This window comes from Rhinolophus hipposideros, assembly GCF_964194185.1.
Source record: "Rhinolophus hipposideros genome assembly, chromosome: 6".
NCBI lineage: Eukaryota > Metazoa > Chordata > Mammalia > Chiroptera > Rhinolophidae > Rhinolophus > Rhinolophus hipposideros.
Window position 1 is genome coordinate 59,317,452 of NC_138052.1, and position 144,179 is coordinate 59,461,630.

Consider the following 144,179-nt stretch of genomic DNA (forward strand, 5'->3'; position numbering starts at 1 on the left):
TAATTCCTAGTCTAATCCTCTTTCTACTGAAGCATGCTGTCTATCTCCCATTATAACATGCTCTCTATATCAGCAATATCATTCACATTATGTTGCTGTTCAACATGTTGTTTGATTATTTTTCAATTTTCAATTACTACTTAATAAATTCAAATTATTGCTTGATACTTTGATAGTAAATGAAATAAACATGTACAACTCTTGTTAAATTTCTCACTTTATTAAAATACTATAATAATAGCTTCAAAATATTTTAAGTAACATAGGCATATGATAATTTTTCCTGTGACAATATTGCTATTATTTAACCCTGTTGTTGTTGTTGTTGTTGTTTTGGTTTTATTTTATTTTTTCGTTTCTTAAAAAACTGGATATGCTGTACTCTTAATCCTTTTAAGGAATATTAATTACATTTTAAAAAGTCTCTTCCATTCTTTACATTACCGTTTTGTTATGTAATCGGTTGATTCAGTTTTTTATCCTGATCTTTTTCTTTCTGCTGCTGGCTTTCTTCAAATATCTGTTAATCCTTGAGTAATATTTCATAAGTGAAGGATTACGTTGATTTATACTGGTATTGGCATTTTATTATTTTGCATTGGTAGAAGGTTGCAAAGAACTTAGTTTTCTTTGCATTTTGTAAGGAATAAATCTAAGCTCTGAAAAAATGGGCAGCTTCTCAGTAGAGGCAGCCTTCCATCTATGGTATACTATTAGGGGCTGCTTAAGATCCTCCAACTTACTATATGAATAAAAATGCTACTTTGGGGTTGGCATACTTAATATTTATTTCAAACCTGAGTGGCACTGATTTCCTTTTTCTTTTTCCTTTGTCTAATTTGGGGATTGAATATTGTCTTAACCTTTGTCTGCTCTCCAATTCCTGCTCTTGTTCCCTTCTGTGGAATGGTTATATAGAAAGTATTTCTTGGGTTTAGCTAAGGGCAATTACTACAGTCAGTTGCTCCTTGTAGACAGAATGTATACATTTTCAAAGATAGCTCTTCAATTCATTCCATGATTTCTTCTCCAACAGTCCATCAGCGCATTCAGATTCTCAATTGCATTTTCTATACAAAATTAGTTACACATTCTTCTCCTCAGATATCTCAGTCAATAATCTGCTTTCTCTCTTCTCAGAAATTTGTCAGTGTTTCTCTTCTGTTGATGGCATGGTCTTTTTCTGTTTTTTTTTTTGTTTTGTTTTGTTTTGTTTTTTGATATGGATATAAATCCATAGCTTTTGTTATTACTATTTTGTATATATTAACTCTCACCTTAATTAGATTTTATGAAGGAGAAAGGGTAAATTGTGTGCTCTGCATTCTTGAATTAGATACTCATTTGCTTTTGCCTTTATTACTTATTGTTTGTTTTGATTAAATATTTTTAGAAGTTCAAATAAATTTGTATCTATCTTTTTTTAAGTTTCTGTCTGCAATTTTTATTAGGATGATTTTCTAATAATACACCATACTTTCTTCTCAATTTTAATTATTTCAAAATTTTATCATTTTTCTTTCTATATGATGATGAGAATCATAATGGACAAAAAAATAAACAATAATTAGGGGCATCAACATATGATTTATCTAGCTCCACCTGGAGGAAAAATTAGCATGAAATTGTAGGGGGTATTGTGCAATAAACTAAGGATAGGACCAAGATGATGTCCATTTGGGTTTTAGGTAAATAACAATAAAGAGAATGCAATTCAAGTGTTTAGAAGATCGAAAACCTATAGTCCTCCCAAGTGACATGAATTATAATCAGTGTATATAAATTAAATAGTAAGACATCTGTATGTTTACATTCTCTATCTTGGCATTGCTTACTGGAAGGACATTTTAGAGCTAGGAAATGATGGCTCCCATTCCCTGACTCTGCATGTGATCTGGCTTGGGTTATTGCCATCTTGCCAATGTATCTGATCTTCCTGTCCCTAGCTGTTGCCACAATAGACCAAATATATCCAAAGGAAGAGTCACTATACTGACCATACAAGATTTTTGCCTCTGATTCTGGAATTTTAGATTGCTAAAGTCTCTGTGGAAAGATAATGAATATGTTCCATTTAATACATTTGTGCCAGGACTTTTTCTTTGTCCACTTTTATGACATATTTTTAATTTCTCCTTTTCATAAGTCTTTTTTAAAACATAAATGTTTAGTCTAATTTGTTTTATGTGTGACACATTAAAACCCGCATATTATAAGTCATATTTTTAAATTAAGACTATATTTCAGAGCAGTTCAATGTTCACAGCAAAATTGAGGGGAAGGTACAGAAGCTTTCCATATGCCTCCTGTTCCCACACATAGTTATTTTTTTTAACTCGTCTAAGAATCTTTGTCTCCCCCTCCCACTCTCACAATACTACATCTCCATATAAAAGACCTCTTCTCAGTTACATATATAATAAGTAGTATACTCAGACTTACTTCTGATAGCTTGCTTCATTCTTTCTGTTTTTAGGTTCTTTTTTGTTTTTTGTTTTTTTGTTTTTATGTTTTCATTTTTGCAAAATGCAGATTGCCTTTAAAATTCATAAAATATAAAAAAAACCCTTTTCTATTAAAATCTAATCTAATATTGAATAATATTATTACTTGATAATAAATTCTGCTGATCAGCTGTATCAAACATCAAACAAAATCTATTAGCCAATAATCTCCAATTGGGGTATGATTATGTACCTTAGAAAGTTCAATGAATAACAGTAAAATACTTTAGTTTATTTTATACATTTTCTTTATCAAAATAACAGTTTATTTTGCTTGCCACTTATAATCAATAATTACATAGACATTTAGATCTTCATTTTCTCTTTAAATGTTTTCAAAGTACATCATCATTCATATGTTCTTTCACTTTCCCTTCCCTCATCTACTCCTAACATATACATACTTTGTCCAAAGTGCTCTTCCTTCTCTGTTACCTTTTATAATCCTACCTAATAATCAGTTGTGAAGACAGAAATATAGAAATTATTCTTGACTCCTTCCTTTTTCTAACTCTCAACAATTAATTAATCAATGGGACCTCTGTATCATTCCAATCCATCCACTTTCCTCCTTGTGTTTACGTTTATACCTCCATTTTTTCTTATTGAGCTTCTCAAAGTTTTCTTATATTGTTCCTTCTTAAATAATTTCAAATACTGCAGCAATAGACATTTATTTTTCTTTCTGGATTATTTTAACCCATAATTAAAATATGCTAACCATAAAGAAAAATACTTTCCTAAGTATATAGACATACAGACCTAATCAATAAAGTGGGTTCATCATGTTGTTTATATGGATTTTGTTTATGGATTTGATGGATTTTATTATATGTCCTTTTTACTCCTACACAATCGTAACTTTTAAATACGAGTATATTTATGCTAGTAACTGTTTTTATTAAAACAGTTATAAAGGTGAGGTATCTTGTGCAATAGAATCAAGTATTAATACATGATAAATGTGGTCATGTATGCATTTACTGAACATTTTCAAGACAGTAAAGTGGAATTAAGTTCATTCTTTAAAAATTTGTGAATATTTTTAATATGCCCTAATAAACAGAAACTGTCATTAAAACTGATATTTCAGAATGAGTTCCATGGTAATATTACAGTCAGGGATAATTTAAATATAAAGAAAAATATGACGCATTTTCTAGAGAACTATGCATGATAACCTTGCTCACAACGTATAACAAAATAGCATTCCAGGAGCTAAACTATCCAGAAGAATGATAAAATGGGAGGTGAGAATAAAATCAAGATTAGTAATTTTGCTTATTTCTCTATATTTAAGAGATTATGCTTGTAACTTTTTTATGATCTGTTGTTATCAGTATATAATTCTTAATTATTTAAATTTGCAGGAATAAAAAATGATCCAATATAACACACTTCCTATTTAATGATGAGTTCTATTAATTGCCAATTATTTCTTCCTATAACCTGTGAAATTGTAATATTAGATATTAACATTGCTATTATAATTTTAACAGTATTTGTACATTCTAGCAAGAATATTCATTTTATAATATTTTAACAAACTGAACTTGAAAATCTATTTTGAAGATGTTACTATAAGGTTAGGATCCATGTAGAATAAGCGCATTTTTAGTTTTTGAATGCTATTTAGTTCTGTAAATTCAATGATCTTTCTTCCAAGTAATTTTACCCAGTGATATAGATAAATTTAAGAACTTAACTTATTAATAAAATAAAATAAGCAAGAGTCAGCTTTTCTCCCATGGCGATTAATATTAAGTGAATCTGTATAAGAAATCTACCACAATAAATTGTTCAACTGCAATAAAAATTTACTCAGAATGGAGTACTATAGAGAAGGAAATTACAAAGAAAGTGAATTCCAGAAGTCAACTGTTTTTGACAAAGAAACAAGCAATTTCACTAAGACAGGATAGTTTTTTCAACAAATGAAGCTGGAGCACTTGGACATCCATATTAACAAAAAAAAATACACAGAAAAGTAAAAAATTAAAAAGCATCTACATATAGACCTTACACCTTTTATAAAATTATCTCAAAATGGATTGCAGACATAAATGTAAAATACAAAGCTATAAAGCTCCTAGGAGATAACATAGCTGAAAATTCGGCTTGCTGACGACTTCTTACGTACAACACCAAGCATTATCCATGAAAGCAAAAAATTAATGAGTTGTAATTTAATAAAATTAAACATCTTCACTGCAAAAGACATTGCTAAGAAAATGAAAAGACAAGCCACAGATTGGGAGAAAATATTTGCAAAACATATATCTGATATAGAACTGATATCAAATATATGCGAATAACTCACTAACATACTAAATATACACATACAAAAATGCCCACCTCAACAATAAGAAAACAAAACACCTCAATTGAAAATGGTCAAAAGATCTGAACAGAAACCTCACCTAAAAGATATGGATGGTAAATAAGCATACGACTAGATATTCAACAACATTATATCATTAGGGAATGGCAAATTAAAACAACAATAAAACAGCACTATGTACATATTAGAGTGGCTAAAATCCAAAACACTGACAACATCAAATCTTGGTGAAGATGTAGAGCAGCAGGAACTTTAATTCACTGCTGTTGGAAAGGCAAAATTGTACAGCCACTTTGGAAGACAAAGTACAGTTTCTTACAAAACCAAAAATACTCTTAATCATAGGATCCAGCAATTGTGTTGCTTGGTATTTACTTGAGCCAAATAAACTGAAAATTTATGTCCTCACAAAAGCCTGTACACAAACACTTATAGCAGCTTTAGTCATGATTGCCCTAACTTGGAAGTAACCAAGATGAATTTCAGTAGATGAATGGATAACCAAACTGTAGTATATTCAGAAAATGGAATATTATTCAGCATAAAAAGAAATGAGCTAACAAGTCATGAAAAGGCATGGAGGGATCTTAAATGCATATCGCTAAGGGAAGCAAGCCAATGTGAAAAGGCTACATGTTTCCAACTATGTGACATGCTGAAAAAGGCAAAATATTCAGTAAAAAATATCCATTGTTGCAGAGGTTTAGGCGGGAGAGAGAGTGAAGAGGAGAAACAGGTGGATCATAGGGAATTTTGAGGGCATTAAGTCTATTCTGTATGAGATTGTAATGGTGGGTACATATCACTTGTTTATCAATTCTCCTATTGAAATAAGTCATTTCTTTTGAATAAATACCCAAGAGAGGACTGATAGATTAAAAAGTAGTTTATTTTTTTAATTAAAAAAAAAGAAAGCTTACAGAAGGCTTCCCAAAGTTTGTTTTAACATTTTACATTCAACCAACCATATATTGGTTGGTCATTCCAATTAATAACCAGAGAGGCCTAGTTATTTCCCATTCTTGCCAACATTTGAGGTTGATAGTCGTTTTAGTTCTAGACATTCTGGTAGATGTGTAGTACTACCTCATTGTAGTTTTAATTTGCATTTCCTTAATGACTAGTCATGTTGATGTGTGTTGCGTTGAGTCTGCCTTTGGAGTCAGCCAGATATTTTATCAGAATTTATACAAGGAATTTGGAGCTTCTCATCTCTGTATTTTCAGATCTAATATTTCCATTGGATTTTCTTTCATGTTTGTTATTCCTTTGCTGATATTGCTTATATTTTTATTCCTTATGAGCATATTTTCCTTCACTCCAGTGAACATGGTCAAAATAATTGTTTTAAAGTCTTGGTCTGATAATTGTAGCATATGAGTTAATTAGTAATTATCGTTTGTTGATAGTTTTGTTCTTTGATACTAGTTCCAATTTTCCTAACTGTTGAATTATTGGATTTTTTCCTGAGCATTGTGAATAGTATGTTGGATACATTCTAAATTCTGTTACATTGCTCCAAAGAATATTGTTGTTGTTGTTTTTAACTTGTTAGACTTAAATTGCTGACTTTCATGCCTGCATGGAGTGGAAGCTCAAATTTCCATTCAGTTCCTTAATCTTTGGTTGTAAGCTGCTTTCATTTTGACCTTCATATGCCTTGGTCAAGAATCATTCAGTAACCTCGACTGAGTTAATGAAAGAATCGCTAGTTTTCTCTTGGTTTTCTCCTTTCTGGTGACTTTTTCCTCACTTTCTAGCAGTTCTTGTTTGCTGGAGCAGCTTCACTTGGTTTCTCCACCTTGAAAGATTTCACATTTCTATTAGGTTTTGGAACTCAATGCTGCCCCTTTTGCAACAATGGTGAGAATTACTCCATGTTGATTGATTCTCCCATTTTGCCTCCTCACCACAAAAAAAATAAAAAAAAAAAAAAATCACTTACTCTTTTAAAACTACAGAGCCCCAGACAGTGTTTTGTTTTGTTTTCCCCCAAAGTTGTTAATACCTTATTTGCAAGAGGTCCACTGTGTGAGATGCTCATTCTCCATGCCACCATCTCAACTTACAGTTCAATGAAATCATTGTTATGTTTCCTAGTGAAAAGCATTACTCTCTTTGAAATTAAGACCACTAAACTTGCGGAGTCTAAGGTTGCAGAGAAGGGAAGAAACAATTTTGCTGTTTATCACTAGTAAAACAATAAATAGAACTACTATCATTCCCACCCATTGATTACTCAACCAATCAATGTATCCTTGCTATGGGAGAAAGAGCTCCATATATTAGATACTGAGTTAGAACATATACCACATCCTAGAGGACATTTCACCAGTTTGTAAGGTATTGCCCCCTACCTGTCACTGGAACCAAGTCTTTAAAAGGCCATTTCACCATTTTATCAAGACAGCTATGTCAGGACATTGGGACCTGTGAATCCCAAGAGTGTGGGATCATTGACATTCATTATGAAGTGACTTCCTCAATCAGAAACAATGCTGTATAAAATATCATGATGGTGGATAAGGAATTCTGTAAGTCTATGGATGGTAGTTTTGATATAAGCATAGTATGTAGGGAAGGCATATCCATATCCAGGATAAGTGTATATTGTAGTAAGCACAAAGTACTGCTTCTTCCATGAGGAAAATAGTCCAATGTAATTAACCTACTACCACATAGCTGGCTGATAATCCTCAGGAATGGTGTCATAGTAGGGACCCAGTGTAGGTCTCTGCTTCTATCAGGTTGGGCACACAGCCATGGTTATATCTATGTTGGCTTTCCTGAATAAAAGTCATGACACTGAGGCCATGCAAAGCATCTTTCCCTGCTACCGCGGCCAAATTTCACTTCTAATACCAACTGTGGTGGGGATCCCCAAGACCATCCTCAGCTCAATAATTTGCTAGAAAATCACACAAGACTTAAAAGTTTTTACATTCATGGTTATTGCTTATTGAAGCAAAAGAATACAGAATAAAATCAGCAGAGGCTAAAGTATGGATTGAGGTCTAGAGGAAACCAGGCATGCAATTTTTTTGCGTGTGTCCCCTTCCAGTGGAGTCACACAAGGCATAATTAATTCATCCAGCAACAATGTGTAACAACATATGCAAAGTGTTGCCAACCAGGGAAGATAACCTGAGTTTCAGTGCCCAGGGCTTTCTTTTATTGAGGAAAGGGCTTTTCTTTTATTTCTTTTACCTAGCCGTGCAGCACCTGCGTAACTGATCTCAGATACTCAAGCTTTAAATTGCTACAGGAAAAGCTGATATTTCCCATGAATCATATTTTTAGCATAAACTATCTAACCAAACTGGTACAGCATGTCTCAAAGACTCCTGCCTGGAAAAACATTCTTAGGTAAAACCTACCAGGGCTCAGTTTCCAAGAGTAGGCCAAGAGCCAATCTTGAAAACAGTTTTTTCTTGGGAATACACAGGGCTTGTGCAGCCCAGTGATGCTGAGTTAACCCTTTCATGCATAATATATAAATTTTTAAAGTCACTATTGACGATACTATCAAAGACATTCCAAAGTCTAGAAATAATTCTAACAAAATATGTACAAGACTTCTACAAAGAAACTACAAAATATTATCGATTTTATTCATCAATTTCTTTTCCCCTCAGTTTTAACTTATTGGCATATAACATTGTGTAAGTTAAAAGTGCACAATGAGATGATTTGAAATACATATAGTAAGATATTTACCACAATAAGATCAGTTGACATATGCATCACCTCACATAGTAGTTACCATTTTTTGGTGTGTGGTAATAACATTTAAGATATATTCTCTTAGCATCTTTTAAATATATAGTACAGCTTCATTAACTATAGTCACCATACTGTATATTAAATCCTCAGATCTTACTCATCTTAAAACTGAAATTTGTACCCTTTGACCAACATCTCCCCAGTTTCCCCCATCTCTCAGCCCCTGAAAACCATCAATCCACTCTCTGCTCTAATGAGTTCAGCTATATCAGATTCCACATATAAGTGAGATCATACTGTGCTTCATAGACTATGATTCAATAGAAAAGACTAAATGAACAATAAGAAATCAAGCCCAAACTCATGTACACTTTGGTCTGCTTCATTGTAATTTTGTGGCTCAGAGAGAACTGATAGCACTAAGCCCATAGAAATCTTCTATTTATTTTAATAAGGTAAATAAACTGTTATATTAAAAAAAAACACACACAAAACATGTGAAATGCATACTGATGGCAATGTGTGATGCTCAATACTTAACTAAGAAAATGTTTTTAATTTTATGTTTCATAATTTTAAGATCCCCATATTCATACTCAGAGAGATTGTGACTTGGACTCACTTTATGCCTAAGATACAATTCCAGGGGAAACTGTTGGAAAGGAACTACTAACACGGTGTCATATTAAAGTTCTGATCACTTACTGTTTGACTATATTTCATTTTGTTTTAAATACAGACAACACAATTTGTTCTTGTAATAAGACTATGAAATGTTTACATTTTTAAATATGAAGAAAACATTATAACTGTGCTAAATTATCTCTTGTGTACTTGTCACTACCATAAATCTTGGTAAGGATGAATCACTCTTTCTGCCATCTTCTTCCCAGAATGACTCTCGGTTACAATTTGCCAATGAAAGTAATTTGTGTGTGATATGGAAGGCAGAAGTCATTACTTTCACAGATCAGTCAGGGTGCCTTAATCGGAGTGACTCTGCAGATGACTTTACAAGCTAATGCTATCCAACTGTGGCAGATTTTGCAAAACTCTCTATCTCACTCTTCATGTTCCCATCTTTTGGATAAACACATCCCATTATCGGACTTCCCTTTGAACACCAGCTTTTCTTCCTGCTCCAATGCTTTAGGCTGAAGATGTTACTGTTTCACTGATATACCAGTAATCATCACATAAAGATGTATTTACAAGTCTATACCTTTCGTAGCAAAGCAAATGCATTCCCTTACAAAACTAAGCTACGAGACAAAATTATATTTAAAAAAATTGTTTTAATTGAACACTTTTGATAAAATCTGGTGTATCTGAACAATAAAAGCTAATTTAGGCAAATTAAATGTATTATTCTTCTTACTGCTAAACAAGAAAAAAAAAAAATCCCGAAGAAAATAAGCTATTTTCCAACACCCTAAAATCTTCCATTACAAGGATTGTTTTTTCAAGACATAATTGTTTTTACATAATTAAGTACCTACAAAAATAATGATTTCAGTGATTAATAAAGTTACCTCAGGCAGGAAACCATAAATTTCAAATGAAAACAAATTTAAAATGTGTCTTTCCAATATTGAGACCCATCAGAGACTAATAAGATCATATTTAAAATGAAAGACTTATGTAAAGGAGGACATATAAATTATTTAATCTTTAAATGACAAACTTTCTCTGAATTTTCTACTTTTTCTCTGATTTTTTTTTATTTTATTCAAGTAAAACATGTTCTATTTTGTATCTTCAAGATCTCACCTAGAAACAACGGCTCTAATGCTTTTTTCTTTTAATTCAGACAGAACTTTGAAAGATTATTCTCTTTTCAATATGCATTCCCTAGGGCAGAATAAAAATATTAAGAGCACATCCCTGTGAGTCCATAATTTAAAAAAATACTGTTATTATTACTTTTTGTGTAAATGTATCAAAAAAACTTAGAAGCAATATTTATAAGACAGATACCATAAGCTCTTTAAGAATGTTAACCAAGAAAGAATCTTAGTAAACATAGCATAAAATAATTTGACTGTGTAGAACATACATATTATTTATGTTAATAGGTGAAATGGATTAATCTGATAAATTTTTTAAAAGATTTTAAATTGCCTCACAAAACCACATGCAATTTTGTTTTCTGTATGTAGGAGATAAAATCTAACACAAAGATTTTAAAACAAAGAGGTAATGGTATGACAAACATGCAAACTCTAGTACAACAGGAATGAGAATCTGGTATCAGGCAATGTAGAATTCAGACCAAAAAGCCATCAATAAGGGAGAGAATAATTGAGAGATTTTTTTTCTTCTGTAGATTGTCTTCTAAAGACTTTTGACTTCTGACCTTCATTACTTTTGAAACCATACTAAAGATAAAACTTTTCTCAGACTGTTCACTAAATAGGTGGAAAAATTAACCAACCACCCAAACAAACAAACAAATAAAAAAAGCACCATAACTGAATAAGCTGCTTCCTGAAATAACTCTGTGATCCCTGCAATACTAATATAAATGATCAGCTGGCAGAAAACGAGAAGTATGTAGTAATATTTTTAATTGGTGCTTATTCTGAACATTTGTATCAGAATAGTAATAAATAGCAACTACATGAAAAGGTGACAATTATTCCATGTTAACAAGAAACAAATTTATCTTACTTCAATATTAGGAGGAAAAAATTAAAAAAAATACATAACTACAATTAGAGAGACTTTGGTGTTTATTAATTTAATAAACATTTACTCAAACATTAAGTAAATATTTATTAAATTTAAAATTTAAATTAATATTCATTCTTTAAAAAAACTGAAAGAACAACCACATTGTTATGGTGATTCCACTTACTATAACAAAAGTGTTTATTAAAAAATAATCTTAACTCAATGCCAGTTTCAGTCTTATGAGTAGAACAGATCCAAAATTACATGCTCGGACAACATAAAGCACTATATTCCCTTAAGCTCTATGATTTGATGGAAAATTCACAGAAGACTTAAGTTATAACCTTAATTCTTCCACTAGTCTTTTGTGTAATTTTGGAAAGTAATTTTATTTTACTGATTCCTTGTATCCTTATTTATAAAATAAATGATTTCTTTAAAATGAGGTCTAAAAAAATTTTCTGTTCTAAAATTTTGAAGGGTCTTTACTTTTAAGAAACTTTTACTGAAATATAAACACTCATAATCCTTCATCATGTGTCAATGTCAAACTTCCCTTCCTTAAATTTATAATACGCATATTATATACGCAAAATATGTAAATTATACAGCTATAATTTTTAAAATTCGTATCAAGTAATACTATTACTAAATGTAAAATACACTATTTTCTTTCTTTTCTCTTTTGCTTTATCACTAAAAATACTGATTTAGATCCACTGAGTTAATTTCACATGTTACTTTTTCATCCTCCATTTAACAAAATGACTACATCATTATACAGATTGGTAGGCCCTGCACTAGGTTTAATCTGCAGATACTCATAGACTTTATAAGATTCAGTGTATGAAATCTGAACAATCACAATTTAAATATTCTGTTGCAGTCAAAGAAAGTTGCAGCAAAGTGAATACTACAGATTTAATGATATACATATTCAATAAATAAATAGAGAGAAAGATGAATGACAAGCCATAACACACTTTTTTACGATTCCATAGTTCATGTTCTTAACATTGTGTAGGAAAACAATAATTAAAGGTTAAAAACATGAGACACCACGGAAAAGAAGATAGTGTCAATTACAAGGATCACTGCTCACTGATAAATGCTAAAACAAAAAAGAATGAAGACAACCCCAAAGCAAGCACTGACAATGTCCAATTAAGCAGTGACAAAAAAAGAGAAAAGAAAAGATAATTGATTCACTCATTTACTAATGTGGTATTTATTGAATATCTACTATTGAGTCCTTTAAATTTAATAATAATTACTGGGCACTGTTCTAGCTATTGAAGAGTACATTGAACAAGACAGACAAATTCTTCCCTAAAGAATTTTCATTTTATTTTGATGAGACAAACAAGATGAGACTGACAAGTACAACTATACGCAGAGTCCCAACTTGGTTTCAGTTAAAAGTAAGGCTAAACAACCACCAAGATTCAGATATGCAGAATTTCTGCCAAAAAGAAGAGGAAATGTAGGTCAAAAAATTAAAAACTCTACTCTGATTTCAAAACTGATTCATCGGAAGATTCTTCTGGCTGGGTCAGTGTTTCTGCCATCTCCAAGAATACCTGGACCTTATACTTCTGCTCACTTTTAAGGTTTGTTACAGGGAAAGTATACATGACAAGATAAGGAAGGGATAAAGACTCAGGTGGAGTCCAGAGAAATTCATACACAGGCTTCGGTCGGATTCTCTCTACCTGTTATAAGAGAACATACCAAGTGTGCTCTTTGCCTCAGCAGTAAAAATGCAGTAAAATATGTGCAGTGTTTCTGCAAGGTGCCCACTAGAGACTCAGAGCGTTAGTTTAGCTAGGCTTAGTTTTCTAGGACTGCCATAACAAAGTATCACAGACTGGGTGGCTTATACACTGGATATTTATATCCTCATAATTCTGTAGGTCAGAAGTCTGAGATCAAGGTGTTTGCAGGATTGGTTTATTCTGAGGCCTCTCTCCTTGACTTGTAGATGGCCTTCTCCCCGTGTCTTCACATGATCTTTTCTTTGTGCCTTTCTGTGTTCTAACCTCCCCATAAGGATACCAGTCATATTTGATTAGGGTTCACCCTAATTACCTCATTTAACTTCAGTACCTCTTTAAGGACACTCTTTCCAAATATGGTCACATTCTGAGGTACTGTGAGCTAGGATTTCAATTCATGAATTTTAGGTAGACCTAATTCAGCCCAGATAGAAAGCATGTGTTCAGCATAAACCACATTGTTTTTACAGTCTAGGTACAGTGAATCAGGATTATCCATTTGTAAGTGGTTTAACTGCCCAATTTCTAGATGCCAGCCCAGAAATAATCTTGTAAGCAGGCTTTTCTGAACTATAGACTCACTCTACTATCTTAACTCTTTGTATACAGGTAGGTTGACAAGTTCAAGATTATTGTTAATTTGTGATATAGGTATTTCAGGCCAAATTTATACGATGCATGACACTTAAGTTCACGAACTCATCCTAGAAAAAAGGCTACACTCCTCATTGCTGAATATCACTATGGTCACCTTCGAAGTATTCCCCTTGGGAAGCTGTGCACAGATACCAGCGCCTCGTCCACCCTTCAAAACCATTTTGGAACGCTTTCTGGAATGGCCATCAGAGTTGTTGTTGTATTACCCTTAATGTCCTGTATGTCATCAAAATGTCTTCCTTTAAATATTTCCTTTATCTTTGGGTAAAGAAAGAAATCATTGGGGTCCAGATCAGGTAAGCGGGGAGGGAGCTTCCAATACACTTATTTGTTTACTGGCCCAAAACTCCTTCATAGACAATGTCATGTGAGCTGGTGCATTGTCGTGAATTGTTGGCAAAAAGTTCAGGTCATCTAACTTTTTCGTGCAGCCTTTTCAGCACTGCCAAATAGCAAACTTGGTTTGTCCAGTTGGTATAAATCAATGAATAATCCCTCTAATATCAAAAAAAGCTTAGCAACCTCATTACAACAAGTTCACGAACTCAATTGTCCGACCTCATATATTATTGTGTGTTAGCTACATTCTAAATAAAAATTTACAAAAAGAAAAACAAAGCATGGTCTAACCAGGCAGAGGATGAAAAGAACATCTGCATATAGTGGTGCAGCAATCTCTACCATTTCAGCCATCCCAGCTTAGGGCCCAGACATGTGAATAAAGCCATCCTAGATAATGCAGCCCAAAGCCCAAAGAAATTCCCGCTAACCCAGAGAGTTGTGAGAAATAGTAATTTTTAAAGCCATTAAATTGTATGAATAGTTTGTTATGAAGCAAATACCAATAAATACAGTCTCTGAAAAGACCCCAAACTTCATAAAACTTCAAACATCTATTCTTCTAACATCTCCAAGAATGCAACAAATCCTTCTTTATATCACAGATTGCTGCCTCTCTATTCTGGCTTCCCAACTGCTTTCCTATTTGATGTGGGTTTTTCAGGGAATTCAGTTACTTTTCTGGCTTAATGGTTCCCTCCACACTCCAAGCTTGTCAGCTATCCTTGTCAGCTTCACAACAGCAAGCATTTCCTCATACTCTGTTGTTTTTAAAGTAGGTGAGATGAGGAAGAACCCAAAGTTATGACAATGTTGCCTCAAATGTCTCTCAAATCCATTTTGTCCCCTTCATTCCAATTGCTTTTGACTCATTAGTTCGGTATGTGATTGTTTCTTGCCTATATGACTAAATATCATGAAATCTCCCAGGCTTCCAGTCTCTCTCCTACAAGTCCACTCTCCATATGGTCACCAGAGTAATCTTTTAAAATTGAAACCTTTCAGTGGGTTCTCACTCAGGTCTGTATAGCTATGGACAACAAAAATATACTTAGGGCTTACTAAATGCTTGTTAGGTACTATTGCTAACTGTTGTGCATATAACATTGAATGGGGAAAACCTGCTCTCAAAGAGTTCCCATTCTATTACAGGGAAACTGACAGGTAAAGAGATATAGTGTTCTATATCTGAAAAGTGTTCTATAAAAGGAAGCACAGAGGAAGAGAACTGGCAAAGCTTAGAATGTCAGAAAGCCTTTCTAGAGGTAACAATACTAAGCAGTCCTAAAGGCTGATTGAAATTAGCCATGCAATGATGTGCAAAGGCCTGCCCAAGCAGAAGGAATAAAACAGCAAAGACACAGAGACTCGAATCAGCTTAGTGTACAGAACCAACTGCAAACATTTCTGCATCGTTCCAGGTTCAATTTTGAGAGGTGGTATAGGGAAGTTGTGTCTTTGAAAGGGAAAAAATGGTTGTGATTAGTAGTATGATATCCCCTAAAGGTGTCTACATCATAATTTCCAAGACCTGTGAATGCTATGTTTCATAGCTACAAGGAATTAAGATTGCTGATGGAATTAAGGTTGTTAATAAATTAACCTTGTAAATGAAGCAATTATCCTGCGTCATCTAGATGGGCCCAGTGTAATCAAAATATTTTTAATTATAGAAGAGGGAGGCAGAGGTATGAGCTAGAGAGAGATTTAAAGATGCTGCACATTGGATTTGTAGTGGGAGCAAAGGGAAGCTTCTAGAAGAGAGAAAGAGCAAGGACATAGATTGTGTCCTACAGCCTCCAGAAAAATGCAGCCTTGCCCATGATTTCAGCACATGAGATTCATTTCAGACTGCTGACGTCAATTATTATACGTGTTTGTGTTGTTTTAAACTATTAAGATTATGGTAAATTTTTACAGCAGCGATAAGAAACTAATAGAGGGAGCAGGCACAGAGACTGTTTCATGCTTTGTGCTTAGTCTTCTTGGGGGCACTTAAGGGTTTAAGACAGGGTAGAGAAATGACATCAGACATCAATTTGATAGAAGATGGATTGTTGGTATAAATGGTGGCAGGGAGATGCTATAAGACCATGGCAATCACCCAGACCAAAAAAAAAAAAAAAAAAAAGTGATTTACCTGGGTGAGTACTGTAGAGATAGATAAAAGAAGACCAATTAATTACAGTGAAAAAAATCAGTAGGACCAAGGGATCAAATGAATGTGTGGAATAAGTGGAAAGGGAAGTGTCTAGGAGCATTTCTCAGCTTCTGGCATGGGTAGATACTGGTATTGTCATTGAGATGAGAAATGCAGAAAGAAGAACAGGGCTTTTGTTTTGTCCTGTTTTGATGAAGGGGGCGGGTTGAAATTTGAGTATGCTGGATTTGAGATGATTGTGAGACATCCATGTGGGGAGCTGGTATCCCAAGTTAGTTTTCAAATTTAGGAGTCCTAAGCATAGGAGTAACATCAAAACAAATAGAGTAGATGAAAAAGTGGAGTATATTGATCAAGAAACTGCCTGTGGGGATATTGTTTTATAGTGATTATCATTCTTTTCTAATCTTCGGGGGAAAAAGGGTAATTATTGACAAGGCTGTTATAAAGATGTGGTATCTATTAGGTTGGTGCAAAAATAATTGTGGTTTTTGCATTTATTTTTAACCTTTTAAACTGCAATTACTTTTGCACTAACCTAATAGTACAGTATCTGGAATTAGTCAATTCTCAATAATTGGTAGGAATTGCTATAAAAGGGCCAAGAAATAACAGAGAACAACAGTTGTTCAAGGAACCTAGGAGGCTAACTACAAATTCCTGAAATCAGGTACAGTCTCTGCCCTTAACTACTCACAGTCTACTTTGCTCCTTGAAGAAAGGGGTCATATTTTATTCATTGCTGAATGCTCAGTGCCCAACCCAATCACTGGCCCCAAAGTGTCAGGCACTTTATAAATTTTAGCTGGATAGTTGAGATGGGGAGAAAGGGATATAGAGAAAGCAAGGGAGGCAGAGAGGAGAGAGTGGTAGAGAAAGAAGCGAGCTAGAAAGAAAAGAGGAAGACTATAGGGAGGAGAACCTGTGGAAGGCAATGAACCCCTAAAAAAGCCAATGTATGTTATGTAGGATCTGGAGAGGGAAGAGGTTGTGGGGACCTGGGACAGGTTGTGGTCATAGTGTCTATGAGGGGGACATGTAGAAAGCCAGGCCCCTGGTCCTAGAAAGGACCACACAGTCATTCCTGGATTCTTTTTTTTTTTTTTTTTTCAGAACCACATCTCCCTGGAGGCCACTTGAAATTAGCCAGCTATGTGCCAGCAAAGTTTCATACTCTGTGATTTTGGTTTGGTCTGGCTGAGGGGTGCTGGTATCTTAGAGAAATTCTATTCCGACTGTGGGCCGCTCAGACTGATTTCCCCAACTCTGGGCGCTCAAGCCTCCATCACTAGGGGGCAACCCTCTGAGGGTTCAGCCTTTCTGGGGGCCTCAGGTTCGGGCCTGGAACGCTGTGAGAATGGAGCGTAGAGCGCGCGCGGGGTACTGGTCATTCCTGGTCCAGTCAGGACCGAGGGACTGCGACAGGGAAGAGGTGTGAGGGAAGGAGGGAGGGGGGGCAGCAGGGAGGCACAGGGGCCCCGGCCAACTATGGAACCATACCTCAGCGCCTGCTCTAAGGCTCATAGCGTCGCTGCCACCAAGACAGCCACCAGCAGCCTGGAAGCGGACAGCCAGAAATACAGAGATGTGAGTGGCATGAGGTCTGGTGTCGTTGTCCTCCACCGGGCCAACAGCCGGGTGGGGCGGGGCAGGGAGAGCCACTGAGGAGACCCGCACTGGGTAACTGTCTGCTTCTGGCGCCCTCGTGTGTCGCCGCAGTTGGCACTAACCACAACTGGCTGGTGACTTGGGAACAGGTCTTGGGGGCTGTCTGGCAGGGCGGGACCCTACACTGACTGCATGGCCGTTTGCATCCTTTGGTTAAAGTAGGAGTAGATGGGCCTAAACTAAATGAGTAATGCCTGAAAGGAAAGATACAACTCACCAATTGTTATCTGACAGGGGGCTCACAAAACCCACATTCCTGGGGTCGGAGCGTCTCAACTACTGGATCTGCCTATTGGGGTCAAGCTGCCTATGATCCCAGGAAGCAATACTTTATACTATACTACGAAGTTAAGTGAAAAGGTAAAGCAGTTTTTTGTGTTAACATTGGTTGTCTTCGCCCTTTTCTACTTGCTGTGAAAGTCAGGCACTGCGTTATACAAAGTCCACTAAGGGAATTTACATTAATATTCACAGGAAAAAAATAATCAAACCTACATTTAAACTAAAGTATTGTTTAGGATGAATACCAAAACAACTTCATATAGTATGGTTTGGACGGAATGAGGGTCTAGAAAGTTTAGATTCTTAGTTCTGTCTTAATTTGTAATTGATGGAAGCATATTAACTTTTCCTTTATAATAACACTGAATATCTACCTACTTATTGAGATTTTATTTATTTAGAAATGTTTGTTTAAAAGGTGGAAGGCCATTGGTGCTGGCTGGCATTTAATTAGATGTTACAATTTTAACCAGTAATAACTTGGACAAAACTCTCATTACAGAACACTTCTCTATGATTTTGTTTTGAGCCAAACTCTATCTCACACATAAAAGTGAGAAAAAAGTAGAGTTGAAATGAGTTAACATGTTTAGTACTGTAACCTCAATTTAATGGAAGAAGTCTCTGCCCCCCTGAAGAGACTCTAGGATTTGCCCCAACCTTTCTACCCAGTCTTTTGTCCAACCCAGAAACTCAGCTGAAGTCTTTTATATGTGCTCACACATACCATGTTAATGCTTCTGTGCCTTTGTTCACCTTGCCTCCCAAACTTGGCATACCCTCTCATATTCTCCTCAACCTAGGAATTTCAGCCATCTTTCACAATTTTTTTTCTGAACTATCATAGCCCCCAATTAGCTTATATTTCTTAAGAATTTTCATTGCTCTTGGTTTTTATAATTTTACTCACCACCTAATTCTATAATTACAGTTTTATACCTTCAATCATACTGGGTTGTAATTGTATTTCCCTCGAACCCTTATATGTTTTCAGTCCTCAATGCTACCCCTACCCTTGAATCGCCCCTGTCCTTGACTTAGTAACTAACACTGAAAGAGGTTCATTACATTCTTGTTGAGTGGTTACTTTGATTATTATTGCAAAAAGTTCTACAAGGAAGAATTCTAAGTGACCCCCTTACCTTTCTATTGTCTATGACATCATTAGAAATGCATAGGGCCCCTTGGTATTTGACACTTGCCTAGTAAACATGATTGCTTAAAGTAAGTTTTGTTTCTGGAAATATTTACTTTTAAAAACAAATATGTTCTACTAGAATAGAGGAAGCTAACCTCACACAATTTAACTGAGTCACACTCACACAAACTAGTTTACCTAAAGCATGTTTGAAAGCTGTTATCTCCTCTTTTGTGTGGAAACTTAGCCCTGTCTTTCTTTTCTCTGCTCCCTCAAATGTATTGTTTGCTGTATCATCATTTTCTGTTGAACATTAATTCAGTTGTCAACTACTTTTTAAAAAGATGTTCTCTCTATCTTTATCACATTAATTCCCTCAAAACTGTCTTCATTTAATCATAATTAGGTACCAGACTATTTCTTTGAAGACTGAATTTGTAAGACCTGTCTTTTTTTTTCAGTACAAGCTCTTCAATGAAGTAATGCTTTATATGTACATTTTTACTTTTTGTTTTGTTTTATTCTTTTTTAAAAAGGGAAACCACTTATTTTAATTGACAACAGAAGGGTTACCCTGGCTCCAATGAATGGATTTGTTTAAAAGGTGTTCTTTGTTTATAGGTCAGTAGCCCAGGTTTGATCTTGAGAGACATCTCACCACAGATAAAAGTCAGTATCTAAAAGAGGTTGACAACTAGATGGCAACAGCTGAAAGAAACAATCAGTCGAATCTTTGACTCATGATTGTTGGCTGTTTCTCTCACAGGAAAGATATGAGTTTCATATCTGTCTCACTGAATTCAAGACATTGCCCTGTAGAATTCCTTTCTTTGTCTTTTCAGTGAAGCATTGGTAATTAAAGAATTGCATTTTATGATTTAGACCCCTTGGAAAGGATGAAATAAAGTCTGGTATTAAGCAAGAGAACAGAAACTTATCAAGGAAGCTTTAAATGGAAAAGGAAAGCTAACATCCTATCAAGTTCCATCAATCTGCCCCCTTTCCCACATAAGAAGGATCCTCCCACCTACCTTGAGGGAGTTTGTTTTAGAATCCCACCCAGCCAAACTCCTTAGAAATTAACTGAGTTGGATACTGCCAGACAGCACAACATGGAGGTCACAAACTAGTACCTGCAGACAGGTCAGGATTGTGGGGTCTTATAAATTGAACAGGATGCCTGCAAACAGGGCAAGTGCTCTCAGGTTTTCCACATCTCTCACACATTTCAATTGCTTTTCACTTGAGCCAGTTCCTGCTTTGACATTACTTTAAACTAAAACTTCTGTTGTTCTGGCAGGAAAAATAAATAAATAAAAACAAAAAGAAAGAATGTAAAGACATTCTTCTACACCTACTTCTATCCTTCACTTCTTCCCTTTCAGAGGTTCTTCCATAATGCATTAACACCATCAGCTATTGAAAAATGGACCAAGAACTCACACCAAAACAAACAAACAAAACCCTCCCTTTGTTAATGTTTTAATTTATAAATGAGATTAAATAACTGAGCTGTCTCCTCTAAAGTAACAGACATAGAAACATGACTATCAGCTGATATTTTCCTTCTTTTATATGTTAATGGCTACTGTGTAGGGTTGTATTTGGTCTTTACACATATGGAGAAATCTCAGTTCCCATCAATATCCTTTATAACTACTTATTCAATATATTGAACTTTATAATATAGATCTTGAATTTTTTCCTGAGTGTAGCACTCAAATATTGTTGGGTTTCTTGCATTAGATAAGACCTCAAGATACAAACTCTTTAATCTATCTTTAATATCTGAGTTTTACTTTACTATATTTTGATAAAGTTATTTCCATGAATCTTGGTGAAAGATTTTCTATTTTTCTTCATTTACAGATATTGAAATATAATAGTCACAATTAATAGTATACCTTTACCTTTTGAATATGATTCCTTGACCACGAAGGAGGAAGGAAAGAAATGGAGAATCTTAATATTAGATTTATACATTAAAACAAATTTTATCCTATGCTCTTTCTTTTACTTTCTTTCTTTCTTCTCTGGCTCAGAGCCAGGAAATGATGGAGATCAGAGGAGAAATTAATTGAATGAGGGTGGGTTTTTAAGAGTCATTCAGGTCAGTGGAGTAAAAAAAAATGTAGGAATTAGTGTTTCTTAATGCAAAATTTACTGTTGCTGGTTTTTTCCCACTTCAGATTACTCTAGCATATTTTATTTTTAGTGAACATTCTAGTCATTTCAACAGGTTGATACTTAAAAGTGAAATTAGTTAATTTTACATTTGTCATATTTTTAAATCTGTGTTTGCAGCTTTTTCGACCTTCTTATAATTTTAACCTGACTGATCCTTATTGCCGACTTATGGAAAACCAATATAAAAGTCTCCATGATCCACATTTAAGAGAATACTATAAGCACAAAGATATCCTGAGGAGATTGAAGAAAGGTGGCTACATCACCAGCAATAATAAAGTAGGTCGGAGATTACTTCTTTTTAATCATTGAAGACCTCCAAGACTTGACATAAGCTTGTTTCTATACCTCACTGTGATGGGTGTCGGGGGAGGGGGTGATTGAAGTTAAGCTTTAACTTGGTCATGAGAAATACTTAATGGGAAATTCCATAAATTACTTAATATTTCGGTCAATAGAAATTGGACAATGGTTTCTAAAGGATACTACTTCCTCCACCATTTTTCTTTGTAATAACAAAAGATGATTACTAAATAACTTGAGGATATAAAGGTAATTTCCCAACTGCCCTATTTCATAGTCCTATTTCTATGTCTCTAATGGCACTATATGCTTTTCAAGGATTGTGTCTTATACATTTTTAAAAACTTGAGACAAAATAGGAACCTAGCAAAATCAACCTGATAGAATCCTGATAGAACATAAGAATAATTTGTATTGAACATTATTATACATTGGTATTTTATATTAAACTACAGCTGTGTATACTAAATTCCTATCATGGCATAAGTCATAATAATAAAGTAATGAGATTTGGATAGAAATTCCCTGTTGTTTAACAATTGTAGAGATACAAAATAGATAGCAATTTATTATTCTTGAAAACAAAATACTATCAAATTGTATATTATTATTTTTTTCTGAAAGTAATTGCTATGATTTTTAAATATTTATATTTATATATACTTTTGCTGTTGTTTTGTTTTATAGATTGTAGGTAACTTGTGGGGATTGAATAAGTACAGACAATATCTTACCAGTTAAAATTAGACTTTGAAAGAAACTATATAAAAGAACAAGTAAATTAAATACTCAAATTTGATTTCTTACATAGAGTTTAGAAGAAAGGTTTATTTGTATGCAAAGTATTTTCTTATAATCTTTTTACCTTTAATTTTGACAAACTAAATATTTTTTTTTCCAAAGGAAAATTTAGAGCAGGAACAAATATTTTGAGGTTGCTATATTGGGTCAAGTAAGAGAAAGGGACTAGGTCATCCATTAATGTGCCAATGGGAGCTGGCATAATTTAGTAATTAAATTGCTACTCCAATGTGTCCCTTCTATCTGAATTGGCGCCAATTGGATGTATCTATTGTGTCAGTAAGATTCTTAAGCTGGAACCCAAAACAGTTTGAGGTTTGGTAAGGAGAGGAACAGTATGAATAGTTATAATGTCTCACAGGTGACTCAGTGAACACGTACACTATGTGTTTGTACCCACGTACATGCAGCTATTTTCATCTATACAATGACATTCTAATGATGAAGTGGAATTATTGGGTGTAGAGTGAGTGGGTATAAATAGTGACTTCCTTTTAATTTTTGACTCTGTGTGTGTGTGTGTGTGTGTGTGTGTGTGTGTGTGTGGAATTGAGGTATTAGGGTCAAGAGAGTTGAATTAAAATAAAAAAGGTGTGTGTATGTGTACTTTTACAAATTTATATTCTAAGCTGAGACAGTTGTATAGAAATGAGAATGACTTCCCTATACCTTTAAGTGTTCTATAGCTTCCCCCCATTTCCTCTTCAGGCCTAGAGTTTCTCCTCCCTTTCTTCCATATTTTCATTTATTTTTTTCAGAATGGGTAGAAATGCATGATGAATAAGTTATCTTTTATTTTCAGAAAGAGAAATCTTTACTTTGGTTCAGTTGTCCATGTCTGCAATGGATTCAAAATAGATTGGAATGCAGTTAAGCAGAATTAGCTATTTACAAAGTCTAGGAATTTTGCTAAACACTAAATATAAAAAGGAATATAAAAGGACAGTTTTATTTCTGATAAATGTAAATAACATTGTATATGAATATATAAATTCATGCACATGTCTGTGTGTATATCATACATATATATGCATATATATGATACACTCTTATTTTTAAAATAGAAAATGCTTGCAAAACAAGTACATAAACTACAAGAAGACAGTCAAATACCTGGACATTCTGATGTCACACAGTTCCAAAACTGGTTATTACAGGAGGACACCCAATCTGTTAAGGACCAGGAACGATTAATACGGCACAGGTAAGATCGAAGTTAATGCATATTTTATGTATATATTGTGGACTCAAATAAGTTGGGAAAATACTAGAAAGAATTGAAGTTAAGCTTTTTTAAAAAGTACTAGACACTCCCTAAATCCACTATTGCCCTCAGTATGGAAAAAAAGGGAGACTAAGAGGCACAGGAATAGGAAACTTTAGTGCCAAGGCTATGAAGAACAATTTCTACCAGAGAAGACACGGTTTCTGGAAGTCCAAGGGGTAATTCAAACTGAGGAATGAATCAGATCCAAATCCTTCCTATAGTTGCAGATGGAGGGAAGTTATCTTTTAGCACATGCCTCTAGCAATAGCTTTTTATGATTCATCTTTAAGGGCTGACAGCATTAAGTTTGAGAAAGTTAGTGCAAAGTCAAAAATGGAGGTTTAATATAACTATATAAGGCTGATAGAAATGTGCATGGTCCCTAAAAAGAAAATGTGTAAACTATTCATGTATGACCTACTCATGTTCAATCTTTACCATTCTGTGGTCAAGCCCATATCTTAGGAAGTGAATGGATATTATAGTTCTTTTATGTCCTTCTTCATTAAGGTAAGAGGTTGGGCTACATAGCATGACTTTTATATTCCTTGGCTTCATTTTGTGGTAGTTCTATAATGCATATTGACATACCAGAGACCCAGACCATCAATGCAAGATTTGTTCAAGACTTTGTAAAATACATGGTACACAGTATACATCTTTTTCTTAGGAAATTCAAATCTGTTTTTTATTCTAGATTTGAAATAACTGTTTCAGTTGTTTCAGACTTCTCTGCAAACTCATATTCTTAAACCTACTGTTATGAATATTTACTATGCAAAATGTTTTTTATGACTTTGCTCCACATTTTACCATTGTTTTGGCCATAAGAACAGACACTTATATGGTAGAGAGAGCTGTATAACAACTAAAATATGGTGAGAGCTAGCTTACAGGTCCATGAACAGAGCTGACAGAAAATTATAAAATTCCTATAATTCAAGAAATAAAAAGCAAGCAAGGAAGTGGTTTGGGCATATCAAAGCAGTTGATGACATTTTAAGGGAGAAAACCCAATTCATCTTCTTTGCATTTGTACTTTTAAATAGATATTTGGATATGATAAGTAGGGGATTAGAACAACGTGAGCGCGCAGCCGAGGAGCAGCACCTATTGCGGATGGATAGAGAAGAAAGACGACAGCGGGAAGATACAAGAAGAAAACTTTGTCTTCGTAGAAAAATTGAAGAGGTAAGAGACATCAACCTAAAATATTGAAAGAAAATTTGTGTACAGTTGTTTTATTTGTAAATAATTTCAGCTGTGCATTATACTTCTTGAAGTTATTTCAGGTCTAAATAATTTACCTACATTAATCTTACCTCATGTAAAACAAGGAAGCTGACACCACAAACTAAATACTATATATATGAGTCATAATCATCTCTTAAAGATGATTCTCTTAAAGATGATTGTGAAAGTTATTAGACACTATTTAACTCCCATATAGCCTTCAGTACAGGAAGAGCCTTTTTTTTTTTTTTTAATAAGGAGGGCGCAGCTCATAGTGACCCATTCGGGGATGGAACCGGCAACCTTGGTGTTATCTTTTATCAGCACCACCTCTAAACAACTGAGCTAACCGGCCACCCCAAGGGCCATGTTTTAAAAATTTAGCTTTAGTAAACCTAACCATGCCTGCATTCCTAATCTGAGTACGGAAAGCCCATTCGAAAGCCAATGTATGACTTTCAGTATGCTTGATCTGATTTCCGGTAGGCCCTTAACTTCTAATTTGTTTCCTGATGGTGGACAAAATACAGAGGTTTACTGTAAGCACTGAATACAGTAACATTTTGCTCTGTAGGAATGGAAGACAAAAGAGATGTTACTTCTGACAAAGATTGGAGAAGACGTTAAAAGAGAAGCTAGGATAGAGGAACAACGGCGTAGAAGCAAAGAAGAAAGTGACAGGAAGGTATGTTTAACCTCTAATTTGGGAAAAGCTTTCGCTAGTTTTGATTTTTGAAAGTATACTAACTATATAAGATGACGATGGATCTGTTACCCAAAATGATAATGCTTTATAGAAAACTGAAAGTTATTAAACTTTTTACTATATTTTGACCATATTATATTTTGACTATAATATAAAAAGTACTACCCTACTATTTGATCTAACTACTTTTGACTTTATCTCATACCACAAACTATACTTGTAATTCCTATAGAAAAAAAATGACATAACTGACTTTTCATTAGAATCAAAATTTCTTGGAAAATGTTCTCAATTTTTCCCCACCAGTTAATTTTTTAGAATAACTGCTTTTAATTTTAAATGATATATAATATTTTATGATTTAGAGTCTAATCAGTATAAAGAAGAAATCAGTTTTAATTCCAGCACCATGCTATTAACTTACTGGTGTGCGTACACACACACACACACACACACACACACACACTACATAACAAACATGCACACACATACACTTGCACAAAATTTCTATGAATGTTTATATATTTAAATAAATAAATAAATTTATGTTATTAAAATTCATAGGCTTTTTGTAGATCGCTTTTTCATTTAATAAAATAATACTGACAACTTTCGATGTCAATAAATGTTGGTCTACAATTCTAAATCATCTTAGGTAGTTTATTTTTGACAAACCTAGATGTAAATGTAAGATTTACATAATCTGGTTGTATTTATATATACTGCTATGTAGCAAGTTTTTTAAATTTTGGAAATTGAAATATGCATGGTGTTTTATTCTACTTTTGTTACATGTATCTTTTAGTATTGTCAGGGATTCACTGTTCATACTATATGGCAAGTTCAGCTTATTTTAATTTACTGTAATTATTATTTTCTAACATTCAATTTTTCACCAATTTTTTTCAGTGTGAGTTCCCTCCATTTTGGCTTTTTTTTTTCTTCCAAATATCCCCAAAGTATCTCTGTTTTTGGAGAGCTACAAAATATCCCAGGTTTGCTCTGAACTTTTGCCAGATGCCAATTATTGTTCAATGAATCCTGGCCAATTTTAGTAGCAAGTAGTGTGATGAATTAAATTCTGGGCACTGGGTGTGCCCATTAGACATGATCACAAACTGGAGGCAGGGTGACACTACAGGCTGCTCAAGCCATGTTAATGGCAAAGCTGTTTCAAGTATTGATATTTCCAATGGAGTTATTCTAAATTGTGTTTCTTAAAATCATTTTTTTTAATATGAGAGGCTTTCAATTCATGTGAGTATATTTCTTATTTTTATGCCTCTTTCTTTCAGATTTGACATTATATATATTTTTTACTCCAAATTATGAGCTTAAATTACAGTTATAAAAATCTTTAAAGGATTTTATCTTTGCATTTTTGTCAGAAAAATCAGTTTTATCACTCTTTTTTTGTTCTCTGACCTATTTGTCTAATTTGAGTTACTGATTCTTGTATCTTTAATAATTCTTTAAATCAGTAGTGCTAGCCTTCCAAGTTTGTTCTTCATTTTCAAAGTTGTTGTGGCTAATCTAAGCCCTCTAACATTTCCATATAAATTTTAGAATCACCTTGTCAATTTCTACCAAGAAGTCTTGCTGAAATTTTAATTAGAATTTTGTTGACTCCATAGATTAGCTTAGACACAATTGATCTCTTCACAATACTACATTTTCCAACTTATTAGCTCAAGTATGTCTCTCCATTTCTATAGGTTTCCTTAACTTATCAATGTTATGTAGTTTGTAGTGTACAGGTCTTACACATCATTTTCATAGATTCATCCCTAGGTATTTCATAATTTTTATTCTATTATAATTTGCATTTTTATTTTGAATTCTGATTATTTGATGTTAGCATATAGAAAAGCAATTTTTGTATTCATCTTATAGCCTGCATTGTTAAAATCACTTAATAGTTCTTGTTTTTTTTCCATATGTCAATTGATATTCTACATAGATTATCATATTTGCCAGTAAATAAAGGCAGTTTTATTTATTCTTTTCAAATTGTCTTATGTTCTTATTTCATTTCTTGCTTGATTGCACTGACTAGAACCTCCAGTATAATGTAGAATATAAGCAGTGATAGTGAACATTATCATCAAATATTTTGTTTGTCCCCTCTCTCCTCTTCTTTTGCATTGTCTACTCTGCTCGTAATATATCCTCTGTATTACTTATCTCACACATTTTAGAAATTTATTTTGGTCCGTTTTATATCTTTCATGTCTGCTTCACCTTGTGAATATGTGGAATGCAGTTATGTGATCTGTTTTAATGTTCATTTCTGGGTCACTTTGATTGATTAATTTATACATTTTATGGGTCATATTTCCCTGCTTCTTTACATGCTTGGCATTCTTTAATTGGATGCCAGATCCAATCTAATCTATATATATCATGAATTTTACTTTTGGGGTGTTGAATATTTTCATATTCTTATAATACTTTTAGCTTTTTTTCTTGGATGTAAATAATTTATTTGGAAACAGTTTGTTATAGGTCTTGCTTTTATTTTAAGATCTTTCAAATAAATCTTTAATTTTAAGATTTGTTAGATGGGGCCATAACCATATTCAATCAGGGACTAGTTATTCCCCAATACTGAGGCAAGACCCATTTTATTCCTCTACCTAATGCCCTGTGACTTACGGAATTTTTCAAAGTGGCTGGTGAGAGTAGACATGATAGGTAGGCGCTGAGCACTGTTCTCTCTAATTCTTTAGGATGGTCCTGTCTGTGACCTTGGGTAGCTATTTCACAGTACTGATCTATTCTCTTACTAAATACTCTAGGGAATCATCTGAGGATATCTGGGGTTCTTTCTATGTGCGATTATATCCTTTCTGGCATATCCAAGATCAATATTAGCCCAGAGATTTACAAAAGGAAGTCACATTTTACATATTATATTATGTTTACCTACGGTAGGCCTGAGTGACTTGTAGTTAAGTCACTCAGGCATCTTCTAATTGAAGATGATTTAAAAATTCCCTGAACTCACCAGTGTAGCTATGGATTAAAAGACCATTTCTGATCTGAAACTGGACTAGTTCCCCAAATGTGTGCAGTGAGGTAAATTGCCTCTATGGGTTAAATATATTCTTCATGTTTGACCACAGATGAAAATTTACCCCTTACTACCATCCCAAATTTGCACTCAGCATAACCTTGCAAGTCACAAGACAGGAATGACTGTTCATTTCCAATATACTATCATATTATAAATATTTGTTTTGTGTTTCTAAATAGCAAGGTGATGTTAACCAATATATTTTCTTTAATATATTAGAAACAAGCCCTTCTAGAGAAAAAAATGGCTTATCATTTACAAAAAATGCAAGAAAATGGCTTTAAAAGAGAAGACATGGGAAAAAATACATTGGATTATAGAGGACAAAGTGGAACACATTTTGAATGTAAGAACACTAAAATCTGATATAGCTAGGTATAAAGTGCTTATCTATGTATTTATATAAAAATACTTTTGTAAAACTTTGTTTGCTTACACTTAACTATTTTCTTTATACCAGGCATAGTTGTAGGCATTTCCCTATTACAGTTCAAGTTGGAAAGTAGACATATTGGTAAAACTTAAAATAAACTAAAATAATCTTATCAGGTGGTTAAGTGGACAAGCTTGCCTATACTGCAGTTCTCACTAATTTCACTGTATTCAAAATAAGTATTTTTTGCTACTGAAACTTGAAAAAAATGTGTGTAAGATAATTGCTATCATATACCAACACAGTGTTCTGCTATGTTGCCAGTCAGAAAGAATAGACAGTATCAGAGAAAAACAAAGGGAAGAAGGAAGGAAGGAGTTACAGAAGGAGGGAAAGTAAGGAAAATAAAGAAGGAAATGAAGAAAGTTTAAAATAGGAACAATCTCTCCTAGCTTCCTTTTGTGTATAACATAAGACTATAGTGGGCTTTATGAAATTAAATTAATTAATGATATTAATTAAAATTGCATGGCCAGAATGTAAAACTGTAGACTTGTTTTAATTATCTGTGACTACATAGTAACAGGAAAGAACACGATCATCTTCCAAACAGTTATCATCATAGCATGCCATCAATCCTATCTCTGTCCTATTAATCCTACATCTAGGTGAGAACCTACCTATTTCACTCCAGTACATTATTAGCTAGTCTCTACTGGCTCTTATTTTTACCTACCTCAAGTCCATATTTTAAACTGCTACCTAATTACACTTAAAACTCTTTTCTGAGGGTTTCTACTTCTGGCCTAGAAACTAAAAAGATTCCCATTGCCTCTAAAATGAAACTTGGACTTCTTAGGCAAACATTCATTGCCATTTAGAGTCCAACCCACACCTAACTTTTTAACTTTATTTCACACTACCTTCTTGAAGAAAGGCAGCCAAAGAAAGGCTCTGATATAGGGGTGACATGCATAGATGCATGAGCCACACTGCTGAAGTCTATGTCCTGCTGTACGATTTGCTAGCCATGTTAATACCATGTTTCCCGAAAAAATAAGACCTAACTGGAAAATAAGACCTACCATGATTTTTCAGGATAAGATCCCCTGAACATAAGCCCTAATGAGTCTATTTGATCAAAACTGAATATGAAACCCGGTCTTATTTTCGGGGAAACACTGTAGCTTAGACAAATTACTTAACTTCTCTGACCCAGTTTCAGAATCTGAAAACAAAGATAATACTCCTAAGTAATTCCCATAAAGAACCTAAAAGTTCTAGCCCATAATAAGCACTCACTTTATTTCATTGTCCAATCAAATGAGACTACTACTGACCATTCCTAAAACACAAATTAACTTTCATACTTCTGTGCCTCCCTTTATCCAATTTTCTCAGCTTGGAATGACATGCTCACTGTCCATCTATCCAAATCGTATTATTCTCTTAAGCTCTACTGTAAATGAAGCTCCATAAAAACTGTCTTAATAACCCTAATAGGAAGATATTGCTCCTTTGAATCCCTATAGTACTTTATGTCATTCATCATACACTTATATACTTCCAACTGTCTTAATCACCCGTAATAATGTAACTTCCACTTTTGTGTTTCACAGAGCATCTAGTACTGTATGTATGTAAGTATAGATTAAATATATGTTTGCTGAATGACCTAATTCAATCTATTAAGCTCATTGAGATAATGACAGCAATCTCATGTTTTAGAAAAGAAATCACTTCAGTAACTATATACATCCCTACATTTTCAACTGTTATCTTTCTCATTTAATAGGAAAAGAGTTTCAAGTAGACATTTTAAACATTGCTACCTCAAATCCCCTTCTATTGAAGAAGTAGAATGTAAATGCATTTGATTTATAATGTCAAGGCGACAGAAGAATATCTATTTCATAAATGAAATTGAATTATACTTCTATAGTAATGTTGTCATCTTCCACAAAGTAGAAGGTTTCCAAGGGGAACGCAGAGAGAATGAGAGGTGATAGGACTATCAAGTGAATCTGCTCCAATGGAGAGACAGATCACTCTCACACTTCACATTTCTAATGAAAACCCACTGAGCACACATGCTGTGAGGATCCTCTGCCCTCCTGAGTGGTTAGAAACACAACTATAATCACCTCTATCACGAAGGAGAGATATGTGTATGGTTGATTAAGCTAGGCTGTGGGGCACATCCAAGGATTGCAATAGTACTGTGGCCTGGTGGGTTTCCAGCCAGTAAGCTATGTTGGTTTTGCATCCCCGTAGAGAGGACATGACATTTTGAGGTGGGTGTAGCTTTTTCTCTCTGTCAGAGGAAAATTCTGTCCCTCCAAGTATATCTTTTACCTTGAAAGTGCACCATTTCAAGAGCAATTGTTTTTCTTCCTATTTCACATCTCTCTTCTCCAATACTTCCCCACAATCCCACATATAAATTACCATATGACTTAATTCCTCTTGATTTAAGCACGAAAAGATAGTCTGTGTTGAATAATTCTATCTCACCATTATTAAAAATAAATGTTTTATTACATTTCTTTAAGCTGCTTCTCCAAACAAGAAAAAGAAGGTGCATGATGATATAAAGATGATTTATCATATTGGTGACCAGAAAATAAACAAAGGAGGACATGGTAAATGAATATTGTGATAAGAAATACTAAATAGTAATTTAGGAAAAGACTGAGTTTATATGGCCTTTTTCCTGTGCTCTTTGTTGTCAAATGACTGCTTTAATAAGTGATGCTTACCAACAATGATACAACCTCTATTGCTTTCAGAATTTGATCTCTAGTTACTGATTTAGTGTTTTGAGTTTAACATTATATCATCATTATAGAAAAATGAAGCGTCTATTGCTGTTAAATGAACAGTACATGAAACCCAACAAATTCCAAAATGATGCTCCAAATGGTTTTAGAAAACTCTGAAGTGGGTCAGAAATTAAGTGTATTAACTCCAAAGCCACCATGAACCTTACTGAAATATCACTTTACTTATTATCTATCTCATACTGTGTTACTTCACGTTGTCTATTAGAGCTCACAGGATTAGACCAGGAACCCAAATGACATAAAAATCCTCGAAATATCACGCCATCAAAAGTACAAGACTGTTCAAAGTTGATCAATATGAATCTCCTGTCGCTATTAAATTTTCAGGGAAAAATTAAAGTATAAGATTTAAATCTCTTTGTCCTTATCAGTTAAAATCTAAAGAAAAAATGAAAATCTTTCCTCTCTGAGTATGTCATTTGATTATTCCGTTTCATCAATACTCAGAAACCTGGGGAAAGAGAGCGTTGCCTTTGCTGAAGCTGCCTTTCACTCCGAGGACCACGGAGATTGAGCTAATTCAACTCTAAGCTTTATGGATTCCATTTTTAAAGTTCAGAGAGTTTTGTGCAGCACACCAATAAGTTCTTACAGCACACGCAACGATGACTACACCAGACCCACATCTATTGAAATGTAGGCAGTAAAACTAAAAGCTTAGTCTCTAAAGCAATTACCTCACACAAAATGATCTAAAACTCGAGGGTTTAATGCAGCTCAAACTGGTCTCACCAAAGTCAAAAAATCTCAGTAGTATTGAAAGAAAGGATAGTAGATGGAATATAGTTTTCAGCCTCACCAATTTACCAATCTATCTGTGACAACTGTCCAGGAATCAGACCTACACATTTAAGCATAGATGGGAGATATAGTCTACTATTAAAAGATGCATTCTGAAACTATATTGATACATATAGGAAAGGGGGTGTATTCTATGTATATCTACTCTGTAAGAGGGTAGAGTTGTATGTGAGTCATTTCTATCTTTTTTTTTTGAATTTTAGAAATGTACAGTGACATCACAAGTTATTTATTATTAGAAGTACCCCTCTTCCCATTCATCAAATTCAAACCTTCCTACTTTCCATTTTATCACTGAACCTTAACTATGAACTCTGACAGGGTCACAGCCTTTTTTTTCTTATGGGCAGTTTGCCCTACATTTTGCCACTAGCAACTCTCAAGCAGCGTTCAGAGCCCTGAATTCCCTATAGTCCCTGCTTCTAACCTTGTCTCTGTACGTTTTCATTCTCAAAAAAATATCCTCAGGTATTTATTTTGGTTTTTAAATTATCTTAAGAGCAAAATGGAATTTTTTGTACAATTGCATGAATTTTAATGTATGTATGGATTTGTGTGACCTTTACTACAATCACATAAGAATAGTTCCAACATACTAAAATTTTCCTTTTGCAAGTCACACCTTCCTCACTCCCACTAATAACCCCAGGTAACCACTGATATGTTCTCCATCACTATAGTTCCTCCCACACCTTGGAGAATGTCTTAGAAATGAAATCATATGATATTTGGCCTTTTGATAATGGCTTAGTTTACTTAGCATAATGTCTTTGAAATTCATTCAAGTTATTGAATATGTCCACAGTTTACTCCTTTTTTATTGCAGAGTAGTGTTCCATTACATGTAAGCACCAAGGTTTGATTATTCATTCACCAGTCAAAGAAATTTATTTTTTTTCTAGGTTTTGGTGATTACAGATAGAAAGATTAGCAATATTTGTATTCAGCATTTTGTATGAACAAGGACTTATTGGGATATATGGTAAATGTATGTTAAAGTTTATAAAGAACTACCCTGTTTTCCAGAGTGGCTATAACATTTTGCATTTCCATCAGTAATGCATGAGAGGTCTGTTTGCTCTGCATCTTTGCAACCATCAGTATTACTACTAAGTTCTATTTTAGCCATTCTAATAGATGGAGTGCTATCTCACTGTGGTTTTCATTTGTACTTTCCTGATGGCTAATGATGAAGAATATCTATTCATATTCTGTTTGCCTGTTGTAAATACTGCTTTGTGAAGTTATATCTTGAAACTTTTTGATCATTTTTAATAGGGAAGTTTTCTTACTGTTGAGTTTTAGGAGTTATTTGCATATTCTGAATACAAGTCTTTTTTAGATATGTGATTTGCAAATATTTTCTCTCAGTCTGTGACTTGCCTTTTCATTTTGTTCCATTGATTGATCTATGTGTCTATCCCTCATCATTGCCTTGATTATTGTAGCTTTTTATTGTCTTAAAATTAGGTGTAATTCTACCAACTTTATTTTTTTTCTTCAACATTTTTATCGCTATTTTAATTTATTTGCCTTTTCCATGTAAATTTCATAATCAGCTTGTCTACAAAATTATGCTGGGATATTTGAATAGAGTAAATTAAATAAAAATAGATAAATCTGATGGGGAAAAAAGTCTTTACTATACAGAATCTTCCAATCCATAAACATAGTATCTCTGTTTAGGTTGCCCTTAAGTTCTTCCATACACATTTTGTAGTTTTCAGCATAGAGAACTTGTATATGTTGTGTTATATATGCACATAAACAGTTCATTTTTGGTACTATTGTACATGGAATTGTTAAAACTTGGTTTTCAATTGTCCGTGGATATTGTTTTTATGTCTCTTTGTACAGATTTTTTAGTGGTTGTTCTAGATAACAATGTACTTAGCTTTTCATAATCAATTATGAATAAACATTTTACCTCCTTAAGTGAAATGTGGAAACCTTACCACTATATAAGACTCCTTATCTCTTTCACCTTTGTTTTGGTTGTGTTATGCATTATATCTCTATATATCAAACATCCACTTAAACAGTGTAATAAGTTTTGTTTTAAATAACAAAATAGGGAAGAATAGTCTTATCATATCTAGTTGAATACTTACATTTTGGTTGCTCTTCAATTTTTGGTGTCCCAGGTTTCTTTCTGTGCTTTCCTCCCTCCCTCCCCATGCTCCCTCCCTTCCTTTCTTTTTCTTTCTTTCTTCAGTCTATAGGATTTCCCTAACATCTCTTTTAGAACAGATTTTCTGGCACTGAATTATCTTAGTTCTCCTTCCTCTAAGAATAGATTTTACCTTCATTCTCGAAAGACACTCTTTTCACTTGATACAGAATTGTAAGTTAACAAGGATTTTTCCCAAGATCTTTAAAAATGTTGTTCCACTTCATTGTGTTCTGAGGAGATATCTACAGTATTTGAATTCTTGATCTCTGCATGTGACATTTTTCTCTGGTTAAGATTTTTTTGTTTTGGAAGGAAGTTAGTTTTCAGCAATTTGTTTAGGATGTATCTTGGTGTGGAATTCATTGTTTTTGTTTCGCCCCACTTTAGCATTCATTGGTTTTCTTTAAACTGTTTTTATCTTTTGCCAAATTTCCCTTAAGCAGACCTCCTTCCTCCACAAAGAATACTGCTATCCAAATCTGGTGATTGTCATAACCTTTAAAATATATTTACTACATGAGTGTATATCCTTAGACTATATATGTATATGTGTACACATATATATATACATACATATAGACAATATGTATAGAAACCATTATTAAGATACTTTAATGTAACTGATATACAATTGTATCCAGTGACTTGCTTTTTACAGTCAGCGTTGTTTCAGAAGTTTTACCTGTGTACTGTCTAACACTTTACTTCATTCCATTATTGACCCTATCCCATTATATAAATATACCACAATTTATACATCTGTTTTTCTATTGATGAAATTAGTATCTATTATTTGAACAATCTTGCACTGAATATTCTTGTACATATATAATTCCCGGTATTCATTGAAAAGAGATTCTCTAAGGGTTGTACGGCTAGATATAGGATTTCTCAGCCATTTTCCTCTTCTGAGAAGCTATCTTTTCAAATCTCTTGTCCATTTTCCGACTGGGTTGTTTTCCTTATGAATTTGAAAGATGTTTTTAGTCATACTAGACATTTGTTATTATATACATACATACATACATACATATATATACAGCAAATTTCTTCTGATTTGTGTTTTGCTTCTATTCTATTTTTATATTTTTGATGTACAGAAGTTCTTAATTCAATGTAATAAATTTTACATTTTTTACTTCATGGTTTGATATTTTGTTAACTTTTATTTGAGGTCAATTTATATGAGTTCTTTTAGAGATGGCAAAGGTACTAATATTTTGTCTTATTTATGTGGCAAATATTTCCACAGTTTTGTTTTTAAAACTTTTCTTATTAAACACTTCAAATCTAAACAAAAAGCAACATAACCTAAATGTGCTTCGCATTCAACTTCATCAGTGGAGATATTTGTTTTGTCTAGGCCAGGGGTGTCCAAACTGCGGCCCGCAGGCCAACTGCGGCCCGCAATCCATTTTTAATTGGCCCGCAGCAAATTCCAAAAATATATTTAGTTTACTTAAATAAACCATGTGAGGCAATACATACTTCACCTCGAGTGAGTGGCCGGGCTGTTTGTGTATTTTACTGCATATGGCCTTTGGTAAAAAAACGTTGAAAAAAGTTTGGTCACCCCTGGTCTAGACCCTTGATCTCTCCCTGCCCATATTGTTTTAAAGCACTTCCCACTCATAATATCATTTCGTCCATCAAAATGTCAACACGTATCTAAAAGATAAGGGTCATTTTTTAATACAGAACCACAATACCATCATTATCACATTGCACAAATTAGTAATTCTTTAATATAATCAAATATTTAATCATTATTTAACTTTCCCATATCATGAATGTCACAAAAACATTTTGATGTCATTTTGAACCTACATTCACGCACACTGCAATAGTTTCTTGTCTTTTCAAATGCTTTTACTCTATAGGTTCTCTTTCCATATATCTCTCTACCTCCCTCTCTTTTTTTAAATTACAGTTTATTTGTTAAAGGAACTGAGTTGCTTCTCCTGTTGAGTTCCTCACAGACTGGACTTTTGATGATTGCAGCACATAGATAAAACTTCTGAAACATAAAGCTGAGTGTAAAAAGAAAGTCACATAAGACTGGATACAATAGCATATCAGTTACATTGAAGTCTATATATGTGGTATAGTTTTGTACATTATCTCTTCTGTATTTCCTATAAAATATTAGTTAGATACACTTTTAGGTTCAATTTCCTTAGCAAAAGTGCTTTATAAATGTTGGTGTGTGTCTCTATTAAGAGGCATGTAGCATCTCGTTTTTCTCTTTGTGATATTAGCAGCCATTTGTGTTCAAGGCCTGGATCTATTCAATAATTAGGGGCTGCAAAACTGGGATACTTTGATTCTATAATTCCCTCGTAGATTAGTTGGAATACTTCTATAAAGACAAACTTCCCCTCAACTACTACTTGGTTACATTGTCGCATAGGATAATTAGGAATGGCAGAAAAATACTTAATATTTTACCATCATTTATCAGTTTTTAATAGAATGAATTGGTTCAGTAGCATCTTCCAACAGTGAGCAATTAGTTTTGTTTTGTGCCATTATGGATTCACAGATTTAAATAAATTCGATGTGCTTCAAAACATTGCCGTTCTTGTGTTTATTAATGCTGAAATTGTTACTTCTCTGACCAGTTGGAGCCGCTTCAGGATAACTCTTTGAGTCCTTTGTGACATAACCCTAGAGTTTTTTTATTGCTTCCTTGCTATCTGGGAAGCAGGAAGATTACCCAAGCTTATCTTGTACACCTTCAATTGCTTCAAACTCTATTGAGTTTTATTGGCATCTTTGAAAAGATATATATAGGGAGAGAGAGATGGACATAGATATAGACATAGATGGACCCTATTTCTGGACATTCTTTTCTGTTTTGTTGATCTATTTGTCTGTCCTTATGTAAATTCAGTATTCCTTTAATTACTGTAGGTTTATAACAAGCTTGAAATTTCAAAGTTTGAGTTCTCCAACATTTTTTATGCTTCTAGGGCGACTTAGTTATTCTAGGGTCCTTGCATAGCATGCTGGGATTTTATTTGGGTTCACCTTTCATTTCTTGTTCTTGCTGGCTAGGACCTCTAGGATGGCAATGGACAAAATTGTGACTGTATACTTTCTAATCTCATTCCAAAACTTAAGGGAAAAGGATCAATATAAATTAGAATATTGGCTCTAGACATTTGAAGATAGCTTTTATCAGAGAAAGGGCATAACCTCATATCCCTAATTCACTAAGAGGTTTTATCATGAATGGGTGTTGAATTTTATCACAATTTTTTTCCTGCATCTTTGAGATAATCATCTACATTTTCTTATTTTTTCTCTTAATGTGGCGAATTAGTTTGACTTATTTTTTGAATGTTAAACCAAGTCTGCATTCGTAGGATAAACTTCACTTATTCATTATGAATTACCTTTATTATATATTATTAGTTTCAGCTAATTTTATTTATAATTTTTATATATTTGATCATGGGGAATATTGACTGAGATTTTTCTTTTCTTGTAATATCATATAATGATTTTGACATCAGAATGATCCTGGTCTCAAAATATGATTTGGAAGAGGCATTCACTCCTCTTCAATTTTTTGGGAAGAGTTTGTGTAGAATTAGTTTAATTTCTTCTTAGATATTTGGTATAATTCCAAAGTCAAGTCATTTGAGACTAGAGTTTTCTTTGAGGAAAAGTTTTTAATTACATATTTAATTTCTTTAATACATATCAGGGTTTTCATAGTATTTTATTTGTGAATGAGATTAGGTAGTTTGTTCTTGAAATTTGTCCCTGGCATTTATTTATTTTTTTAAATTATTACCCATTTTTCATAATATTTTTTTACTATCATTTTAAATATTATTTATAAACTCTGTTGTATTGTTATCTCTAATTTTCCTGATGCTAAAAATTTGTGTCTTCTCTTTTTCCTGATCAATCTGGTTTAGCAGCTATTTCGTTTTCTCTCTTGTTTTTCTACTTCTTTGGTTTTTCACTTTGCTCTTTACCATTTCCCTTCCTCTGATTACTAAGTATGGACAATATGTGGAAGAATTGAATTGCCAATGTGCTGCTGAATGGTATGTAAAATGGTAAAACCACTTTGGAAAACAGTTTGGCATTAAACACATTTTTACCATATGATCTAGTCATTCCATTACTTGGTATTTACCCAATAGAAATGAAAAAAAAATCTGTTCACACAAACACTTGTGCATGAATGTTAATAAAGGTTTAGTTCCAAGAGGCAAAACCAGAAACAACCCAAATACAGGTGAGTGGATAAATAATTGGGACATATCCATACCATGAGATACTTCTCAGAAATAAAAAAAGGAGCAAATCATTAATGCATGCAACATTGAGTAAAAGAAGCCAAGAGTTCATACTATATGATTCCATTCATATAAAATTCAAAGAAATTCAAGCTAATCTTGTGTGACAGATAGAGAGCAGTGTTGTGAGGGGGTAAGAGGAGAGGGATGGATGTATTACAAAGGTGGATGATAAAACTTTTGAGGGTGATAATGTTATTTTGATTGCAGTGATGGTTTCACAGTTGTAGACATTTTAAAACTTCAATTTAAATGAGTACAGTTTATTGTATTTCAGTTATACTTCAACAAGTTGTTTGTTTAAGAAAACCACAGTGTTTCTGTTTCATTTATTTTTAGAACCTGCAGTAAATGCTATTCATCAATGTCTAAGTAGTTCAAAGAATGCCAAAAACTCAGCAGCTCCAGTTGTTTTTCAGTCAGATGCACGACATAATAATACTGAAGAAAAGGTATAAAGTTGTCTCAAACTTTTGTATGGTGATTATTAATTTATCTAGTTAACTTTCACTTCCATGAATTGTCTCCTTCACTATTAGCATGGTACTTATTGGTTAGGGATATCGGGGTCTGTTCATGAGACCTGATCCCTTTCCCTGAAGTGTGGAGTTACCTTTGTGCTACATTCACTATGTAATTTAGCAGAAACCAGTCCAAGCAAATATTTAGCAATCATAATGATATTAATACCTAATATTTATTGAACATCTACTATTGGCCAAGCCCTGCGGTAAGCCAGAGGAAGGGAAAATGAGGAAATTAAGTCACATAGGATACCAAGATGAATAAGCCATAATCACTTGAGGACTTATTGTCTAGTGGGCCACACAGACACAGTAAAATGTTATTACAATCAAAAGAGGGTCTGGGGTGATAAATTCTGAGTCTAAGTAATGCATTCATTAAGCATTAGATTGGATTGTAATGAGTTGGATTGTATTTCCCTGAGACAAATTGTATGACTCTAAATTTTTAAGACAACCATTGAATGGATTCTATGATTTAAACAAAATATGGAACAGGAGGAACAAATTTATGCATTGCTACATATTGAACTCAATTTTGAACAAGTTACATTTGAGATCCCTGTGAAAGACAGCATATGATGTTAGTAAGGTGTATTCTCCCTGAGACAATTTTTATGAGACAGTGAGGGGATAAAGGGGGAAAAAAAATCTTTATTTGGGTGATAGAAAGCAAAATCTTTTTCAGAAGTACTGTTACTCATGAATGCTTTTCTCTTTAATGTTGTACCATATAGAAATATGGAGTGATAAATAAAAAATCAAGTACTGACAATGATAGAGGTAAGAAAATGAAAAATATAATTTTTTTGTTATTTAAGTACATAATTATGGTTTCATTATATAGTTTTCCAAGGTATTTGTTCTACCTGATTATAAATATTATGGTTGTTTAGAAAATAAAATATGGTATAAATTCATTTATGCATATAGATGTTATCATTAGCCCAAATATTTGAGTGATTGATGAGTGTGGCTTTTGAAGTTTGCAAACTGTGGAAAAGTTAGGGTCCCTGCTGTGGCTATTTATAGTGATAGGTAAAGTAAGGTACTGACATATTGTGGTGTAGTAGGTTATGGTACTGAGCCAGGAAGGTCCCTATGGGGTCCATTGCCATCAATTTCCCATGGACAATACATCCTATTTCCTATGTAGCCTTGAGCAGAACGTACATTGACTAAGTTTTTATGTGCCTTGTTAGGGTTCCGGAAGTCACTAAAGATCCATGCACATCCTACATATACACACAGAAAATAACAGACACCTCTATTCAGTGGACATTCAAATTCAATGTAAAATCTAATTCATCACCTTCTGATCCTTCTATTTCCCCCAGGAACAAAACCTGAGTTATCTTTGACTCCCTTTTTCTTGTGTTCTGCATTCCAATGTAGCCCCTTTCTGCCTAATCTACCTCCTTAACTTATCTTGCCCTCTCTGCTTTTCCATGCCCACAGCTTCTGCCCTTGTTTCCTCCATCATCTACTGTTTTAGAACCCTTCCTCCAGTTTTGTCCTCCTGTTTTTAATCCACCATACATTTGTTGTGAAAGCAATCTCCCCCAACATAGCTTTGGTTATTCCCCTATTTGAGTCATTATTGGTTTTCCACTGCAGACTGAATGAAAAGTAAACAGTTAACTCAGGCCATGGTCTGAGGTTAGTTACAGGGATTAAGCTGCCATAATATTAAATGGATTAAGATCAGAGGTTAAGGATTTCAGACTTGTCCTTGAGAGTAATAATGAGCCACTGAAAACTTGTGAATATCAAAAAAGGTCATAGTATTCTTTCAGGTACTTCCTCAACTCAAATCCATTATTATGGTAATCCAGTGATTGTGGGCTCTCAGCAGAGAGAACACTAGGTCAATTCATTAATATTCACTCTTGTTCCAGCAATATTATCTTCTCATATTTAAATGTATCTCTTCTTCCTGTAGGAGCTATGTACATCTCAGCTAAAGATTCAATTACATCAGCTCAAACTTCACCCACAAGAAATATTCCCCGATCTTCACAGTCTCATTTGGGTCCTACAAAGCATGAGGTATATAATACTGTTTTATGCCCCAAATGCAAACAGAATAAATGAGGTACCATCTTATGGTACCTCATCATCATTGGTATAACAAATTTTCATTCATAAAGTGAACATACAGAATAGCTTTATTCCCTGAAATTAATCATAATAAAATTTTAATAGCCTTAGGGTAGTCTTCCTAAATATAGGCTATCATGATAGTTCAGTATGTACCTTCAGCCTTAAGAGTAAGTATCAAATTGGATTTCTTTGATTGGGCTTTGACTAGTACTGATGGATTGTTCGGGGACAGCCATACTATCTCTCCCCATTCTTTTCTGACCTGTGATCAGTTAACTGCTGGTGAAAAGTTACCAGCAAAGATTCAGGGTTCAGCTGCTAGATGTAACAATTTTTTCTCTATGGCTTGCCAACATTATAGAAGTCAAAATCACATCTTCAATTCTATTAGTAGCACAGTGTTAATTGGTTAAACTGTGCTAAAGAGTTAACATGGTTTGAAAGAGATTTCAATAAACTAGGAAATTTACTAAATTCTTTCCAAATGAATTCTACTTGATTAGGGTAGAAAGTGGCATCATTTTCTGTGATCCCTAATGCATAATATATGGCACACTACATTATGCATAACTCCTAAAATGTAGTATGTTTACCATAATATGCTTATTTGTAGTGGAGTTATATTACAAATAAACATTTTACAGTTCAATGTTCTATGTCAATATCTACATTAAGTGTGATGAGTCAGGAAAAGATTTCTTAACAACTTTGACATTTGAAGTTGTCATATTGTCCAATAGATTTCAAAGGTTATGTCCTTTACTAAAAAAAAAAAAAAAAAAAAAGGAAAAAAATAAACTCCTTAAAAAATAGTGCCTAAATTTTATTATTGACCTTTTTTGGGTAATGGGTATATGAAGTCCGCCACCCACATTGATCTCCAATGAGTATCATATGTCCACAAGTATCTAATTTATTACAAGAAATAGCTTTTTATTATAAGTAATCATCCTGTTTTCAACATTTTCTATATAGGCTTCCTCGGTCATAAAATGTATCTGTGGTGGCTCATGTTTGTCTCTCAGACCTAGGAAGCAAAGAGAAGTTCTTGCCCTGGATTTACCTCTCTGAGCAGGTCGAATTCTCAGACAGGTCTAGAGAGCTACATCCTCATGTATTCAGGAAACCTGTTCTCTGCCTTCAGTCTCTGCCTAAACTTTTCTATATTGTTAACTTTGTTAAAAAAAAAAAAACAACAACACACCTATGCTTTTGTTTTTATGAGTTGACTAACTTCCTTCCTCATCAGTGCAGTTACTTTTGGAATACAAGTGAATACTATTCTGCAGAAAAGTGTTAACGTAGGAGGCTTGAGACTGCTGTCTTTAAAAGGGCCTGCTTGCAAGGATGTCCTTTGGCCAGTGTTTGGAAACTTGGCTTTTCTAACATTCCCCAATGGATATGGAATTTTTCCTAACTGAATGGGTGGTACACTATACCTAGACACTGCGAACAATTTTTTGCGGAAATTTGATTTTCTTTTGGGAAGCTGGAATCTGGCGATGCTTGGAGGCTGTCTTCATGACCAGCCTTCAGTACAAACCTTGAGTGCTAAGTTCCTAATGGATTTCCTTTGGCAGACACATAGCACACATGTTCCTGCATTTCTGATTGCTGCAGAAAAAAGCATGCTCAAGCATGTCCTCTCACAGGAGAGGGAGAACATCAGGAAGACTACACATGGATTTTTCGAGACTTAGCCTGGGTCTTTTCTCTTTATTTATCCTATAGTGTATCATTTTATTGTAACAAGTCTTAGATGTGAGTAAAAATATATTGAGTCCCATGAGTCTTAACCAACCACCAAATGTGTAGGTGGTCTTACAGACCTCCTATGACACAACGATGAACATTTGAATTCTGTAAATGATAGATGTATTATAAAATCACAAAATGTATGTACTTCTTAAAAATTTACAATTTAGGGAAGTTCTCAAAATCTGAAATTTCTGTATTTTAAATATATATATATATGTATATACATATATATATATATACATATATATACACACACACACACACACACACATATATATACATATTTTCAAACTCTCGATAAAAAGACCTTAAAAATATTTGTTTTGTTGTTTGGATTATACAGAAGGAGCTAAATGCTGTTTGGAGTGAAAGACAAAACAAAAGATCAAACTACGTCTGTGAATCAAGTAAATATCAGCAACAGCTACTGAGTAAATTATGCAATATTTTAATTCATTCTTTCAACTAGCATTTATTGAACTCCTGCTTCATGGCGGGTATGGTGCTAAATATTGAATGAAGAAAACCAATGGTTCTTATCCAGGGCTATTACAGTGAAGTGAGGAGACAGTCATGCCAATAACCACAACCCAATATTAATAGAGACAGTAGGTGTGTAAACAAATCAGAGTAAGTACAGAGAAGACAGTGCCTAGGTCTGCCTAGAGTACTCAGGCAAGCCTTTATGAAAGAAACATATTTGAGACATCAAAAAATGAGAAGGAATTTTATGTTTTCATTTGAGAAAGTTGACACTTTTAATGTTAATTGTTCTCTTTCTTTGAACATTGAATGCCTTTCCATTTGTCTTAAGTATTGTTTCAGAATGTATATATGACAGATACAACATGTAGATAAATATATGTGACACATACACTCTGGAATGCTATATCATTAATATATTCAGATACCATATATGTGTGGATCTGTTTCTGATTTCTGTATTCTGTTCCAAAACACCAGTTTGTCTATCATTGCACTAGTATCACACTCTTGATCCTTCATAAGATTTTGAGATCAACAAAGGAAAATAAAACACACTCTCTGTCCCATCTGCCCACTCCTACCACTTTCTTGTTCTTTTCTGGGAGTGCCTTGGCTAATTCTCACCTTACTTTCCTCCAAATAAATTTGAAATTGATCTCTCTCTCTCTCTCTCTCTCTCTCTCTCTCTCTCTCACACACACACACACACACACACACACACACACACATATACACACACACACTGCTGAGGTGTTGTTTGAAATTGCAATGAAACTATCGATCAATATAGGGAGAATAGGTATCTTTAGAATACTGATTCTCCCCATTAATGTAAATGGTCTGTCACTCTATTTAATGGAAATTACATTTCTTTACTTTGTTTTAAGTTTAGTAATTTTCTCCAGATAGCTCTTATACATTTTTGTTAGATTTATTCCTAGGTACTTAATACTTCTGTTGTTAATTAAAATGGTATATTATCTAACTGCTTGTTGCTTATAGAAATGTAATTGATTTCTGTATTATAATTATGTGTCCAGCAACCTTTCCAAATTCTCTAATTCTTCTTCCTTATCTGTTGATTCTCTTGTTTTTTAATATAATCATATCATCTACAAATAATGAAAGCTTTGTTAATTCCTTTGTAATCTTATAATTTTAAATTATTTCTGGTACTCTTCCCATTCCTACGGCCTTCATAGAAATGGCAAAGAAAGTGATGAAAGTGGACTTTCTATCTTCTTTCTGATTTTAAAAAACATATCTTAAAATTATTCACCATAAAATGATGCCTACTGTAATATCTTGGTATATAACAATGCCAGGTGAAGGAAATACCCTTCTGTTTGTAATTCACTAAGTTTTTTTTTTTTTAATCAGTGAATGTTGACTTTTTAAAATGTATTCTATGTTTCTGTTTACTCATTTTTTTGTTGTTAGGGCAATGATGCATTGCATGATTAAATTATTTCTATTTATCATGTATTATTTTTCTCATACACTTTTAGATTAGGTTTTCTAGTAGTTTTTTTAGGATTTTATTAGCTAGGTTCTTGAGAGAAGTTGGGCTGCAATATTCCCTGCTCATAGTATCCTGGTCTGGTTTTCTTGTCAAAATGACAACAGCTTCATGAGTTGTGATGCCTCTTTTATTATTTTCTGGAAATTTCTAGAGTTGGAATTATATATTCCTTAAATGTTTGATAGAAATCACTGGCAAAATATTTAAGCTGGTCCTAGGTCTCTTAGTGAACAAAAAATTTAAACTACAGATTTAATTACTTTAGTGATCCAGAACTATTCATATTTTCTATTTATTTTCAAGTTTTTGTCAAGTTACACTTTTCTTGTAAATTTATTCAATTGTTCTAAATTTTCAAATATATTGGCCTAAAGTCATCATATATACTATCCTTATAGATCAGATGATTGCAAGGCAATATGCCTAATGGATAAGAACATATACTCTGACCCCAGACTAGCTAAGTTGAATCCATACTCCAACACTTAAAATTTATGTTTTGCCAATTTATTTAACTTTGTTCTTTAGTTTTCCAACTATAAAATAAGAATAATAGTAGTACATAGTTCATAAGATTACTATAGCAATTCAATATGTTAATATTTGTAAAGTGCTTAGAACAATATGTGACAATTGGTGATATGTAAGAGTTTTAAATGTACTGCAACCCTTGCTGTGCAACATTTTCATTCTTTTCTAAATCATATCTAAATTCCATCTTCTTATTTTTTATTCATGAACTAGTTTTTAAATTTTAAGCATTCTGGACTTCTAGTTTTATTTTTATGATTGATTTCTAATTTAATTGCTTTATGGACTGAGAGCACAGTCTATATACTCTAATAAAGAGAGCAATTTATGAAGAATTGCTTTATTGGCTTAGCACACATGATGATTTTTTTTAATGTTCTGGGTGGTTGAAAACAGTGAATGTTGTCAATTGGGGGTTCACTGTTCTAAAAATTCCAATTCAATCAAGATGTTTAATTGTGCAGTTCTATTATTTTATATACTTAATTTTTTTTACTCTTTATTCTAAAAATTATTGGACATGATGAGATAGTTCTCAACTCCTCCATGTCGTTCTGTCCATTTTTGCTTTTAATTTGTTGATCTGGGTTATTAGACATATCCAAGGTTATCCTGGTGAATTGGATCTTATTACATATTATACAGTGTCCTTTATTGTAAACGATGTTTATGTCGTAAATTTAAAATGTCTGATATCAATACAGCTATATCAGCTTTCAATCATAATATCTTTATATGTTTAGGTGTGTCTCCTGTAAACACTCTTCCCCTAGATTTTGCTTTAGTTTTATTCAGTCTTACAATTTGCTACTTTTAACTGAATTTTAGCCACTTATGTTTATGTTAATTATAAATAGTTGGGAGATTATTTACTGCCTTATTTGTACTTTCAGTTTGTCCTTCTTTTTAATATTTTATTCTTTTCTTGCTTTTAGAGTATTAAATTTATTTTTTAATTCAGTTTTCCTTCTACTGGTTTGGAAATTGTATACTATATATTTCTTTTGACAATTACACTTAAATTTTAACATAGATACTTAAAGTAAAAGTCCGAGTTAGAATAATTTAATCATTATATCATATTTAACCAATAATTTAGTTTTGAATTTTTACTAGTTAAATTACGTTTTCTATTTTTTATCCAAATTTTATTTATATTTACCAACGTATTTACCATTTTTTGTTTACCATTCCTTTTTGCATTTTATGTTATAGGATAACTTTCATTCTTCCTGAATTACATCCTTTCTTTAGAAATATCATTAATGAATGCATTTTGGGAGTAAAGTCTCAAATTTTATTTGATAAAAACTGTATTTTTCCCATGTTCTGGGATATAATTATGGCTGGGTTTACAAGTTCTTGACGACAATTATTTTTTCTTAGTACTTTATTTTTTTTTCTATCAAGAATACTTTTTAGCTATGGAAGGCAGTGTGGAGGTTCCTCAAGAAATTACGAATAGAATTACCATATGACCCAGCAATCGCTCTCCTGGGTATCTACCCCAAAAATATAAAAGCATTTCTCTATAGAGACACGTGTACGCCAATGTTCATTGCAGCTTTGTTTACGGTGGCCAAGACATGGAAACAACCAAAATGTCCTTCGATAGATGAATGGATAAAGAAGTTGTGGTACATATACACAATGGAATACTATTCGGCGTTAAGGAAAGATGATATAGGAGCATTTGTGACAACATGGATGGATCTCGAGAGAATAATGCTAAGTGAAATAAGTCAGACGGAAAAAGCAGAGAACCCTATGATTTCACTGATATGTGGTATATAAACCAAAAAGAACAAGACAAACAAATGAGAAACAAAAACTCATAGACACAGACAATAATTTAGTGGTTACCAGAGGGTAAGGGGGTGGGGGGTGGGTGATGAGGGTAAAGCGGATCAAATATATGGTGATGGAAGGAGAACTGACTCTGGGTGGTGAACACACAATGGGATTTATAGACGATGTAATACAGAATTGTACACCTGAAATCTATGTAAATTTACTAACAATTGTCACCCCAATAAAATTAATTAAAAAAAAAAAGAATACTTTTTATTATACGGGTGTCATATACACAACAATTATTTAGGGAACGTTTACAGGCACAGAGTTCAATTCTGAAATTCCATGTCACCCACACACACTGTACTGTGCACTGATCTTTGGCTGAGCCCCATAGGAATGAGACACTAATTATTGCTTTGTGAAAAGAGTTTCAATTAAATAGAGTATTTCGTGTCAAGAAGAGGTCCCAAGATCCTCTTAATTCTTCATACCCTGTGTAGCTGTCCTTTATGCCACTTTAAAATATGTCCTACCATGACTTTTCTTCCTCTATCCATGCTAAAACTAAGACAGTTTATTTGTACTGCTACCTCTGTGGCATGCCTTTTTCTAGACCACTCTTTCTCAGAACATGTAGCTCTTTGGGTTCCAAAAGGGGCTCTTAGTTTTAATTCCCCATTTTGTTTACCCTTGATATCCTGTTTTAAATCCTCTAATCTGCTATTAAGTTTGTAGTTATGGCCAGTACTCATAGCACAGACATCAGCTTTGATACTGCTTACCAATCCAGATTTGTGTTCTCCCAAATTTTTTACTCTCAAGGATTTTCCTTACCTTCTTAAAAGCTTAGCTATTTTTAAGAGGATGGTTGTAATGTTTTATACATAATTCTAGGCAATTTTTTTTTTTAGAATATTCATTGCAGCTTATTATTAGAAACTGTAGAAGAGGTTTTTGTTGGTTTTTCTATTGTGCTTTTAAAATAGTATTGTTTTCATGATTAATTTCTCAGGTCAGTGCACTCTTAATTCCCATTACTTTTTCCCAAAACTGAACACACACAAAAACATATCTACAGAAACAAACTCAGAAAGGTTCATAGGATTTAAGTAAGAATTTTTATACAAATCATGTGCACCTATTTTTCACTCATTTATTGGAAGAAACAAGAGTAACTATTTAAACTTGACTTTGAATTGGCTCTAATTATTAATACTACTTTCTGTAACCAGGACCTTCTTTCTGTCTAAAACTTGTATTCATTGTATATTTGCATAATTTACATACACTAATCCAGTGTACCTGTAGAGATGTTCTACACAAAGACTCCCTGTGTCATCTGCATCCCGAGTATTTACTAAAATCCAGGAATGGAGTCTTGCTAGACAATATTTAAGTGGGAAAAGACTGACAGACAAATCAATGAATAAATGTTGAGGAAACATATTAATTAAATTGTGCATTCCACAAATAAACCATTTTAAATTATGCATTCAACAAATAAATCACATTAAATAATATGTGTTTAGTGGTAAGTTTATGTCATAGTCTGAGAGACAGAAGAGTGAACTCTTAATTACAATATAGCATTATGAGTTTTGCAATAGAAACATACAGAATACGTAATGAGAAATAGAGATGGATATTTACTTATTAGGCAAGTTGCAAGGAAAGCTTTTTAGAGGACTTAACACAAGCTGAATAAGACCTAAAACATCAGAAGTTAAAAGAAGGAATAAGGTGCTCCAGACAAAGGAAATGGCAAAAACAAGAGCCCAGAGGCATTGAAAACATGGTATATTTAGGAAATTATAAGTCATTCTGTGTGTCTGGACCATGGAACCCATCTGAAAGAATAGCCAGAGAAGACCCTGGATAGGTAGGTAAAAGCGTCAGATTGTATGGTATGTTTTATGCCTTGCTTAAGAATTAAGACTTCATGGTAGAGTCTCTGGAGACTTAACCAAGGCAGTGACAACAGAGAATGAAGACCTACTAGAGGATATTAATGACAATTTTACAGTTGCTGGGGAAGGATACAAACTAATTATAATTTTCTTTTCCTGATAAATAGGACTTCCGGCTCCTGCCACAGCCCAGCGAATTTTCCCTTCTCATATTTTCTCAAATACGTAAGTATCTAAGGAAATTAATGTGTAATTATAAACTAATATTTTAATAATTACATGAGTTGTATTCAACAGTAAATGATTATGTGGGATCCTTCATTCTTGTAGTTCTACTTGGAATTAGTGAAAATTCTGTCTTTTGCAAACTCTCACCAGTAGGTTTCAGCTGTAAGATAGACAAAGTAAATGTGTTCTTCCTTCTCTATTTCCTTATTCCACTGTGGTTCTATACTTCCCCTACATTCAGAGTCATTATGCCACTTTCAAGCATGTCCTACTGTGACCTCTCCTCTTCAGGTATCTTTTCAGGATCTGAAATTGTCCCTTTTCCTTTCTCTGCTTTGAAACTTATACCATTCCTTAGGCTTTTTCAGATTATTGGCTTCCTAAGGAGAGTAAATGAGGTTACTGTAAGTATTGATAATCAGTTATTCCTCTCTTAAAGGGTATTTGCAGTATAATCCAAAATAATAATCTCTAATGGTAGAAACTACAAGTCTTTAGAAAAGAAATTTTTGGGGTCTGAGGGAATTTCATTCCTCAAACCTTGGTGGTCACCTATTCTGTTGGTATTTATGTATGGTTTTCTCAACTTTAAATAAGAGAGACTATTATTTTAGACTCAAAACCATCACCTTTTTAAAAAAATCAATCCAGAAAATAAGGTCCAGGATAGATTTTACAAACCCAAATTTCTATGAAAATGGGTAAAGTTAAGTGGTATAGGGTGGTAAAAGGGTTGACATATTCAACCCAAGCTTCCCTGGAGGAAGGAACTTGACTTTAGGACAAATGGATGTCAATTTGACTGATTTACTGAGAGTTCACAGAACACATAACACTGTAATACATGCAGAAGGAAGGAAACTGACTAGTCTAGTTGAAAGCAACAGAACAAGGTGGGAGAATGGTGAGTATAAGTAGAAAATGACCATTTTTTAATTTAATACATTTTTATTAGTGAAAATATGAATATCTGCCTCTTTATATAAAAAAAGAGAGGGCTCATATTAAAGGCTTAATTCCTGCCTCTTCATTCTCCCCATCCAAGATGACAGAGTCACTTGAATATTTTATAGCAAATACTTTGGATACTCTTTCATGAAAAAGCTTAGCTCAGCCAAAATGAAAAACTCGATGCATGGTTTGGAGCTTCCCCATCACTCCCTCCCAAATTCATAGGAATAAAATACTTTTAGCTGCACCCACGCAGCCTAACATCAGGTCAGACTACAAACAAAACACAGCTAATACTTCCTAGTCTGACTCTGTCCATCCGACATATGTCACATTCTTCTTCTAATTTAACTCCAGTTGTCATAAAACTTTACAGTGGAATCATCACATCTGTTCTATCACCCACCTCCTGCTCCCCGTTGCTTACTTCTAATTTTTCCTAATGCTAATATAAAAGACATATACAGAATGCTTTATCAAATAGACATGGAAATTCATGACCAAGAGAATGAAGATAAAGCAAATATGATAGCAGTGAGAGTAAACCGAGTTGCAAAAATTAAGCATTGTACTTTGATAATGAGTAAGTTTGTATTATTGGGATGGAAGATGTAAGGAGAAACAGAGTAAAGGAGGCAATAAATCGGCTGCCCTGTAGACTATGGTAAAAAATACAAAGTTTTTTATTGGGTGACATTAATAAATTGTCATTTACTGACATGGATGGAGGGGGTCCAGTTAGCATATGTAATGGATAACTGTGGCAGCAATATATAAAAAAAATCAAAGGCAAGAAACTAGGAACCAGTTCTAGAAGTCTAGTAGACACCTGCACAAAGACATTATTTTAGACTAAAGAATAATCCCAGTCCAAAAGACTTTAAATGGGAATTTATTTATCAAATATTTAATGAGAACCTACTATGGTAGCTTCTAGATATTAGGCAGCCACCCCAATGAACAGATATGCTCCTGGGATAGTGAGGTGTTGTTTTTCAAGGACACGGTGTTGCTGGAGAAAGGGGTTGGAAATACTGAAAGTTAAAAATAACACAAAGCTCACTGCTCATACCTGGATCAGCCATTTTTCTTGAATAAACACTTTTCTAGAATGCTGAAATCCTTTAGTTAATTTTCAGAGTTCTGAAACTATAAAAAAATCATTATAAAAACATTTACTATAAAATTAGGAAAAAACATTTTTTCCAGCTTATCCATTACTTATATGGAAGAGTAAAATTTTCAGAGCTCCTTATGCTGTCATTTCTACTGACATTCTTTATCTAGTTATTACAATTGTTTTTTAGTGGTCTTCATTGAAGCTTTCTCAGTCATTTGATTAATTTTATTCTTAGGTCTTTGCTCTTCGTTTGGATCTATATGCATGTCTTTGGGGCAGAATGCCTGTTGAGGATAGGTTTCCATCAATACAGTGGACTCCTTGAGTTTAATTTGGTGCCTACAGTATAATGTGAAGAAAATAGAAAAATGAATATGGGAGATAGTTTGCAGGATCTGAAAGAAGAAAACTATGCTTAGGTTAACCTAAGAAACCATATACTGAAAAAGATAAATGAGTCGAAGATCGTGAACATGTCACCGATATCAGCTGTCATGCTCCAGGTTCCATATTGCAAAAAGATACTAATCTAATTATGGACTATTGCTATAAAGCCCAATTTCTGAGCTGAAACCAGTGAGGTTTTCTTTTTCTGCCAAGATGAAGGATATAATTCTCAGCCTTGGCATTTCTCATAATTTTAGGCTTTGGGAAAATCAAATTTCATAATGTAAAGTACAGGCCAAAAAAATTTAAAGAGTCAATTTTCTTTCAAGAACACAGGAAGAAGATAAGCAAAGGGCCTATGTGGAAATATATGAAAAATAATTATCATATGTCTGAAACATATGAAAATAAACCAGAACTACAGTCTTAGATCATATCTCACTATTTGTTTTGTTATTCTATAATTTTCATTCTTGAGTTTTTCTTTCATTTGTTACAATTCAGAAAATTATGTTTTTACATTATTAGTTGTGATGATAATTGTAAATAGAACACATGATAGAATATCGTCATACATAGGAAAGGGCTACATATCAATTGATATTGAATATGGCTAGAAACCTATGTTTTTAACCATAGTTATTGAATAATCATCCACGTGTTCCCTTCCTACTTTTCAATGAGAATGTGGGTGGGTCTATGGAATTTGAAGTAAGTAAAGGACTATCAGAAATCTCCAGTCAGATGCTTTGCTACCTCGTGTCTTTTGGAAGACAGGAAAGACTAGCCCACACTCTCCCTCCAATTCTGTCTTACTTCAGAGACCCACAAAGCAGGCATAGATAAGGTTGGTCAATAGAATTTTCAGATAGATAAATATTTTATGCATTAGCTACAATTCTCCCCCTTTGAGTAATAAAGCATGTGGGTCAGTATAGAAAGAGGAGGAGAAATGGGTGGGTGTGTGTGGGGGGGTGAACAAAAATAAAGTCAATTCTTCCTTTTGAATTTCTGTAGAAAAACTCTCAGCTATATAAAGAAAAGACATTCAAAGATCAGAAATTTTGGAAAAATTACATAAATTCTTGACCCTAAATAATAACTAAATGATCAACCTTTCTTGGCTTTACAGACAACAGAATCTTCCACAAAATTGCTTGCAAAAAAAAGTATGTATCATAAAAACCACTGATAAAGCAGTGTATTAATACTTTCTAATGTGTCATAATAGAAAAAAAATCTGTGAAACAAATAATGAGTAATCATCTATTGATATTAGTCAGTCTCTCTCTCTTTGTCCCCGCCCTTTTTTTCTGTTTTAATGTCTACCTTCAGTTAATTCTTAGATTTCTCAGTGGTCTAAAGTTCTAATCAAAAGATAATGTTGGCATGTCAGGAAGGGGTCTTATAGGGACAGAAGGAGGAGAAGGCATTCGGGGCCTAGCCATCATAAGAACAGCATGAGATAACCACAAACCCTTTCTGTCATGGAAGCCATTAAGTGAAACAGCTTTGCAGACTTGGCTGGTGAGCTGAAATGCCTAGGTCTGTTTCTAGCCCTTTTCAGAGGAAGGGACCTCGTCACCCAAGAAAGTCACATAAAAAGGTACCTGGTCACCTATGAGCTAAGACTTGGAACAGACAGATAACAGGGCATAGTTGTAAGTCCCAAATCTGGATGTAGTCAGACCAGCCAGGAAAGAGAAATGGATTGGAGGACAACACATATTCTGACGTACTTTTTCACATGGACACCTGTTCAATTCATAGAATATGTAGCAAATACAAAAGCTTTGATTCAAGAGAGTATTTCCCAGTTTAATTTTATAATGGAAAGCAAGTGAAAACTAGGTTCTATATACCATATTTCACTACTTAGAAAACTTTAGGAATATTTCTTTTTCACATATTAAGATTGGTAACAGTTTCTTGCACCTAGCCAGAGAATTACAATGTAGGTCTGTCGTTTATTATCTGATTATATGAAAAATAATACATATTGAATATATTGAATGTCTTAGTTTATATGTTATAGTAGATTAGAACAAGAGTCGTCTCTGTTAAAATTTAGGTTTTATTCTTAAAACATTTGATTTAGCATAGCATAAGACAAGTATTATACATACGTAATATGTTGTATAATCGTGTGTGCAATAAGTGAGACAGTATCTAGGAGATTTGGCTATTACAGCACAATAAAATGATTGTTCCTGGGGTGCCCCCAAACACTCTCAAATGTGTCAGGAGACAGTATGCAACATAAGTGTTATTTTTCTTTGAATGTTGGCCCAAAACATGAATAATGCCATGCAAACGTAAGACAATATTTGGGATGTGAACAGTCCATTACAAGAATCCTATTGTTTACCCTGCTACTACAAACCAGCCTTGCAGGCTTTGCTGCCAGTTATTGTCTACAGCCTTTATGTCTCAAGAGCACCAATTGAAAAACAGACTACTAGTTTATTACAGGCATAAGAATTTTTGCGAGCCCCAAACAGATTTTCAGTAAGTAAGGAGAGGTATATAGAATTCTACAGATGCATTCAGTGTCCACTCTTGTTGCAGTTTAATCTGTGACAATATCATTGACCACAAAGGAAATGGTCATCCAAATTTATTTCCAGCTCAAAATGAGGAATTTTCCAACTTCCCCACCCTTGCACAGCTCCTGACTCTTTAAGACCCGGTTCTAGCTTAGCCCTTATTTTCTATCTTAACTAAATGGTTCTTTCACTGCATCATCTTTTCTCAGCCTCCGTAAGACAGTTTGTACGTATACTCTTTTGTTGGATACAAAGCCATTCAATCTCTGCAGTGCATTAATTATTTTATTGCCTATCAAATAATTCTTAACAATTAGCTATCGTCATTTCCATATATACAGATCACAGGCTCATCCCTGTGCCAGGGAATGGGGAACAGAGATGGCTTATTTTCCATCCTTACATCTTAGCTAGACACATGCCTCTCAAAGTACCCAAACATTTTCACCACATCTGTTTTGAGAAATATTCTGGTAGAAATAATCTGTTGTATTTTAAAAATAATTTTGCTGGGTCACAGACACTGTTTCTTCTTGCCAAAACCCTTGTGTGTCATGATCCTATACAGCAATTTAGTGATTTTTTTTTTTTTAAGTCAAAAAGTCATGTAGCTCGGCAATAAATGTTGTGGGGTGGGCTGGGGGAGCGGAGAGGTAGAAAAAAAAAAAACCTTCTAAGGGAATGTGAATCAAATGGGAACTTATATAAAATTATTTTATTGTATTAAAAAATAAACCAACTTGAAGTTAATCTGAAATTCAAAATAGATTATTTACCATGTTCTATTCATAACCATGATGGTATCCAGCCTTGCATCATTTGATATAAAAATAAATAAATAAATGTTACCCTCTGTCCCAGAATAGAGTGAGTTCTGATATGATTTTTTCATTCCTCTTTGCCTCCTTTCCAGGTGACGTCTGAAGAACTAAATAGTATAATTCAGAATATAATGACCTGGGTTGTGGCTACAGTGACCAGTATATTATATCCAGCCATCACAAAGTATGAAGAAAGGTTGCAAAATAATGCGTACACAGTGTCTGATGAGTCTGTCCTCTCTTCAGATAGTTCAAGTTTCTGTAGCACATGCAGTGAAGAGTTTATGTATAGAAGCTATACATCTGCAACAACTAAAACATTTCAGAGAGAGCCCTGTGCATTTGCAGTTGACAAATCAGTGAGGCGACCAACTTCACCTTTAAAACCACCGTCTGCACATGTGGGACGAGCAGTTGGAAATATATATCACATAAAAGGACAATCTATAACATCTGGATTCAAAAAGAATAAAACCGGCATGATATATGCATACCCTAAGCTAAGAAGTTGTAAATCTGATAGCCACCTTTTTGCATCATTTGAAACAGGCACAAAAAAATTTAAGGATGCTACCACTGAAACAGACGGCTTACAGAGTGTAGAATTTTCTGAGCAAAAAGCAAAAGCCATGAGTGAAATAAAGAATTTAAAGAATATTTTTGTTAATTTTAAATGTCACTTAAAAGCAGAAACTGAATTAATTTTAGAAAGAATTTTTAAAGAAATAATGTCTGACTTAACACAGGCCATTCCATCTATCTCTTCTATAACTGCTGAAGTGTTTGTTGATCAAAGCGAGCCTGATAAAACGGGTTTGCTCTCCAATGCTGATATCTCCTCAGTTGCTTCAGAGATTGTGGAAAATATGCTAGAGAAGCTCCAGTCTGCCATAGAGAAAAAATGTTTTGAGATGTTTTTACAAGAAGATTTGTCAGTCGACATAAAACCAAGCTTAACACCCAGTGGAGAATACCTCACTCCATCAATAGGAAAACCTTTAGAAGCTTCACTACCTTCACTGCCTATGAAATCCATGTGTGATATTGCAGAGGATATGGTGCATGCCATTTTACAAAAGTTTATGACTCTTGCACCTTGTAAGCCAGATGATCTTCCTCATCTAGGAGATCCAACTAAACTTTCCTATCAGCAACATATGACAAACCAAACATGTACATTCCTTGAAAAAGCTGACAAAAAGAAATGTAGTCTTGAAACTGATGAAGCTAATTTAACTCTTAAAGAAGAAATACAAAACTTAATATCAAATATTTGTTCACAGTCCTCTCTGGTTGGCTATATAGAAGAAGCAATCAGTGCTATAGTAGGGTACATATACCCTGAACTTAACAGTGAGAGGCTTATTGCCTCTGAAGAAACGGTAGGACTCCTTCAGCTACTCAATGATATCTTCACTCAGCTGCACCAGAAGCCATTAAAAGCAGATGGTAAAAAATGTAGACATTCTAGACTGAGTAATTTTTCTGACCCTGAAGGAAAGTACAGAGTAACTGGCACTAGGTTACCCAGCGGTGCTAGGTCTACAAAACCATTTCCACCTGTCAATGTTCCTGGCATGGTCCTTTATTCTGAAGATGATAATGAAGAAATAGACAAAATTGTAGAAAATGTGCTTGATTCATCTTTTAAAGAAGAAAAAGCAAAATCACAAAAACAGAATCCTGAGGATTGGTTTACAAAAGGAAAGACTTGTTTTGAATACAAAAGAAATAGCACACCACCCACAAAGCCCACCTCTCCAAGAAGCAAAGTTGTGTTTTATGATGGGGGATTAAAGACTGAGTTACCATGTTTTAATAATCAAGAAATTTTAAAGGAAAAGCCATGTCTGAAAGAAGACATTTTGATTTTCAGCCAAGATCAAAAGCATAAAATGCAAAAGGCTTCACAAAACATAATTAAAAGTATTTTAACAGAAATGTTCAAGGGCATATCTTCCATTCCTCCAGGTCACTTAGGCAGTGAAACTGGGAAAGAAGCTTCAGTTCTTGTTTCAGAAAAACCTCAAGGACTGTCACATCAAGAATGGATGGAACAGATGTTCTCTGTGTCAGAAATTCGTACAGTGGCCCGAGAAATAACAGATGCTGTGCTAAATATACTCCAGAAGGCATCCAGCTGCATGCCCAGTACCACAAAGAGCCCCAGTTCGTCATCAGTTCATCAAACTTCTCTAGATACTTCTGGTATACCCCACCTGGCCAAGGAAGCACCAAATACAAAGTCATTAAAAATATGGTTTGACAGTGAAAAGAAAATGAAATATTTATCTTCACTTGATTTCCCTCCTACAAAACCATCCCTGTTAAAATCTGAAGAAAGTGAACCTAAATTTATAGATGATCTGACTGATAAGATCATTAACATAGTTTTTAAAAGGCTGAAGTTACTCATTTATCCAAAATTGCAAATAGGCTCCAAATCTCCACTGGCAGAGCAATCTTCCCTACGATCTCAGCTTAGTACATACACAACTAAAGTGGTCAACATTGTTTTGCATGCCATCCAGGATGAATTGGAACTTGATAAGAAAAACAGCAACTTTCGCGAAGCAGACCACACCACATCCCCCGAAGGATTTTTTGCTGACACTGATAAATTAGAATCTCTTGTCTCAAGTCTTGATGATGACATTATGACATCTCCATTATTAACTTGGATTTGTGAAATACTATCAAGTGGACATCCAGATCAAAGCAGTATTTCACTCCCTTCCGATAAGTCAAGGCCTTCAACTTCATATGGCTCTGACAATGGTGAAAAACAAAACACTTTGCCTAGTAGGCAGGATAAAAAATCTTTTCAGCAATATTTGGCTACTCCATGTGCTCTCCATAGTGTCTCTAATGGAAAAGATCTCACAGAGAAGATGAGATTGCAAATAGTAGATAGGATTGGGGAAACACTATATGAAATGTTACTTAAGCTCATAGGAGTTCATCCTGACTGTCAGCCATCTTGTAGTAAGCTAAACAGAAAGATGAAAAATGAGAATCAGCAAAGGGCTACTGAATTGAAGTCTAATATTCAGCTTGTTTCCAAAACAATTTTGGAATATATCCTTGCAAAATTATGTAATATTGACATGGATAACAGTTTCATAAGTTCTGGAATTAAAGCTGTCTCAGAAGCTCCTTATATTGACAGCCTCTCATTTGCTTCGATTATTGAGGGAATTGCCAAATGCACGGACATAATCGCTAGCATAGTTTCCAGGATGATGGTTCAGAAGAGTAATGAAGAAGGGAGTAAAAATAAGGTAAAAAGTATTGCTCCTGTGTCTTCCCAAACAGGGAGGACAAAAGAAATACAGTCAAGTAAACTGAAATCTGTGGCTTCAGATATTCTTAATATGGTTTTTGCCAAACTGGAAGGATTTGCCAATGGAAATTTAGAAACTCTGGATTCTATTACTGATGGAAATAAAAATAGCAGTAAGATGGACTTAAAATGTGAAAGTGCCAATGTTTTCACAGACACACATGAAGAACTATTGCAATCTACTTTATACAAGCATGCAAAGAAGGTATCAAGTAGTATTTTAAAAGCTATTCAAACTGAATTAAATATGAACTCAGATTTGAAGACAAGCATAAAAACTCCACCACATGAGAATCAAATGCTTAAGAATATAGTCAATTTAATTTTAGAAGCAGTATCCCAAGGTATGTTTAATGAAACTGAATATGAAGAGAGAGGCATTGAAAATTATCGATACAGGCCAACCTATGGAAATTTCCTACCTGGAGGAGCTGAATCAGATTCATTTCTAGAAGATGCTGAAGATACAGAGAAAGAATTCACCAGAGAGAGAACATCACTAACAGAAGAAACTAAATCAGATTCTCTTAAACAATGGGTTCTAGAAAGAACCTTAAACAAAGTTGAAGTGAAACTCAAAGAACCACAGAAGTCTCCAGTCGTTCCCATCATAAGAAATATTTTGAATGAAATTTTTCAAGGTGCTTTGGTCAATCAATTAAATGTGCTTTCTCTCTCCCACTCTCCTTTAAATAACATTCTTCACAATATTGATGAACCAATCGCTCAAACATCTCAATTTTTAGATAAAATCATGGGCCCTTTAGTGTCTGAAGCAGATGTAACCATAGTGTCAGACGATGTTGTTAGAATTGTATTTCATAAACTTTATTCAGCTGCCATGACAGAGAGAAATGCAAGTAAAAACAGGTATAAAAACATCACCTTTTCAACCAATGTTTCTTTTCATGAACACACGTATGGAGAAAAGTCTTCTGTTACTGTGCTGGACAAGAATCCATGTACTGTTCAGTCCAGATTCAATGTTGACAAACAGGCCAACGTAAATGTACTTGAAGATATTGTACAGTCAATACTAACAAATCTAAAAACTTTTACTGCTCGCAAAGTAAAATCCCTTTTTTATCCCCAAATCAACTTCACAGTTCCAATGGCTTTACCTGTTCAGCAGGATAAAAATACATTAAGCAAAACATTATCAGCTGAAGATTCATGTTCTGATGATCGATTTTCTTGCTACTCAGTGGATCATATTACATCAGAACAGACCAACTCATGTCAACTCTCTTTAAATAAATTAAATACATATGCAACAGAAGTGGCCAGAAAAATTCTACAAGCAATCAAACATGAGTTAGATAAAGAAAGGGAAAGTCCTTTCGTAACTCATAACATTGTGGTTTCTGAAGGTATTGCAAGTCAAATTGTTACCACAGTATTAGATATTATATCGTCTAAAGGTAAATGTGACAGAAACACCTGTGACAAAGAGACGGATTCAGATCAGCAAGAAGGTATTATTGAAAAGATGTTTAGTAAAACTGAATATCGAAAAGTACTTCAGTTTCAAATACAAGATACCATTGAAGGTATCCTATGTGATATTTATGAAAAAACATTGTATCAAAATAATCTCTCATTTGCCACACCCACTCTGAAATGCAGCATAGCTGATAAACAGTCTGGAGCAAATTCTGAAATGTCCATTGAAGGTGCAAATAAGATTATTCCAAAACTTTCAGTTCCTAAATCAGATGCCATTTTGATATCCAATGATATAGTGGACATCGTTCTTCATAATCTCAGTTCTGCTGTCATGCTTGGCATAAATACAGAGGACCCTACTTCTACAAGATTGCCGCTTACCTTTTGTGATATGTTTTCACAAGCAGTGTGTCAGCGGCCTCCTCTCATGGAGTCAAAAAGTGAAAGAAAAACAGAGTGTTTTTCATCTTCAAAAAATCTGAAATCAGCTTATGCTGATGATAGTCAGATAACTGTAGTAGAGAAAGAATACACCAAGAAATCTGCGCCTGACCCATATGAGGAAAATGCTAACTTCATAACTAAAACTATTTTTAATCGGTTAGAATCTTTTGCCACAGAAAGAATAGATTCGTTAATTACTTTAGCTTTCCAGCCTAAAGAAAAGTTGTTCATTTGCCCGGAACTGGAAAATCATAAACAAGATGACAGCATCTTTCATGAATCAAGTCAAATGCAACCAAATCTGAGGGTTCTGAAAATATCAACTGAAAATATTCTCAGCCAAGAGCCTACAGGTTACACTTTTGCCAGTTACAGAGAAAAACTTGGATCCACAATTCATCTATCACAAACTAGTCTCAAGGAATATGCTGACATCATTGCCAGTGTCGTTTTGAAGCTTATTAAAAATGACTTAGACCTAGAAATCCAAAAGGTGTATCCGTATCAAAACAATATTTTATTCCAAGAAAACATCATTGTGAGTGAAACTGTCAATAGTATCTTAAAGATTTTATGTGATAAAAAATCTGTCAAAGAAATTAGTTTTTACTCAGAAAACATTCCTAACTCATTTTCACAATTAACTGTATCAAATGATATATTGCCAGGGCAAATAGAGCAGGAGGAAAACACCAAAGTCTCTCTGTTTTCCAAGAATCCATTAGAACAAAACCAAACAACACCGGAAAAGGAAAGCCAGATAAATGTTTTGGAAGACATATTTATGAGAAATGGAGAATCAAAACAAAAAACTGCACTACTCAGTGCAGTGGAAGAAGTTTTAAATAAAATATATCAAAGAATAATGGAGATTACAGGCCATTTGCTGCCATTTAATGAAATCCCCTACTTTGCATATAATTCTAAAATTAAAACATCAGACATAACACAAAAAAACTTTCTTCAATCACATATTAACAGTGTAGCAAATGACATAGTTGAAAGTGTTTTGGGAAAAATGTACTCTATAGTTGTGACATGCTTATGTGAAAGTAATAAAAAAGAAGAAGCATCTGACAACAATGATACCTTACCCAAGAAACCATCATTTCTTTCAGCCAGGCAAACTAAACAAGCAGGAAAACAAAGTACATCTTCTAGGTATGTGATACCACAGGTTTATCCTTATGCAAATAAAAAAAATGTCTCTCTATTGGAAAACAATGTTCTGCAATATTCATCACTGCAAGTAGCAAAGGATTTAGTTGAACTGGTTCTCAGTAAGATCACAAATTTTGCCTCATTTCATCTAGAAGAGACCCCTTCCGCTGAAGGTTGTTCTGATGAGTTGCAATCTCTAAGGCTACACAGTTTTAAAGAGAGCCCTAAGGGCAGCCCTCAGCCAGGTTTTAAAACAAATTTAAAAGCAAAATCAAAAGTTACTCCTTTGCCTAAATTTAGAACAAAATCACATCTAGGACCTAGTGGTGCTAAGGCCAAAAGGAAGACCAAGTTAAATCCTGTAGAGAAGACTCCAAAAGACAGCTGGTCCAAGACTGCCACTGAGCTGCCACACATCCTGTCAACAGGAGATGCACAAGTCTTACTGGAAACAAAATTGCCCACTTCAGAATTAAAAATGTATGCTAAGGATGTAATAAGTAATATCCTGGAAACAATTGTGAAAGAATTTGAAAAGGTGAACCAAATTAGAGCAATGGTAAAGGTGAAAGCATTACCATCTGATCAAATCATGGCAGCAAATAAAATAGTTACTACAGTTTTGCAAGGATTATATGCTATAAGTAATCACAATTTGGCTTATCGGATCAAATTCTCACATCTGGATGGTCACAAACTGTCACAGGGGAATATAGGCACAGGTTCTCTTGCCAAAACACAAGGATGCTTTTACTTGGAAAATGTTTCTTCACAGCTAGAACAGATTTTTCCGAAAGATGGTATATTTAAAAAAATATTTGACGAATGGCAAGCAGAAACAAATGACATGGAAAGTGAAAAATGTGAGCTATGGATGATAGCTGAAAATGTTTTGACCAAAATTTCAATAAAAGCAAAAGAATTAGGATATTCTCTTTCATTTTTAAATTCGCCACATCTTGAGGACTGTGAAAATGGGTTCCATAATAATTTTAAAGGAACTTCTACTAGAAGTGAAGATACCAAAGCACAAATTAATATGTTTGGAAAGGAAATTATTGAAATGCTATTTGAAAAATTACAGCTGTGCTTTTTGTCCCAGATGTCTACCCCAGATAGTAAAGAAACTCTAGCAAGGAGGAAACAACACATTGCTACTAAAAGTAAATACAGTTTTCCAACCAAGGATATCTTCAGCAGTGTGCCAATCTATAACATGAAGACAAAAGACCATATGTCTTTGGGCTCTAGCAAGCAAATTGTTCGAGAAATTGTAGAAAGAATTTTAAAAATGTTCGAGTCATTTGTAGACGTGCAGTTTAAACATATTTCTAAATATGAGTTTTCTGAAATAGTGAAAATGCCTATAGAAAACCTTTTTTCTGTCCAGCAGAGAGTATTAAGCAAAACGATGTTGCCAAAATTACAACCACTGAAAATGTTTTCTGATGAATCCAAGTCGAGTGATATTATTTCCAAGGAAAATACACAGAATGCTATTCTACAGGTTCATTCATTCCATTCAGAATTACATACATATGCTGTTAATCTCGTCAGTGACATGCTTGGTATAATTAAGAGCAAGATAGACAAAGAAATAAGCCAAGTAGAGCCATCTTCAAATAGCATATTGAACGAGAACATTGTAGCCAGTGAGATCATTGGCACACTAATAGACCAGTGTACTTATTTCAATGAGTCTCTGATCAGAAACCTTCCAATGGACAGTTCATTCCAAGGAGTGGAAAATATCTACATTGTTAATCAGCTTGAATTAGCAACGGATGTGAAAATGCCAATGTCAGAGTTAAAGGAAGTTAATTTGGGAAATAATCCTCCACAAATCAGTGTACCTGGTTTGGTGTTTTATTCCAAAGAAGATGTGAAAAAAAGATATAGGGTTTCATCAAATGTATCCTCATATGCCAGAGACACAATTAAAAGCACAGAGTCAATGGAAAGACCTGATTCAGAAAATACACCACTATGTCCTAGAAACAAAGTGAAAGACTACAGCCCAATGGAATCTAACTTCAGCCATTTTGATCCAGCCATGAAAGGACATAGCTCCCTTCCTGCAGGCAGTGTCTTACAAAAACTGATTAAGAAAGCAAATGAATCCACAGAAGAAGAATTAAAGCAAGTTTTGTCATTCATAGAAATGGGAAAAGGTGAAAATCCAAGTGTGTTTCATTATGAGACCCTAAAACCAGTTGTTGAGCCAGACCTAACTCAGATAACTGTTGCTCCACTGAAAATATGTTTAGCTGCAGAAAATATTGTCAATACTGTGTTGTCAAGCTATGGTTTCCCAAGTCAACCACACATAAATGAAAGCATGGAAACAATGAAACCATTTTTCATATCAAGGCAAAACCCTACAGGACAAGAGAATGAAGAGAAAAGTTTCCTGGGAATGTGTGATAAAAGAATCAGCTGTATACCTGAAGAGGAAGAAAAACCTGAAGCCAGCAGGGGAGATTGTTCTTTATTGCAAAAATGGGAAAATAAGGGGTACCCAAAGATACAGGCTCTGAAGGAACTTGAAGTCATTGCTTTTGCTGATTATGAACTGGGTCCAAATGAAATTAATTTAGTAGCAAGACATGTAACTACATGTGTGATCATACATTTCAAGAATTTCAAAACTAGAGGTAAGCAAAAGATAACTTACTTTAAAATTTGGCATAGTTTAGAAAAAATAGTCTGATATGTTTAAAGATCACCTAACCAAGAAACTACATTCACTGTTTTTCTGAAAATAGACTTGGAGATGGGGTACTTAGTACTTCTTGATATACTAGGATACTAAAAAAAAAAAAAAAAAAAAAAAGGGTTAAATATTCACCTGGTTTGACTCTGAAAGTATCTCTTGCTCAGTTTCCTATATCTACAGGTGTGAGAAAATGAGGGTACATCAAAGCAGGGGATTTGGGTTAAGCATGAGGTATGAATTCCAAAGAGTTTTTAAGTTCTTACGCATGACTTCTTTATAATCATACCAAATACATAGTTAATTGATAGAAGGTTAGTGATTCACCTTTTCGAGGTTTACAGTGGAAGTCTGCCATTGTTAGTCGCAGTTTATAAGAACTGTGGTATTAAGCATCTTGTTTTATTGACATTGCAGTATTCTTGAATTCCCTTTAGGCATAATGCTCTAAACATATTCTTACAAAGTTATTTTCACTCTCTTTCTAAGAAGGCTCATCTATATATGTTAGGTTGAACCATATGTAATAGCCATTTTTGTATGTCCAAGCCTGTTAATTATTGGCAATTTCATAAAATTGAATATAATGATACTATAATAGCCCTGTACTAGATCAATAATTCCAGTTACCAGCGATTAGTTGCTACATTACCAGTCCAGATGTATCACTTGCCTAATATTCAAATAGGAGATTACATATTACCAGTCCTAAAACCTGCAGGAGGAGGTCATGTCCCATTCTTACAACTGGTATTTTTTTTTTTCAAGATGGATAGTTGTGCGCCTTCAATTGCTAGCTCATAAACAGACTTTCTCCAAGGATAGCATAATTGAACTTAAAGAATTAATAAAGAAAAAACAAGAGAAGCACCATGATTCCATCCCATTGGTATTTGGCTCTTCTATCAAATTAATTCTCTATTCTTAGACATGTGCAGAGCCTTGCAGTGATTCCACTCGTGTTCATTCTTTCACATGAAATATTCTTACTTCACTTCCTTCATCTCAATATGGCCAAATACTTTCGAGCAGTCAAAGCTCAGCTAAAAGCCCCCCACATCCACAAAGAGTTGCTTGATTCTATATGGCTGGTTTGGGACAAATTTTGTGACTGACTGCAATCCAGGGGTTAAAGTACTACTGACATTGTCATCTATCCCTAACCTTTGTGGTGTTAGCACACTTTCATTTCAGTCAAATTCACAACTCCTTAGCTTCCTAAAAGTAATACACAGTATAACTTTAAATGTTTTGACTAAAAATATATTTCTAAATATTTATATGTCTCTATAGATCACTGCAGACATGCTAGAATGTAACACTAAACTTGGAAATCATTTTTATGCCCCGGGATTTCCAGCTTCTTACTATCTAAGCAAGACAGATTATCAGCACTTGACTTAGAGATTGAATTTTTCAGGGTTATTTTCTCAACTTTCTGGCTAAAATTAAGATTCCACAGATGGGAAATGAATGTCAGAAGAAAACCCATTTCTTTCCTGATGAGTGAGGTGTTCCAAAGGTGAAATTCATATGTAAATAGTTACCAGTATATAGAATTTTCCATATTTCCCTTAATGCATGCTAAAAATGGTAATGTTTTCTTTTTTTAAGTTCCCAATGAGGAGACGGCATCTATTGTTTCTACAGTGTCAAAGAAAAAATACAAATCAAAACTGCCTCTAAGAAACATATACAATGATTCCTCGCTTAATCAATTTTGTGACCATCTCACTGAGTCTGTCATTTGCCATTTAATTTCAAGCATTTCTGATAGCACCAACGATGGCAGAGGAAAGGATAAAACAAGGGAAAGCCAAAATGCAGCATTTAACAAGATAATTTCAATTGATTCTCAAGTGTTTGAGAACAGGTCAATTGCTATTGGAGAACTTGCTTTAAGAATTTCTGAGACCATTACTGAGATCCTTTTTAATGGTAACATTATAGAACCTGATATTACACAGCAAATGTTGTCTTTAAAAACAAAGTACATTTACAGCCCAGGAGTAGCTGCTGCTGATTTTGATAATCTCTTTCAGAATCTCTTAATAGGAGTAATTCATGTACTGTCACAAGAAATAGGAATAACTCATCACCTTGAAAGCAATAGAAAAAATACATCATTTCCCATGCTTAGAAGCAATAGTGTGCCCATTTGCAACAAAACAAACACCATGGAAAGACAGATAAGTTGCCGAGATTTGGAATCATCTACTCACCAAATTGATCATCTGATTCAAAAACATAAATTACATTATCTGGCATATAAATTAGACAATCTGGTTGGTAGCTTACAAACTTGTGAATCCAAAGAATTAGTCAATAAAGTTTTTAATATTGTTTTAGATTTATTTTTACCAGATGAACACCCACGTGAGGCTATGGATTCTGATGAAAAAGCAAGAACGTTTTTCTCATTCTCAAATGATCAGCGAAGTAATGGCATACTTGGAAATAACTTAGGGCTCACCCCAGAATCAGTTTTTCTTCTCAATATCGTGTGTGAGAAACTTATTAGAACACTTTTGGAAAAATTCACAAACACTATCTTTCTTGATAACGGCCCTCCTTCTGATGAAATATCAGCAGAAGAACATCATCTTTTAAAAATGTTTCAAAGTGTGAAAGATAAAGAATTTAATTATTGTAAGGGAGCAATGGACTGTGAACAATTGCAAGGAGATTGTATGTCAGACCTTGTGGAAAATCTGGCAGAAATGGATCAAGATTTATTGTCATCAGACTCTATGCTTACTATTATTTCCCACAGCCTAGTTAAATCATTGATGGACAAACTATGTCACAGTATGCAACTCTCCCAGAGTCCACCTTTTGCAAACAATCAGTTAAAATATAGGACAAGAGAAATGCAGTCTAGTTTCTTAAAATCAAAAAGTCCAGAATTAGCAGAATTAAGACAAGGTAAAGGTTTTTTAGGATACATGAGTTATGACAGCAACAACTTGACAGGATCCCTGAAAAACACCAGTGTGGTCAGCTCCAAAATACAAGCACCATTTGGCAAGAAGCGTTCAGTAAATTGCTCTTCTGTGTCAACTCTTGAAAGACAGAGAACAAAGGATATGGATACGATAGCCATCCATAATAAGCTATATATGGGAGCTATTAATACAGGTGTTTATTCAGCTACATTTTTGGAGGAAATCATTTCAGAACTGTTTTTCAATCTCTCTACTTCACTGTGGGGCAAAAATGAAAACATTATTGAGGCCCAGCTTAATGAGATGAATACATTATTTGTCAACAATGTAGTGAATGAGTTTAATAACGCACAAGTCACTGTTCTACGGAATGCTGAAGAAAGGCTGTGTTTTCCACCAGTCCATAAAGAAACTGTTAGTAGGATTGTTGACTCCATTTATTATGATGTTTTTCAGAACTATAAATTAGAAGTGTTCTGTGGTGGTAATCTGGCATTTGACACTACCTCAATAACACAACAAATAACTAATGGCATATTGTTAGAGATTTTAGACTACCAACTCCCATCTTGCTTCACGGCAAAGCTCACACCTAATTCATATTACCCTCTCGAAGCTGAAATTATATTGCAGAAACTTCAAAATAACCTGAGAGAATTTACTTCCAAAGCCAGGTCTTCAACAGACTATAGCACCATGTTATCACACTCATTTTTAGAAGATATCATCAGAAGACTTTTATCTCAACTCATTTCTCCACCCAGTAAGGCTTGCTCTTTGGGAAAAAAATATTTTATGAGTTCAGATTTTAATGAAATGTCTACCTGTATAGTAAATAAGGTTATATCCGCCATTTCAAAACATAAAATTTGTTTCACTATATATGATAATCAGCATCTACATACAGAAAAAAACCTCCAGAGGATGGTGGATTCTGTGTATAGTAATATTGTGCAAACTTCTGAATCTCCTGTTTCAATACAGAAAAGTATAGTCAGCCGAAAACCAATTATGGTTGACCGAATAGCCAGTTTTATTATCCAAGAGATTATTGAAAATCACCTTCAACCATTTTTGTGTGAAGAAGGTTTGCCTCACCCCAATACTCCATTGGATGCAATATCGAACATGGTTCACCAGGTTCCCAGTGAAGTCACAGAGGCACACAGACACCACACACCATTATCCTTAGTTATGTACACTGATACATTTGTAAGGGAAATTGTTGCCAGACTTTTATCAAAAATTTTCAGTTCAAAGCACAACACTGTAATTGAGCTGGAAAACATGACACAAAAAATAGTAAACTCAATAAATAACTACTTTGACAAAGCTAAAATTCACATTTTATGTGATGACAAAGAGCAATCTTACCCTTCTGTTGACACAGACATTGTGGATGAACTCGTTACCTCAGTTTGTAGAAATGTTTTAAAACAGCATGGGCTGGATCCTGAGCTTGATGAAGAGTCTGAAAACAGTGAAATTTTTGTAGAAAAAATTACCAATTTAATTGTAGCTGCTATTTTAGATTACCTTCTTCATCCACTGTTTTCTGGAGATGGGAGATCTTCTTATTCTATTTCCACAGCTGAGAATATTGTTCAGGATATTATTAGTAACATCAGTAAATCTACCAAGCCAAGTCAGAGTTTATCTCCTTATAACACTTTGCTGTCATACACGTTTTTAGAAGACATGATCAGAGTATTATTATCTAGAATCTTTTCTTCTGCATCTAACTTTGTTCCAAACAGAGAAACTCCAAAAGACAGATCAAGAGTGAATTTCAATGAAATTGCTTCAGATATAATCACTGATATTAGGATGAAAATTTGTCAACATGAAATTCGATTTTCAAAAGATGAAGAAGAAACTAAATTTGTTTATTCAGAGGATGATGTTCAGCAGCTCGTTGACTCAGTATTCAAAAATATTTTACAAAACTCTGAGTCTCAAGATTCAGTTGAGCAAAATATCACTAGCAGTAATGATGTTCTTATTGAGAGAATTGCAGGTTTTATCATTAAACATATCTGTCAACAACATCTTCAGCCATTTGTGGATTGCCTTCATCAGCCATTGCCTTCTTCATACACATCTCTTGACAATGAGAGAAGGCAGTGGTTTTATGCCAGTGTTTATTCTTCAACTTTTTTGGAAGATGTGGTCTCTGGGGTATTAAGTAAAGTATTCCACAGGGTGCTAGGCATTGTACAAACAAAATCAGTAAGAGATTCAGAAGATGAACTGTTCGATAAAGCTGAAAATCTCATACATTTGATAGCAGAGGAATTCTCAAAAGCCCAACTTATCATTTTAGAGAATGCTGAGGAACAATTGTGTTTGCCTCCAGTGGAGAGAGATGTAGTGAAAAACGTTATTGACATGGTGTACAGCAAAGTTTTGCAAGAATATGAAATGGAAATTATACCCAATAATGATTTTCTAAATGATTTAAAGACACTGGCTGCAAGGATAACTAAAATCATCTTGGCTGAAACTTTTGATTTCCAAATTCATCCAAATCTTATAGGAAAGCTTCCTTTTAAGTCACACTCCAAACTAAATACTAATGTTTTAACAAAGAGAGTTCAATGTGGCATTACTAAATCAAGATCCCAAAGACAGGTGTCAACAATGTATACTACTAAGTTATCACATACTCATATGGAAAAAATCATCACTCAGCTCATATCTCAGATGAATCCACTGGCCTCCAGTGCAGAATGCCCAGATACTTCTCAATCAGACTTAAGCAATACGGTCATAAAACTGATAAATGAAATCATGTCAATAATTTCAAAACACGCAATATGTATTATTAAACATGGCAATGAAAAACAAGGTATGATTTCAGAAAAAGATATCCAGTCTATGGTTGATTCCATTTATGCTGATCTTTCATATTCAAATTTATACCAGTCTCTTACAAAAGATAAAAAAGGTATAAGTAACATACCTGTTTCAAAAATAGCAAGTTTTATAATAAAAGAAATATTTAACCATCATCTTCAGTCATTTTTATCTGGAAATAAAACTTCCCTTTCAGCTGCAGTTGATCAAAATTATAAACAGAAAGCAAAAGATCCTAAACAAAGAGAGTTGTCTTTCATTGTAAACTTGGCTGTCTTTTGGGAAGAAGTAATTTCTGAGCTTTTATGCAAACTCCTTTATGCATTCTCACATAATGTCTTAGCTGCTGAAAATCCAGATACAGTAGAAGCCAAAATTACTGGCATTGTTACAGCATTAGTAAAATCAATTGTTCTGGAGTTCACCACATCAGAGATTTTAGTTGCTGAATACATTGACGATGATGTGTGTTTTTCAGAAGGGTATAAAGAAATGGTTCAAGAAATGGTCAACCTAATTTATGAAAAAATATTAGATGAATATGAAACTCTGATTCAAGTATATAGGGCTATACAAAGTGACACTGTTTGTTTTGGAAGGAAAATATATCATTTGCTATTTGAAGAAATATATCATTACCAGGTGCAATCGTTAGTTTCAGGAGAATTAGTATCTTCTTCTTATTCATGCCCTCAAGCTGATAAAATCATCAGAAATGTGCTCAATGTCATCATGAAAGATAGTCACACCTTGCCGTCATGTATTACTGTGCTTTCTCGTTCTCTTTTAGAAGATATGATTTACAAGCTCCTAGTGCATATCTTCCCTTCAGCTGACACTGAAAGTGAACTTAAAGAGGAAGAGGTTTTACCAGATTATGAGTTTATGAATACAGTTTCAAAACTGACTGATGAAATTATCAAAGAAATTTCTGAACATGAAATCCGCCTTGCCACAGCAGAGGAGAATGCAGAAAGTATGCAATTAGAAATGATTGAGAAATTGGTTGATTCTATATGTAATAATATTTTGAAAAAATCTGAATTTCAAGCTGACATGCAAAAAGATGCAGGCAAAAAAGGAGGCTCATTCCTTAGTAAAATAGCTGGTTTCATTATGAAGGAAATCATGGATCATCATCTGCAGCCATTTTTACATGGTGAAGAATCATCTTCCAAGGATTATGACCATGTCTCTATACTTACTAAACCTGGTAAAGAAAAGACACAGACTTCTCTATATTCAGCTACATTTTTGGAAGATGTAATTGTTGACCTCGTTCACAAATTTTATTCTCTTCCAAGTATTACTGAAGATTCTAAGAAAAAAATGCCAGAGACAGATGTTGTGGACTTGGCTATAAAATTTGCAAACTCTCTGATAAGAGAATTTAGGAAAAATGAAATTAGAGTTTTACCAAATGCTGAAGGAATGTTTTCTTTTCCAGCAGTTGGTAAAGAGTCAGTTGATAAGATATCCAATTTTGTGTACGATCAGTTTATAGCAAAGTACAAATCTAATGAAATTCAGAAGGATGATAAAAGTAACATTGTAATAGAAATGATTGCTGCTTTAGCCCAGAAGGCAATCTCTGCTTTCAAGATTCAACCACTTTTTTCAGGAGACTGGTCTTCCACCTTCTTTTCATTTCTAAATCCAGATAACATCACCCAAAGGATTCAACACCTACCAGAGAAAACCTCTACAGAGATGAACAGATGCTTAAAAGGAAACCAACTTACTTTACCAGAACAATCATATAAACACACTTCTCTAACCTTTGACTGGAAAAATTTGTTGGGCACTTTGGAAATAGATAGAGGTAAAATGAACAGAAAGAAAAGTTTCCAAACTGAGGAGACATCAATTAAAAAGGGCAAAGTCCAAGATCCAGAAGTTACTTCTATAACTGGAATTATGAAATACAACACAGTTAACCTGTTATCAGGGTCAGCTGCAGGTGTGGCAAATAAAAAGAAAGAGAATAAAAATAAAGTGGTAAATACAATTCAAATCAATAATGAGAATGTATCAAAAGTTACTTTTCCAACTACTAGTGTGAAAAGTAAAGATACTCAGAAGCCAGATTTGAGGGTAACACTTAAAAATAATGAAATTGAGAAGAAAAGCAAATTAGCTTCCAAAGAAAAAGAGAGGCAAGGTAATGAGATCCACACGCAAATTCCAGTAGCTACTGATAATGCAGAAGATGAAGAAGAAATACCTGGACCAGACTTTGAAATAAACAATGCGAAGAAGATTGACAAAACAAGAGAAAAGTCATTTGAAAAAGAAGACAATCCCATTCAATTATCTTCTTTGACATCTGAAGTGGGAAATACAGAGACCACAACACATAAAACTGAGAAAAGAGTAACCCAAAAGCCAAACACTGAGGAGAGAAAAGAACCTCCACCTCTAGTAGATATAAATGAACAATACCAAGATTATGAACATGTTCAAAATATCACTGAAAATATTTATGACAATATTTTAGGTTATTCTCAAGATTCATCAGTTTATTCAAATCTCCATAGTCCCTCAAGTGATACGGCATTTCATGTAATTCAAGAGGTTGGTAAGGATTTTGCAAAGTCTGTGACAACAAAGTATCCATCCCTCTCAATTAACATAAATCTCCCTGCCAAAGAGAAGAAAGAAGAAAAAGAGACAGAAAAAGAAAGGGAGAGAGAGGGAGAGAATGAAAGAGAGAAACAGAGAGAAAGAGAGGAAAAACAAGAGACAGAGAAGGTGAAAGTTAAGGGGATTAAAAATGAACCCAATAAACCGGACCATCCTCAGTACCCACCAAAAAGTAAACCTGGAATTTTTCCTGCTAAATTTTTAGAAGATGTTATCACTGAAATGGTTAACAAATTAATCTTTTCTACCTCACCAGAAACACAAACATATGATAGACACCAAAATGTAAGTGATGATGAAAATCAAGCTGAACTCTATGACACAGCTATGAAACTTACTGATTCACTGTTAAAGGAGTTTTCGAAGGCTCAAATTAAGGTATTTAGGCCAAATAAGGAAAATCAGTTTTTTCCACCTGTAGATAAAGAGTCATCAATTCCTAATGTACCTCCCAGGCATAAAGAATCAACTACAGATGAAGCATCACCGAGCATTGAGAAAATAACTGTGGATAAAATGTCACATATGCATAAAGTGACTAAAAAACCCTCTCTAAATAAGATACCTTTCTTAGATAAAATACCAGCAATCGATAAAACATTGGTTAACAAAGTTGTTCACTCCTCTCTATGCAATATTTTGAAGGAATATAGATCTCAAGATTCCATTTGTAAGAACATCAAGAGTAATGGGGAAAATTTAGCAAGAAGACTAACTAGTGCAGTGATAAATGAAATTTTTCAACATCGGCTTAATTTGCTATTTTCTGATGAGGTTCCAGCTTCAGCATGTTTGCCTCTGGAATCTAAGGATGTTGTTATAAAGGTCCAAAAAGTGGCTCAAACAGCGAGCAAAGAATGTCAAACATCATCACCATATACTATTATGCTGCCTTATGAGTTTTTAGAGAATGTGATTTCTGCTCTTTTATCCAAAATTTTCTCAACAGTATCCAAAAACAAAGCAGAAACAGCTGAAGGTAAGTGGCTCACAGAGCTGGATTTCCTTCAAATGAAATTATTAAGTACAGTCACAACAGAGATCTCCAAAGATAAAGATTTGATTATTCAGTATGTGGAATCCTTACATCCAAATGATGATGAAATTATTCAATTAGTGGCTCATTCTATTTACAATAATCTCTTTTCACAGTTTGGAACACAAGAGGTTATACAAAATTGTGTAGCCAGCGGATGTGTAATCGTTTCAAAAACCATAGTGGACTTAGTTCTCCGAGAGGTAGCTGGCAATCAGTTACAGAACTATTTTTCTGGAGAGCTAACTCCACATCAGTGTGCAGAAGTTGACAGTGTTGTTGAAAATATTCTTAAAGATGTTATCCAAACTATCGGTGCTCCCCAGCCTCAACCATCACATGCTCATCTACTGCCTTATAACATAATAGAAGAAATTGCTGTGAAATTTTTATCAAAGCTTTTATCTATGTTTCCAAAAGAGGATAAAGAAAGTACCAATTCTCTAGAAACTGAAATGCAAAAAATAACTTCAAAAATATTAAATTCAATACAAGAATTTATCTCCAGAAGTAAAATTAAACTGATACCGCCAGCCAAGAAATTGTCTGCTATATCTTTAGCTGATAATGAAAGTATTGATAAAGTAGTTAATTCTGTTTACACCAGTGTTTTAAAGCACTCTGGCTCACATTCTTGTATATTCAAAGATTTAATGGGTAAGAGCAATGTCCTCTCTGATATAATAGGTTTTTTAATGGTGAAGGAACTTTCCAATTCTGAATTTAAACTTCAAGTAGATGAAGAAGTATCAAGTTCAGAACTAGTTCTGGAAGCTGTCAAAATTATGGAAAAAGTGGTCAAAATTGTTGATGAATTTAAGTCCCCGAAAAAGCTTTCATCCAAGAAACATTTTATGTTAGATGCCATAATTTTGGAGGAAGCATTGGCCTTGTTCTTGGCTAAACTAGTACCATTGCCAAGTGCCTCAAGCAAAGATGGAAAAAACTTATCAAAACCTGAGTTAAATAAAATTGCATCTCAACTGACAAAATCTGTGACAGCTGAAATATCCAAAAGTAATATTAGTCTTGTTGCTACTGATCCTGAAGAACAGTTTTTAAATCCAGAAAGTATAGAAATGATTTCTCAGGTTATTGATTCTGTTTATAGTAATGTACTGCAACAATCGGGAACCAATGAAAACCTTTATTATGATATTAAAGGTACAAACAGAGTCTTTCCTAAAAAAGTGGCTAGTTTAATTATTAATGGAGTTTCAAGTTTTCCGTTAGATACAGATGATTCAAAGTATTCAAATGTTGATCTCTTTGGAGATCTAGACCTTGATAGAATTGTTCAAAAGGCACAAGAGCATGCTGTTCAAATGATCCCTGATAGAGAGAAAGAAGAGTCAGATCAAGATTTAGTTGGAAAAATGCCAATTAAAATAGTTCCACATGTTGGGAATAAACCAATCAAAGTAGACCCAGATATTATTTCAGAACATTTAGCAGTGATTTCTATAAAAACTCAACCTCTTGAGGAACTTAAGATGGAGTGTTTAAGAAAAACTGGACACAGCATCGCAGAAGTAAGAAGAGCGTCAATAAGTGGGAAAAGTTACTCCTCATCAGACACATCTAATGTAGAAAAGATGAAAAAAGAAAGACGGACATCATTGAATACGATGGGACGACTGGATGTAAAACCCTTACAGGTAAGCGCAAAACCAATGGCAGAAAAACAGGTGAATCGTGAGACATACTTGTTCTGTGAGTCTCTTCTTCAAATAGGTATTTTGGAATGATTTTTTTGTTGCTATCACCCATCCCAATAGGAGAATTACCTGGTTTATCATACAGTCATACAATTTACTGGGACTTGCCATATTAGCGCTGTGGCTCACTCTAAAGGTCTCAGGCTAGTGTTCCTAAGACAATCAGTTTAAACTGTTTTGTTTTGTTGTTGTTTGTTTGTTTTAGTAGAATGGGAATACAGGGACACGGCCTTAACAGTTAAACAAGGCTGACTGAAACTATAATCTTCATTTAAAAATCCAGAAGAAACACAATTTCCTCCAGTTCCTGTAGTTCTCTGTTGTGAATATCTAAAGGTCCAATTAGAATATCAGAATATATGAAGCTTCAAAAATTAGAGTTTTTAGATTATACTTGTTTCTTATTATTTCACTTAATATTAGCCTTTCTCAATTTATTCTATACTCTCAAGGAGTACCCAGTTCCTTTCCTCTTCTATTTTTGGTCTAGATCCAGCAGCCCTAATATTGCCATTTTTATGAACCCATTTCCTCTTACTATAGAACTAGCTCTGCCCTGCAGCCTTCAGGCCCTAAATATATTAACCTAGTTGGGACTTTAAAATACCAAAATGATGTCCTTGTTATAAGGAAACTACACAACTGAGGACAAAAGAATTGTCTGGACAATGAAATTACGCTAATCCACCACACATTTTGACTTTTACCAAAGCCCCTTGTATTGATGGTGTTCACTCATAATAGGACTAAGTGTGTGTAGGGTTATATAATCGGAGGCCTGGACAATGAGAAAAACTAGGGCCATTCTTCCTAGAGCATAAATTGGAAGTGAATTTTCTCAAGCACTGTCCTACAGCCCCCTGAACTAAGCCTCAGGGCTGGTAAATATGTTAATGAGTGCTTTATGCTTTCATACCCAAATACTGCGATTATAACGGCATGAAGCATAATTTCATCTCCTTTGTCTGAAATTTTGACTGTCCAGTCCTTTTCCAGCTCAAAAATTTCCTCTTCCATATGAATTCTCATCATTGCATTAACATATTGCTTGGTAGTCTTCATTCATATTATAAGTAATCCCCTGGGAATAAAGTTTCTGTGAACAGACTATAGAAAAACATTACTCAAAATCAGGTTTTAATTATCTGTAGAATTGCCTGTCACAAATCTTACTGTTACTTACTTGCTCTCTTTAAGTCATTTATAGACCACAAAAAGCAGGAACATAACATTTAAACCAAATAAGTACCCCTGTCCTCTTAAGAGGAAGAAAAGCCATTTGAAAACAAACAAACAAATAAACAAAGAAAAACAAAGAAGCTGACACAGAGGAAGAACTCTGTTAAGACACGTGCTTTTTACCAAATTGGGTACCAATGCTGTCTTTCTCCAGCATAGGGACAGAGAAGAGACAAAAAAGTAGTAGGTTAGATCAGAGAACCCAGATACTTGTTCACTCCACTTCAGGGCTTTATTTTTCATTTTGAGGTACCATAAAGTCCCAACACACTAAACATATACACTATTAAAACCATACTTAATAAAAAATGCCAAAGCCATATAGAATAACTTGGATTTTCTAAACCACGGGTTCTCTCCACTAACACAGAAAATCAAAACCAATTGTGTTTTAATGTTTTAAAGAGGCAGTTTCTATATTTTGCTTCCACAAAAAATATTCTATTAGGGCACCATTATCTGGAAACTGGCATACAATGTTTAAAAGGCATGTTGAGGTCTATGCGTATTAAATCAAGTTAATTTGGAGGTACTGTGGAATCATCAACGACTACAATAGTGGAGAAATTGTTATTTAATTATAGTTTTCTTTGATCTGTCTTTAGACATAGAAAATGGAAAGTGAAATTTGATTGGGATGTGAGGAAAAAAGTGAAGATTTATGTTTTGAAGATTTTTTTTTTGAAAAATATGTCCAAAGGATCAGGAGTGGAAGGATAGTGATTAAAAAGTCAAAGAACTTCACAATTTTGGTTATTCATCCTTTAAAAATCAAGATTAGATGATAGCTTGAGTTTTTAAAGAAAAAATAGGTTTCTCTATGATTCATTATCTAGAATTTCAGAAAAAAAATAGATTATTTTGTTTACTTCTGTCACAAAACTTTAGAAGTAAATGGGGGGAAAAAGTAAATTCTGATGCAACAAAATATAAAGTTTAAGAAAGAAAAGGCCCATGTTAGATCTTCTGTACTTTGAAGTAAGTTATGGTGAATTACTATGTAAATTACGTGTCAAAGAAATGATAGACACCAAATATTTCTTTGTTTTTAAATTACAGTTTATTGGACAGATATTAACTTCCTATGCTATTTACTTGTATGTTAGCAATATTTTAAGAAGAAAAAGAAACAAATGAAAATTATGAGACACCAAATATTTCTTATAATTTTCATTTGTTTCTTTTTCTTCTTAAAATATTGCTAATATACAAGTAAATAGCATAGAAAGGTAATACCACTTAAAACTACAAATCACATTAACATAGATATATATTAAAATAACCATAGGAAAAGTGATTGAGGCATTTGTTTTTAATATTCATCATACCTTCAATTCCAGGTTGTTTGCAGAAATTCATTTCAGAATGTAAGAAAGCCTGATATCATGAAGGTGGAGCTTTTAAAAGATATTCAGAGCAAAAAAGATCTTATCATCCGATTAGTAGCTCATGATATTAAAGAAGAAGCAAAAAGTAACATAGACGAGGAACTAATGTTTGAGGAAGATGAAGTTGTTCTAGGAGAGGTTGTATCAGAATACTTGAAAGATCAAGTGCAAGCAACCATAAAGCCAACAGAAAGCACAGATGTTTCTCCCAAGACAACAGCAAGCACAAAGAGTCTGAAAAAGTTTTTGTCACTAAGCAAATGCTGTCAGACCACATCCAGTACAAATATTGAATGTATCGAAGCAACTTCAAATAGTATAAAAGAACCTAAGGAGAAAGAAGTTAAAAAAGCTGATGCTGAGCTTGACATGGCCACCTGTTCAACAATCACACCAGTAACAGACTCTTCTTGGGAAAAAACGCTATCACATAAGGTGAGTGAGAAACATGACTGTCAATGATTAGATACCTATGGAACTAGAGATCTTCAGAAATTCTGTCCAAAAATGTACCATAATTAGGAAGAACAGAATCCTAAACTGGTCCCAGTCTTTACAGGATAAGAAAAATAATTAATAGAAAAGCCATAAAACTCAATTGAGGGAAAGCAAATAAGAGACTTATATTATTTAGAGCCCAATGAGAAACCATATAAGAGAAATGAAAGCCCATTGTTTATATCTATTACTTAATGTATTCCAGCCCTTTTGTGATCAGAAAGTGGGACAAGGTAGGAGAAAGTAAAAAGATACACACAAATCAGATGGTCTGGGTTTGAAATAAAAATTATTTGAAGAAATGATAGCTGAAAATTTCCCTTATCTGGGAAAGAAAATAGACATCCAGGTCTAGGAAGACTAGAGAGTTCCAAATAAGATGAATCCAAAGAGAAACATGAAGACACATTATAATTAAAAAGATAAAAAAGATAAAAAGAGAATCTCAAAAGCAGCAAAAGAAAAACAACTTAACACACACAAGGAAAACCCCATAAGGATAGCAGATTTATTAGCAGAAACTTTACAGAGCAGAAGGTAGTATCTAGACATATTCCAAGTGCTAAAATGAAAAAATTTCCAACCAAGAATTTTCTATCTGGTCTGCTAAGGTTATCATTCAGAACTGAAGGAGCATTAAGAGTTTTCCAGATAAGCAAAAGCTAATGTTCATCATCACTAAATCATCACAGGTGAACTAGACAGACAGACAGACAGACAGACAGATAGATAGATGGTAGATAGATGATAGATAGATAGATAGATAGATAGATAGATAGATAGATAGATAGATAGTAAATAGATATATAGATACATGATAGAGAATATCAATCCAAAAGCAACAAAATACACATTCTCCAGGACAAATCACATGTTAGACTATGAAACAAGTCTCAATAAATTCAAGAAGATTGAAATCATATCAAGCATCTCTCTGACCACAAATGTATGAAACTAGAAATGAATTACAAGAAAAAACTAGAAAAAAACACAAAAACGTGATGATTAGACAACATGCTACTGAACAACCAATGGCTCATCAAGAAAATCAAAGGGGCAAAAAAAAATACCTTGAAACAAATGAAAACAGAAATACAACATACCAAAATTTATGGGATGTACCAAAAGCAATACTAAGAAGGAAGTTCCTAGCAACATGGAGCTACCTGAAGAAAGGAGAAAAATCTCTGTCTAAATTTACACCTACATTAACTAGAAAAAGAAGAACAAATGAAGCCAGAAATTAGTAGAAGGAAGGAAATGATAAAGATTAGAGCAGAAATAAATGATATAAAAACTAAAAACGCAATGGAAAAGATCAATGAAACTAAGAGCTTATTTTTTGAAAAGATAAAATTGACAAACCTTAGCTAGACTAACCAAGAAAAAAGAGGGCTCAAATAAAATCAGAAATGAAAGAGAAGTTACAAATGATACCACAGAAACATAAAGCATCACAAGAGACTACTACAGATATTATACACCAACAAATTGAACAACTTGAAAGAAATGGATAAATAACTAGAAACATACAATCTTGTAATATTAAATCATGGAAAAATACAAAACTGAATAGCTCAATTATCAGTAAAAAGATTGAATCAGTAATCAAAACCTCCCAAGAAAAAAAAAGTCCAGGACCAGATGGCCTCACTGGTTAATGCTTTAAAAAATTCAAGAAGTAATTAATACTTATCCTTTTCAAAATCTTCCCAAAAGAACTGAAGAGCAGGAAATGCTACCAAACACATTTTTCAAGGTCAGAATCACCCTGATACCAAAACCAGATAATACACCATAAAAAAGTAAGTTACAGGCCAATATCCTGGATAAATGTAGATGTAAAAATTCTCAACAAAATATTAGCATACTAAATTCAACAATACTTGGAAAGGATTATACATCACAATCAAGTGGGATTTATTTCAGTCATGCAAGGAAGGTTCAACATCCACAAATCAATCAACATGATACACCACATTAACATAGTGAATGGTAATCTAAGCTCATATGATTATTCAATTGATGCAGAAAAAGCATTTGCAATAGTTCAACATCCATATATTATGATAATTCTCAACAAAATGGGTATAGAGGGAACAAAATAAAGGCCATATAGGACAAACCCACAGCAAACATCATACTTAACGGTGTCAAGCTGAAAGCTTTTCCTCAAAGATCAGGAATAAGACAAGGATGCCCACTGTCCTCACATTTATTCAACATAATATTTATTGGAAGAACTAGCCATAACAATTAGGCAATAAAAAGAAATAAAATGCACCCAAATTAGAAAGGAAGATGTAAAAGTGTCACTATTTGAAGTTGATATGATACTATATGCAAAAAACACTAAAGACTTCAGCAAAAAACAAACAACAACAGCAAAAAAACTTAGAATAAATGAATTCAGTAAAGTCACAGGATAAAAAAAAATAGAATATACAGAAATCTCTGGAATTTCTATACACTAATAACTGTCAGAGAAATGAAGTAAGGAAGCCCATGTATTCAAAAGTACAAAATATTCTAAGAATAAATTTAACCAAAGAGGTGAAAGACCTATACAATGAAAACTATAACATGCTATTCAAAGAAATTGAAGACCCAAAGAAATAGAAAGTATTCTGTGCTCATGAATTAGAAGAATTCATGTTGTTAAAATGTCAACATTACCCGAAGTAATCTGGATTCAGTGCAATCCTTACCAAAATTCCAATGACATATTTTACAAAACTATAACGAGTTATTTTAAAATTTGCATGGAACCACAAAAGATCTAAATGGCCAAAGCAGTCTTGAGAAAGAACAAAGCTAGAGGTATCTTACTCCCTGATTTTAAGCTATACTACAAAGCCATAGTAATTGAAACAGTATGGCATTGGCACAAAAAACAGATGCAAAGACCAATGGAACAGAATTGAGAGCACAGAAACAAACCCACACATACGTGAGCAATAAATTCAAGACAAAGGGGCAAAGACTTATACAGGGGAAAGGACAGTCTCTTCAATAAAAGCTGCTGGGAAATCTGGGCAGCCACATGCAAAAGAATGGAAACTAGACCACTCACTATCTTTCACCATATACAAAATTAATACAAAATGGATTAAAGACTTGAAGGCAAGACCTGAAACAATAAAATTCCTAGAAGGCAGCAAGCACCTTGACATTGATCTTAATATTTTTGTAGCTCTGACTCCAAACACAAGGGAAACAAAATAAAAATAAAAGTAAAAGTAAACAAATAGCAAAAAGTAAACTAGAAAGTGTTTTATATCAAACTAGAAAGCTTCTTCACAGTGAAGGAAACCATCATTAGAAGAAAAAGACAACCTATTGAATGGAAGAAGTTATTTGCAAATCACACATTTGATGAGGGGTTAATATCCAAAAATATATGTAGAACCCATACAACTCAACAACAAAAACAAACAACCCAATTTAAAAAATAAGCTGAGGATCGGGATAAACATTTTTCCAAAGAAGATGTACAGATGGCCAACAGGCACATGAAAAGATGTTGCGATCACGAATTATTAGGGAAATGCAAATCAAAACCACATACCTGTTAGAATAGCTATTATCAAAAGATAGGAAATAGCAAGTATTGGAGAGGATGTGGAAAAAAGGGAACCCTGTACCTGTTGGGTGGGACTGTAAATCAGTTCTGCCACTATGGAAAACAATATGGTTTCTCAAATTATTAAGGATAGAACTACCACATGGTCCAGCTATTCCACTTCTGGGTATTTATCTGAAGAATACGAAAACACTGATTCAAAAAGATATACTCGTATGCCTCCCTATTTTCATTCGGCATTATTTATAATAGTTAAGATATAGAAGCAACCTAAGTGTCTATCAATGAATGAATGGACAAAGAAGTTGTGGTTATATATAAATGGAATAATACTCAGCCATAAAAATAATTAAATCTTGCCATTTGTGACAAAATGGATAGATCTTAAGGGTGTAATGCTAAGTGAAATGTCATAAAGAGAAAGAAAAATATCATATAATTTTACACTTATGTAGAAATAAAAAAATAAATGGAAAAATAAAACATAACAAAAAACAACTCCTAGATACAGAGAAGAGATCAGTGGTTACCAGATGGAAAGGGGATAGGAGAGAAGGGTGGGTAAAGGGAAGAAAGGGGTCAATTATATGGTGATGGATAGTAAATAGACTTTTGAGGGTGATCACGTTTTAGTGTATACAAATGTCAAATTACAATGTTTTATACCTGAAACTTATGTAATAATAATTAAAGAAAAAAGAAATGCTATAGAATTACATTATCAAAATGTATTATATGAACAATAATCTAATAAAAGCTTTTTTCCTGAGATTCTAACAGACATCAAAATAATAGTATTTACATATAAAGTATAGCCAAGAAACTGCACATGACTTCCTAACAAATAGATCAGAATATAGTTTATAATGATTGACCAGACAAGTTTCAGAATTGACCAGAATTATATCTGTTCTTTTTATTTTTGAACTCAGTAAGATATGATTAAAAATATCAGTAAAGTGCAGAAATGGCAAACTACATTCTTCATTATGATAGGTTTATCTTTCAAATCTATTCAAACTCCAATATTATGATATAGATCATCTTCATTGAGCCATTTCCACAGAATTATACTGGAAAGAGACATTTTAATTAGAAGTAGAGCGTTTATCCATCTTTTAGGTAATTTCTAGAAACTTTTTCTCATTATATTTTAGAGTACAGAATATGCCAATAAGATGAGAAAGTACACATCAAACTCTATATTATGTAATACTTGGTTTTCAATTTTCCAGAAAGAAGAACTAAATGTTATTACTGAACCAACACATTACTTCATACACAGAATGATGAGTTCATTTTCATACAACCAAGAAGATCTGATTTCATCTGCCAGGTACGCGAAATTAAAACAATATAAAAGTAGAAATCTGAGATGAAAGTATTGCTTATGGGAAGAATGAAGTCCGTGGTAAAACTATGATTGGGCAAGTGTTCAGTGCTAGACCTTCCTTCACATTCTTCCTTTCCAAACCTCCCCTCTGTGGACTCTTCCTACGGCCTCCGCTTTTTACTTGATTCCTCCATTTTTATTTTTCTGCCCTCTACATCCTTTAGTACAGCCATGACTTGGATCAAAAATTTGCTAGTTTTTTACCTGGGAGATAAGTACTGAGTCACAATAGTATCTGTACCACCTGCCCAAAGGGTTCTTGCTCAAATCTGTTAACTAAATGTCCCAGTGTTATAACTGTCTGTAAGAAGAATCCAAAGAAGAGAGGAAGCAGTGTAAGTTAGTATATTCAAAGATAAATTTTATAATGCAATGGAATTTGATATGAGACTATAAGGATAAGCAGCATTTACATGAGGAGAAGACAACCCAAGTTAGGATGACTATAGCAGCAGAGTCTAGACTGTGTGGCATTTACAGAGGACAGAGAAAGCAAAGCGCACTGTAGACTTGAAATCTACTTAATAACTATGAGTATCTAGAATAGTTAAAACTTATCTAGATTTGTTCTTAAGTTTATAACAATGTACATAATCTTGAAGAGGCAGCATTTTCTATTGTGAGAGAAGGAATGGGTATAAAGAAAGAAATCTACATGGTTGCATTTTTTTTTCCACATCGCATAATGGAATTGTTTCCTTTTGACATAATCGGGACATCTATTTGTGGACCATTATTGACTCTTTTTCCTGTGTAATGGTTATTTACACATACATAGTTGGTAATGCAAGCACCTCTCTATTATTTATATTAATGATAAAGAGAAGGGCACAGGTAATACCAAATAAAATTCAATTTAGAGAAAAATGACAGACCAGAATATTTGAGTCAAATGTCAGCAGCAACCAAGTGAATGGTCCATCAAGAAGAAGCCATATTCAATATAATAGGAAATTCCACAGATTTTTTACTTGCTCTTTCCCAACCCCCTCCGCAACATGATGTGGCACAGTGGGTAGAAATAGCCCAATTCCCAGTTTCTTCCCTCGGAATGGAAAGAATAGATTGTAACTTGTCTGCAATATTCTGGCCTATCAGTGGACAGTCTGAGGGAATATTTTCTGTTTCACCTGAATAAAAGCTCAGATTGGGAACAGTTCCATAGTTTGGATCTAAGCCTGGAAACCACAGAAGGCATTTGACAGGGTAAAAATCACAGGGTACTAAAGATGCACAAACACCTGAGAGCAAGAGATGATAGTAGAATATCTAAGGACCTGAGAAGAAACATGATGAGAATCTTGGGAAATAAAACGTTTAAAGTAGATCAGGAAAACAGAAGAAGACAAAGAAAAGTACAAAATAGGCCCAGAAGGACCAAAGACCTTAAAGCTCTAATTCAGTCTGTTCCCAAGGTTCAGGGTCCTGCTAATTAATGAAGAACTTCCACACTGATTTCCAAAAACTGTGAGGAGTAGCTATTTCTTCAAATGCCTACCTTTTACATAAGATCAGAATGCACACAAAGAAACACAGAAATAGGACCCATTTAAAGAAGCCAAATAAATCTCCAGGAAATGTCCATAAAGAAGCACACCAATTGGACATATATGACAAAAACTTTAAAACAACTGTCTTTAATATATTCAAAATCTATAGGAAAACACAAAGAATAAATGAAATCAGGGGGAAAGTATGTGAACAAAATGAAAATAAAAACAAAAGAGATATAAACAAAAGAGACAGAAATTCTGGTGCTGAAAAATGAAATAGCTGAATTGAAAAATTCACTACATGGCTCAATCAAGAGAAGGCTCAATCAGGCAAAAGAAAGAATCAGTGAAATTGAACACAAGTCATTTGAAATTATTGCATCTGAGAAGCAAAAATATTAAAAAAAAAAAAAAAAAAAAGGACTGATAAAAAGGTGAACAGAGCCTGAAGGACTTAGGGACATCATCAGCAGACCAATATATACATCCTTGGAATTCCAGAAGAAGAGAGAAAGGGGCAAGATTATTTGAGGAAATGATGGCTAAAACCTCCCTCAATTTGGAAAATAAATTACCATGACTATACAAATGCAACAAGCTCAATGAACTCTAAGTAATGTAAACACACAGAGAGCACACAGAGACGTATTATAATCAAACTATCAAAAGCCAAAGACAAAACAGAAAGAGAGATGACATGTCATGTATAAGAAATTCCCGTAAAACTATCAGTGAAATAGTCAGAAGAAACCTTCCAGGCTGGAAGGCAGTGAATGATATATTTAAAGGACTGAATGAAGGAAAACTGTCAAATGAGAACTCCACGACCAACAAAAATACCCTTCAGAAATAAGAGAGAAATGAAGACATTGTAGACAAAAAACAAAGCAAAACTGAAGAACTTCATTACCATTAGACATGGCCTAAGATAAATGCCAGAAGTCCTTCAAATTGAAACTAAACAATGCTAAACAGTAACTCCAATCACGTGAAAATATAAAGTTCTCTAGGAAAGGTAAATACATGGACAAGTATAAAAATTAGTATCATAATTTTGGTTCATAACTCCACTTTTTATTTTCTGTAGAATATAAAACACAAACGCATAAAAATATAAATCTATACTGATGGGTACAGAATATATAAAGACATAACTTGGGACATCAATAACACAAAGGAGATAGGGGTTAATCTATAAAGGAGTAGAGTTTTTGAAGTTAAGTTGGTATTGATTTAAGATAGACTGTCATAACTTTAGGATGTTATATGTAATCCATGTGGTAACAACAAAGATAACATCCACAGAATATGCAAAAAAAAAAGAAATGAAAAGGGAACCAAAATATATCTTTGCAAAAGAAGGCAGTAGTGGAGGAAACGAGGAATAAAATAAGCTATAACACATGCAAAAAAATAATGAAATGGCAAAAGTAATTGTCCTCCTACCAGTAATTATTTTAAGTGTAAATGGATTACACACTCCAATTAAAAGAAAGAGATTGACAGAATGGCTTTTAAAAACAGGATCCAACTATATATTGTCTATAAAAGACTCACTTTCAATACAAGGACACACACAGGTTAAAGGTGAAGGATGGGAAAAGTTATTCCATGAAAGTATAAACCAAAAGAGAGCAGGGACAGCTACTCAAATATCAAACAAAATATACTTTTAGTGAAAAACTGGTATAAAAAATGAAGAACATTATATAATGATTAAAAGGTCAATTCACCAAAAAGATATTATAAATAGACTACTTTCAATAGTTGATAGAATGACCAGACAGAAGATCTGGAGAACTTAACACTGTAGACCAATGGATCCAACAGACATATAGACAACACTCCACTCAACAAGAGCAGAATACATGTTTTTCTCAAATTTTCATGGAGTATGGTCCAGGATAGACCATATGTAGACCACTAAAAAAGTCTTAATTTTAAAAGACTGAAATTATATAAATTATCTTTTCTAACCACAATGGAATGAAATAAGAATACAATAGCAGAACGAATATTGAAAAATTCACAAATATGTGGAAATTAAACAACACATTCTTAAATACCCAATGTAGCAAAGAAGAAAACACAAGGGAGATTAGAAAACATTCAAAACAAATGAAAATGAAAACACAACGCACTAAAACTTATGAGATGCAGTGAAAGTAGTACTAAGAGGGGTATAGCTGAAAATTCTTCATTAAAAAAAGATCTCATGAAAACAACCTAATTTACACCTAAAGTAACTAGAAAAAGAAACAAAAAACACTAAACTCAAAACTAGCTGAAGGAAGGAAATAATAGATTAGAGCTGAGATAAACAAAGAATAGAAAGGCGGTAGAGAAAATCAGTGAAACCAAGAGTTGGTTCTTTAAAAAAATCAACCAAATTGACAAACTTTTAATTAGATTGACTAAGTTAAAAAGAGAGAAGACTCAAATACCTAAAATCATAAAGAAGGGGTATTACAACTGATTTTTATACAAATAAAAAGGATTATGAGAGTACTATGAACAATTAATTATATGGCCACCAATTAAATAACCTAGATGAAATGGATAAATTTCTGGAAACACAAGACATAGCATGACTGAATCATGAAGAAATAAAATTTCTGAACAGACTTAGAACTAGTAATGAGATTGAAATAATAATCACAAACCTATGAACAAAGAAAAATTCAGGACCAAATGGTTTCACTGGAGAATTCTAAAAAACACTTTAAGAAGAATTAATACCAATGCTCCTCAAAAATCTTCCAAGAAACTGAAGAGGAGGGAATATTTTCAAATTCATGAGGCCAGCATTACTTTGATACCAAAGGTGGACAAAGACACTATAAGAAAACTACAGACAAATATCCCTGTTGAATATCAATGCAAAAAAAATTTTAACAAAATACTAGCAAACAGAATTCACCAGCACACTAAACGGATTATACACCATGACTAAGTGTGATTTAGCCCAAGAATACAAAGGGAAGTTCAACGTATAAAAATCAATCAGTGTAATACAATGCATTAACAGGACGAAGGAAAAATACACACACATTCTCATCTAAATTAATGCAGAGAAACCACTTAACATTGTTTAACAACTTCTCAAGATAATAACACTCAACAAACTAAGAAAAGAATGAAATTACCTCAGAATAATAAAAGTTATATATATAGAAAGCCTACAATTAACATTGTATTCCTGGTGAAAGCCTGAAAGATTTTCCTCTAAGATCAGGTACAGGACAAGGGTGCCAAATCCCACCACTTTTATTGGTGGAAGTACTAGCCGAGCAATTAAGCCAGAAATAAAAGGCACCTAAATTAGAAGAGAAGAAGTAAAATTATCTCTGTTCACAGATGACATTATATTATATGTAGAGAACCCTAAAGATTCCACAATAAAAAAAAAAAAAACTTTTAGAACTAATAAATGAATTCATCAAAGTTGTTGGATACAAAATCAACACAAAAAAGTCAGTTGCATTTCTACACACTAACAATGAACAATCCAAAAAGGAAATTAATTTTAAAAATGTGACTTGCACTAGTATTAAACAGAATAAAATACTTAGGAATAAATTTAATCAAGAGGTAAAAGGCTTATATGCTGAAATCTAGAAAACATTCTGGAAGGAAATTAAAGAAGACACATATTAATGGAAAGACATTCTGTGTTCATGGAACGGAAGACTTAAATTGTTCAGATGTCAATATTACCAAAGTAGTCTACATATTAAATGCCATCCTTATGAAAATACCAACAATGTATTTTATAGAAATTGAGAATAATCCATTCTAAAAGTTATATGGTAATAGTTGCACAACAATGTGAATGTATGCAAATATAGAACTGCACACTTAAAATAAGTTAAAATAGTAAATCTTATGTCATGTATATTTAACCAAAAATTTTAAAGTGGAAAAAAAAGTCAATTAGAAATTATTTTTATTCAATTTGTAAACTTGGCGATACACTATTCCAGGTTTACTTCTATATGAAGAATGACTGTCAAATTGTTCTTTTGCTTAACTGGTAATTCCTTCATGCATTGAATGCACAGAAGATGAAATGCTCTTTTTCTTTTGTTTTAGTGAGCCCGAAGATTGTACCCCAGATACAAGTGCTACAATATTAGAAGGTTGGACTTAATATTTTTCTTAATTTAAATTAGAAAGTATTCAAAAGTGCTTTGTTTACTGCTTTGATAATTATTTTTAGTTATCAAACCTAAAGTTGATATTGTGGTTTTGTTTTGTTTTGTTTTGTTTTTTTTCCTATGAGCTTATCTACTTTTGGAAAATGATGCAGTCCTATATCACTCACGTGTTAAAATGAGCTAACTAGTTTGCCTTATCTGAATTTCTGTTAAGATGTCATTAATGATTTTGGTCAAGAATATGGTATAAATTTACATTTTACCATGCTCCTGTGAGAAACATCCACAAAATAAGGGTGTATCATATTATAGTTTCTGAGCCAGAACATATGACGCTAGAATTTAACCATTTTTTGAAAGGTTATTCTTCCTGGTACTTAGCTCTTCCAAAACGTATACTGGCTAGAATGGATCTCACATTTTATTTTATTTTTTAATCTCTTAGTACTGACTCCTTATAACATTTGTAAGGACTTTTTGGATCTCTATTTGCTGAATCCTTTGAGGATCAATGTGGTTCTAACAATGATAGCATGCACAAGAGGTAGAGTGCTATGTTTACTGTTAAGCGGCCTTGAAACTCAAACCACAAGTTTACCCTGGTTATTTCAAACATACAATCCACCTGAGAAGTTACTTGAGAAATACATTCCCTGTGGAAAGTAGAGGTGGAAATCATTTTCATTAAGATGATTCGTAGTACAGCAGTAAATATGCCAGAATTCTGTGAACACACCATAACCAGAAGGTGTCACAATTATCATTGATATGATACTTGTGTTATGAAATTATAAGCTGCTATCTGTTTTGTTTTTTCCAAATTTGTGGCAATAATCACGCTTAATTCTTATAGCCTTCAGTAATATTTCAGCTGTTCTATTCAATCATTTACTTATTTATTTATTTATTCATTCATTCATTCATTCATTCAAAAATTTACTGAGCATCTCCTTTGTGTTATATCCCATGTGTAAACAAACTTGAAAAAGCCTTTGATCTCAGAATTTACATTGTAACTTGGGACTGGGCACCAAAAGGTAAAGACATAAACAAGATAATTTCAGATAATAAGTACTTCCCATATCATCTGGGACAAAAACCAAAGAAATAGCAACGGCTTTGCCAAAGCCTACATCATCTGGACATTACACCAATCCCCTGTTACCTCTCTAACCTGATCCTCTATTTTACTTTCTGGCTCACCCTGCTCCAGCATCATTGACCTGCTTTTCCTTAAACATCCCAGGCATTGAAGGCCTTTGCATTTGCTGATCCTTGTGCAGTGCTCTTCCTCCTATACCTGCCTGGCGCATGCCTCACCTTCAGGTCTTTACTCAAACATCACCTTCTCAGTGACATCTTCTTTGAGAACACTCTGAAATTGTAATCTCATTCCCGCCATAGCACTATCTATTCCATGTCTTTGCTTGTTTTACTCCCTGGCACTTATGATTATGTAGCTGTTCATTGTTTTTGCACTATCCCCCTCTAGAATGTAAGCTCCATGAAGATCACCACTGTATTTCCAAGAGCCTCAAACACTCATATAACAGGAGACATTTAGTAAAATAGGAGAGATTATGGGAATAATTAGGGGGGCGGGGCACACAAAAACTCTGTTGGATTGAGACTGAGATATCCATTAGTATTAAAGTTAAGGTGTCATATAAGCCATAAGATATTTAAGGATATTTAAGGAGTTTAATGGAAAGGTTAGGGCTGAACATATGCATGTTTAGTTTCATATAGAATATACAATAAAATTTCAAATAATTTAAATCTGAATATCTCAGGTCTTATACTGTCAAGAATTTCTCTGTGACTCTACCTCAAAATAATTTCTAGTATACAGTGGAATATTCCTAGCCAATTAGCCTAGAAACTTCAAAACTGGTTGTGTGAAACGATATCCCTGGTAGTGAACTCAAATGTCCTCAGTCATTTAAAAGCAAAAGTCAGTTCAATTATAGGCATATAGAGTCATATCAAATAGCAATGAAATTTTACCAATTTTGTCAGATAAGTCAAATAATCAGTCCCTCTCATCTTTAATTGAGGTTTACTATTACTTTCTTTTTCTAGAACCTACATTGGATGGCCCAAAGGATAATTTAGAGAGAGAGTACTTGTGCTGGCTCTTAATGACATGTCTACAAAATGCATACCCCAAATTCTAGGGATCTCACGTATTTCAGTTTTGTTCCCATTGTCTATACATTAAAAATAATTTCTTCTATTTGCCTAAATTCTATTTCTTTTGGGTGAAAATTAACAAGACCAGGTTTGTGTCAACACTATTTATGCCTCAGAAAAAAAAAACAATATTTTTTTCTTCCCCTCTCTCCCTACAGAAAGTTCTCAGGAACAAAAGCCAGAGTATTCAGACAGTATTAAGGTAAATGTTTCTCAGTAGCCTCTCATTGGTATGTATGGTATCTAGCTGAACATAACCCAGTTTTCAAGGTCAAATCAGAGACTTGGTGGTGCAATTTGTGAGACATCAGGAAGCATTCTTTATTCGCTTTCTTCATGTTCACATCTGTCTGCCTGGTTGAGACCTGTCCATGGTACCCGAGAAATCTGGAATCAAATTCGCACCTTAGAGTTATAATTCCTTGCTTAAATGCACAGAATACACCATTGTTCCTTCTTAGCACCTAAATACAATTCCATTCCTTAACTCTGTTATTGCAGTTTCTGGAGAAAATCTTAGAGGGAGTGAGTCACTTGGCCCTGTCTAGCTAGGGCAGGTAGACCCAAGTGTGAGACTTGGGTCTAACAGGAAGGCAGGAAGAGACTAGAACCTTCAAAAATTAAGAATGGCTTGCAGGAAATGAGTGCTGATCTCATCTAGTTCTCTGTATTCCTAAGAATGGAGTGTTTAAAGACAGCTTTCTAAAAAGCCCAGTATTCCCCAGTGTAAACTCAGGAAATTTCTCCTCTTGTAATCCTTTATAGAAAGTTTCCAGCAAGGGCTGAAACTACAGATCCTTCTATTTTATTTTTTATCACTTTGTTTCTTGGTTCAATTTAATCCCACCTTTAATCAAGTCTTCCCACCCCCATCCACACACAATCCATCAACTATCCAGTCACTTGTCATTATCAGAGCAATTTTCAGAACCAAATCTTACAACTCATGCTTAACTTTTGCCAAACCTCCAAAAATGCTGGCTTAGTTCCTCACTTAACCTAACCCTCCTTTATGAATATAAACATCTCTTCAAGAAACCCAGACTCTACTTAGGCTGTATTTTCCAAGTGAAATTATATGGGTATAATTGGGAGACAATCTGATACAGGTGAGTCCCTGTGCCAAGCTGAATTCCTGCCTAATCTGGACCCTTGTGGCTCCTTGCTCTTTCCCTCACTTCCTGCTTTTTCAAGGTGAAACTGTGTGTATGCTTATTAGCCAGTCTAGTTCTGAGTAAGGTGGAGTAAGCACATTCCGCACTTTATCCCTCACTGATTACAGCTACATACCTACTGTGGATAATTACTGAGGAATCTGAAACATGAATAACAGCAGGAGTCTTGGGAGGGAGATCAGAACTCAAAGAACAACCAATACCCGGATGAGTTTCCTGTGTTTTTTTTTTGTTTGCTTTTTTTTGCCTTCCATACTGGTATCTTCTAGCTTCGAGTCAGGGCAGTTCAAATCCTGGAATTACACAGAGGAAATGCAATAATAAAGTTTCAAGAGAAACCATTGCTCTCTTACCAGAATTAGGAATAAAATACTATAAAGTGGGAAGTGGGGAAGCTCCCTTTTTTCCCCCTCTCTTGGCCCTGCCTGGAGGCAGGTTTCAGTCATGACGCTGCATGGCAATGGCAGGAGAGGCTGCTGAGGCACTTAAAACTGTGAAAGAAACTCCTTCTCTCTGAGCAGAAGTAGGAAAAGGCCTCCAGTAGCCCGAATAATATTAAGAGAAAACCTGCTACTTTTCCCTCTGCTTTCTCTAGTCATTTCACCCTAGACATGGATAAGTCTTGGGATGTGTGAGGCGGAACACAGGGAGAGTAGAGCTACAGCATCCTAGCCATACAACCAACAAAGGGAACTGATAAGTTAGAGACACTGAAAGATATCAGAGAAAGAATCTCAAGAAAGATTCTCTGCAAATCTGTTTGTAAAGACTCTCCTGAGCTGTGCATTCATGAAACTGACGTGATATATAGACAAAAGACTTTGGGAACTTAAGTTATAGTTATAATAGTGGTACATACACAAGGATACTAAAAAAAAAAAAAAAAAAAAAAAAAAAAAAAAAAAAAAAAAACTGCCAAGACTTTGAAAACAGAATTTATATTGGAACTACAGCAATAGAAGGCAGGGTAGAATCTGTGGTCTGAAACTAAGTGAGTAATTACCTAGTTAAGAAAACAAAGAAACAAACAAAAACAAACAAAAATCCCCAACATTCTCCAGAGGATTGAACAATTGTTAGAATCTCATAAATTGTTTAAAATGCCCAGGATAAAAATCCAAAATTACTCAACATACAAAGAAATAAAAAAATGTGCACAGCTTTCAAGGGAAAGGACAAGAAATGCCAACAGCAACGTGGCCAAGATTTTGAAACTTTCAGACAAAAACTTTAAAGTAGTAATTATAAAAATGTGCATGAAGTAACAGCAAATATTCTAAAATCTAACAGAAAGATAGATGTCCTCAGCAGAATTTAAGTATATTTACTCATCTCAGTCACTCACTCCGTCACTCACCTCATCTGCTCCCTACTTTTAATTCTTACACATTAGAGTTATGTGGGAATTTATTTTTAAATATCAGTACCATCAATTGATGGTGTGAAATCCAGGGATTCATTTTTTTTTTTTTTAATTTCCACAGCTCACCCTATCATGCATCCAACGATGAGAATTAATGCTCTAGATAGTCTTTGCTTCATTCTATTCCTCAGGTATCCTGTTTGAAATATCTTAATACATAAGCTGCCTCAAATCCTCTTGGAGGAACCATGGTACACCCTTATAAGAATGTCTGGTGGTCTTTACATAATCCGTACACATTTTATGTTGCATGTATTTAGGCCTTACTTCATTGCTTTTTCACTTCCTGTTTTAATTACTAGTATAATGTAATATCCACAATGAAGCCCAGCTATCTGTCCCAGACTATTTTATGCTTTTGTAAGAAAATTGCTGCTGCTTCATTCAAAGAGGTGATAAAGGCCTACAGAGTAAAGCCAGTAGCTGAGCCATGTTCCCTGCCCTACCAGGTCCACACAGTCACTTTATTGCCCTAGATCTCAAAATAGCTAAGATTTCCATAAAAGGAAACTGGAGTTACTTAGTGAACATCCATTTTCTTCCTCTCCTTATCATTGCCTCTATTATTAGAAAATAATTTATAAATTATTCTAACTTAACCAAAGGAGGGAGAAGGCAGACAGAGCTGCCTTTTTTTGTGACTTTGGTCATCATTTAATGGTAGTCAAGATCCATAGCATCAATCATAGATATCATAACTGGCAAAAAACAAACAAACAAACAAACAAAAAAACAAAATAACTTGAGCCTATGTCTCAGAGAATAATTCTCTGAGACTGTCTCGGAGACTGCAGTGCACAGATATTATTTTGAAAGATGCTGCAATGATTGTACTAGATCTCTTGAGGATTTCTAGGCATCTCTAGAGTATAGTGTTCAACAAAAGACTAAGTTAAGTACTTTGTTTTGTCTTGGCAGTTTATCAGCATCTTTGAAGGAAACAAGAATATTCGTAGTGGTGTGAATACCTCAAAAGAAGCTATTTCAGGTACGAAATATACTAACCTTTTAATATGCCTGCTGGGATGAATGGCTCCTCCCATTTATACCTATTATCAATATGAGATTGAAATCATATTCTTACTGTTTATCGATAGCAATTTGCAGTTTATCATGCATTTCTCTTACTTTAACTCAAATCAACAGGAGGGTAATCGATAACGGAACTAACATTTATTAGGTAATAGCTATCCCCATTTTATTAATGAGAAAAACTGAGAGTCATTAAGGAGTAAAATGACAGCAGGTTACTCAAAGTCACTCCATAGCTCTTAAGCTGCTGAGGTAAAATTCAAACACAGATCTGCCCAACTTCAGAGCCTAAGCTTTCAACATAATCATAGTTCACACACTCAAATGTTCACAGGAGACAGGGTAATATAAATAAGAACACTAGGTTGAGCTAAGGATTTATGTTCCGCTGGAGATGTCATGTCCCATCTAAAGTAGGCAGCTGCTACTCAGGTCCAATCATTGACATGCTAGATTGTTCTCAGGTCTTCCAATCCAGGTTTTAGCATTTTTCAAAGGAAGCTAGAGATGGAAGTTTTATGTGAAAATTCCTGACTTTTAAATTTTATCAAATAAGTCAAAGATTTGGGGAAGGCTATGTGGACCAAAAACAACTTTGTCCATTTCACCTACACTGTACTATTCCCCCTCTGCAAATTAAAGCCCTAATTTACAAAAAAGGAAATGGAAGTATATAACTGCCTGACATTACACTGTCAAAAAATGTACAGCTTTCAGGGCTCAAAAACAGGTCTTCTGACTTTGATCCTACATTCTTTCTTCCTTCCACAATGTAGTTCCATATAGTTGCAATTGCATTCCAGAAAAGAGGCCCACGTTGGGTAATAACCAACGATAGCCTATAGTTTTGCTGTGAAAAAGAACAATTCACTGATAAAGATAAGGGTTCACTATTGTCTCTGGGGATGAGCCTCATGTATGCTGGGTTATCTGCCACCCACCCGTCCTGAACAAGATGCCAGAATCTAATAATGAAAGCAGATTTGGGGCAGTGTCTTCAGTGTGTTTCCAGGAGTTGCTCTGCATTAGAGACACCCAGGCAGGATACTTTTTAACAATGAAGATTCCAGGATCCTCTCCAAACTAGCTAACTGAGTAGTGTCTAGAAATCTGCATTTTTAATAAGACCACCAAGCTTCAAGAACAGACACTCTTTTTTACCTCTCCGATGAGAATTGCAGAAGTTTTGCAACGATGCCTCTATCATGTTAGTAAAATTTATATCTTGCTTTTTCAGAATGAACATCTTTCTCTTTCAGCCATGATTTTGTCTTATTTGCTACAGATTGTAGTCTTTTCGTTTTTAATTCTTACGTCATTTAAAAAATAATAGTACAGTTAAAAAACTGAACTTTTCTTTACTTACAGCTAAATTTACTGTGAGCTATTTTAGCTTTAACCATAGAAGATTATTTTACTAGAAAAGATAAATTTAGGTAACTGCAAGAGGTACAGGATTTTGGCATGTACTGGGATTAAGAAAATATGGGCTTTTACTGTGTGTTTTTTCATGTCCTATCACATTATATCATAAAGTTTCAGAAAAGTACATAAATGCTCACATCTATCTTTACATGTAAAATAATTTTGTAAAAATATATTCTCTAAGAGTCCATATGCTGCATAAGTGGTGCAGAAAAAATGAATTCAAATGAATACTCTTATCTCACATGACAAAAATAAATCACTTGAAGTTAATCAACTAAAAATTTACCCCAAATCGATGAGAAATTATGGCAATTTTAGTGCACTTCTGCTTTCACTTGAACACTCTGAAACACACACCCTCACTATATAGAGTTGGAATTTACTTCCCAATGTGAGTATAGCTTATCAGGCTTTTTCACAGTTTTCTGCTAGAAAAAGAAAGGCATTCTTTACACATCTGACTAGAGAGCATCAGAGTGCAGTAGGTATAATGATACCACAAGCATCAGGAAGCTGGACTGTATCCCAAACTTGGCCACTCGTGTGATCTTAGGCAAGGTATTTGACATGACCAAGACTCAGTGTTCAAAAATGGAAACATCATTCTTCCTGTTTCCTTCAAAGGAGTGTTGGAAGGGTCAAATCAAAAGAATCTTTGTGTTTTTTTAAACCCATGAAGTATTTTATAAATGTCAATTTCTAAATTATAAATCATCAATGCTCTAGTATGACTACAATATTAAAATGTCTAATAGCCATATTACTTTTTTGCTTTATCCACAGAAACTCCCAAACCCAGTATTTCCCAACAAGGATCTAAAATGCTGGCAAAGATATCTTCAGCTCTATCAATGGTATTTCCTCGAAATAACACCAATATTTCCAAATCTTCATCACCACCTCACCAGGAAGAGCACTGAAATTTATATACCTGATAAAACTTTGCTTACTACCCTTGGAAAATAAAACATTTTTTCAAGCATAACATACTGTCTTATAAGATGATTCATATAATACTGAGAAAAAAAAAGTAAAATATAGGCCTGGGTAAGGGAAGGGTTTGATAAATGCTTTTGCTGATCATTTTGATAAGCATTTGGTAGGAAGATGCAGAGTGCTAGCATTTCATGAGGATAAAGGGGCATGTTTGCCCCCAATACCTAAGGATCTTGTTCAAAAGATCTAAAAAGGTGGACCAAACAGCACAGAAGGTCAGTCATCATCACTGTTTACCCTAATGCTGATTCATAATTTTATAAAGAATGTGATATCTTCTCTTGTCTAACATTTTATTGACAGTATCCAGTGCTAAAGCAGAAGCAGCTGAGAAAATTTTGCTTTACAAAATTTGATTTTCTGTTGTAAAGTTAGTCAGTGAGGTTATGACAGGGAGCTCCAGAGAAAAAGTTGTGAACATACAGCAGAATGTTTACATTCCGATCATAATGAAGTTATTCAATTAGTATTATGATTTAGTTTATTCATAATAATCTCATAAATTATTTTATCTCAAATATCAGACAAGATCATATAACCTATAGATGCAAACCTTTTCAAAAATGACAGTTAATGAGAAATGACTGGCAGTCCAGTTCAAAATTATTTTCAGGAGGTCTTCTGGTCAAAATGGCAGAGTAGGCAAATGCTGTGCTCACCTCCTCCCATAACCACATCAAAATTATAACAAAATTACAGAACAACCACACTTGAGAACCATCTAGCTGAACAGAACTCCTATAATAAAGGATATGAAGAAGTCATGATGTGACAGGTAGGAGGAGCAGAAATGAAAAACAGGGGTTCAACACCCACGTGTTGCATTTAATAAGCAGGAGGGATATCTCGGCTACAGAAGTCCCCCCTAAGGAGTAAGAGGCCCTGCCCCACACTGGGGTCCCAACACAGAGCACTAGTGCTGGGAAGAGTAGTACCCACAACATCCGGTTGTGAAAAATCACTGGGAATTGAGTCTGGTAATATAGAGGGTTGCTGGAAACAAAGGTGTCCTCTTAAAGGGCCCCAGCACAGACTCACTTGCTCAAAAGTACTTCTTCAAAGCTCCAGAAAAGGGAGAGTAGCTCGAAAGTATCAAGGACATATGGAGAGAAACTGAACTGTCTGGCTTCAGGGCAGGGCTGCAGGGCAGGTCTCTCTGGGACTAAAGTGCTGGCAGGTACCATCATTCCTTTGTTGAGCAATTCCCCACACAGCCTGCAAGCACAGACAGGTGCCAAATGTGAGTCCCATCAACTTGGCTAACACCATGTTCTCTTTAGCCTCACCCTGATGTTTCCCTGAGACTCCACCTACCCAATCTATGCACTGGCCCAAACATCTTTTAGAGGCTTATCCATCTAAGCTGCTGGACTACATCCATGCTGCAGACTTCCCTAAAATGTCTCAAAGGTCCACAGACCCCAAACAAGTAGCGGCTTAATTCAGTGTGAAGGCTGAATTCACACTGGGGCTTACCCTTGCTAAGTAGCCCCAAGCCCAGCACCAGTGGTAGTCAGCTTTGGTTCAAACATAACCTCTCCAAGGTACCTCCAAGCCCAACACAGTCATGTACCACAGATCCCTGTAGCTCCTACATGGTGGCCCAAAACCAGACAGCAGCTGACCTTTGCTTGCACAAGAGCCCCTCCCAACAGGTCTCAGAACCAACACACCTAGTGACCAGCCTCAGACCCTCACACAATTAGTGCCAAAGAGTGGACATGGCAGGCACTAAAGCCCCACTAAAGTGAAGCCCACTCTGTGGCATCAGCCCCTACACAATAGCTCATCCACTGTAGTGACAGCCAGTACTTACAGTCTGTCATCGTGATGGTCAATCCTACCCGCTGATGTGCCAACAGCAACCAAGGCTCAACTACAACAGGAGGGCACACACAACCCACACAAAAGACAGACTTGGAGCACGTGGCTCAGGGAGATTGTGTCACTGGGTCCCACAGGACACCTATACATAAGGTTATTCTGCCAAGACTGGAAGACATCGCAGATCTACATGATGCACAGAAACAAACACATGGAGGCAACCAAAATGAGGAGAAAGGAAACATGTCCAAATGAAAGAACAGGACAAAAGTCCAGAAAAAAAATGAAACAAAATGGAAGCTAGAGTTCACCAGACTGGTTATAAGGATGTTCAGTGAACTTACAGGAAGAATAGACAATCTCAGTGAGAACTTTGACAAAGAGATAAGAAAATAAAAAAAAGGAGATAGAAAACATAAAAAAGAACCAGTCAAAAATGAAGTACACAATAACTGAAATGAAAAATACATTAGATAGAACCAATAGCAGATAAAACAGAGGATCGAATTAGCAATTTGGAAGATAGGGAAGCAGAAAACACCCAATCAGAACAGTAAAAAGAAAAAAAATTAGGATAGTTTATGGGACCTCAGTGAGACTATCAAGCCTAATGACATCAGTATCATCTGCACCAGAAGGAAAAGAGAAAGAGCAAGGAACTGAAAGCCTATTTGAAGAAATAATGACTGAAAACTCCCTAACCTGGTCAAGGAAATAGACATACAAGTCCAGGAAGTGCAGGGAGTCCCAAACAAGATGAACCTAGAGGTCCCCACCAAGACACATCATAATAAAATGATTAAAAATAAACATTTTAAAAGTAGCAAGAGAAAAGCATTTAGTTACCTACAAAGGAGTCCCCATAAAAGTGACAGCTGATTTCTCAAACAGATATTTTGCAGAAGGGACTAGCAGAAAATGTTCAAAGTGATGAAAAGCAAGAACCTACAACCAAGACTACTCTACCCAGCAAAGCTATCATTTAACATTGAAGGAGAGGTAAAGAGCTCCCCAGAGAAGAAACAGCTAGAGTTCATTACCACCAAACTATTATTGCAAAAGAAAAGTTAAAGGGACTGTTTTAAAAAGAAAGAAAAAATATATGTGAATAAGAAAATACTACAAAGAAAACAAATTCTCACTAACAAGCAAATAATTAATAAAAACATTGGATCAAGCTAGTATAAAAGTTAAAAGGTGAAAATAGGAAGATCATGTGTGATCACAACAGTAAATTAATGGATACATGAACACATAGACACACACAAAGATGTGATAAAATGACAAACAAACATAAAGGGGGTGAGTAAAAATCGCACTCATAGTAAAAAGTGTTTGAACTTAAGTGACCATCAACTTAAAATAGTCTGCTACAAACATAAAATATATTAGAATAAATTTCACAGTCCATCTAAAAAAAAAAAAAAACATAGCTTGGGATATATGAAGCACATGGTAACCACAAACCCAAAATCTACATGACAAAGAGAAAGGAATGCAAATACAGCACTACAGAAAATCATCAACATACAAGAGAGCAAGAGAATAAAAAAAGGAAGACAGAAGAACTACAAAAAACAATGAGAAAACAATGAATAAATTGACAATAACTACTGTATTTTGCCGTGTATAATGTATACTTTTTTGCCCAAATTTGTGAGGGAAAAATAAGGATGCGCATTATACATGGGTAGTACTAATTCAATACCTGTATAAATGTTTTTAATTCTTTTACATATGCTTATGAGTTAAAAGTATAATAATAAATAAATGCTAAAGTTCCTCTATGATACAAAAACAAGTACTTAAATATAAACATATACAAATTTAGATTAAAATGAAAGATTTTTCTCTGAAATTTTGGGCCAAAAACATGGGTGTGCATTATACATGGGAGCTCATTATACACAGCACATATGGTACATATTGTGTTTCCCTGAAAATAAGACCTAGCCGGACTATCACTCTAATGCCTCTTTTGGAGCAAAAATTAATATAAGACCCGATCTTATTTTACCATAATATAAGACTTAGTCTTATATTAATTTTTGCTCCAAAAGATGCAATTGTCCAGCTAGGTCTTATTTTGGGAGAACAGGGTACCTATCAATAATTATTTTAAATATAAATTTATTAAATGATCCAATCGAAAGACAAATGGATAAAGAAAATGTGGTACATACAAGGTCTGACAATTAAGTTCACGAACTCATCCTAGAAAAAGTGCTATATACCTTATTACTGAATATCACTACTGTCACCTTGAAGTACTTTCCTTGGGAAGCTATGCACTGACACCAGTGCCTAGTCCACCCTTCAAAGCAATTTTAGAACTCTTTTTCTGGAATGGCCATCAGCCGTCGTCATATTACCCATGATATCCTAAATGTCATCAAAATGTCTTCCTTTCAATATTTCCTTTATCTTCAGGTAAAGAAAGAAGTCATTGGGGGGCAGATCAGGTAAGTAGGGAGGGTGTTCCAATACAGTTACTTGTTTACTGGCTAAAAACTTCCTCACAGACAGTGCCGTGTGAGCTGGTGCATTGTCGTGATGCAAGAGCCATGAATTGTTGGCAAAAATTTTAGGTCCTCTATGTTTTTCGCAGCCTTTTCAGCACTTTCAAATAATCAACTTGGTCAACTGTTTGTCCAGTTGGTACAAATTCATAATGAAGAATCTCTCTGAGATCAAAAAAGGTTAGCAACATCACTACAACAAGTTTACAAACCTGTCATCAGTCCTCCTATATACAGTGGAATATTATTCAGCCATAAAAAAATTGTATCATTTGCAACAACATGGTTGGACCTAGAGGGTGTTACGCTAAGTAAAATAAAGCAGACAGAGGAAGACAAATACCGTATGATTTCACTTATATGTGGAATCTAAAAAACACAATAAATAAAAAAAAAAACAAAAACAATCTCAGATACACAGAACAAACTGATGGTTGCCAGATGTGAGGAGGATCGTGGGAATGGGTGTAAAAGGTGAAGGGATTATAAGTACAAATTGGCAGTTACAAAATAGTCATGAAGATGTAAAGTACAGCATAGAGAATATAGCCAATAGTATTGTAATAACTATGTATATATGGCTTCAGGTGGGTGCAAGGCTTATCAGGGAGATCATTTAATGTTTAAGTTACATAAATGTCTAAAAACTATGCTGTACACTTGAAACTAATATTGAATCTCAACTATAATTAAACATTTTTTAAATTTTATAAATAAATAAATAAATAAATAAATAAATAAATAAATGTATGTTTTGTCCCATGGTGGGGTGGGGGGAAAACTATTTTTCAGAGAACTAATTCTCTGTGTGTGCATAAATTGACAGTGATGTTGAAAGTAACCTTACAGATGTTATCCAAATCACTGATGTTCCCCAGCCTTAGATATCACAAAATTTTAAGCTGCCTTTTAACATAACAGAAGATTTTACTGTAAAATTTTGTATCAAAGCTTTTATCCATGTTTTCAAATGTTGGTAAGAAAATTATCAAATTTCCAGCGGGTGAAATACATTCTGATTTCAAGGTACTCTGGTTCACATACTTCTGTTGTTAGATTTAATATATAAGAGTAATGCACTCTTTGATATGAGGTTTTTTAATGGTAAAGTAGATTTCTAATTTTCTCCCACTCAAGTGGAGGAAGAAACATCAAATGCACATTTAATTCTTGAAGTTGTCAAAATTATGAAAAAAAAAGTGGTTTAAATTATTGATAAATTTAAGTTCCAGAAAAAAAACCTTAATCCAGGAAAGGTTCTGTACTAGATAGCATGTGTTAAATGAAACTTTGTGCATGTTTGGCTAACCTAGTAAAAAGAATGCTAAAAGTATCAAAGATTGAATTTTTTCAAAAGTGCATATTACCTGACAAAAATCTGTTGTAGCTGAAATTTCTAGAAGTAACAGTCTTTGAGCTATTGATCCAGAAAAATGCCTTTTATATCCATAAGGCATTAGTACAATTTCTCAGGTTGTTGATTCTGTTTGTGTTGAGCTAACACAGAGTTTGGCAGACTTTTTATGCGAAGGGCTCCATAGTAAACACCCTAGGTTTGCAGGGCATGTAATATCTGTCAAAACTCTTCCATTGTGCCAGTTTTTTTGTTTGTTTGTTTGCACAGAAGCAACTGTAGACAATATATGAACAAATGAATGTGGCTGTGAGTCAATGAAAATTTATATGTGAACTTTGGGATCTGAACTGTATTTAATTTTCTTTTTTTTTCATCACAAAATATTATTCTATTGATTGTTTTTAGTGATTGAAAAACTGTAAAATGATTCTTAGTTTGCAGGCTGGTTATTTAAAATAGATGGCTGGCCAGATTTATCCCATGGGTGGTAGTTTGCTGACCCCTGTACTAGGAAAATTTGGGACCCATAAATTTGTTAAATATGAGTATTCTGTTGTTGTTGGGTGAAGTAGTGTATAGATGTCGGTTATATCCATTTCATTGTCTTTTTTAATGTTCTGCCTGCTAAATCTGTCCATTTACAATAAAGGGATATTGAGGTCTCCAATTATGATAGTGGATTTCTCCTTGCAATTTTTATTAGTCTTTTCCTCATGTAGGTTGTCACTCTGTTATTAGGGGCATACATGTTAAGAATTGTTGTATTTTCTGAGAGAATTGACTCCTTTATCATTATATAATGCCTTTCCTTATCTCTGATAGTTTTCCTTGCTTTGAAGTCAGCTCTATCTAAAATTAATATAGCTACGCCTGCTTTCTTTTGATTAGTGTTAGCCTGGTACATATTTTCCATCCATTTACTTTAATCTATCTGTGTCTTTATATTAAATGGAGCTACTGTAAACACAGATAGTTGAGTTTCTTTTGACCCAGTCTAATGATCACTGTCTTTTAGTTGGTGCATTTAGACCACTGATGTTCAAAATAATTATTAACCATAAGGAAATTAGAGATCACAAACCACTAATCTTCCCAAATTTAATAGATCACTTTTTATCATTTTAATGTCATAGTCTTTACTGGAAAAGAAAACTGGTTTAAATATTGCTATTTTATAAATTAAATGGATCATATGAAGTTCTCAAAAATAAATTAAAAATTTCCCGATATTGTGCTCTCAATGAAACATGTCAATGTTATAGCACTTAATGTTATTTAATTTAAAAATGCTATTTAATTTAAGCTTTCCAAAGTTGAAAATCATAGTGAAATATATTTGTCTGAGAGAGATATTTCATAATAATACATATGACAACTACAATCATTACTGTGATGGAAAAAATCACCACACTTGGAATTTTTAAGAAAAACCTTATTTCAAAAATTCTTATTGAAGAATCAAGAAAGTTATAGCAGAGAGGTGCTATGGAGAAAAAGAAACAGTTAATACTAAAACAATTCAACAAATCACACGAAAAGAGAAATGAGGGTTCATCTAAGGCACCCAGTTTGCTTTAGGATCAAAGTTAACAGCTATATTATTTTATTATCAAAGTTACGACACCTGAGGGACCTATGTCAGGAAAGTCTTTGGATAATTTTATGTGAGATAAAACCTTAAATTTGGAGACACACTAAGAGTTCTGGAGATAAAAAATAATAATAAATATACTAAAGAAGTGCTCATATCAGTTAAATTGGGCTTTTGGAAAAGTTGACTAGTTCTTTTTATCCAGTAATATGCAAAGATGTTATATTGGTAGGATAAATGGCTCCCAGTGGGCACAGTGGCTTCCTTAGAGAATAATGCCACTTGTGCCCAGAAAGATCAGAGGTAAGGGAGACAAGTGATTGGACAAGACAGACATGACATTTCACCTTGGTATATACAAACTACAAGTGCTAAACCAATAATCTCAAAAGCTAAATTATATTCCACAATGGGTTTTAGATTTATATTCTGATGCTTTTGAATACCATGAGGTGGACTGCATCAAATATTTACTAAGCTTCTACTATGTCTCACACACTGTGCACGGTAGGGAATACAAGAATAAGTAAAACATCTTGCAGCCTTTGGCTCAATATAATATACAAGGAATATGTATTAACTGATAGCAATCATAATACTGTGTAATAAATAGTATGGCTAATGTAAGCAGAGCATGAAAGAAAGATGAAAAACAAATCTAAATGTACCAAATCATACCATTTATAAATATTGAACTTTTAGTTCCGAAAGAATTACATAAATCAACTTGTAGAAAATAAAAATACAAATGTCTTCAGTTTTATATACTACATCAGTGAAATCATATGGTTCTCGACTTTTTCTATCTGACTTATTTTGCTTAGCACAATAATTTCAATATCTATCCATGTTGTTGCAAATGGCATTATTTCATCTTTTCTTATAGCAGAATAGTATTCCATTGTGTATACGTACCTTATCTTCTTTATCCAATCATCTATCAAAGGACACTTTTGTTGTTTCCATGTCTTGCCCACCATAATCAAATGGGAGAAGATTTTTACAAACAATGCCTCCAATAAGGGGCTAATACCCAAAATATATAAGGAAATAATACAATTCAAAAAAAATAAACAATTCAATTAAAAAATGGGCAGAGGACCTGAATAGACATTTCTCCAAAGAGCACATACAGATGGCCAATAGACATATGAAAAAATGCTCAACATCACTAATCTTCAGAAAAATTCAAATAAAAACCAAAATGAGATATCACCTCACACCAGTTAGAATGGCTATCATTAACAAGACAAATAATAACAAGTGTTGGAGAGGCTGTGGAGAAAAGAAACCCTCATACACTGTTGCTGGCAATGCACATTGGTGTAGCTGCTATGGAAGGCAGTGTGAAAGTTCCTCAAAAAATTAAGAAAAGAATTACCATATTACCCAGCAATTCCTCTCCTGGGTATTTACCCCAAAAAATCTGAAAACATTTATTCGTAAAGATTTATGTGCTCCGATGTTCACTGCAGCTTTATTTACGGTGGCCAAGACATGGAAACAACCAAAGTGTCCTTTGATTTATGATTGGATAAAGAAGATGTGGTATATATACACAAAGGAATACTATTATGCCATAAGAAAGGATGAAATAGTGCCATTTCCAACAACATGGATGGATCTTGAAATTATTATGCTAAGCTAAATAAATCAGATAGAAAAAGTCGAAAACCATATGATTTTACTGATATGTGAGATATAAAACTGAAAACAACAAAGGAACAAGACAAATACATAAAGAAACAAAAACTCATAGACACAGACAATAGTTTAGTGGTTACCAGAAGTAAGGGGGGAGAGAGTAGTAGAGGAGGGTAAATGAGATCAAATATATGGTGACGGAAGGAGAACTGACTCTGGATGATGAACACACAATGTGATATATAGATGATGTATTACAGAATTGTATACCTGAAATCTATGTAACTTTACTAACCACTATCACCCCAATAAACTCTAAAACAAAGGTATGCCATAAAGCTGTGCAATAATGCATATACATCCAATAAAGAAATTATTAGTTAAAAAAAAAACACAGGTGGAAGTGGAACCTTTCACAAATAGTATTTATAAGACTTTTTATAATGCTAAATATTAAAACTAGGAAAATATGTTAAGAAAGATTTGAAAGTTTTTTATGAATATGTTTATCGATAAGAAAGAATACCCCAAGTCTGCCTTTCTTCCTCCCTTACCTGCTGACATTTTACAAAATGCCAAAGAAATTTTACTTATAGAAACTCTAAACATGTGCTGAAACTAAACACTGGTGACAACCTCCTAACATAACCTTAAATGAATACAAGCAATGACTTAAACAATGGCCAACTAGCAATTCCGATTTCTAAAATATTGTGATGTTGCTTGAAGTAGTTCTGGGAAACCTCATTGACTGACTTGATTAGAGATGAAAGGACTGTGAGAGTGCACCACCTTCTACGACCCACCACACAGTTTTGTAAACACACAGAACAAAAACAAAGAAAAAAGATCCAAACATAATGCCATAAGAATATTTTATTGTGTTTGGAGACTAGCCAATGTATTATATTCAGGGGTTAAAAGCATAAAAGAACATAAAAAATGGGACCTTCTTTATTTGGAGCTACTTTTGCCACCACTATGGTTGAACAGTAGTTAGATGTTTGGTGAAGCCAGCAGACATCAATAGAAAAAAAAAAAAAAAGGTGAATTGATATCATAGAATTTATACTTAAATTTATTCTCTATGGATATCCATAGGGCAAAAAACAAAAAAAGGAAGAAAGAAAATAAAAATCAACTCTTACCTCACGCAGTACACAAAAATTTACTTTAAATGGATGATACATCTAAATGTAAAAGCTAAAACTGTAAAATTTCTGGAAAGAAATATAGAAATTGTTTACCATTTAGTGTAAGAAAAGTTTTCTTTAAAGTAAGCAAAATATTTTATTTTATTTAAATCCAAATAAAATAAATTTAAATAAAATGATTCTAAATAAACCTAAATAAAATTCAGAAATCTAAAATTTTCTGAATTATGTCAGCTCAAAGGGTTTCAGAGAAGAGCTTATGGACCCATATCATGCTGTCTCTGACCCACCCTCTCATTAGGAGCAGTGCAGCTCTGGCATGGAAGCCTGACATAATAGCCCAAGTAGAGGATCAGCCTTAAAATAAATTCCTCCCAAATCCATGAGGCCTTGCTTCCGCCAGCCCTGCTCAAGAAAATGGCAAGAAAGGAGCCTAATTTATTAGCTGTTAATGTTGTTACATAACAAACTTGATACCCGAGTGGTAAAAACCCAGTTGGAAAAGGTACAAATGTAAAATGATCACAATGACTGAAGTGTTAAGCTCAGAAAATATACACGTTTCATGGGAAGGAATTTCCAGAAGTCAGAATGAACTAAAGCTTACGAAGTTTTTAAAAAAGGAGTGCTACTTTCATTCAGCATTTTTCTATTGAGGTTTAATTTCACTCCTATTAATTTCAGCCAGGATTTTAAGCATAAGGATATAATAAGTAAGTAGCAAGCCTCTGTGTCTGCAGCTTTCAAAGAACAAGGAGTAATGAAGATCCAAGTTACAACTGGAAATCTGGATATATAGGTAGTAGGAAGGAATATGCTCTGACTGGGTGGTCAGGATTTGGGGAGTGAGTTGGATGAGGATGGGGAAGGAAAGAGTGTGTTAACCAAGGAATTGGGCAGAGTGAGATTGAGAAAGAAGAAAGAGGTGTGTGTAAGGAGAAGCAGGACCATCTCTGCCAATTGGCCTGGGACATCTTGCAGATAGTGAGTGGGTGTGTGTGGATGCACATCTGTGTGTGCTACACACACACCTCACCAATCCACATTCCATCCTTCACCAAGTCTCTGCCCTCTGCCCTACGAACATACCAGAATACCCACATGTCCACCCGCCATGCTGAAGTAGGAAACGTTCAGCACGTTCAGCAGCCCTTATGTATATCAGCACGTTCAGCAGCCCTGATGTATATCAGGCCTAGGACAGGGCATAGGTAACTATTACCCGAGTGCACCATTACCAAGCTCTCTTTCTGAGTTGCTAAGGAGGTTGGATTGCACAGTGCTTGGAAGCATGGTCCCAGACACCCTGTGCTGAAGTTGGCGTGTGAATCCCAACCCTCTATGAGCTTGGCGAGTTACTTAATATCTGTGTTCAGTTTCCCCTTGTGTAAAATGGGATACTAGCCATCATTCCTTACACATGGGGCTTTGTGAGGGTTAAATGATACAATTCATGTAAAGCTGACCCTGGGGCTTGGCACACGATGGCTTCTATTTGCAGCAGCTCTGGGGCTCCTGACCACACCAAGTAGCCCGTCTTGTGCAGACATCCCAGTCCCTGCTAAGACAATTAACTAAACCCTAAACAAAAACTGCATTTTATTTTGAGGTTTCCCTGGCCAACAGGTATTAATTTGGGGATTCAATATTTTCTTAATCATATTAAGCCCTCAGTCCCCAAATCTCTCAGCTAAATTGCCCTGCTACTTCCTACTTTCCCACACACAGCAAACTCACCCCTGGTTCCTTTTCCTATTCTTGACCCAATTGCTAGTTCAATAGGCAAAATATTTTAACAGACGCTTTACAAAAAGAAATTCATGGATGGCTTTAAGCACATAAGATGCTCAGCAGGAAAATAGGTTAAAAATGATGGTATACACAATGGTATACAACTCTACAATAAAAAGAAAGCAAACTGCTGATACATGCAACAACATCAATGAATCTAAAGATAATTTTCTTCTGTGAAATGAAATAAACACCAAAAAGTATAGGATTCTACTTATATAAATTGCCAGAAAATGGAAACGGGGCAGATCAGTGATTGTGTGCAGTTAGGGGCAGATGAAGGGATGGGCTGCAGAGGTGCTGCAAAGGTGCATAAGGAATATTTTTTGGTATGTTGGATATGGTCTTTTTCTTAATTGTGGTAATAATTCTACAGGTATATTATTGCTCAGACTTCATAGAATTTTATACTTCATAGAAACTATACTTTTACACTTTCAATGGATTTTTTTAATGAATTATAACACAAACATTTGATTAAATAAATGTATACAAGAATTTTGGAACAAATATGTGTATTGTGCTACAAATCTAAATAGAAAAAATTAAAGCATGGTTAATTTTCAATGTATGAGTTTAAGTAAATTATAATCCAGTTGCTTAAATCAATTCCACTGAAACCAAAACTTGTGGGCAAAGTAGCATCATCATAACTAAAGTTTATTAGATTATAAAAATATCTTGGCCCAAGATCAGACTCTCTGGAATTTTGTTTTGTAAGTATTTGGTATAATTACATTGACCTTCATTTTTTATTATTTACATTAATCATCTATTGTGTATTCCTTCTATTATGAAGTGTATGTCCAAACATACGGTTTTTGGTTAATCCACATCTAAGCATCATAATGTGGTGAATAATAATAGAGTTGGGAAACAAACATACCTGGGTGCATATTCACTTTATCATCTACTAGCTATTTTATCTTAGGTTACTTACTCTCACTGTAAAATGAGATACTAAGAATCCTTATTTCATACAGATGTGGTGAAAAATTATTGAGACATGTCGGTGATACTCTAACTCTTCTTATTACTTTCAATTATTATCAACTACTGATCTTGTTTAGCAATTTCATTTTACACATGAGAAAACTGAGATCCAGAAAAGTTAATAGACTTTTCCAAGGTCAAAGACTGTTAAATTTAAAATCTGGTTTACAACTGTTTATTCTAAATGGCAGTTATTTTGTATATAACATGTTGATGGTTTTAGGCAATGTTTTCTAAAGTTAATGAATTAAAACTTGTATAACATAGATATTTTCACTCAAATCAAATATGCTCAGCCCCATAATTTCGAACAGTGCCTAAATGTTTCTTCACAGGTGAGAAATACTCTACTATGAGTCTTGTGTAGGTGTTCCATAAAAACATAAGAGGTGAAAATCTCACCTACTCCCTCTCCACACTCAGAAACCCTTCTTGCCCTACAGTGAGAAAAGTGTTTCCAGGAAATAATTTGGCAAAATTCACAGGACTCACCTTGTTTCTCTTTTCTCAAAGTTCTCACAGCTTTACACTGAATTTTTGTCCAATGTCTGAAAACAATTATTTCATATATTTTTGTTTGCCAACAAAATATATGGCTTGTCATATAAGTAAGGAACAATTATATTTTGTGTTTTCAAGTTTCCCATTGCTAATATGTGCCAGGCTCTGATATAATTCAATATATTTATAAAACCTTTACATCTGATCATCTGTTGTAGGTGATTACACAAAGGATTCCAAATTTCACAAGTTTCAATTTTCTTTGAAAGTTTGAAATATGGATATTTTGTTTGTCTTAACAAAGAAATAAAATTTCAAAATAATACTGCAGCACAATTAGAATAATTAGAATAATTGATCATTATCAGTATGGTTTATTTTAAATAATATATTCATTTTCTGAAAATTATATATTTCTAACTTGCTGACAGCCTTTTAAAACACTGAAAAAATTATTTTACTCTCTAATGTATTTCTCTGTTTTTTTTTTTTTGTAATGTAAGGAAAAAGAAAGCAGCTGCATTCTCCTGTTGTGACAGTGTTTTCAATAAATGAGACAAGCAACATCAGTAATAAATAAAGCAATTTACTTTTTTACAAAAATGACTATCTCTATTTAATATCAATGCTGTAGTTATTGGTAGAGCCTGGCAGCTGGTATGGCTAAAGTGAATACTGCTGGGAAATTAGGTTGTCACTAAACCAGCTATGTTATACTGAGAAGGGCATACTAAGATTTCTGTGGAAAACATTTAAGAGCTTTCCTTTTGAATTTACTACTAAGAAGCTATCTTATTTCACTTGGTCACTGATATCAGTTGAGTGACAGAATGCAGTCCATTCAGCTACTGCAAAGCAATTAACTTCCACTTCCCATTGTACGCAGGATCCAGGGTTCTCTTAAATGATAACCAGTAAGAAATATACGAAATCCATAAGATTGATACAAAAAAATAAAAATATATTACTTCTCCAAAGGTTACTAAGTTTCTCTGATGGGCAGGGGTTGTGGAAATAGAGCATGGTCCAACATGTAGTTGTCAGGTAATTCATAATTTTACACACACACACACACACACACACCCTCTGGTTATCAACTATTACAAATTAGACTATTGTAACAAAATTAAAATTTCCAAAGTGTCTTCAAAACTAACTGTATTTTCTAGCAAACAACTAAATCTATAAGGGTCTATAGTTAAGCTTAGTTTTCTAATATCATTGGCAACTGGAGAAACCACTCAACCATCCCACAGCTGTGTATCAACTCTCAACCTGGAATCATACTCTCACACTAATATTTGGATATTAGAGATCAAGGTATCACTACTCATAGATCCAGGTATGTGGTCTTGAATTTACATACAGCAACTAAGTACTAGTATTGTGTTTATTGAAATATTTATAGCTTATATTTGTATATCACTTTACAGTTTAATTATAGTTTTGTATATATTAATATATTTAATAACTATGCAAGATATGGAAAAAAATATTGCTTCATTTGAGATAGGACCACTAATTTCAGAAAGGTCTATAATAAATAGCCTAATGCTACATATCTATTCATTTGCAATCTTTGTGCGTGGTATACTGTGAAAAGGGTAAGGTTCACAGAATAACTGACAAAATAAAGTCATTATCATAACATTTACATACCAAGTTTGGGAAATAAACTAATAGGACAGAAAAAAACAAAAGCTTAAAAAAGAAAATTAGTGAAGAAAGGAGATGATTATAAAGGAATTTCCGATGAACTTGTATGTTCTCATCAATATTTCATCCTCTATCTTTTTATAGTATAGCCTGAAATACATTTCTGCACATAAAAACCCAATTATTATATATATAATTTGTGGAGAAATTCTGTATTCTGAGTATGTTCACATTCTGTCAACTTGCTTGAGCTGTTAAATGCTCACCAGATAATACTGATCAGAATTTTGTATCCCCAAAGGTCTGACACTGAAGACACATTAGAGAATTTTTCTGTAGTTGTCAAATGGTACAATAAATGATTATAACAAATTAAAAGGCAACTTAAAAGGCTGCTTCTTGGTCTTCTGTATCTCATGAAATGAACAGTGAGGTCAAAACTTTTAATAATAATAATAATAATATACAAGTTTGCCGTTTTCATGCTTTATGAATATACCAGATCACATGATAGGTGATATTACAACAAACCAAATAAGCTCTCTTCTGTTAAACAAAACATAAAAGATATTTTCAAAATAATAAAACAATGCTACTTTTCTTGCTAGTTTTTCTTTTAAACAATAGCTATTTTTATAGTTCTTTAAATATATAGAAATTTGTATATTTTATGAAATATATGCATATTATTTGTTTTGTTATATATTATATATAATATATAAAACTACAAAAAACAAAACTGTTTGGTATTAGTGAAAAGATAGACCTATAGATCAATGTAACAAAATGGAGCATCCAGAATAAATCCACATATCCAGGGTCAATTTGTTTTTGACAGATGCTAAAGCAATTAAATTTAATCTGTATGCATAAAGATTGATCATTTTCCCTTTTCTTAGGCCGTGCATAAAATTGAACTCAAAATGAAACACGCACCTAAATGTTCAACCAAAAACTATAAAATTTCTTAAAAAACACAAGTTTGTGAACTTGCAAATATTTTTTTTTTTAGGTAAGCTAAACAAAATATGAACATTGAAGAAAAAAATATAAATTGGGACTTCATAAAAAATTGTTCTTCAAAAGACAACATTTATACAATGAAGACAAAAATTGTTGAGCTGCCAGGTATCAAGGTGGTAAATTAGGACAATGAGCCAAACCAAATGCAAAAATCAAGCTTTTCCTCACTTAACCTGTATACTAGTTTATGACTGCCATTAAAAAGTGCCATAGAGCATGGGTGGTTTAAACTCACAGTTCTGGAGGCTAGAAGTTTGAATTCAGGTGTCATCAGGGTTGTTCCTTCTGAGGCCCCTCTCCTGGGCTGTAAATGGGCATCTTCTCCCTATGTCTTCACATGCTCTGCCCTCTGTGTGTCTCTGTCGTAAGTTCCTCTTCTTAAGAGGACACCAGTCATTTTGGATTAGGGCCTATTTCAGGACCTTATTTCACCTTCATTACCTCTTTAAAGCCTATATTTCCAAATACAGTCATATTCTGAGATACTGGGCGTTAAGACTTCAACGTATGAGTTCTTCAGGGAAATAATTCAGCACATAAAACTGATAGTACAGGCCAGAGGCAAAGAAAACGAAAATCCTAGGCTTGTGTCGTGCAGGGTCTCAGCTCCCACTCCCTGCCCAAGAACGCAGGACACGGTAATGCCAAAAAGGAACACCCACGGAGCCATAGATAGGGGAGTCAAACCAATATATTCTCGCTGGCGGCTAGGCTGGAGACACAGGAAGCAGGATCTACATAATCTGCCTAACAGCAGTCTGTGCTTGCCAGCTACCATCTTCTTGCTAGCCCCCATTCCTTTCTGCTAGCGTAGCCACAGCCGTTATATTAGTGGCCAATGGCCTACGGGTTACAGCTGACGGCCAACTAGCCACAGCTGATGGCCATCTGATCACAGTTGATGGCCATTTACTACCCGAGCCAGCACTTTTCTATGTGAGGCCGAGAGCCTGGAAACTGTTTTTTGGGGGCTTTGTCCCCACAGCTTGCCAATGTTCCATTATCCCCATGGAATGGTACTGCGAGATGATGTGCAGGGCAGTGGGGAGAATCATCTCATGGCTGAGGATCCTGGGGAAAAGAAAAAAAAAGAACTTTCTGCCTTTTATTGACCCAGGTGGTCAGGAAGAGGGGCAGGGGTTTGCTGGGAGTGAGAAAGTGCTGAGTCAGAGGAGAAAATTTCTTTGTAAGGTTTCAGCTGCTGTGGTCTCTGAAGGGAGGTCCTGGGGCTAGGAATGCTGATAGCATGTGAGCTCGGCTAGCCCAGGAGTGGGGGGGGCTGTGTCTCTGACTGTCACTCCCTCCAAACTTAAACTCTCAAAATGGGTGTTCATGAATACAATGCATAAATAAGTGGAAGTCTACATTTTTAATATATTAGTTATAATATGGACAAATGAAAATAAATTTTTCAGTGGACTAATAAAGAAACAGGAAATACAGGAAGACAACCCAAGTGAGAATGAATAAGAGCTGTTTGTTCAGAGCTAGGCTATAGCAAGGCAGTCAGCCATCAACCTCTTGTTTGGCACAGACTCAAAGGCAGGCAGATGAATGGGAAAGTTTTACATGGAAAAAAGATCTTGCTTCAAGTATCTGATTGGAGGCTGCTGCCATGAAGAAACTGTAAGTGGGCTAACTGGAGGCAGGGCATCCTACATGACTAGTTAGGAGTGCATATTTGGCTTTCTCTCGCTGGTTCAAAGCACGGGCAAAAATGGAGGTAAACTGTCAGTTATTGATCAAGTCCTGGCTGTTTTGGGTCAATGGCTACTGAGGCTATCACTGAACTGCTTGCTGAGGTTGAGAGTCAGAATCTGACTTCTATATATGGTCTGGCTACCGTCCATTTGTATATTCAGACTCTCAGTGAAAAAGCAGTAAAATATTAACACAGAATTTTTTGACCAAATTATACTATCAGTGTTTGAATACAGCCCCCAAGTAATATATATATATGTATATATATATATATATATATATATATATATATATATATATATGTGTGTGTGTGTGTGTGTGTGTGTATATATATATATATATATATATATATATAGCATTGTTTTCTGAAAACTGGAGTTTATACGTGGAATTGAAAGTAACACTAACATGTCATGTATAATTAGAATTAAAATTACATAGTAAAGTAGGAAAACTTCACAAAGCACAATATTATGTGCAATAAGCATGAACATACTATAAAACACTAAAGAGAAAAAATCAAAGTCTGGAGGTTCCTCAGAGGACAGTGAATGCAATGCAAATTACAAATAAGGCATAACACAGATCAGCAGATTCAAGATCCTAAAGGCAAATTCTAAGTTTTTAATTCACCATATTTTTCCTGGGGAAAACCAAAACAAAACAAACAAAAAAACTTGGAATAGAAAGTTGGAGAGAGCATATATTCTAAGGCATTGATAAAGTTAATGATTGGAGAACAAACAAAACTTTGTCTCTCAGCCTGGGTAAAAATAAATGTCAATTGCATTAGCACTATTCACTTAAAAGAATGAAGAACATCAAAAGCTCAAAGAAGAGAAAGCAATGTTTTACTTTAAATACTAAGAGACATTTCTCAGGGTGGGAATTTGATACGATGAGTAATAGTGTTGTCTCTGATATCAAACTGCGTAAGATCAAATCCCCTCTCTGCTACTAAAAAACTGGTCACTTAGCTCTATAGCATGGGATTTTTGTCACAATTATGTGTCATATGTTTAAACCACTTAACATAACACCTAGTGCCTAGGTTAATATCTCTTTGAAGTTAGCTGTAAATATATTATTCACATAAGAAATAAGTATTGAGTACCTAATACTTTCCAGTCACACTTTTAAACACTAGGGATACATAGTAAACCAAATAGTCCCTGATTTACAGTTGCATTCTGGGGCTATATAAATGCTATCAAGAAGATTAAGGCGAAGTAACAGCTAGAGAGTAATAATGCAGAGAGGACTGTTCTATGTAAAATAGTCCAGGAAGAACTTTTTTTTTAATTTTTAATTTTTTAATTGGTTTCAGGTGTACAAAACAATTCACTATTCAGTTCAAATATTTCATGGTTTCCAACCCACCAATATGGCCTTGTTGTTGTTGGAGAAATTAAGAATGCACTAAAATGTACTTGACATTCCAAGTTCCTTCTATCAAATACATTCTGTGGCTTTTTCCCTTCTCTTCTTTCAGGTCTCTGCTGAAAGATTACTTTGCCAAAGAGTTAACTCTTGGAGTGTCAATATAATACATTTCAGGGCATTCTTAATATGTCCCAAGAACAACAAGGCCATATTGATGGGATGGAAATCATGAAGTATTTGAGCTGAGCAATGACTTTGGCTGCAAAGTCTATCTGGGCAAAGAGTGACCAGAGGACCTGAAACACCCTGCCTCCACATCTTAATAAGAGATCCCAGAAGCCATACTTTCAAACACCTCTCTCCATTTGTAGATGAAGTCTGAGAGGCCTGAGAGAGTGAGCATTTTTACCTATAGACTGAATGTCTATAGGTATCTAGAGACTGAATGTTTCCTTGAAATATTCTTGAAGTTATTTATTTTCTATACTAAATCTAGTGTTTCTGTTAATTTTCCTTTTCCTTTACCTGCTATCCAGGAAAGGTGTTGGGGAGGACATTAGAGGAAAAAGAAACCATTTATAGACACACAAACAAAAAAGATCACTTTTCATCTGCACATGTGTATGCTTGTTTATTTTGTCACACCTTCTACATATTCGTTTTTGGAGATTTTGGTATGGGGGAAAGTGTGGCTTCTGTATTTGGTAAAGAATCTTTATGATCACTTGTATTTTCTTTAGTGCTCAAGTTACCCAGTTTATAAATTTAATAATCTACTTTCTCCTAAATGCCTAAAAACAGTTTATAATCTGGTATATACAATTATAAATATATGAATGTAGGTTATAATTAAATATTTTTATTTGGGATATTAGTTTTCTTAAACCTTAACTGAGATATGATTGACACACAAAGAACGCCATATATTTAATGTATACCATTTGATGAGTCTGGACATAAGCAAACATCATGATACCATCACGACAACCAAGGTAACAGACAGATCCAATATCTCCCCAAGTCTCCTTGTGTCCCTTTGTTGTTTTTTAATATTTTAGCAAGAACCCTTATATGTTCCACTGTGTTTAAAATACATCATACCTTAGGTGAAGTTTTACTCTAGATCTTTACAGAGTCACTTTTAGTCCTTAAAGTGACTATCATGAAGAATAGGACATTTTTGTATAATATGTTTCCTTAAACATTATCACCTATTTCAGCCATTCTTATAATTATTTTAGGCTTTGCATCTTTTAATCTGGCCATCAGAGTTTTCACTGCAAAGTTAGAACAAGCTTATTACTAAGTCATGGACTTGGAAACAAATAGCTCAGAAAGACCATTATGAAATATCACCTGAGTGGTATATTCAGCAACAATGGGATTTGCAAAATGAAGCAAATAAAAATCTAACTCATTCAGTTAAAAGATTAGATTTTAGAATAGAAAAGATAACATTATATAGTACATAGTTGATTCATTTCTCAGAACAAAAATCTCCTAGTTATCTTCTGAATAAAAAATATATTTGTGGTTCTGGATATATATGAACACAAAATTTTAATGCTTTAAAATAATGTAGATTTAAGAAATTGATCTGAAGATAGTGTATTTAAATATACTTTAATATTAATGTCGAAATATGTTATAACTCAATGAGTTTATTTTGGTTTTAGTATGAATTCGTAATTAGACCAACCATGGTATGAATATAGTTTATGTTTGCAACCAAGAAAGTGAATATTTTGCGTAATTAAATCATAAATTTTATTCATTATACCTGGACTTTATGTCTATATGTTTCAGAAGAGCTGTAACAACTTTAATTGTATTCTGTATTATTTTTGTAAAATAGATTTGTTTTATAGATTTATTGCACAATTATTTCATAACAATATAAGGACACAGATATCACATTCATTTTATAAGCATATTTTTCTTTTCATTGTGTTTTATGGTTGTATAGGGAACTGGTTGTGCTGTATTTTGTATTTTATTGGAATATTGGATACTACATTAATTTACTTGAAATTAAAAACAAAACTAAACAAAAAAACAGTGGTCCATAGTGAAGAAACTTTATTTCCAAATTTCCGGGAGATGTAGAGATATACCACAGATCTCCCACCAGGAAGGCTTACTGCCTCACAATGGAGAGGAAGATCAGCAGACAGCCTCTAGCTCATACTTCAGAGCCTGCCTCAGCCACAGAGAGCTGGCCTCCCCCAGCTTCATGCCCTTCTCAGGGCAACCAGTATCCAGTGACTGAGAGAGATGAGGGGACAGGGGCCTGATTCTTTTAGCCCAGCAGGGTATCATCTGATGGGCAACAGTCTCCCAAGAGCTCCCTGCCAGAGAGCCTTGGACAAGGCTCTTCTTGAGGCCGCATTACAGGTTGAGTATTCTTTTACTCAGTAGCAAATTCTCGGCCTATCTCAGAACTACTGAATCAGGTATACTGGGAGTGGGTATTAGCAATTGCTGGGTGATTCTGATGGATGCTGAAATTTGAGAACTGCTCTCCTCAATCCTTCCTCTCCCTCCCCATTACCTACATTAATCTCTAATAAAAATCTTGCAGGCCAATTCTTTTTCAGCACCTGCTTAGTGGGAAGTGACAACTTTGCTGTATCAGTCAGTATCTACATGAATCAAGGCTCTTAATATCAACCAGAAAATAAATATGTGTGACATTTTTAAGAACTTACAGAACTTCATATGTTGTCAGCTGTTTAGTAACCTAAACGCATTACAGCATTCTCTGAGGGGGCACTTACTTACCTTGTCTCTCAGTGTCAAGCTTACCCTATATCCTCTCAGTGGTGCTGTGGATGGAAATCTACAGACTATATTGAGCCAACTCCTTCACCAGCTGAGAGTTAATCTCTCCTGGTGTTAATCACTGGTGTGGAAGATTAGAAAGCTGGAAATGAGAAGAGCGTCCAGCTCCCTGGTCCGGTTGCCATCTCTCCAGTTAGGACAGACAAGCTCAGAACCCAGCTCCTTTGGACACATCTAGCTGCACACTGGGGGATGAATAACAGCCCAGAAACATGCACTCACGAGGTAGAGTTTCCAAACCACCAAGTTGCCTCCACCTCTCCTCCACACCATGAGCACCATTAAACCACAGCCCCACCCCAGAGGTCTGAGCACCAGCTGCAGGATGTCCCCTGTAGTAGGTTCACGTAATGTCACCTCTTCCCTTTGATTTCCCTGCCCAAAGGGCGGTGGGAGCTTTATGCAGCTTTGTTTCTCTGGGTTCCATTAACAACGCTTCCATCCTCTTTTTTAAACGACACTTATGAAAACAGCTGCCTGTATTAAATCTCTGTTTTGTTTGGTTGTTTTGTTTTGTTTACTGGACCCTGCCTGATACAGGATATTGTCTCTGAACTGTGGGTAGAGTGACCTAACTCTTTATACATCAAGAACCTTTAGTGTATAAATATAAACATTGTGAAGACACTATGTGAAAAGTTGCGGCAGCATGACAGCCTAAGCCAAGCCTCGTGGAAATTCCTGTATTGGAAAAGCAATTAAAAAAAAAAATTGTTTAACAAAATCATGATGTTTTAAGTAGCAGTCTTCTCTTTTACAGTGCATACATATACAAAACAAGAGCTAGGAAGTATGAAAAAAAAGGTAACTTCCCTAGATCTAATGAGAATCAGCTAAATTATAACTTAAAAGATACACTGAGGACATTTTCCATCTATTCAAAGTTTGTGATTTGTCCTTTAAAATATGAAGTATAAAACCTTTTGTAAAAAGCCTGCAATTGGGGGCAATATTTAACTCAATATTATGAACAATTCCAAATCACTACTGGTACGTGTCCATACAAAACTATGTCAGTATGCAGCCTTGAAGATGCGCCCACCTCAACGGCCTTCCAGTGATCCCTGTCTGAAGGTATTCAAACCCTGTGTAATAGCCTACCCTTGAATGTAGGTGGGACATGTTGACTCATTTCTAGTGAATACGATATAGCAGAAGTGAAGAGATGTCACAAAAAGACTGTAGCCTTTATCTTTAGCACTTTCTTACTCTGTCTTGGATTGCCCAGTCAGAGGGAAACCAGCAGACATGTCCTGAGGCAGCCCTTTAGAAAGGTCCACATAAATGTCTAGGAGTAGATTTTCTGAGACATGTCAAAAATCACAAGAGTAAACTTGGAAGTGAATCCTACCCTAGCAGAAACAGGAGACAACTGCATTTCCAGCTGATACATTGATTGCAGTCTTTTGAGACATCATCAGGCAGAAACACCTTGAAAATCTGCCTGGCTTCCTTACTGATAGAAACTGTGAAATACTAAATGTTTGCTGTTTTCAAACACTACGTTTTGGAGTAATTTACTAGGCAGCAATAGATTGCTAACACAGATTTTGTTGCCTGAATGTGGAGATTGCCATTACAAAAACATAAAATATGGGAATAATTTTGAAATTGAGCAGTCAACTTTGAGGACAGTGTTAGTGAAAACTTAAAGTGCCTTGAATGTGCTGTTTGTAGAATTTGTTACTTTTGAGAGTGTTGTGGGTGAGGGCTTACAGGAAAGTGAGCAACACCTCTTTGAAAATTAGAAGAAGGGGAATCCTTGTTATTTAATGGTAAAAAGATTAGCACACTAAAATGGATTGTATAGAAAATAGAAAATGTGCTTAATGAATCAGGTGACCTCCCTAAAGAAATGTCTAAGAAAAGTTTTGAAGGTATAGACTGTTTCTTTTCCTGCTACTAATAATGAAATACAACAGAAAAGAGGTAAATTGAAGGAAAGACTTAAAAAGAGCCATAACTTAATTGTTTAAGAAATCTTCAGTCTCTCGAAGACAGCACATAATGCTAAAATTTAAAAAAACACAAAGTGAGAAAAGGCCTATGGACCTCCCTAATTCTATTTGCAGGAAGCAGGCTATATTTGTTTAGTTGCAAAAGAGTAATGCCTTTCATGCAAAAGCAAACATGACACACAGGGTGAAGATGTCATATAAGGTGCACCAAGTGTCCAGAGAGCAGATGTGACTGCAAAGGGAAATTATTCCTGGGCCTTGAGACATAAACAAGGAGCTTCCAACATTTGGATAGATTTTAGAATTCTTATGGACAAGCGACTGCTTGTTGCATCCCCCTTTTTTAAACTAGAATGTCTATGACAGTTATCCTATGCAGAAAACAAGTTCTTTGGGTTCCCTGGTTCTAGAAATTGAGAGGAACTATAATTAAGGGACAGCACTTTAAATTTAAAGGGCTTCATCCATGTAGGGATATGATTTAGATGAGTTGCTTCAATAATGGGATAAAGAGCTCTCTAAAGAGAGAGATATGATATATATCAGAGAATAAAATTGTCTTGAGATGGAAAAAAAGTTTGTAAAAACTATTCAAACTACATTATTTTCTTAAAAGGCATAAGGAGAAAAATGTAAAGTTTATAACACTGAAATAAAAAGAAACAGTTAATTTTTAACCTAAAGTCAGAAAAAAATGGTAAACAAATTTGTCCATTGGTATTCTTAAACAATTTCTTCCAAAGTTTCAAAAATAAATCGTTTTTATTTTATACCTCAAAATTTTATCAGTGTTAAATTTCTCAAATATTAGAGGTGGCAATTTGTTTCAGAGTAGAATTAATGGAAAATATAAATAAAGATTATGTGAAGCAATTTTAAAGAGAAGTTACTTGGACATTATGACCATATTATGGAAATCTTAGTATTTTATTTAGAAATAAAAGATATATAGGAAAATAAAAAGGCATTTCTCCTTAAAGGTATATATTTGTATAAAATGATAATATAAATATATTTTTAAGAATAAGAGGACAATAAAAACTTCCTACTCAAGCCATTTTTCTTTAAACTAAACTTATAAATGGAGGTCTAGTAGATATAAAGTCACCATCATGATGCATGCCATTAAAAAAATTTGAAAAAACTGTCAGATCAATATTCCTGATGAACATAGACATAAAAATTTTTCAACAAAATATTAGCAAACCAAATTCAACACTACATTGAAAGGATCATATTCCATGATCAAGTAGGATTTATTTTAGGGAAGCAAGGATGGTTCAACATCTGAAAAACAATCAATATGATACACTGATTAATAAAATGAAGGGTAAAAATCATATGATCATATGACATCAAAAGCAAGCACAACAAAAACAAAATAAACAAGTGTGACTACATTAAATTGAAAAGCTTCTCCACAGCCAAGAAACCATGAGCAAAATGAAAAGGTAAGCTACTGAATGGGAGAAAATATTTGCAAACCATGTATCTAAGAAGGAGTAAATATCCAAAATATATATAAAGAACTCACACAACTCAACAGACAAAAAAAAAAAAAAAAACCACACAAATAATCCAATAAAAATGGCCAGAGGACATTTTTCCAAGAGGACATACAGATGGCCAACAAGTACACGAAAAGATGCTCAACATCACTAAGCATCAGGTAAATGTAAATCAGAACCACAATGAGATATCAACTCACACCTATTAAAATGGCTATTGTCAAAGAGACAAAATATGAAAGTACTGGCAGAGATGTAGAGAAAAGGGAACCTTTGTGCAATGTTGGTGGGACTGTAAATTGGTGAAGCCACTATGGAACACAGTATGGAGGGTTCTCAAAAAATTAAAAATAGAATTATGATCCAACAATTCCCCTTCAGAGTATTTATCTGAAGAAAACAAAAACACTTACTCAAACAGATATATGCACCCCATGTTTATTGAAGCATTATTTACAATAGCAAAGATATGTGTCCATTAATGAATGAAGAAAATGTGATACACACACATGCATATGCACAGGGTGAAATATTATTTAGCCATAATAAAGAATGAAATCTTGCCATTTGCCACAATTAAATGGGTCTTGAGGGCATTATGCTAGGTGAAATAGTCACACAGAGTAAGACAAACACTGTATGATCTCATTTATATATGGAATCAAAAAACAAACAAAAAAAGTTCATAGATACAGAGAACAGATTGGTTATTTACCAGGAGTGAGGGGTTTGGGTGGGCAAAATAGGTAAAGGGGGTCAAAAGATACAAAGTTCCAGTTACAAAATGAGTTAAGTCATGGGGAGGTAACGTACAGCAACGTGACTACAGCTAATAATAGTATATTGCATATTTGAATGTTGCTAAGAGAGTAGTTCTTAAAAGTTTTCAACACAAGAAAAAAAATTTTGTAACTATGTATGGTAATGGCTGTTAATTAGACTTATTGTGGTGATCATTTGCAGCATATACAAATATCAAATCATTATGTTGTACATTTGAAACTAACATAATATTAGACGTCAATTGTACTCAATAAAAAAATCTGTCTACCAAAAACAAACAAACAAAAGCCACTTGTAGAGACATTGGTTATTTTGCATGCCAGAAGAATATGGGAGGATATGGATAAAGGGGGACCAGAGGGTGTGCTGAAATGTCTATGGTGGCCCCGAACATTTTTTGCCTCCTTTGTAGTCATGTCCTTGTGTAATATCCTCACCTTGTGTATGTGATGAACTTACTCATTCACATCTAATACACAGAATGAAACAGAAGTAATGAAATGTCATTCTAATACTGGGTTGATTGCAATCTTGTGAGAGACTCTGAAGTAGAAAAATCTAGCTAACTCCTCCCAGATTCTTGGCCTACAGACACTGTGAAGTAATAAATGGTTCTGACTTTGGGTTGCTAAGCCTTGGATAACTCAGTGTTCAGCAGTAGATAAATCATAAGGCAAGCCATAGAATAGAAGAAGATATTTTGAAAACTCAATATTAACAAGAACAATATTAACAATATTAACAAGAATTAATAATCTTTTCCTAATTTTTGTTACAGTATGGTGTTATTGAGTTGTAAGTGTTCATTATATTCTCGTATCTGTGCACAAATCCTTTATCAGATATGTGTTTTGAAAATATTCCCTTCTACTCTACGATGTTCATTTTTATTTTCTTATAGTGACTATTGAAGAGAATCATAATTTTAATTTTGTTGAGGTCCCACTTATCTTTTCCATTTATCATTTTTTGAATTATATGATTTATGACTTTTGTGTCTAGTTTAAGAAACCTTTGCCTACGCAAGTTTAAAAGATTTTTTTCCCTTTGTTTTGTTCTAAAAGTTTTACTGTTTTACTTTTTACATTTAGGTCAATGATCAATTCTGAATTGAGTATTACAAACAGTATGAAGTTTTTAAGATCAATTTTTCCCCATGTGGATATTCGACTTTCCCATCACCGTTTCTTTAAAAGACTGTCATTCCCCTACTAAATTTCTTTGACAGCTTTATCAAAACTGAATCAACCATATTTGTGTAGGTATTTTTCTGAACTCTCTATTTTATGACACCAATATGTATGTTTTTACCTAAGTAATACCACACTATCTTACTTACTGTAGCTTTATAGTAAATCTTGAAATTAGGCAGTTTAGGTCCTTCAATTTTGTTCTTTTTCTAAATTGTTTTGACTTTTCTAGGCCCTTCATATTTGCTTATCAATTTTAGACTCAGCTTGTCAATTTCTGAGAAAAACTCCCCATAGGATGTTTAGTGTATGCAATGTTTTATATATGGTTGTTCATTAAAAATTAGTAGTATACAGAAGAAAATAACTTCACTTTCAAAATGCATATTCTAGGAAGATATAAATTATGAATTAGACAGTAATATGGAGAAATATCTTGACAAATTGGTTTTTAATCAAATAGTGATTTTCTTCAGAAAATATATAAATACAGCAACAATTCTTAAATATAAGCAATACAATATTATCTAATTCCCTTTCTGTATATATCTATTTTACATCATTAAAACGTCTTCCTCACTAGATTACAGGTGAAAATTAGAATGCTGATGCAAATTAATAAGACTTGCTATAATAAGTGTAGCATAGACCTTCCTTAATGTTCTTAATATTCATTAATGTGATATCAACACATTTTATTTAGATATTATTTTTCATTATAAACATAATTAGCACTGTTATTCTTCTCAGAGGCACTTCTTAATGACTTTGATGATACAATTCTCAAAAGAGAGCAATACATGGCTAAAAGCAAAGTTTCCTTTGATCATGTCTGTAACAGATTGAAAAGAACATAATTCTCAAAACATTTATGCTCTGTTTAAATTATAGGATACCAATTGCACAATATACATTAAAAATGTTTTAGTTTTAAGTAAACACATTCATTTATAAACATTCATAATATACTTGTCATCTCTTTTGGTCCACATTTATAATACATAACCTTAATATAGAGGCATCACTGAACACTTGCACCTCCATTGGCTGGAATGACAGCAGGAAATCATATAGAGTGGAACCTGGAGAAATATATGTACGTATTCTGCCTTCTGGGAAGCAAAGTCTTTGAGATATCTCAACCTGGCACTGTTTCTATTGAATGAGCTGAAAAGGCCAGGCAGAGGTCTCCAGGAAACTGAAAGGGGTAAGTGTTTATAGGTACATTAGGTTATCTATTACTCAGTTTCTCTGGATGATCAATATGGGATTGCCAATTGGCTAATAATTTTTTAGTTAATATATGCAGACTGGCCCATATATTGGAAATTCTGACCACTTCTTACTACATCCACTGCTACTAACCTGTACCACCTCCAATTCTCAGATCATTATAATAGATACCTAACTGGACTTCCCTTGCATTTCTGGTGGCCATTCTCTGCTCAAAAGCCAGAGTGAGCCTTTAAAATCGTTATTTAGATCATTTCATTCTATTGTTCAAAACCATTCAGTGGTTGTCCATTTCACTCAGAGCAATGCCAACGTTCTCACAATGGTCTGTGTGATCCTCCAAGGTCTCTAGTTCTCAGTGAAGTTACATCCCTACTTCTTTCAAGACAGTATTAAAGACCACGAGAATAAGCCAACAAAATTCTACAGTCTCACATTTTTCTACTTAGTTCTCTAAACTTCCAAACCCTGTAGGCATATGATATATGCCCTTCCCCAACAGAGAGAGAGAGAAAGAGAGAGAGAGAGAGAGAGAGAGAGAGAGATCATTTAACCAGTTACTTTACTATCAAATAAGGATTGCCAAGTTCCCACTTGTTAGTGGAAGAATATTCACATCCATCTTATGACATCAAAAATTTTAGACTTTCAAGCCTGTCAGATACAGCACCTTACTTCCAAGTATCAGATTAAGTATTGGGGAACTTTTGACTGTGAATGATACCAATACACCTCAAATTAGTTCTAATAAAAGAAAATGTAGTGCCTGCTTGAGAATTTGAAGAGGGGAACTGAATTCAGGCCTCTCTTTTCCTGTTGACTTGGCTTTGCTTGCTACCATGCAGGGCTCCTTTTGTGAGCTCTACACACAGCTCTCCACCTTTCAAACAGATGAGATGATGAACAGAGGTCCCAATGTCACATCTGAGTGTAGCAGTCTGAGAGGGTTTATTTTTTCTCTTTTCTTATTTCTTAAAACCAATATTGAAGAGTGTATTACATTAGCACTGTTGGGATTACATGCCCAATTCTTTGACAACCACTGTTGAAAAAAGAAAGGGAAGGCATAATTGGCTTGATCTTGGTCTTCATTCCCCTAAAACCTAGAAGTTTGGATTCTTGGAGTGCCTCACTAGGATGAGGCTACATGTAGGAAAGAGTGATTCCCCCAAGGGAAGGATGCTACAGACTTCAATTAGCTATGGCTGGGAAGAGGAAAATTTTCTGAGCTTTTTGCTGCTATATAGTGTATTTGTTCATCAGTGGTAAGGTATGGTAACATTTGCCATCTGGCAAATTCTGCATTTTTCACTATAACAGGGATTTCTACCCTAAACAAGAATGTAATACTTTCATAAGAGAAATTAACAACAGGTTCAGAATTGAAGTTTTTGCTATGAAAAAACTTCATGGGAGAACATATCAATGAGAAGTCAGAGGGCTACTGTGATTATTTATGAAAATATATGACTTAAGGCCATATCTGGGTAAAGGCCTCAAAAAGTTTATATTCTATGATACAAATAGAAAAACAACTGTTATAACTATTAACAGAAAGAGGAACATTTTCAGATCTAGGAACTGAAACATTGATAGTATTTTTCATTTATAAAAAATAACCAGTTATAACACAGTAGCATAAATTAAGTAAATAAATAAATAGATTCACCTAACAAAAAAATAAAAGAACTGTATACATAATTTTAAATCTCTTTATTAAAGAACATAAAAAATGCCTATATAAATACAGATATATACCATGTTTATAGAGTGATGAAAAATTCAATATTGTAAATATGCCATTCTCTCCAAATAATTTTAATGTATAATTAAATGAATTAATGAAATTTAAATAAATACAAACCAAAATATGAAATTATATAAAGGGTTCCTAAAATTTACACGGGAAAGTAAATGCTCAAAGAGTGCAAAAGCAATTAAAAAGAACATACTTGAGAAAAGACAAAACAAAAAATATACCCTAACAGATATTAAGCTATCTGACACCACTGTAATTAAAACCTCTGTATTAAGCTATCTGACACCACTGTAATTAAAACAATAAGGAACTGATATAGACAAATAAACCAAAAGAATACAGAAATCAGTATGGTTTATAAGAGGTATCATCACAAATAAATGTGAAAATAATACAATGTTCCATAAATTATTTGGGGAAATTTGACTCAGTACATGAAAAAAATAAAATTTTATTATCACTAACTCACTTCATATATGAAAATAAGCCCCAGGAGATTAAATACCCAATATGACAAGCAAAATTATAAAGCTCAAGAAGATAAAGTAAAGGTGATTTTAAGGAGTGGGAAGGACTTCTTATACAGGACCTAAAAACATAAACTCTAAAGTAAGTTTTCAATGAATTTTACTACAAAATGTAATGATAAATGCATGTTCATTTAGCTGCTATAACTTTGATCTAAACAACCTCCATATCCACTATAAATTCATCAAAAATTATTAAGTAATTAATAAGTTAAAATAAGAAAAATACTATTGGGAATACAAAAAATAAATAAGATAAAAATCTGTATTTTCAAGAAGTTGACTTGTGCATTAATAATATATTATATGCATTCATAATTATAATTCCAAGTAGAATTTAATAGGTTTTTAAAGATAATTCAAATTACTAATCATTTTTCCTCCTTGTATGTTTTAAAACACAATTTGCTGTAAAAATGTTATCTTCTTTCAATTCCAGAGAATTCAGCATAAAGGATACATTCAATGATTTTTGCCTGACTTTTCATTTGATACTACCAATCAGTCAAACTTACTAATATGTTTGCAAAGCTGCTTCAAAGTATTTATTCATTTCCACTTAACTTTACACTAACCTAAATAGGGAAATGTATAAATGTTTATAATAGTTTTGGTCAACAAACCAATGTGCTTAAACTATTGTTGCTAAAAGTGTATAGGCTTTTCCTCCCTCCATGATTATATTATGAAAGTTTCTATGTAAGCCGTACACTATGTGGACGACACCAGAGAAAATTCATTTAGTATATTATAAAAGGTTGTACTCCTCTCTATAATTAGAACTCTAATGCCAAACAAATTAAATCACATTAACCACTGCAGCCTGGCTTAGGCACAAAATTATTAACTGCAATACTTAAACATTTTGTAATCCATTTTAACCTGGCAAAGATGTTAGCTCTTTTCACATGTTTAGTTATAAGAATGGAATGGTAAATAGCTAATAAATTAAAATTAGGATTATAACTTTTATATCCAGAAAAATTAGGTGATTTTAATATGTATTTTAGCTTATCCACATATAACCTAAAAGTGACATGAATACGTGACCAGGTAACATTGTGGCATATGTTCAGTTATATTCACATATAACTTGGTAAGTACTGTGTTAAATGACCACAGATTTCCAAAATTACAGAACATAATGTATAACATAATGGAAATGTTCAACAAATGCCCATTTCTTGCCCTTTCTATTAAGAAAAAATTAACATGTACTCATTTATAAAATATTGTCACAATCTCCTAACTATATCTACCATTGGCTTCTCTCCTTTGAAGTATCTCAGCATAATGCTGCTTGCTTATTCTTTCAAAGTCACCCTCAAATTATTTCTCTGAAGAGTCATCAATTTTCCACTACCTATACAAAAAATGCCTACATCATTATCTTACTTAATGTCTTTTATAATCTTGCCCAAATAGTTTTTCAACTATATTTCCTATTAGTATCTTATAAAAAATTTGCAGTTAAAGAGTCTACTTATTGTCACATCATTCACTAGTAATTTACTCAAATCATTGAGTACCTAACTATGTATTTAAGGTACCACTTTAGTACCTTTGTTCATCTAGTATACATCACATGACATCCTCTGGTGATGCTAATTATTAAAAGTATATGTTTCTTTCATGTCCCAGAAGAGACCCCATTTGTATCATGATATCTTCCTTGACTACTTCAATTTAGTCATCTCTACTTGCACCAAGAATCTGTGTTCTGTCCAGCCAGAAATACTGACTTAACATACTTCGTGTAGTGTTAGGTATTTTTTCATATTAGTATTTTGTTTTGATATTTATTGGTTTATTTAACTATAATTCAAATGTATATATCTTGCAGAAAAAGATCATTAGTTTTTTCAGTGCAAAGATAAAATATGAAATATGAATAAAATATTATTCCTGCTTTCAAGATTTTACAGGCCCCAAGTAGACAACCGTTGACCACTCAAATATTTTCTCTGCTATGTGCTTCAATAGGCATCCAGTATATCAACACACACACACCCACACCCACCCACCTCCACACACACACACACTCAGCACGGTCACACTAACTTTAGGAAAGTGCTTCTCTATAATTTATCTACTTTTCCTTTTTCACTCACTCTCCAAATAGCTTCAACTACTTCCCTAGCTATTGTTCTCTTTTAACCTCTAATATCTCTTTCTTCTTACTTGCTGTCAGCTAATGACCTTGGTTCCTATTAAACTAATTAAAACAACAAACACAATTCTCACTATCTTGTCTACTAACTTATTTGAATCTGTTCCTGTGTACTCTGCTTTTCCTCCTGTTACTATGGTTAACCTGATTTAGGTCCTATCTAAGGCCAAACAGTCCACTTGTACCCTGAATCTAAGGTTACTATACAGCCATCCTCAATATCTGCCAATTCAACCAACCACAGATTGAAAATATTTAGGAGGAAAATGTTACTTTATTGCTAATAGAATTACAACTACAATGACTGCATTTACAGTGAAGGTATAGATTGTTTTTCTTGCTTTTATTCTCTAAACAATACAACTATTTACATAGTATTTACATTGCATTAGGTATTATAAGTAATCTAGAGATGGTTTAAAGTATAAGGGAAGATGAGAATATGTTATATGCAAACACTATGCTATTGTACATAAGGAACTTAGGCATCTGAGGATGTGGGTATCCATGAGGTCCTGGAACCAATCCTCCTATGGATACTGAGGGATGAGTATACATCTTTAATTTGCCCAGGATACTCTAGTTTTACAGATTATATACATAAAGTTCGTAAAATAAAATTTCACTGTCTGTGTTTCTTTTCAGGTTGCTATTATTATTTGGGGTTTTTTCATGGTTACAACTGAAAATGATTACACTGTATAGAGGAGGAAAGTGTTAACAAATGATCTGCTCTAGGTTTCAGATACATTAAGTATGCTACTATCTCCATGTAGACAAATTCAATGATCAGATTCCTCTCTTTGACCTATCAGAAGAGTTCAGTATAGCTTGTCACTTCCTCCTCCTTGAACATTCTTTCCTTCAGGACATCATTCTCTTACCGTTCCTCCCCCTTACCAATTGACACTGTATAGTCTCTATGTCTGGTACCTCTCCATCTATCTGACCTCTTATCTCGTGTATGCCAACACTTACTCCCAAGTTTCTCTCATCCAGAATCAAAGCTCTTATTAAAGTATATTTTTAAATGGTAAAATTATGATTCTTGAATACATAATTAAAACAGATAAATCTCTAGTTAGCATGATGGGGAAAAGAAAATAGAAACAAGTTAAAAAGTATCAATATAAGGAATAGTAGAAATTAAAGGATAATAGAAAGTTATGAAAAAAACATGGCTACAAATTTTGTAATATAAAAGAAATAAACAAATTACTTGAAAAGTGCCAACTACCAAGGGTCTGGAAAAGCATGCAATATTTTGTACCTACATTTCTCTACTACTAAACAGAGCTCTCTATTCTTTCTATGAGCCCCCAGTGACTCTCAAGTCAACTCAAGAACTTCAAATGTATCTGAAACTCTAGTCATCCTAAAATGATACACTAACCACACATCACTTAGAAATTTGTTAAAATTATAACTGATTTTTTTTCTCATCTATATTTATGGCAGTCAGCTCTCACATGCTCTAAGTTAAAACAGTCCTTGTGAATTGTGTCTCCTTGGAGTAGCTTGCCATAAGTTAAAGGAACAGGCTCTACAAGTTTTCATTCATAAAATTTCTATGAGTTACTCTAGAGAAGGTCCCTTGTATTTCCTTTTCCTTGAATTAGAAAATAGAAAACAAACATTTAGTATTTTTCCACTTCAAAGTAAGAAACCTTGTTCCTATATAAGAGAAATGTATTCCTATACTAGTCCAAGAATGGAGGGGGGAAAAAACAAAACAACAACAACAAAAACTTATTTCAAACTTGGTTTGAGAAGAGTAATTGGAATGACAAAAAATGGGCTTAATAACACCACAATTTTATTTGCACTTCAAAAGAAATGGGCTTTCCAGAAAAGTATTAAATGCCTTCTTTTTTCTTCTTAAAGAAAATAGAACATAATGCTGAAATAATAGCCAAACTTAGAGTAAATGGAGGCACTTATCAGATTTAATGGACAGCTGTTTACTTCCTGACATTTAAAATATCAGGTTTCAAATTTCTGTCTCAAAATGCAGAGTCTATATAGCAAAGATAGTTTATATTGCTCAGATTGTACCATCTGTGGCTTTATTGTTATCTGACAGCACCACAGCAATCAATAGATTGCCTTAGCAGTTTTGTGAAAATAATTCACCATAGAGAAGCAATCACTTTCCCTCCTTCATGTTTCACTTGTATTCTCAGTAAAGCCTTCTATGAATTCCCTGTTTAAAATCACAGCACACTTTCCCCACCTCTGGTACTCCCTCCTTATTTTTCTCCATAAGACCTGTGAGAGCTGAAACCATTTACAGTAAACCCACACAGCTTACTGCCTATATTAATAGGACTTTTAGTTTTCCACTGTTTTCATCAACACAATCAAGTGGGCCGAAAGAGGTTATGGCTTTTGAGCTTTTTTGTTGTTATTGCTGTGTTTTCCAGGAATTTCTTGCTCAGGATGAGGAAAGTTACAAATAACTTTATTGTTCATTTCAGAAACTTCCTGAAAAACCTATTGCACTTAATATTAGGCTATTAAGCTTTTCAATCGATAGTTTCAAATGATTGTTTTCTCTTCTAGACTCTTCTAAACACTTTCCTCAAAACACTCACTTTGCTATATCCATTAGGCTTAAATATTATGTCATGATTTTTATCCATTCCTAATCAAACTGTAATATTGAAAAATTTCACAATTCTGGCTTCTCTGTTCTAACTTGCTAAGACTATGACAGTGCTCTCTCGTATCACAGAAAGAAATGATCTCATTTTTGTTTTAATAAGTTATTTCCGTGGTGTTTGGGGGAGGCAAGGATTTAACATTTTTAATATATTATGTATTTGTTTATAATCTGTGTTCCACACTAGAAAATAAAACTAAAATTAAAAGAGTAATTTGAGAGACCTATAATTAAAGATACTAGAGACATAAGGTATGATGCAAGAAATAAGAGCATAAGCCTAAAGGAGAAATCTTATCAGATGGTTGAAACTTATTTTCTTTTAACATTTGAAGAGAAATGTTGTATCTTGGGATTTACTCTCTCTGCATTCTAACATATTTTGAGTATAAAAACTATTTAAAAACAGAATAAAACAAAATACAACAAAAGCTCAAAAGCCATGAGCACTTTGTGTTCATTTAAAGGTAAATAAATAAGGAAATGAGTTAGAAACCATAAATTATATCTTCATCAGTGATTGAACCATGTGGAGAAAGGAAGACAGTAGACAGTAAATAAATTTAGGGGATCATCATAATCCAGGAGGAAAAAACTGTAAGGATAATTCAAGTGAAAATCCAGGCTCAGAAACTGCCCTTTTGCTCACACACTTTTCTGTAGCACTACGTATGTCCTAGATATGCACTGCTTTGTCTGGGATTAATGGGAGATCATGAGCATGCCAACTTCTTACTTCCCACAGTTAAGAATTCAAAAACATTGAAGAACAATTAAGAACAATGCAGGATCGGATTGAAGGGACTTTCTCCTGGCCCTAGCTTCCCAACAGATACAAAGCAGCTGGTAATGCTGCCCAAGCATTACTGATTGGAAAAAGTCAGTAATTACTGGTATTAGGTCTTTACTAATTCAAATTTCCATCCCAGTAGAAGGTGGAAATTGGGGAGAATATACGAGTTTATTGCTTTCATTTAAGAGAACGTTACACTCACTGTTCAGATGGCCACATTTTCACCGAAGAGCAAAATACAGAGTTCACAGGTATTCTGAGAGCCGTGGCTGCCTCCCTGTATCCAGTATCTCAAAATAGAGAAATATTTGGATTTTAAAGATAAAATAATAATTTTGATTATTAGGCCAAAAGATGACCTCATATGTTTTAGAAAAAATAAATCTGGCTTATACCAAATACTCTATATCAACATTCAAAACACACTAAGACAAGGGCATATATACTTTGGGTGCATATACTTTGGGATGGATGTTTGTACGTAGGAGGGTAGCCAGAGGATTGATTGCATAGAAAAATCTTAGAATTAGAAAATATTAAGAAAACAGTTCATGACTTAACAGTAAAATAGGCATAGCTAAAGAGAGAATTAGTGAACAAGCATCACAAATGAGTATACTGACTGAAGCACAGAACAAAAAGAGAGAAATACAGATGTATATAATGAAAAAAGGCTACATAAAGTATAAATGAAGTGCTAAAAGAGAATGGGGCAGGAGAAATGTTTGAAGGATTTATGATTAAGAATTCATAATACTAATAAAATAATGCAATCTATTTATTCTATAAGAACTAGGAGCACCAAACTAGAAAAATATGTTAAAACCCAGTATTATGCTATCATAGTATAATTGCTGGGGAAAAAAGAAAAAAGAAAGATTTTAAAAGCAGCAAGGAAAAAAGACATAGTCGGTTCTGCTATAATGAGACATATGTGTTCCTATAAATGATTGTGCTAAGTAAATAAATGATAAAATTCACAAGGATTATAGGTAAATAGGCTTACATGGGAAAAAAAAAACAAAAAAAGATGGGAATGTAGTAAAATTAATAATACAGCTTTATACACATTAATGAGTAAGAAATACATAAACAATTCAATAAATATGTCACTTTGCTCTGAAAATTGCCCAAAGTTTAGTTGTGAAGAGGGTGAGATATGGGAAGACTTGCAACTGTTACATAATCTCATGGAAATATTTAAAAATGAAGTAGCTCTCTGTGATTATCAGTCCTTTCAGTGCCTACTTTATAGTTATTTTGAGTACACAATACAAGAAAATCACTTAGAAAAATGCCTGACACTTTATAAATGTTCATCAATTGTCATTAGTCATCAAAGACACACAAATAAAAACCACAGTAAGATAGCACTTGAAACCCACTAAAATGGCTGAAATACAAAGGACTGATTATACCCAATGCTGGCAAGGAAGAAGGGCAACTATAATTCTTTAATTTCAGGTGAGAGTTTAAATGGTACAACTACTTTGGAAACCTGTTATATGATTAAATATATATTTATACTATGACCCAGCAATAGGAACTTACTGAGTATAGAATGTATATGCTCACAAAAAGATTTGTAAAACTGATATTTATTGCATTTTTATTCATAATAGTTAAAAGCGGGAAACAATACAAATGCCCATTGACTGGAGAATGAATATGAAAATTTCAGTATATTCTTACATTGTGAAAATAATAAGTAATAAATGATACAAACTACTGATTTAAAATAATAGAATATTTTAAATTATCATGGATGACTTTTTCAAAAGACCAAAACATTGAGTGAAAGAAGCCAGATGAAACATATTTGATGATTCAATTTATATGCAGTTCCAAAATAGGAAAATTAAAGCTATGGTAATAAAAATCAGATCAGAGACAGAAAAAAAAATGGCGGCGTGAGGTGAGCCTCTGTAACGCTCCCCTGGAATTTACAACGAATCGGACAACAATAACTCCACAAAGGAATCCTTGCACAGCAGACAGGCAAGACGAAGAGGCCGACTACTGAATTCACCTCCAGGTGGGTGAATCGCGCGAGCGGGGGAGGAGGGAGAGGAGAAGTGCGGACGGAGCCGCGCGGGCGCAGGACACAGACCTAGCTCAGTGCTCGGAGCCCGCTGCTCCCGGAACTACCGCCGTTGCGGGAGAGGGAAGGACTCGGACTGCTAGGGCTCCACTTACGGCCCACAGGGCTGAGGGGGCAGCATACAAAACCGCTGAACCCAACGCTCGCTCACGGCAGACCTCGGAGCAAAGACTGAGGGAAGAGGGCTGAAATCGGTGGTTTAAGCCCTCACTGCCGAGCGGAGAACGGAAGCCTTAGGCACGGAAACTAGCCACCCCCTCCCTACCCTCCCAGAGCTCGCCCCGCCCCCACCTGCCCGGTGCTAGAAGCGATAAAGTAGCAGTGTCAGATCAAAGGACAGAATATTTGCTGCTCTGAGAACTGTGGACCGCAGACACAGATTCGCAGCTCAACTAGTTCCGGCAAAGGGGAGGGAGCTGTGGAAGCAGGACTGGCTGTGGTGGTGGTCGCCGCCATTGCTCTGGGCCACCTCTCACAACTCACCCCGCCCCTCGCCCCACCTATCTGGGCGGATCCCTGCAGGAGTAAACAGAACTGCTGAAACATACGGGCTCTGAATCTGGTGCAGAAAGAGCTTTGGAACTCCAAAAGCTCTTCGCATACCTATCAACCTGTTGCAGAAGACACTCCTGTAGATGTCTAGGAAGAGAAATAGTAAATCAGTGATTGCCATGAATAACCAAGGCAACAAGATAGCTCAGAAAGAAAGTGAAAAGTCTCCAGAAAAGGAACTTAGAGATATGGACCTTTGTGATTTAAATGACAGAGAATTCAAGATAGCAATTCTGAAAAAACTGAACGAGATGCAAGAAAACACAGAAAGGCAGTTTAATGAACTCAGAAACACAATCAAAGAACACCATGAGCATTTTACAAAAGAGATTGAAATCTTGAAAAAGAACCAAATAGAATTTCTGGAGATTAAGAACTCAATAGAAGAAATTAACAATAAAATATCCAGCTTAGGTAGTAGAGTTGACCAGATGGAGGAAAGAATCAGTGACATCGAAGATAGGAACCTGGAATTTACACAGAGGGAAGAAGAAAGAGACTTGAGACTTAAAAGAAATGAAAGAACTCTACAAGAACTTTCTGACTCCATCAGAAAGAGCAATATAAGAATAATGGGTATACCAGAAGGAGAAGAAAGAGGGAAGGGAACAGAGAATATATTCAAACAAATCGTCGATGAGAACTTCCCAAACTTGTGGACAGAACTGGATCCTCGAATCCAAGAAGCAAATAGAACACCTAATTACCTCAATCCCAACAGGCCTTCACCAAGGCACATTGTATTGAAGCTGTCTAAAATCAATGATAAAGAAAGAATCCTCAAGGCAGCCAGGGAAAAGAAGACGGTAACTTACAAAGGAAAGCCCATTAGATTATCATCAGATTTTTCAGCAGAAACTCTACAAGCTAGGAGGGAATGGAACCAAATATTCAAACTATTGAAAGAGAGAAATCATGAGCCAAGAATAATATATCCAGCAAAGATCTCCTTTAGATATGAAGGAGGAATAAAGACCTTTCCAGACATCCAGAAGCTGAGGGAATTTTCTAATACACGACCTGCACTACAAGAAATACTAAAGGAGGCTATTAGACCACCATCAACAGGGACAACTTGTGGCAACCGAAACACAAAAAGGGGGAGCGTAAAGGCCTGAACTGGAATATGGGAATAGAGAAAGTAAGCGTACTGAAGAAACTGGAATACTCTAAATATCAAACTTTCTTTTACATAAACTCAAGGGTAACCACTCAAAAAACATCCAAATCTGAAATATATACTGTAATAAAAGAAGAAACAGAGGGAAACATCATAGAATACTACCACACAGAAATAACAGACAACAACAAAAAGGCAAAGAAACAATGGAGACACAGCCTTACCAGAAAACTAAAGACAGAATGACAGGAAATCCTCACATATCAATAATCACCCTAAATGTAAATGGACTGAACTCACCAATACAGAGACACAGAGTAGCAGATTGGATCAAAAAACTAAACCCAACCATATGCTGCCTACAAGAGACACATCTCAGCTACAAGGACAAGCATAGACTCAAAGTGAAAGGGTGGAAATTGACACTTCAAGCAAATGGTACCCAGAAAAAATCAGGTGTAGCCATAATGATTTCCGATGAAACAGACTTCAGGGTGAAAAAGATAACAAGAGACAAAGATGGACATTTCATAATGGTAAAGGGGACTATACAACAAGAAGACATAACAGTCATCAATATTTATGCCCCCAATCAGGGAGCACCAAAATATACCAAGCAATTACTAACAGAACTAAAGGGAGAAATTGACCAAAACACAATTATACTAGGGGACTTAAATACATCATTGACAGCTATGGATAGATCATCCAAACAGAAGATAAATAACGAAATCGTAGCCCTAAATGACACATTAGATGAATTGGACATAATTGACATATATAGAGCACTTCATCCTAAAACATCAGACTATACATTCTTTTCTAGTGTACATGGAACATTCTCAAGGATAGACCATATATTGGGACACAAAATCAGCCTCAGCAAATTTAAGAAGATTGAAATCATACCAAGCATATTCTCTGATCACAAAGCTTTGAAATTGGATATCAACTGCAAAAAGAAAGCAGGAAAAAACACAAATACATGGAGATTAAACAACATACTTTTAAAGAACGACTGGGTCAAAGAAGAAATTAGAGGAGAGCTCAAAAGATACATAGAAACAAATGACAATGAAAATACATCTTACCAAAATTTTTGGGATGCCGCGAAAGCAGTTTTAAGAGGGAAATTTATATCATTACAGGCCTATCTCAAGAAACAAGAAAAATCCCAAATAAATAACCTCACGTTACACCTTAAAAAACTAGAAAAAGAAGAACAAGCGAAACCCAAGGTCAGCAGAAGAAAGGAAATAACAAAAATCAGAGCAGAACTAAATGAAATAGAGAACAAAAAGACAATAGAAAAAATTAATGTGACAAAAAGCTGGTTCTTTGAAAAGATTAACAAAATCGACAAACCCTTGGCTAGACTCACTAAGATAAAAAGAGAGAAGACACTAATTAACAAAATCAGAAATGAAAAAGGGGAAGTTATCACGGACACCACAGAAATACAAAGGATTATCCAAGAATACTATGAAGGACTATATGCCACCAAATTTAATAACTTAGAAGAAATGGACAAGTTCTTAGAAACATATAGCCTTCCAAGGCTGAATCAGGAAGAACTGGAAAATCTTAACAGGCCGATCACCAGTAAGGAAATTGAATCAGTCATCAAAAACCTTCCCAAAATCAAAAGTCCTGGACCAGATGGCTTCACCAGTGAATTCTACCAAACCTTCAAAGAGGATCTAATACCAATCCTGCTCAAACTCTTCCAAAAAATTGAAGAAGAGTCAGTACTCCCTAACTCATTTTATGAGGCCAACATTACCCTGATACCAAAACCTGGTAAGGACAACACAAAAAAAGAAAACTACAGACCTATCTATATCTCTGATGAATACAGATGCTAAAATCCTAAACAAAATTCTAGCAAATCGAATACAACAATGCATTAAAAAGATTATTCATCACGACCAAGTGGGGTTCATCACCGGGGCACAAGGATGGTTCAACATTCGCAAATCCATCAATGTGATACATCACATAAACAAAATAAAGGACAAAAATCATATGATTCTATCAATTGATGCAGAAAAGGCATTTGATAAGATACAACATCCATTTATGATTAAAACACTTACTAAAATTGGTATAGAAGGAAAATACCTCAACATAATAAAGGCCATATACGACAAGCCCTCAGCTAACCTCATAATTAATGGTGAAAAGCTGAAGTCCTTTGCTCTACGTTCAGGAACACGACAAGGTTGTCCCCTATCACCTCTGCTTTTCAACATAGTGTTGGAAGTCCTCGCCAGAGCTATCAGGCAAGAGAAAGAAATAAAAGGCATCCAAATTGGGAATGAAGAAGTTAAATTGTCACTCTTTGCAGATGACATGATACTATACATAGAAAACCCTAAAGACTCCACCAAAAAGCTATTAGAAACAATCAATGAATATAGTAAAGTTGCTGGCTACAAAATCAACGTACAAAAGTCCATTGCTTTCCTATATACCAACAATGAAATCTCAGAAAAAGAGATAGAAAAAACAATTCCTTTTGCAATTGCAGCAAAAAGAATAAAATACCTAGGAATAAACTTAACCAAGGATGTGAAGGATTTATATGCTGAAAACTATAAGACATTTTTGAAAGAAATTGAAGAAGACACAAAGAAATGGAAAGACATTCCGTGCTCATGGATTGGAAGAATCAACATAGTTAAAATGGCCATATTACCCAAAGCCATATACAGATTTAATGCAATCCCCATCAAAATCCCAATGGCATTTTTTAAAGAAATAGAACAAAAAATCATCAGATTTGTTTGGAACCACAAAAGACCCCGAATAGCCAAAGCAATATTAAAAAAAAAGAACAATACTGGAGGTATCACACTCCCTGATTTTTCCTTGTACTACAGGGCTACAATAATCAAAACAGCTTGGTATTGGCGGAAAAACAGACACATAGACCAATGGAATAGAATTGAGAACCCAGAAATAAAACCACATAAATATGGACAGATAATTTTTGACAAAGAAGCTAAAAACATACAATGGACGAAAGACAGCCTCTTCAATAAATGGTGCTGGCAGAATTGGATAGCTACGTGCAAAAGAATGAAACTGGACTGCTACCTGTCACCATGTACCAAAATTAATTCAAAATGGATCAAAGACTTAAGCATAAGACCTGACACAATAAACTGCATTGAAGAAAACATAGGTACTAAACTTATGGACCTTGGGTTCAAAGAGCATTTTGTGAATTTGACTCCAAAGGCAATGGAAGTAAAAACTAAAATAAACAAATGGGATTATATGAAACTGAAAAGCTTCTGCACAGCAAAAGAAACTATTGACAAAATAATGAGGCAACCAACTGAATGGGAGAAGATTTTCGCAAACAGTTCCTCTGATAAGGGGCTAATATCCAAAATATACAAGGAACTCATGAAACTCAACAACAAAAAAACAAACAACCCAATTGAAAAATGGACAGAGGACCTGAAGAGACATTTCTCCAAAGAGGATATACAAATGGCAAATAGACATGAAAAAATGCTCAATGTCACTAATCATCAGAGAAATGCAAATGAAAACCACAATGAGATATCACCTCACCCCAGTCAGAATGGCTTTCATCAACAAAACAAATAGTAACAAGTGTTGGAGAGGCTGTGGAGAAAAACGAACTCTCATACACTGTTGGTGGGAATGCAGACTGGTGCAGCCGCTATGGAAGGCAGTGTGGAGGTTCCTCAAGAAATTACGAATAGAATTACCATACGACCCAGCAATCGCTCTCCTGGGTATCTACCCCAAAAATATAAAAGCATTTCTCTATAGAGACACGTGTACTCCAATGTTCATTGCAGCTTTGTTTACGGTGGCCAAGACATGGAAACAACCAAAATGTCCTTCGATAGATGAATGGATAAAGAAGTTGTGGTACATATACACAATGGAATACTATTTGGCGTTAAGGAAAGATGATATAGGAACATTTGTGACAACATGGATGGATCTCGAGAGAATAATGCTAAGTGAAACAAGTCAGACAGAAAAAGCAGAGAACCCTATGATTTCACTGATATGTGGTATATAGACCAAAAAGAACAAGACAAACAAATGAGAAACAAAAACTCATAGACACAGACAATAATTTAGTGGTTACCAGAGGGTAAGGGGGTGGGGGGTGGGTGATGAGGGTAAAGGGGATCAAATATATGGTGATGGAAGGAGAACTGACTCTGGGTGGTGAACACACAATGGGATTTATAGACGATGTAATACAGAATTGTACACCTGAAATCTATGTAAATTTACTAACAATTGTCACCCCAATAAAATTAATTAAAAAAAAAAAAATCAGATCAGTGGTTACCCAGAGGTCAGGGTATTGAAGGCAGAGGATCAGGAGAAAATTTCAGTGATTATAGGAATAATTTTTAACTTGATTGAGATTGTGGTACCACAGAGTATAAATGTGTTGAAACTCATTACACTGTATTCTTAAAATCTAATCATTTTAATTTATGTAAACTATACCTCAATAAAATTGATTTTAAAAAAATCAAAAAACCCTGAATGTCCACGAACAAGTGAATGGATAAAACTTTTACAGTATACTCATATAGTGGAATATTTCTTGGACATAAAAATGAATGAACTACTAATTCATGAAACAACATGGTTAAATCTGGAAAACATTGTGTTCCACATAAGAATCCAGATAAAATAGAGCACATGGTGTATAATTGCATTTACATGCATTTCTAAAATCAGAAATGTGCTGAAACTTCAAACAGTGGCCGCTTTAGGGATTGGACAGACAGGGGGAAAACATAAATTTCTGAGATGCTTGGAATGTTTTATATCTTGATTTGCCAAAGCTCATCAAATATACAATTAAATTTATTGATTTTCTTGCATGTTGATTATACTTCAATAATAAACAAGAACATATATATCTATGGGTGTATATCTGATATAATTAGGCTTTTTGGCTATTATTTCACTCTCTAAATATATTCTGATATTTGAGACAGTATTAAATGCCTAACATACATAAATAAATAAATACAATACAATAAAAATACTAAAAGTTCAAACTACATTTTTGGTAGTTTTAAACTATGATGTAAGCTAACTGAAATTTCAACATGAAATTCAAGTTCCCTGAAAATGAATTCAAAATTGAGGAGAATAGGGGGAAACACTCAGTCAAAGAAAACATGAATGGTTAGAGTTCTTAGATGAAAATATACAAATCATAAAAAGATAGAAATCTCTTTCTTTCCTGATAACTGAATATACTGATTTACCACCTCATAGAAACTAAAATAAAACAAAATATCAATGCACAGTATTTGCTTGATGTTTTGAGTCAGCTTCAAAAAGGCAACCTTTTGTCTTATATATAGAGATCTAATCATGCAGTTCAGTGATCTGCATCTATGACTTTACTGCTTGAGAGTGAAATTTGGCTGTTAAATATAACTAAAGATTAAATTGGCGCTCAAGTGAATGCATCATTTGTTTAAGTTTTTTTCACTCA

At 34.2% G+C, this 144,179-nt stretch overlaps 1 protein-coding gene across 1 annotated transcript; it reads left to right on the forward strand.

Moving 5' to 3' along the window:
- Positions 1-17,661: 17,661 nt before the first annotated feature.
- On the forward strand, positions 17,662-98,248 carry FSIP2 (fibrous sheath interacting protein 2; the record flags this gene model as incomplete). The annotated part of the gene is given in 22 exon segments (XM_081050774.1): positions 17,662-17,760; positions 18,076-18,201; positions 21,566-21,727; positions 22,439-22,484; positions 22,487-22,527; positions 23,617-23,756; positions 24,869-25,010; positions 25,627-25,737; positions 29,054-29,180; positions 31,760-31,849; positions 41,807-41,913; positions 50,136-50,193; positions 51,632-51,758; positions 53,787-53,823; positions 56,114-65,069; positions 66,743-76,266; positions 78,906-79,388; positions 84,270-84,370; positions 90,013-90,059; positions 92,429-92,472; positions 95,787-95,856; positions 98,112-98,248. Coding segments are annotated over 22 exon segments (20,775 nt in total).
- Positions 98,249-144,179: the final 45,931 nt, after the last annotated feature.